Raw genomic sequence first — 122,500 nt, forward strand, 5'->3', positions numbered from 1 at the left:
CCAGACTATTAAATTATTAGCCAAGGCAAAGCTAGCAGCGGCCCACTTAGGCTCCGCTCCATCTGCTCGGCGGCGTGTCAGGTTGGAGGAGGTGGGAAGAGGAGGAGGAGGAGGAGGAGGAGGAGGAGGCGTCGATCAAGAAGATTGACGTCCCCTCGTAGCCGAAGGTACAGCCTTCATTAAGCCGATGGAGTGGCCCTGTGACCGGGGGGAGAGAGAATGGAGGCGCCAAGTGGGAAGCCAGCCGAAAAGATGAACTACGAGCTCCACCGCCTCGCACATGTGCAGAGACGAAGAAACCTGAAGCGAAGACAGGCGGCACAAAGCTCCCTGTCTTGATCATTCATACAAACAGAGCCGGATGCGTGGACGGGCTGGTGCGAGTGTTTTCTCTGCTTAATTGGATCAGGGTTATCTAAGTCTGCAAATGAGTCTCTCTCTGCAGGAATCCCTCCCACTCCTTCTTCCATTACGGCCAAGAAAGAAGCAGTGAGCCGGCGGCGGCGGCGGCGGCGACGCTGAACTTTCAAGCAAAGACACAGAAAATGCACATGAAAATACACGTAATGAATGCGCGAGGATTGAAGCCATTAGCCGAGCGGCACGACTGACTCATAGCACCACACGCTTCCAACTATGGGATTTGTAGCTGGAGGCCCCTGGACCATGCAGTCAAACAGCCAAGCTGAGATCCTCCGTTCTGATACTGTGCATTCGCTTGGCTTCGCCCCCTCGCTTTCATCTGGAGCCAGAGTGGCTGTGTTTGTTTTCAGCGTGGCAGAAGGTTCATTACAGGAATATTAATGTCTTGCATTTGTAAAAACTCACAGTTTCCCCATCTCTCTCTCTCTCTCTTGCTTTGGACGCACGCTCAAGGGCAAAAATTGAATTCTCGCCCATTCGCGTCTTTCCGCTACAAGTGTCCGCTCTAAGCCGAGCGCAGCCGGGCGGGAAAGGCACATTATTGAAATATGTGACAACACAACCTTGTGCAAAGAGCAGATAATTCCGTCAAATCATTCCAGCCTGCTACCTCTCTCTCTTTCTCTCTCTCTCTCTTATTCATTCATCTGTCTTTTATTCTGTCTTCCTGCGAAGGGTTTCCGGGCCGCTTTTTGGCCTTGACCGCAGTTGGAGTGGAGCCACCGTGAAGCAGTGATCCTCGCTCTAAAGGCACATTGTTCGTCCACTGTGATGCCTCATCACACAGGGGATGTGAAGATGGAGGGAGGGAGGGAGTGAGGGAGTGAGGGAGGGAGGGAGGGGGGGCAGTGAACTGGTAACGGCGCAGAAAGAAACACCTCTTCTGAGAACAATGGCGTTAACGGCGGATCCCTGCCGGATCCAGCGCAGGAGCGATGAGGTCCGAGCGGAGCGAGACGAGCGAAAAGCAAACAGACGGATGGGAAGGAGGGAAGGAGGGGAGGAAGAAGAGGGGGGGGAGTCGAAAAAGGGACAAACACAGAGGCTTTCTGCAATATGCATGAGAGAGCAAAGAGGCAGAGCGGAGCGGAGGCTGCAGAATGATTCAAAAAGAGGAGTTAAATGTGGAGCCACATCCTATTAGAGAGCCATCAGCTCCTGTTGCGCTAACACCATCTCAGGAAGTGGCAGCAGCACAGGTGACCGCGCACACACACGAACACACACACACACACACGAACACAGGCATACACATGGCTGTCAGCCAGTGAGAAGGGAACATTTAATCTACAGCCACAGAATGGAAATGAAGCTGGTGTTTTTAGGTGTTTTGGGTGTTTTTTTGGGGGGGAACAGGAGCTCCTGATCCCCCGGGCCAGCAGGTTGTGTCTTGGCCTTGCACTTTATGCATCGCTCTGCCAACACTAAGGGCCACATATGGGAACGCACGCGGTGGCTGGAAAGGGGGTGATGTATCAGAGAAAATGACCGCCGTACAGGATCAATTCTGCCAAAGACGGCGTGCGGTGAGGCCGCGTGACACATGCGCTGAGGAGCAGCACAGAACCAGAGGCTAACAGGGAGAGAGAGAGAGAAAGAGAGAGAGAGAGAGAGGTAACCATTTCACAAACTGCTTGGCTGAATCTCTGCCTAATTTCCCAGGGGGTCACGAGCAACTCCGCTGCTACCCTCCTCGCTGCCATCCTCTGACTGACACCTCGCCATACGCTGTGAAAATGAAAACGAGCAGTCAGAAAGCAGAGTTGTTTTTCTTCTCCGCCCCTTCGCCAACATCCCTCATTGGGAGCTCGCCCAGTGAATACGACCCCTTCGGACCTCGGTTTGAGGCGGCACGTTGCGAGGCGGCAAAGTTTCCTCCAGCAGAAATAATTGAGGGACAGATTTGAGCGTTAGCGGCATCCGAGGTGATATGTCGGGCTTCCCTCTCTGGTCCACTGACAGCCCTGTCAGCCCCTGGCTGCGTCGCCTATATCGACTTTCGCCCGAGCCAACAGCTCCCTCTGTCCTAATCTGCCTCACCTGGAGGCTTAAAGCGGGAAGACAAGAGGAGAAGGGGGGTTTCCTACAAGAGGTGATGATGGGCACACAGATCCAAATCCTGCAGTGACCTTGTTAGGCTGGATAGCGTTGTTTTTTTTTTTAAGTTGCTCAACATTACAGCTTCAAAATTGAGGGAAAAAAGGGGGGATGCTACTTTAGTCTGTTTCATGTATTACTTGTTAACAGATGCAGCATCATTGGACATGCATGACATCATGCAAACAGACAGGAGAACATGACAAAAGAGGTACACTATGGCTATAGACAATAGTATATTTCACAAAGATGTCCTTATCAATTTGGTTCGAAGAATTAAAAATAAAATAAAATCTAAATACATTTCCAAAAAACGGTTCATCTCTCTAAAGAATCAGCCTCAGTGTCAGCGTCAACCACAACATAAAGTGATTTTAGGAGTGAATGAATCATACTCTCGCAAAAGCTATACATCCCATTATAACCACAGCCATAGATCTTTGTCTTTGAACAGAACTGACAAGCTCAATTCATCCCGGACTGTAGTGAACATCAGCTGTCACGTTTCTTTCAAATGGACTTTGTCTGCCAACGTTTGAGTCAAAATGCCTCAAATCCCCCCGAAAAAAACCCAGATCAACTTCAACAACTCGCCCTCACCTGGAAGTGAGGTCCAGTCCACAGGAATGTAGCGCGATGCAGGAGCCTCACGGCGTCGGTGCGATGCGGTGCAGGTGGAGGAGCGCCACAGACGAGAGCAGCTCCACCATCCAACGGCGCGTGAGGGAAGAAAAAAAGAAGAAGAAGAAGGAAAAAAATCCCTGCAAGTGCGGGTGAAAAACGGAGCAGTCGCGCGCGCGTGTGTGTGTGTTTGTCTCGTGTGTGTCGTGTGCGTGTGTGCGTGCGTGTGTGTGTGTGGAGGGTCAGTCAGGCACGGCTTCGCCTTTGCACGCGGCGGTGTCGAGCGGTGTCTTTCGGGAGGCGAGCCGAGGAGCAGCAGCCGCGACGGAGTGGTGCTCTGCTCACCTCTCCAGCAGCTGAGCGCTACTGAACAAAAGAGAGCTCCGCAGGCTCTCTATTCAAATAGCAGGGGAGGGATAGAGGGAGGGAGGGAGGAGGGAGGGAGGGAGGGAAGAAGGGGGAGGAGGAGGAGGAGGTGCTTTTGGTCCTGATGTTGACGTAAAGACCAGAGGTTTCTGCATCCGACAATATCGAATACCACAACAACGACAACAAAAACTTCATTTGAAAAGCGCCGCGTGTCGGTGTAACTGAATTAACTCTGACTGACTGATGACCCGCTGGTGTGTCATTGTTGGTTCAGTGTGATAAATGATCCGAGGTGGGACACAACACCCACACAGCCATTAGGCTGGATCTCACCGTGATGTGCGACACGCAGGAGTGAAGGGAGGGAGAGGGTCTGCTTTAATTCAATTCAATTACGTTCATTTTCTGCAGCCCCAAAATCAACAATCACCACACTTGCCTCAGAGGGGTTTTTAGGAAAGAAGAATGTGATTTGGCAACTAACTGGAGGGGTCCATAATCCCCGTTTCTTTTTTTGCTTTTGTCTGAGCGCCGTGATTAACAACCTCAGGGATAGACTTACATTGTTTGGCTCTGCAGCATTGACCTGAGGTTTACTTGCTACGGCTTAGACTATCAAATTAGATTAGCCTAATGCTCAAATTGCCAAGGATTTAGTTGGCGGGCTTCGAAAAGCAAACGTTGAATCAACGTTTTTTTTTTTCCGTCGACCCAACAGCGCTCTGGCCTCGTCGGTCTTTTGCACCAGCAGTGAACGTCAAAATCATCATTACGGTGGTTTGTGTGAAAAAAAAAGCAGAGTGATGCCTGTACAGTCGGGTGAAAGAGGCGGGTACACACTTCCATAGGCAGCGAGCAACCCGCCGCCTTGTTGCAGATAAAGAATAATGACCCCCCACGAGACGGCGAGCCGCGCTCAGAGAGATTAACGCTTTGTTCAGCAGAGTTGTGTATTTTGAAGCGGGGCTCCGGCTGCTTTGCATTATCTTTTTTTGTTGGTTTAACAACAACAAAAAACAACGTTGTTTTCTTAATGCAGAGTGTGTTTTCACCATGAGCCTCCAGCAGTGCTTTGTGTAGTTTGAGAGCATGCATTGATTGCTGAGCAGGCCCACTGGACACAGGCCAAAGGGGCCCGGAAGCGCCAGGGGCCCCGCCGGCCTTCACCTCCAAAATGTCACTCAAAGAGACACATACAAAGCAGGAGGAGGCTTCAAAATGACCACAAATACATTTAACATGACGACAAAGACACACAGGGCTGCAAAGAGATTATGCGACCACACATGGACTCACAACAACTATGAAAATGAGCAAAACAACCACAAAGAGACAAAACATCATAAAAAAAGGACACGATACGACTATAGAGCTACACAAGATGGCTACAAAGACAAAAAACAAGACACATAATGACTACAAAGAGACAAAACAACCAGAAAGGGACACAAAAAGATGATGAAAAGGGGCGAAAGAAAAAGTAAAACATTCAGAAAGTGATGCAAAATCAGTACAAAGAGACTCAAAAACAACCACAAAGAGAAACACACAAACTACACAGAGACTCAAAACAGCTGCAAAGAGATAAAGAGACCACAAAGAGACAAAAAAAATTATAAAACTGGCTACGAAGAAAGAAAACGACTGGAGAGATACAACGTTACGACAACAAGACACAAAACAACCAAAATGAGACACAAAAAGACAATGAAAAGGGGTAAAAGAAGATGCAAAACAACATAAAAACGACACAAAATGACTACACGGCTACACAAGATGGCAACAAAGAGAAAAAAACAAGACACATAATGACGACAACGAGACAAAACAACCACAAAGGGACACAAAAAGACAATGAAAAGGGGCAAAAGAAGACGTACCACATTGACAAAGAGACGCAAAACAACCACAAAGAGACACACAATAGCCACACAAGAGGAACACACAAACTACAGAGACATAAAACCTCTACAGAGACTGAAAAAAATCAAAAATTGCTAAAAAGAGAGACAAAACGACGGTAAAGACACAACTTTATAGACACGAAACAACCAAAAAGAGACACTGAGGGACGACAAAAAGACACAAAACAGCAAGAGGCCTAATGAGCATAAAGTCTGATAGTTTTGCGTCCGGCGTACGAGAAGTGGTACTGGCCTTTGCATGTCTGTGTGCAGAGGGCTCATTGTCGCATAATGGAGAGGTCGTAATGAAGGTCGTAATGAAGGTCGCAATGAAGGTCACTGAAGGGGGAAACACAGCGCAGCCTCTCAAGACCCAAGGAGCTGTCCGTGGTGCTGAACCGGTTACGTGTGGCAACATAACAGCGCTGCCTTCAGATGGAAAACATGCGTCGGTCGAAGGATACAACCTGAATAAATCATCAGCACTCCAGTCATGAATGACGCTCGGTGAGTCGTCGTCCATTGTCTTAGTTTCTGAAGCTTCTTTTTGGAGGTGAAATGGCTCAACGAGTGAAAGAGAAACACAGACCTCCTTGAGAGTGAAAATGAAGACGTGGAGCATTGCGTCTGTTATTGCTGTCGCATGGTATGTTCCAGTCTTATGTCATTGATTACTTGAAGCACAACAACAGTACGAGGAGCCGACCGACCAACAAGGACTCCCGAGTTACCGCCGCACAAACACAACAACATAATATTGCCTTATGCTGAAGTAACAACTCTGAAAAAGGAAATGTGTCAGAAAAGAAAATCATTTTCTGAAACATAATTGAATTTCTTTTTGTGGCCAAACCAGAGGAAGCCGTCAGAAAATGAAGGACTTGAAAAAAAACATCATAATATGAGCAATAACACATGAAACCTCACCTGGATCTCATCTTAAATAAAGCCTGTTCCTCTTCTGTGAGACTGTTGAATCTGTTTCTAGCGCTAACGGGCTGTTAGCGCACAGCGAGGCGTCTTCCACTTTCATTTTACTGTCGGACGTGGAACAATTCATGAAAGTTTCACTTCCTAGGAGATGATTTCTGATGACTCTAGTCTTTCAGGGCGACCGTGAGCAGGGGTCGTCCCTCCATCAGAGGTTCGGCGGTTCGATCCCCGGCCCCCGCTAGCCGGCGTCGATGTGTCCTTGAGCAAGCTGTGGCTACGGCGCTTGAACGTTAGATGGTCCTGATGTGCTCCTCTCATCACTGTGCGGGTGAGTCCCATGTAAAGCGTCTTTGAGTCTTCAGTAAAGCGCTGGATCAAACCGTTGATATTCAGGACTTTAGTCTGTGGCGCCGCCATCAACAGATGTTCCTGCAAAGAAAGCATGTTGTTATGAAGACTAACAACAAAGAGTAAAAAGGGATCTTTATATGAATAAGGTGGAATTTTTAATAGTACTTCATGCTGACCTCATTTGATGTTTTGGCATATTTTCCTATAATCCTATGCTGACAAAGTATGTCTTGAAAATGGTGTTTTGGAGATTATCAGCTGGCACCGATGCCCTCAGGTGCTCCGCTCGGCTGTTCCAGAGGTGAAGGCAGGTATTCCAGGTATTAGTCCTGGCCCAGAGAACCGCCAACAGGCCAAATGATGTGCAGTTTCACACAAGACTTATCCTCCGAGCCTCCTACGAGCACAAGTGTTATGTATTCAGGTGCCGGTCCCCTGAGTGAGGGGGAAAAAGAGCAGTATCTTAAAGCGTATTATAAAAATAACAGCAAATAAAGGGACTTTGAAACCGGCGTAATGTATTCTCTTCCTCTGGCCACAGTCAGCACTTGTAATGCTGCATTTTATATGGTCTGCGGTTTATTCAAATCCGTGTTGGAGCAGAAAAGAGACCATTAGCTGGGCCTGGTCGAGTTAGAGGCATGTTATTCAGGGCCTGACCGGGAGAGAAATGGACATTATTTAACACGGCAGAAAGACAGATTGGGGATCCAAAATTCAGATCAGGATGAAAATCAATGGAGTGACTTTAAACGCTGCGGCGCTGCGGCTCATACGCTGTTTTTTTTTAGGGAAGGGGGGGCATCAAAGTGAACAGACTCCTCGTGTAATAAGCCATCGACGCCGTGACATACATGGCGCTACGAGCATATTGCAGAGTGATGTTTGAGGGATGGCGTTTGATATGAGATTAGATGAGGAAAAACATGAGGAGCGACTTTAAAGACGGCTTTTAAACACACGACTCATCATCACTGGGGTTTTCAATTAAAGGCACTTCATTGCGAGAATCACGCTCGGACCGGCGTTGGCCGCGCGCTCGAGACTTCGCGCATTGAAGAAAAAGTACACTTGAAGCCGGACCGCCTCGCTCCAGCGGGCGGGACACCAAAAGGACGGCGGTGCCACAAACAAGCCCCTCCAGCCCATCAGATCTCTTCACACACGGACTCTTCAAAGAGGGCAGGACCTTTTGATGACGATGACCATGGTTGAGATGAAGACGGAGACCACGGAGATATCGCTTTCTTACTTCTGTACCATTCTGCTTCCCCGTCTTCCTGGAAATGACCGGCGAGCAGTCAAACTACAAACAAGAGAGTAAACAAAAAGGCAGCTTATATCGATCCCTGAGCTTCATCGCTCCGGGTAAATGTGTTTATCTTGTGTAGCCACTACGTTACACTTAGATTAAATACATATTTGATGTGGAGGCTGCGTGAGCTTCACAGCAATGTGCTGCTTGGGAACATCCTCTGGCGGGAGTTTATTACATTTTGTTAATACCTTAATTAGGCAAGCCATGAGAGAAATTAATCCCTGGAGAATTGGTTTCTTTAAAACAACGTCCAGCCACCCCTGAAACCCAACGGAATAATTAAGCGCCGCGGTGAAACGTGTTGGTCCCTCAGAGGATTTCTTTTCCCAAACAAAAGTTTACCGCAGCCTCCTCGGCTCAGACGCGGGCTGTGCTTTTGTTCGCGCCGGAAAGAAAAATTTAATCCTGGAGGCGTAACAATCATAAAGCCAGAATCAGCTTTAATGACAACAAATGGAGCATTTTCACATCCCCGAAGAAACTCAAAGATACAGGACTTTAAACGCACGGGAACAAAGTCACGGAGACAAAGCCACGGCGTTCATTTATTATGAACATAAGACGTATTTGTTAGGCAAGTAGATGCAGTCATTGGTGTGTTGTGTTTGTGAGCGAGTGGAAATGAATGAAAAGGTCAGCAGACACACACACACACACACACACACACCCAGGCAGACGTCTGCCATTTAAGCTTTATGTTCACTTTGGTTTTCCCAATCTGGAATCCTCTGCAGACTAAATCAAGCGTAACAAATGTGTGCAAGATAACCCAATGAGTGAGCTTTATCTTACAAGCATTTTGTAAGACTCAGTCTCCAGACGCGCCGGCAGGAAGCTTCGTGATGTTGCACTTAAAGGAAGCTAAATGCTAACGCTCACGTTCCCGCACAAGCATGGCTGTCACATCATGTCGAACCATCGGTGTTCGGCGCTCAGAGCAAAGTGCGCTATAGGCGGGAGGTCAAAGGTGGAAAGGCGAGTAAAACAAACGCACTGACTTTCACCCGGGGGGCCGCTGTTCTTGTTCCACATGAAACAAAGTCAACGTTGACTTTTGTTACATTGCGTTTAGAACGCAACTCACAAACTTAACTAATTCATTCATGGAAGTTATTATTTTATGTAACGTATTTACATTTTAGTCTAGTGTTTTAGCATGCTAGCATGCTAAAATCGGCTAATTAACACTAAAACATATGGCTAAGACTGATGGGAATGTCAATTTTTTTGCAGGTATTTGGGTTATAAACCAAAGTATAGAGCCAAATAAAAGAAGAAAGCTTAAAGGGGTAACATAATGTATTACAATCTGTCCGAGGCTGGTACATTGTATGTGTCTGTAGCAAATCTCATGAGACATTTTACTCAAAACTTCAGATGTGAACCTCACGGTGGCAACAGATGAAGAGTAAGAGAATCGCCAAAGTCATGAGGGTTCACCTTCTGGGGACCACGAATATTTACACCAATTAAATGTCCCGGTAGTCCGTTCCGTTGGTGTGGAGGCTTTTCAGTAAGAACACAAAAAATGGTCCCACTACCTCACCTGGTGGAGCCGGCCCCCATGTGGCCCCTCACACCATCTGATAAAAAGCCCCCAAAAGCCCCAAAAATGATCCTAAAAGTCAGAGAATCACCAATGATAAAGGACATTTTGGGGGATTGTGACTGCCTGGACCAAAGCAGAGGACCAACCAGCAACTACCAGCCCTAGAGCCACAGCACTGTGGTCACAATTACATTCAAATATGTTCCACCAAATAAAACACAATCTGGTGCAGCTGACCCGCGACACTCTGCTCTCAATTACCCCGAGAAGTCCTCGCATTTTGGGAAGAAAAGAAAGAAGAGAAAGTCATGAATGAGTTGCATAATCATCCTGAACAACTCGTCTTTTTGAAGGAAATGATACAGACTCACACCATCTTCTGCCTTCATTTAAAGAACGCACAAATTGATAAATTGATGCACATCCGGCCTGGGGGAGGTTGAATGAGCTTGTATTGTATTTGGATATGTGTGTGCGTGTGTGTGTGTGTGTGTGTGTGTGTGTGTGTGTGGAGTGAAAAGACTTGATTCTAACTGGGCGTATTCCATATACGTTCATTCGTTTCCTTAACACGGCTGAGTATTTGTTCGTGGTTGTGTTGTAGCCTTGAGACTCTGTCTTGTGAGGAGGAAAAATGAATAGCAGCATCAACAGCAACTTAAATACAGGAGCAGAAGCAGAACATTAGGACAGGAAGACGTTCTGCCTCCTGAATGGTGTCGATGAAATCAATATTTATAATCAGTGAAATGAGTTGTGTGTTGGTGTTGTGCCGCAGTATCGCACACCGAGTGCACGGTGAGGAAGCTCAAACTCAATAAGTGTTGACAGCAAGGAAAGAAAAGGATCCTGGGCCCCTTTTTGCAAGAATTGTGTGTTTTTTGTTGTTGTATTTATTATTAAATAAAAGCGGCGGGTGGGTCGATGTGGAAATATCAATACTGCTGCCTCTGTCTCGTTTTGAAGATGGATTCCAGTGTCAATAGGATCAATAGGAACAATGGATTGGTTTCACCTTTCGGTGCAAAGGGTCTGTTGAACATTTGCTTCTCGCTGCTGTTGAGATGAACCCGGGCGGTTACTTCCACCGACGCATGAGGCCTGAAGGGAGAGGAGCGAAGGATGTGAGCAGCTGTTCCACAGTGGATGAGGGTGAAGAGCAGTCTGGGCTTCTACCGAGTTAATTGCACTTTTCATTTTTAAGTAAACGGACGTTGGCAATTTGTTGATTGAGGAGAAAACTGCTCATTCATTTGATATATTTTTGTGTCAGCTGCCTTGTCGGTAAATTTAAACTAGCAAAAGTAAACTGGATTTTCAAAACTGAAAAACCCTGCCGATTTTCACCCGAGCGATTGTTGTTACGTTATTTTCATTGTGTTGCTTTTGTCTGAGTTGCGTGGGTCTTTATGGAGCTTCATGCTGCTCATTATTGAAGGTGGGCGTGTCTTATTGAAGGTGGGCGTGTCTTCCTGCTCCAATCACAGTTTTTTTTCTACAGGTACGTGTTCGGTTGATTTTCACCTGACGTTAGTGATAGTGTGACTATTTTTTTCCGGATGGGTTTTAACACTGAAGGGAGACTTTTCCTTCACAGAACAAAACTCACATGTCCCAGGAACACGTGGACCAAAATATCAAGTTCATAGCTCCTTTATTTATATTTTTATTCATGTTTTATTGACGATTCCCTAATCTTTCATCGGATTTTAAGCCCTTTTTTTTCAGGATCTCCCTGTTATACCTGTTTTTGGTTATATGAGAAGTTCTATAGAGTAAAATGAAATAAGAGTACTTCAACTTGCCTTCTATTGTTGTATTTAAATATATTTGAATGAGTTGTACATTTTATCAGGTACATTATATCAGGTAAAATTCACCCGACGCTAGTGATGGTGTCACTATTTTTAACGTTATTATTCAAGGATTAAATAACTGCTGACACCATATACCTTCAGGCGTCCCTCAAGCCACGACCCCAAAATGATCTTTACGAACATAAACAGGTAAAACATGGTTATTGTTGGTATAGTCACAGCTGTTTGCTTGCAGCTTGTGATAGACTCTTGATTAATGATTGATGAGCAATTAGCGTGTGGGCAGAAAAAGACACAGGCATGCAGGTAGACAGGCGTGTAGCCCATTCAATCCTTAGATTTGGGCTGAATTAAATTATTGGACGGCTCTATTATTATTCCAGCATCAGCTAGTAGATTTCTTTTCCCCCCGGTATTGATGTATTGAATAGAAACCCAATTTTGCAGTATTGCTAACCGCTAAGCTGCAGAGGGGGGGGGGGGGGGGGTTGAAGATACAAACAGTGTATTTGTGTCAAAGCGAGTGATGTGTTAGCGTTGGTTCTGTATCTGCAGCTCCCAGACACAGAAATGTCTGACACAAGCACTAAAAGGAAATCAACAACCTGCGTTCACTCATTTGCCCTCGGTGAAGATGGCCGCCTGCATGACGGGGTTAACTAACTAATGGTGACAATGGGGAAGGGGCGAATGGGGGGGTTGAGAGCGTCAGATAGATTGAGGAAGGGGGAGGAAGACAGAAACGAGTGGGGAGACACAGCAGCAGGCGTAAAAAAAGGAAGAGTCAGCAGACCAGAGGAGCTGGAAAAGAGGGAGTAATGAAGCCGCGCAGGTGGGGGCAGGTGCTCTATAATGAATGAAGCTGCGAGGGGGAGGAGTCGAGGGGCTGTTATCGGGGCGTTTGATTGGTCCGTAATGAAGACGACGACCAATCGGAGACTCCCCCGACTGACCCGGTGGAGAGGCAGGGAGCGCAGAAGGTTCAGCTGGATGTTTAATGATGTCCTCGCATGCCGGTATGAGCCAAATACATAGCAGGGAGGTGCTAAAAGGTTAAGTATTTATAGTCTGGATTTTCACACCGAAACCATTCCAATATGTGTTTTTCTGCATTTGCATTCCTCTCAAACAAGTCAGTGAACTCGCTGGAAGCTGATTTATGAACATACCTTTTCCACGTAATACATGACATTTGTTTTAATATAGTTTTTGGGAGGATATCTTGTTCATAAAACATCCTGCAGACGTTTGATGACAGAAAAAACAAGCCTTGAATCCGTCAAACAGGTGCGGAAAAGTTTGAATATAATGTTTTTAGATCCTTAATGAAGTTGATGAAGTCTTTATGAAAGTCCAGATTAATTTTGATCATTTATCCATAACGGCTTCTCTGTGAATCGCCTCAACGAGGTTCAGTGATCCTGGCAGCTGTGTTGCTATGAGTTAGAAAATGTTGAGAGGGATCCCAGATAAGCAGAAGACAATGGATGGATGGATGGATCTATAATGGTCATGGAGAACTGATCTAATTAGTGATAGCAACCCTTGCTAATTGCTAATAGCAATCCTGGTTTGTAAGACTATTGCGAAGGTTTCATTTTCTTCTCATCCCTATACCTTTACTTCTTGTATTGAAACTAGCCAAATATTTGATCAAATGCCAACTAACACAACACAACACACTCATTCATTTACAGCAGAATGAAAGATGAGAGGCTAAAGTCACAGTGAATTGCCGAGAAACACACAAGGTTTACAAGAAGAGGTCACAGTTTGCTCAGTTGGCATGGAGATGGCCACTAATGAGCTGTGTATGGCATGTGATTGAAATCTCTAACGGATCGTGAGTAAAGATAATAGTTTCCTAAATGATTACATGCTGTTGTGAAGCAGACTTCAAACTAGCAACTGAGACCATAAACTCATGTTTACAATGTTTACTGAGCGGATAAATCAGGTGAGAAGTTGAGTCATTTTCTCATTGACTTCTATACAATCTGAGTTATTTCTCGCCGCCCCCTGGTGGCCATTAGACAGAATGCATGTTTGAGGCACTTGGCTTCACTTTTCAGACCCTTTACGAGATCAAAAATGAACTGTCGTGCTCATTTTCTTCTTTTTTTCCTCACTATCTTGAAGGAAGACAACATTTTGCTGACGCATCTAAAGCCAGCGATGTTGTTGATGCTTCCATGTGTTGGCGTGTTGCAGAGCAGCAGCGCGTGTTTCCATTTTCGAGGGCATTATTTTTGGTCGCTCTCTTGGCTGTGTTTCCTACCGGCAGCCCATATCCCAACACTAACGACAGTTCTCCACCCCTTCTGTCTTGTCGGCTGACAGATGGAAAATGTGATCAGAGTAAATCACACCCCGTGCATAAAAAAAAAAAAAACTATATTCAGCTGTGACTCCCTGGAAACAGACTCTGTGTGTGTCGTTAGAAGAAGAAAAAAAAGAAAGTGGGATGAGAGAACGCCGCGCAAAACTTTCTTGGTATTTTCTCCACTTCACTGCGGGCCGGGCTGACATCATCTCGTGCCCTCGTCGACTCAATTACACGTTAATGAGGCTTAATGGCGTCGGTCGAGCCGCCACGATGCTGGCTCCACTGGAACGCGAGGATTACAAACGCATATCCGCAGAAGAATCATCACGTTGTAAGGAGGGATTTCCAGCCTATTGAATGCACTTAGTCCACTCTAAGCACTCACCGATTCCCCACAAAAAACTCAATAGCTGTGAGCGTGATGTCACGATCAAAGGCCCTGTTGTATCATAAACTAAAGCATCGCTTCAAATAGCTTCAACATGCCCCGTCAGCGCTGACTCGGAAAGCCACTTCCTCTCCCCCGAGAACAGAAATATCCTCATTCTGTTTAACTCGTCTGCGCTATCATCTTGTTTTTTTAAAAAGGTGCCTCGTCACCCTTTAAAAACCCAGAGGGGGCGGGGCCTCCTCGTCCTCCAGCGCAGAGCCGGTACAGGATGAAACCCTAACTATATTAGAACGTAATGTCTGTACGATCAGTGGACATTTTCTGCCATTTGGTTGTGCAAATTGTTCCTTCAAGGGATTGTAAAGTGGCAGCTGCTGTTGTTGAAGTCGAGTCGCTCGCATATTTTAGTCCACCAACTAGAACTTGCATATGTTACACCACTAAGTGTAAGTATTTTTAGACCAATTTCCTACATTTCAAGCGATCGGTTTCCATTATGTTCAACATGCAGATGTTTACTATAGGAAGGAAACAATGACGGCCACCGTTCCGTCTTCATAACGGGATGCCAAATGCGTTTTGACACGCAATCAAACTAGGCGATGTACAAACTGTGTCGCTCAAATCTAAAGCTAATCGACTTCAGGGTTTTACTTCAACAGAGGATAAAGTACTGCGTCTGGTGTGAGAGGCGTCGCTCATGGAGACAACTCAACTCTGCAGTTCACCTCAAATCCACTGAGCTTTTAACCTTCTCTGAGTCTATTTTGGTTTTTATTTTTTCATGCTTTGATTCAGTCTCATTGCTTCAATCAACCACTTTCAATCCAGTCCTTTCTCTCAGGATTCATAGACTCCAAAACAGCGGTAAGGAAAGCACAAAGCGACCTGAAATGCCCCTCAAAATGAACGCTGATGTTGCTCCTGGATGTGTAAATAAGCAACTGTTTGCTGTATCAACTTCAGAAGTATGTTAATGTTGTGTTGTCACAAAGAAGTAGTGACTTAAATCCAGGTTTAAAGCCAGCAGATGCAAATACACTGTGGCAGACTGCAATGCACCTGCACAGGATTTGTTTTGTATGCAAAATCGCCGCGTTATAACTTTGTTTTTTCTACAATCAACACTTGAAATGATGCAAATGACACGGTAGTAGAAAATATAAAGCATACTTTGGTGTTTTTTATTTTTTGACTTATTATTTCATGAAACATGTTTTTTTTTTATCTTAAAATGTATCAAAACACTGGCGAAGAGAAAGATATTGGGCAGATGATGACAAGAAACCGCTAGACAATAGGTAATGACAGAATGAAAATTAACACAATTTAAATCATACCACTCAAATCTAATCATAAACTTCTACATTTCTCTATTTTCTGAGGTTTTATTATTGTTGTGTCTTTGAGTAGCGGACTGACTCTCACATCTTGAATGTCATAGTTCCCCTAAAAGCGCCATAAAGAAAAGTTTTGAGTTGTTTTTTTCTGTCTTTTTTAAATGGTCCATGCCCCGCAAATGAATTACTACACAAAAATAATCAGAGTGTGACCGGGGGCTGTGAGGGGGATAAAGGATGTGGCTGACTTCATGAACACCGTGATGGATTGCCTTTCTGAAGCAGTTTCTCAAGTTTCAGCTTTTCTAATTTACAGTGTGCTGGGACAAAGGAGGCCGGCTGGGGAAGTAGGAAATCACCGCTTTTGGTTTGGAAAATGTTGAAGACACATGATTTGCATTTAAGGGGCAAAAAAAAAAGTACAAAACTGCCGGCACAATGGTACTAAAAGTGGTTGTTTCAAACTGTATTGTACTTACTGTACACTGTTGTGACAAAAGTATAAGTATTTTTTATGGACGAACCAAAGACTTACATGTCGAGCCAAGCTGAAAACGACGAGAGAGAGAGAGAGAGAGAGAAAGAGAGAGAGAGAGAGAGAGGATAAAGAGAGAGAGTAAAGCGGCCATCGTGTCTTTTAATGGAGCCAACTCTCTGCAGTCAGTCAACAGCGCTCCTGTTGGCCCATTATAAATCACCATAATGAGGCATAAATCAGCATTAATTAGCATATGGGTTACAGGCACGCAGTAAGATTCATAATTGCACATGACACATATTCTCCATTATCGACTCGCCCGATCGCCGCGTCGCCGCTCAGTCCGTCTCGCTTGGCCAGCTCGTCGTGATTGGCGATCGGTGCGCGCTTCTGCTAATGGCCGCCGAAGAGGCCGCCCGCCAAACCACGGCCGGCGACTCTGACGAGGTAGAGGGCAGAGGAAGTGATGACAGAGACGGAAGAAAAAAACAAACAAGTGATGAATGGCCCAGTTAAGGAAAGTCAACACCAGGCAAGTCTTTAGCATCGCTAACTGCGCTGGCGAGGAGGGGAGGGGGGGGGGGGCTGCCTTTGGTGGTATAAACGGCTGCATTTCACTACAACACATCAACCAACTGTATGCTCCTCTCTCTCCGCCTTTCATCCCTCCTCCCTACGCATACCGCTCTCTCTTTCTAACTTCCATCCTTTTGTTTTTTCCCCGCTGGTCCCTTCACCCGTCTCCCTCCTTATCTCCCCCCCCCCCCCCCCCGCCGCTTCGCACAGAGCGCTCAGTTTTCGGACTCTCGCCAGTCGACCAGGAAGCCGTTCTGTCGGCTGCTGGACGGCAAACACACAACCCGGCGGAGGCCCAGCGGAGATCTGTCCGCTGAAGCGTCTCCAACACCGTCTCCCCAACACCCCCCCCCCCCCTCCTGCCGTGGCTTTATCTGGAAAGACAGCGTGTGTAGATAGACCAGCGCAGGGAACAATTTGTACAGGCGGGGGGGCGGAGCCAGGAATAGAGCGGATAGATTTCAGCCCGAGGGCCTGGTGTCCAGCTGCAGGCCGCTCGTTCATTTGGGATTGGGAGACGGTCGGCTGGACTCATCTGCTCACTTCAGACTTTACAATTAGCCGGCGCATATCGTTCCACTGCGGCCACGCTGCACATTGCTCTGACGGCAACTCCTGCTGCATTCAGTTTCTTACTGCACATAAATTGACCTTCGGGACACAATGTCAACCAACATCTATTGTTTGAATATGACGATGATGATGGCTTAAACAAGTATTGACTCCTTAAAAAGGAAGGGATGTATAAAAACCTCCCTTTTCATATATCTGGAGCCACAAACTGGGAGATAAAACAACCGAGTCAGATGTTTTGTGGGCGGTAAAGGTCAGAGGTCAACAAGCCCATCAGATTTGGATCCCATTCTTTTGTCCCATGCATGTTTATTAGAATATAGCGAACAATACAGCACCTGTTTTTGTGGAAACCCCAAATGCAATATGAAATTCAAAATAAACAGAATACAGAATTTATTGACTTGCGAGATTATACTCATTCTTTTACTTTCCTTGATTTTTATCTCCAGTGAAAGTTTTCCGAGCTGATAACCGGCATCCCGAGCTGCACATGACGTAAAATCAAATAATCCAGCTCCATTAGCTCCCACAGAGAGAGGCAGGCATAATGATCACACCTTCCTGTGCATATTTTAGCATGAAAAGCATGCCCGGTGCCGTACGCATTTGCTTCTTTTTCATGTTGATCTTTCTCTTGTGTGCTGAAGTGAAACCCAGAGGAGAGCGGCGGTGACGCTGCTGTGTCAGTGTCTCCGTTATGGAGACGCCACTGTCAGAGAAATGGTGATCGCGCTTTTGCAGTAACGTACGACGTCAGATGCATCAATGCTGGAAGTTGACAGCGGTAACATCTGTTCAAATGAGCCGTTTATGCTCGATTAAGAAGCACACACAGAACAACTCAAATCCTCTGATCTCTAAACACACTTTTGGGCGGATGACTCGAACAGAAACAGCATTTTTTTTTTGTTGCAAACACAGCAATTCCTTCCAGTTTCAGGGCGAACGTGCAACAGTTTAGCTCTCAGTCAGACAGCCGCGTCTGTGTGTTCGTGACTTTATTTCTATTAAAGGTGACTGCGCTGGCTTGCACAAGTATTGCGTGTCATTGTTATTCAGCTCTTGTGTCTTGCTCCGAGGCGTCATCCTTTTTCAACCGGGGAAATATTCAATGCTGCGAGTCAATGTGACCTCCATCGCTGCACAAACTGACGAAAACCAAGAAGGAATGCGAAAAAATGAACACGCCGCTTTGTCATATGCGGCCGTTAAGTCACTGCCGTGCGTCCTGCACTGTGCCAACGCATGGAGAGAGGCTACCGGAGGAGTCCACCGGGATCTTTATTTAAATAACGAGCAGAAGTCGTGTCCATATGGTCGCCCCCAGCTCTTCCTCCTCTAATGATGTCGTTGGAGAATAAATATCAGGACTTTCGCGGTGGTGGTGGAGGTGGTGGAGGCTCGGAGACAGAGCTGTGTGCACTCTGTTTTGTCAGGAGGGGAATTACGCCAGCGTGGAGCAATACAGGTTCAAGAGACACCTTCAAGGATTCAGGTGAAAAACCACTTTCCCAAAGCCGGACAAAAAGGCCACGCACTTCTCAAGACATTTGTCCAAAAGCCGCAGCAAATACACTTGTCAATAGGGGTTCGTGTAGTTGGAATGGCTCTTCACTCTCTTACTCACACACACACACACACACGCACACACACACAGACACACACACAAAAGGCCACACACTTCTCAAGACATTTGTCCAAAAGCCTCAGCAAACACACTTGTCAATAGGGGTTTTTGTCGTTAAAATAGCTCTTGACTCTCTTTCTCTCTCTCTCTCACACACACACACACACACACACACGCACACACACACACACGTATTTACATACTTCAGCCCACGTCTTCAGAAGTGACATTTCTCTTTTCTTAAAGAGTTGTTCCCTCCTCATGAGCCTTTTGTCAACTTGTCAACTCCCCTTTTCTTTTCTTTTTTTTTTACGTAACCTTTGAAACTTCCAGATGTCTCGTACGTGTGAAGATCTAAGTGTGTCGACGGCTGGTAGCGGAGGGCTTCCATGAAAGGAAACTTGCTGTGTATTATGACTGTGTGCCTGGAGTATTAAATGTCACGTTGATAGCATTATAATACTCTCCCGAGATGAATGAATGTCACTTTCATATGAAAACCTCAGAAGAAATATTTCAAATTTGCATTGCCGCTAATCATTTTGTGGTAATATTAATATTTGTCTTCCAAAAAAGAGCATGACTGTCAAGGTATTTATTTAAATACCTCAAATTCAGGGACTCTTTTTTCCTGAAGGCCGAGAGCTGATCTCCACATAGATGTAATTAAAATGATTAGCCTTTTGCCAAGCCTTCATCATTTAATAGCTAACAGAAATCTGGTCAATTGTACGCGAGGAATGGTTCAGGATGTCCATGAAGCAACGTATGACTAACTCAAATTAATAAATAAATACCCATTTCCCAAACATACTCGCTCTCCACTTCAAACAAGGACGTCTCTTTTCTGAATAAACTTCTAAAGTAGCTTTCCGAGCACGACTACTGGCTTAGCTTCTGTTAGTTTAGTAAAGCATGTGACATGAAACTAGTTCATGGTGACTGGGTGAAAGTCGTGTGTTTGTTTCACCGTCTATAAACTAAAGCTATCCGTGTCAACATACATGCAACCCTAAAGAGCTATTGTGGGATATGCAGTTTGCTGTGACACACTTTGGGACCATTTAACAGGAAGAGACACACACATTGTGGCCAACAGAAGAGATATAACTATCGACAATGTTTCACATAATGTCCACATTAAAAATGTTTCCTGTGTTTTGTGTGTTAAGCTTAAATATTTGAACAGAAATTGGGAAAAATGGACAAGTTTAATGGAACGAGATGGTAAATGTTGAATGGATCTGTGCTTGTACAGCGCTCGAGGTGCCACATCAGGACTATCAACCATTCATACTCCATATAGGCGCAGCTGCAGGAGCAATTTAGGGTTAAGTGTCTTGCTCAAGGACACATCGACATGGGCTAGCGGCGCCTAACAAATAACTCAAATGTTAAAATATGGAATAAAGGGACATTATATTGTCTATGTAGGACCAACAGTGTGTCCTCTGTAATGCTATTTGTGCTGGTGTAATGTGCATTTTGTTGTTTCCAGATTTAAAAAACCCAAAATGTATTGTTCTGCCACGATGACTCAAAGCTCCGTTTGGGCGACGCTGAGCTTCAGTATTTGATCAAAGTGAAAAACTACCCGCAGAAATATTTAGTGAGAGCGTTTGGCATGCATGATGAATGACATTGAATGAGGGATAAAAATCAGAGTCATGGACTTTCATGGATAAAATATCCGATGGCAACGAATCTGCTTTGAGCGGATCTCAAAAAAACAACAACATGATACTTCATCAAGCAGAAGGGAAGCCTCGCTCCGTATAAATTATACACAAGAAATCTCAGCAGACAAATGTCTATTGTCTCACGAGGTAATTCATCATGTTGACCAACCATAACCATCTAAATATAGATGATTTTATCGGAGTGAGAGCTGAGAGAATCAAGGAGGGGGTTGGACGGAGAGAGAGCGGGATAAGACGGAGAGACGAGGCTCAAGGGGAGCTGAGAGGGCAAAAAGGAAAGAAAAACAAACGCCGCCGCCTGAGGATAGAAGGCAGCCGGAGGGGGAGAAAAAAAGAAAAGAAAAAGGAGACAGCTGATGAGTAAGAGGGTAGGTGGCAGGGGACGTGGTTTGGGGATGTGGAGGGAGAGGAGGGAGGAAAGAGGGAGGAGGGAAGGAGGAGGAAGGAGGAGGGAGGTAAAAGGCAAAGAGTTAGGAAGACAGAAGGGGCAGAAGGGAATCCACAAATCAGGTCCATTGGGACCTGCAATATTCTTTGTAGTGCTGTCCTGAAACAGCCACTGTGTGTGTGTGTGTGTGTGTGTGTGTGTGTGTGTGTGTGTGTCTGACTTGTTAAACTCCAGACAACCTTAGCTTTCTGTCAAATCAACATAGCTTTAATCTGGCTTCGCTCTCCTCACGCCGCGCTTCGCCTCCTCCGCTCAGCGTTGTGTTTGTCGCCTGGAGAGAGAGCGGCGGTCTGGCGTGCGGCGTTTTGTCAGGGCGAATTAAAACCAGGGAGAGAGAGAGAGAGAGTTATGTTGTGTTTACATCACAGTTTAAATGCTTTTTTTTTTTTTATTATTATCCGCCCCGGCTAATTCAAATACTTGGAGAGCTCAGGTGTCCCGTGATTGGCTGCCACTTGAAAAATGATTTGAAGCCTCGTGAGAGGCTTCGTCTCACACGGACGAGGCAATTTGTGAAACCACTCGAGTAGAAAAGAGGCCGCAATATTTTTGGGACGTTAATATCATTCCAGTAATTGACCGTTACTGTTGCTACTGGACAGATTGTCCACGCTGGGATTCCAGGTGGTCAGATCAAACATTTGTCCAGGTCATGAACTTCATGTGAGAAGTGAACGGAGCCGACATGACGTCACCCGTTGGTTTGTGGACGGCCCGCCAGTGAAGAGAACGATTAATATTTGGATTTACTAAATGAACATCATGCTCTATTAAAGAAGAGTTGAAACTAGAGATGGAGACCATAAACTCATTACAATGTTTACTGAGGGAATAAATCAAGAGAGGAGTAGAGTCACTTATATAGACCGTTCCATGTTTTTCACCATGTTGTCCTCCATGTTGTTCACCATGTTCTCCTCCATGTTGTCCTCCATGTTCTCCTCCATGTTGTTCACCATGTTCTCCTCCATGTTGTCCTCCATGTTCTCCTCCATGTTGTTCACCATGTTCTCCTCCATGTTGTTCACCATGTTCTCCTTCATGTTGTCCTCCATGTTCTCCTTCATGTTGTCCTCCATGTTCTCCACCAGGTTGTCCTCCATGTTCTCCACCATGTTGTTCACCATGTTCTCCTTTATGTTGTCCTCCATGTTCTCCACCAGGTTGTCCTCCATGTTCTCCACCATGTTGTTCACCATGTTCTCCACCATGTTGTCCTCCATGTTCATGTTCTCCACCATGTTGTCCACCATGTTCTCCTCTGTGTTCTCCTCCGTAGCGTTTTGCTGGAAGCAGATTCATCTCAGCAATCCAAATTTCAGCATCTGGACTGCGACGCATATCTAGAAATCCAGTTAAAATATCATTTCAGATCGCCTCTGAATGTGGTTCATATTCAATTTGCAAAAATCCCATTTCCTGTTTTTTTTTTGGGGGGGGGGGGGGGGGGGGGGCTGTCTGAACGAGGCCAGAGAGCCGAGCAAAACAACCCACCAATTAATCATGACATACGTGTGATTTGAAACAACTTTGATCGGGGGGTATAAGTGGTATTTGAGCTCGTGAACAGACAATTACCCAGGTGGCTTAGGGCCACAGCTGTTAAGTAAGCTGAAGAGACTCTGCTGGCTGTGTCGTAGGTGCAGTTCAGCCATCAGCATGTTGTGTTACGACACGTCAGTACCCTCCAACACGGGGGCTCGATGCTGGAAAAGAGGAGCTGTCATAACAGAACCCCTTCAGCCCGGCGATCAGCCACTTAAACTGAACACAGTTATATTTATAGTCCAATTAGCTGGCACTGTAGGGCGTGTCTTTGTCCAATGGAGTTGACGAAAGGTGGTACACAAAGCAAAGGAAGCTCATTAGCGTCGCTCCGCTCACACAACAGCTCAACGCATACATAAACACAATGGCAGCAAACGCTACGGACAAGTTGCCAGAAGTCAATTAGTCTTGCGTAACAGTTTTCCACTTACTGGCGAGGAAAACCTGTCTGTAGTCGCTGCCACAAACTAGCATAACACCGTGCCTCATTTATTATTGGAAGAGTTGGGGATCGGTACCGCTGGAAAATCAGCTGCTTTAAAAAACAACGAGACGCGCTGCACTGCAGCGACGGTGGCGTCCGAGGCTGTTTCAGACGGGAGGAAACTTAAGGATGACCTGAACGCTCATAGAGCCATGAAATAAAATAGACTGTTCAAGCCTGTGCTGTCAAAAAAAATGATGTCATCGTTTCACAAAGTACAATTTGACTGAGAAATACGCTGAAGCGGGAAAAAGCTATTTCGTGGTGGAAGAAGCAGAGAGAGTAATTAAACGTGTAAGCGATCCCTCCGTATGAATGACTGTCGTCACCACGGGGCTCCTGTCTGGGCCAAATCATTACCAGACTTCAAGTAAAGAAAAAAGAAGTTTAAAAAAATCCCTCTTCAGACTTAATTGAGTTTAAATTCTTAATTGGCTCCACCGCTGGGGGTAATTAAACAAACCATTTCTTTGAACAAAGAGTTTCCACTGAGTGAGGAGAAGAAGAAAAAAAAAAGGGAACTGTAGAAACATCTGTTTGATTTATGAGAAATATTACAGAGGAGTGCCGCTCAAGGCTCCTTATCTGGGTTCTGGAGCAGTGAGAGATCACAATACAATATCCATTGTGTCCGTCCACCATCAGTTTATCTCTTGCCGATGATTTTATCCATTTTTTTGAAACTCCTCCCTCTCCGTCCATGTCCTTTTTTTTTACAATGCTACCGCTATTTCTTTCCTATTTATTCGAGTGTACACAGCACGTCGTCGAGCTGCTCGTGAAATTATGGATGAAGTCTCTTTCAAGATGCCATCTCATACGTCATGCGCTGCTCTGTTTGATGTTTGCACAGGAGGACAATTAAGGATGTATGAAACTAGCTTTCTCTTGTCTTTTTCTCTTTTCTTCTGCTCTTTATCTGCCGCTCATTATCCTCTATCCAGCACACACACACACACATACAAAAACTCATAGTGTATGAACGCCACTGCTGCAGCCTGCAGATAAATTCAGGGGAAGTGATAAAACTGTGTCTGGCATCATAATACGGTGGTTATGTTGTGTGTTTTAGCTGTCTACTCTTATCTGGGTGCTGTCAAAGTCTATATGCATTCTGCGAAGGAGTCAGCGGGTCCGACACGGAGGAACAGGGCCGATGCCGCAGCCGATGTTTGCTCCAAGACGCGTCTGAGCTCCAGAAAGTATGCCGCTACACATGCGCTAACCACATCAAACTGCATATATACGTGCATGATCAAACCCCAGATAACCCGAGTGCTGTAATACGACGTGTTTCCATAGCAGGGAATGTGCACGAGGGACGCAGGGTTTCCTCTCACGATGCTACACCTGCATTGGAAAAAAAATACTTCTCGATGCATTTTGATGGATCGCATTTTCCATTCCTTTTCTTGTGGCGTGAATGCATTCGCAGCAGCGTAATCGTTGAAATTGATTATGTAAAGTCACAGGATTTAACTTCAATGAAGAAGAAGAAGAAGAAGAAGAAGAAGAAGAAGAAGAAGAAGAAGAAGAAGAAGAAGAAGAAGAAGAAGAAGGAGAAGTTCAGTAACTTGACGTAGCGTGTCGTTCTGGACGCGGCCACCAGGTGGGGCCGAGGTGCAGACTTTTAAAGTCGACGCTGCGGCTTTAAGATGACAAAGGGCGCCGTTTTTATTGTCGCTTCAGTTTCTCAAGTTCGACTAATAGCGTCAACGTTAGCGTCGACATAATTCAAATATTGACAACCGTTTTATGATCATTTGTGTCTTTGATATTACCTTTTTTTGTAATGTGAATTATCTTTAATGGTTCGAGAAACAATCACAATGCCTCTAAGAATCTATTATTTTTACTTCTTCCATAACTCACAGCCGTGCTACGTGAATGTGTGTGTGTGTGTGTGTGTGTGTGTGTGTGTGTGTGTGTGTGTGCGTGTGTGTGTGTGTGTGTGTGCGTGTGTGTGTGCGTGTGTGTGTGTGCTTCCTGAGGGAATAAGTAAATAAAAGAGAAATGAGCTAGAAAGAAAGCCTTGAATTGCTTTTCCTCTGCTCTCCTTCAGAACCGTTTGTAGAATCACGATTGTAAATGTGCAGTTCTGTGAACGATTGTTTCTACGAACAACACCTGGGAAGTTTTCTACGGGAATTATTTGCAAATGCAGAAAGAAATGTCAATCAACAAATAAATAAATAGACGAAAATCTTGATTGTTTCATTGTTCGTCATTAATTAAGAAAAAAAAGCCAAACATTCTCTGGTTGCAGCTTCTCAGATGTGTGAAACTGTTTATTTTTTGTGCGTGTGCAAGCTGAATATCTGGAGACTTTATATAAGACTGAGTCGAGACCCACAGGTAAGTCTCTGGATATGTTATTACGGTCGATTTGAAGAATTTACATTTATATCTGCTTTGTAAAGTATTCCTTTAAACCTAAACGTTCATATAATTCTAATAATTGTAGCCTATTTTTCATAATTGACTTTAATATGAAAGGTAGTAACAACTGTCGTAGTTTTGTTACGCAACTTCTGGACTTTACTAACGTCAGTTGTGTAACAAACAGTTCTTTTATGATACAAACGAGTACTTATTGAACCCAAACCATGATGCTTTTTCTGAATCTTTCTGAAAAGTAAACCTACGTTGGAGGTTCATTGCGAAGAGATTGGATGAATGTGACGAGCTGAAATAAGTGAATGCGTAACATTATTTTGAAAAGACACCAAGCGGAAACGGACGCGACGTCCCTGATGCGCAAAACCGACGGGGAATCGAACCCGTAACGCCGTAGTTTGAAACGTAGAAGACCGATGAGCGAAGTGCGGTTTTGACGAATGTGTTGTTGCAGATCACCCCCCCATCTCTCTCTCTCTCTTCCTCTCTCTCTCTCGCCTCATTTCTTGCCGGCTCTCGTCTATCACTATCTAATAAAAGCAAAAATGGCCCAAAAGTACTTCAAATTCAATTACCTCCCTGCTTTGTGTCACGCCATTGTTCAATGCCCTCAGTCTGTTAGAGAGAACAAAGCGCTATTCTTGGAAATAATGTACCTTTTAAGGTGTTTTTCAGCATCACAAAGGAGACACATAAAAGATGCGCACACACACACACACACACACCTGTCACACACACACACACACTGCCTGCATTGGAAGGCAGCCCACGCACGAGGACGAGCAGGAACACACACAAGTTTTTTGGGGCTCTCAAGTGAGATTTGTAGTACGTCTCAGTTAAGCGAGCGCCATTCAGGTTACTGGCCCTCGTAAGGTTTTTACAGGGTGTACATGAGCAAAGGGAAATGGCCTGTGCTTTAGGTGAGGAGTACAAAAAAAGAGAAAAATGCCATTACGTTGCTCCCAGATCCAATCATTCCACAAAGTTCATTGACCATTAACATAATAAAATGTCTGCTGTTAGGTAGTTACGGTTTTTATGGCGTGTTGGTGCTGTCTGACAGTGGAGAGGGAGACGCACGGCCGGCTCACGGGTTAGAAGACCGCGAGGTTCGCGGTCCGATCCCCGATCTCCCCATAGTTCACATGTCTCAGTGTCCTTGAGCAACACACTGGACCCTCAGTTGCTGCCTGGGTTGCTGCTTCTCAGCAACCCGCTGCTCTTAAAGTGGGGAGACTGTGGCTAAGCGGTTAGCATGCCCGTCTTTCAATCAGAGGATCGGTGGTTTGAGCCCCGGCTCCATTAGTCCTTGTCGTTGTGTCCTTGAGCAAGACACTTAACCCTTGCTGTGTATAGAGCAAAAATCAAGTCGCTTTGGATAAAAGCGTCAGCTGAATGTAATGAATTGCCATGGATGGGTTAAAGTGAGAGACCAAATTTCAGGTATGTATGAAAAAATATGTAATATGACGAGCGCAATAAAGTTTCGTTAGAGAAAGCGAGGCGTACACACAAGGACAGGAAGCTGGTGTTCTGCTTTTTACAACAGAAGTTCACGTAACGCTTTTTTTTTTCTTCGGTCCGGCGGGAGTTTCGCCATCGCGTCTTCAGTTTACAACCTTTTTTTCCCGCGCGGCGATGGCCGTTTACGCGTTTGCTTTAATATTAAAGCGCACACGGCAGCGTTGGCGCTTGGCTCTCAGCGCCGGCGTGCAGACTCAGTCTCAAGAGGGATGAAACTGCAAATCCAATTTCCCTTCATAAGCTTATTCGCTGGCGAAGAACGTGGAGTTCCTGGATGTTGATGTCTTCGCCTTATACCGTGGACCGCTTCCTGTAGATGTGAGGTACATCAAGTTATTTCTTCCTCCTCCTCCCTTTTTTTTTTTTTTCCATCCCCACCGTCCACATCCGCCGTCCTGGTAAATGCGCCGCTGCTGGCAAATATAGCAGTTTATTTCCATTTTACTGAGTTGGGAACTTATTTCCACAGATAGAGAGAAAACCATATTTCACCAGCGGATCTCAGTCCCGCTCGACATTGATGTATTGCTTTGGTCTCGAGCATTCCCGTTCACTTCTCCGGTAATTGCATTTAGATTCCAGCACCTGCATACTGGAAGACAAATCTCAAACGTGAACAAACCAGAAAAATACAATTATCCAGTTTTTGAAAATGTGCCCGAGGGGGGGCTCGTATAGGATAATCCCGTCTGAGACGGTGTTTGATTGCGGGAGACTGACACTGATAGAGCTCACGTCCACACAGATCGTTCATTGTGAGCCGTGCTCAAGGAGAACATCCATGAAAATCCAGTCTTGACTATTATACATACACTGCAGATGTGTTCCTTCAACGTCCGCCGAGCTAATCTAGCAGACGGCAATGTCATACATCGAGCAATGACGAGGCTGTAAGTATCTGCAGGGGTACAAATAACAATCATTTTTGGTATTACTGACTACAATTACTTGTTTTTTTAAATAAGGCACATTGAAAATACACTGCTCGCTCATGGAAGCAAAGAGGAGTGCGAAGATCCAGGAGGAAGGAGCTTCAAAACCAACAGCAACATATTGTGGCCGTACATATTGTGGCCGTACATATTGTGGCGCTCTCGACGGTGAAACTCGAGGCCAACTGGATTCGAAGCGATGCAAAGAGACGCGCACACAATGTTGGAAGTGGAAGACGAGTAATTAGCCGCTCTCTCTCGTTGATCATTTCCACGACAGGTTTCCAGCCCAAACCCCTTTTTTTTTTGTTTTCCAGCCCTTTTAAATAAATCCAATTTCATTTAAGAGACACAACAAAACACAGGTTTCCACTCGGAGAAAGGAGCACGATCACATTAAAGAAAACAGCCGAGGATCTTGAGGGGATGTCGGAGAGTTGCGGCGTGTAACGCAGCGTAATTAGTAGACCTGTGTCTCAGATGACTGACTTGAATTCAGATTGGGGATCGCTTCAATTGACTTGCACACGTTTACAAACCAAATCAGAATCACTGTCCTCAGTGAATACAATGAATAAGGTTTAACTACACGAGGGCGCACCGAGGGAAATGGGACCTGCCTTGAAGATTCACATTTGTCATTATCAGTGAGCGTAGAGGTGCTAAAAGATCCGCAACTTTTACTTCAAACACATTGAAGTGGAGCATTTTTATTCTCTTGTGGTTCGTGGTGAACAAATAAACGAATACTGGACCGAGATGATGCTACAAAATGTCTCCATTGATGAAGAATGGCCGACTGACCGTGGACATGAAGTCTAAACTCCAGGATTCGTGATTACTCCCACGAGGATATCCACGTCTTCCTTTATTCTGTAGACGAGGCGTGCATTAGTGTGATCAAAGATGAAACGGCGGTATAAGCTCTCTGTTCTGCTTTGTGATGACTGACAGCAGCAACATTCAGCTGAACAACCTGACCTGCCTTTACAAACAGAGAGAGACGAAGCCTTTAATGTGACATCCAACAGCCATATTCAATCCACCCTGTAAGCCTTCCTGTCACTGTTGGCTAACGCGCCGCGCAGCGAGTGTTGCGGAAAAGAGTTTGACTCGGCCGAGCAATTAAATAAATAGAGCGTCGCCATTAAGCAGGTTAGCTGTTGTGCTACTTGTGCAATACAGTACATCTTTAACCGTAATGTCCTGCTGCAGGAGGACCGGAGATGGATGGGTCCCTCAACCGCTCCTCCTGATGGATAACTCGTTTGCTTTTTGACGCAGTAGTTACTTAGGCCTGACCAATGACCCTCGTCTCTGCCGGCCAATAGCAGAGCTCTGCAGACTGCCTCACCTGATCATGACTGATGCTTCCAGAGTTGCCTCTCGTCCGCTCTGCTGGAGATTGTACGGGCTCGGTGGCTGCTTTTTCCATTACGGTGGGAATTTTCCTGGAGATTTTCAGACAGGAAATACGCCAATGTGTTCCTCTGTGTGGAAGTCTGACTTTAATTATAGACGGTCATAACTTATTAATGAAATCATCTCTTACAAACAGTACTGTACTTCCTGTACTTCCTTGTGGAGCTACTTCTACTAAAAGTTAAACATTTCATGGAACTTTTTACTTCAACAACGCAGCGTTGAATTTAAAGTGACAATGCTCACGATGTTAAAAGTTAGCCAGTATTTAGCCGGTGTTTTTGGGCTCCCATTCATTGTTTTAAAGCCCGGCTTCTCACTCGTTATCATCCAACTCTCTCAACACACATTTTAAAAACGTTGCTTCTCTCCAGACTTTAATCACAATCGTTAAACCTTCGCAGCCAAAAACAAGCAAGCAAGCACACTAGCTTTAGCAATTTGCCAATTTAGCTTTAGCCAAACATGCTCACAAATGTAACACTAGAAAGTATGCATGTTTCCACATCATTACTTGAAGCAGGAAGAAACAGGATTTCACTTTTTCTCTCTTTCTTCCAAGTGTTTCCAAGTAGTGGAAAGTTGGTCAACTGTTTTCCAGGTTTTTCATAGTTCTGGGGCTTTATCACTTTTTTAAAAAGGGTGTCACTTCTTCTTTTATTGCAGAGGGATTCACCAACCCTACCTGTGTCCTTCATATCACATCCGAACACGCAGTCAGACTGCACTGATACCATTTGTGCTCCTAAAAATGAAAATGAACACCGGCGCCTGCTCACTTGCATACGGTCCAGGTTTTTTTTTTTTTACAACCTTAGTTTGCGTAATATGCAATGCTCCTCCAATTCAATATATGCTCCCTTTGTGAACACGTTCAAATGGAAGAGCCCTCGTCTCCGCTAGCTTAAGCATTGAAGGACCTGACAGAGACAGAGAGAGAGAGAGAGAGAGAGAGAGAGAGAGAGAGAGAGAGAGAGAGAGAGAGAGAGAGTGTCTGCTGATGGGCTAACTCAATTTCAGTGAACACAATGGAGCCAGAGGCTGATTTCCAAAAGGTAAATTGTCATTCTGAGCAGTATGGCACCTGTCTGCTGAGTTCATCTCCTGTGCGGAGGGTGTAGGAGGATGAGAAGGAGGAGGAGGAGGAGGAGGAGGAGGAGAAGGAGGCCGAGACCAAAGAAGATGACCACATTATGCAGGAGGAGGAGTCGTGGGGGGAGGGAGGGAGGAGGTGATTCAAAGTGAGACTGTTTGAAATGCGTTTGAAATGCAGTGAAAGGGAAAAAAGCGGGCCGACTCTTATGGCTGCCATTGGAATTCATTCGGAGAGGCGCTCAATTGGTTTTGACCAGATTGAGTGGGTGAGCGGGCCGGGATGGAGTGAATCGACCCAGACAATGACGCCGTTGCCCCGGCGACGGGGCCGAGGACCCCCCGGTCCCCAGGACTTCTGCCGCCAGTCCTTGTACTCTCAACCCCATCCCCAACCCCCCCCTCGCACTCACCACCGAAACACTCACACACCCATCCTCCACCTCTATTATTTCTCCATCTTACCGACTGTGTGTTTCCTATCAGCTGCAGGCCCCCCCCCCCCCCCTCCAACCTCTTCATGCAGCGCTCCAATTACAAAGCTGTCTGCACAGATTAAAGAGGGAGCCCATGTGACAGCAGCTAAACACTTCAACATACACACACACACACACAAACTGCGCCGCTGTGCAAAGCAACCGGGACTTCTAACCCCATCAGCCTCCACGAGGACGTCTGCACATGCACATCCCCCCCCCCCCCCCCCCCCCCCCGACTGCTCCGCTGCAGAACAACTCACCCGACATTCACAGCGACACGTTTACGTACGCGCGCACCTGTCAGCACAGCACACTTGACCCAGTATCGACTGCACACCTACACACATCCACGCACACACAACAAAGCAGGTGTTTGCCGCCGCTGTCTGTCACATCCGGGAAGAAACAACAAGCCATAATGAGAGCGGCAGCACCTAATTGAAGGTGCCATCTTTTCTTTTCTTTTTTTTTTCTTTTTTAATTGTAATTGTTGTAGGAACAATTTGCCAGGCGACACACAACGTCGCTGTGCATGTTCAGGCGTCGGCACGAGTCCGCCTGGGCGGGTTTTCCAAGCTTGTGTCTTCGACCTCGAGAGAGAGCAAGCTAATCTTCTCTCGGTTGTGGGCTTTTTTTTTGTTTAACGTCCCCATTTTTCACTCACTTGTCTCTTATCTTCTGCATGTGTGAGTTACTGCCATGGGGAAAAACTATTTACCTCATTTGCCCCTCAGTTTCTTGAACTCTATGTTTAATAAATCGTAAATGTAGGGAACGCTTAATGCTTCTGTTATCTATTCAGGGGGATGAAATCTTTCATTCCCTTTTGAAATATTGTGGTGGCATTATTGCAACTTTCTATGAAATATATTATACAGACATTTAAAAGCCACTGTGAGAGCCTGAATTGATGTGACTCGCGCTACTTTCTCTCTTTTTTTTACATGCATCATTCTCAGCTTAACTTTGATATTCCTAAACCTGAACAGAGGGCTGTGTATTGGGAGGAATCTGGCGATATAATACGTAGTATGATACAGGGGCTGTGACTCAATGTATTGTAATGTATTGCAATACTGTAAAAGTCTGTAAAGGTTTATTGTGATCACCTGAACAGATAAAATGTATTTCCATGAGTTCTTTGGAGCTTTATTAGGAAGCCGAAGGATCTTCATTGGTGGATAAAAGAGGGTTTAGAAACATGCAAGGTCAATTTATTGTCATTATGCAACACAGGGTTGCACAACGAAATGCAGTTGTCGCTTATTCGCTACTTAGTAGTGTATTGCTAGCAGGGTGGGCTACAGCTGCATTTTGTTGTGCAACGTAGTGTTGCATAATGACAATAAATTGTCCTTGAATCCATAGAAACAGGGCCAAACAATAACCTCTCACAGTTGTTGCCGGGCAGGTTTTGGTTGCCGGCAGTGAAAGTACTCTTTTGGTCACCTGACTGCAATACTGTGCAGTTATACGTCAGCTCGCTTGTATTAAATGTGAAATAAAATAACTTTATTGCAGTACCAGAACAAAATTCTCTGTGGTATGATTTAGCGTCGAGCTCGTAGATGACGGGATACTTCACCACCAAGGACCAATTTCCTTCTTATTATTTTTCGTTCAGGTTCAACAGGTTCTTTCTCGGTTTAATTAATTGGCACATTGGTTGCCAATTTCTCAAAATGGTTGCTTTCCCCTTTTTTATTCTTTGTAAGTCTTGTTTCATTGCTCTTTCTCTCTCACACACACACATACTCACACACATACGTGGAGTTTACATTCTTCTTCCATCAACAGAATCTGGAGGAAAAAGCTTTTAGGCGGAAATTGAGGGAATAATTGCTTGTTGCTAAGACAAGTGAATTGTACATTATCACAAATGTTAACAGTCTCGTGGTGGTGAACCTGATTTATAATCATCGCTGACAATAGTGCGTTGCCTCTCCTTACTTTGAGAGGAACAAGGGGCGGAGTGGGTGGGTGGAGGCGTTTATTTGATGTGCTGCTCTGATGCTTGGCCGCTCATGTTCACAAGGTGTGTTCCGGCGAATAAAGTGAGACAAGGCGATTAAGAGGATGGGCGGTGGGGTCAAGCGTGCAGCTGCACGAGCCCGCTGGAATACAAAGTACGAGGATGAGTCCTCGTCCAGAAAACCAGGGCTGGACAGAGGTTGAAAACGACAGCGTGTGTAACACCTTCGAACAATATGTCCCGGACGTGTGGAATTTGCCAATCCAACTAATTTCTCTGCTGTAGTTCTCGTCCGACACCCTGAACCCCCACCCCAACATGCTCCTCATGACAAATCCCCGTGACCTTGTCGTACGGCTGCTCTTCCTCCGAGAGGCCTGCTCTCGCGCCAGCCTTTATTAAAAGGCGATGTTTTCCCGTGCTCAGTTTGTCACGAGGCCTGGGCTGCAGGCTGAGAGGTGTTGATGTCCTGCAGGGCCTCCAACCGCATCACGAGCAAGCAGGGGGATTCTGGCTGCTGGAGCGTGAAGCAGTAGCGGCAACACGTCCACACGCATCCTGCGCGTGGTCATGGATGCAAAAGACTTATGCAGTTCCTACACATGCGCTGTGTTCAGCTGTGGGCGTACACCCACATACATCGTAGCCCATTTCCTCCAGTGTGTTGCCACTATCTTGTCTTTGTAAACAAGTTCTTAATAATTCAAACCAATATGTGAAACTCGTGGTCTATATTTGCTCGTGACATCGTTCTTCGCTCGTACACAAAGTGTATTCTCTCCTTCAGCAAAGTGTGTCCAACCCCTCGGACGCGACTAAGTAATCCCCCGGGTTCCATTACGCTCCAGTGGTCCATCAACCTCTCTGTAATTTAAAGCCGCGAGAGCATGAATGTCCACCTTTTTTACGCCGCCTGGGAGAACAGCGCAGACACCGAGAGGACAGCTTTGACTCACACAAAACAGACAGCCAATCGGATCCCGCCGCTCCCCCCCCTCGCCCGCCGGTGGATAAATGACATGTGATTGAGCTTTGTAATGAAGGCAGCGGAGCATGTTGTGCATTATGCGCTGCTATTTAGCGATTTAATTAGAGAAAGCTCGCTCAAACTGGGGACGTTTCAACGGGCAGATGCAGCGAAAGGAGCTCTGCCAGAACGGAAACCGGCACGGCGGCTCAAGAGCCGGAGCGTTGATTGCTGTAGCGGTCGGCAGATGTGCCTCACGTTTCTGCTCCATTGGAATCAGTTGGACGCCAAATGTTGCCTTCCCCCAAACTAAATGATTTACGAGCGCCAAGCGGCGCCGTGTCATTCTAATTTCCGACGTTCTCTACCCGGTTTCGGAAAAAAAAAATGCTGTCTGCGGCCCGAGGCGCTTGCTGCGTGTGTTAAATCATTAACCACGGCTAAATGAGAAAAAGAAACAGGTAAAAACTTCCAACAACCAAACTTCACAAGTTCAAGATCTGTTTTGTTAAGACCTCGAGGCGCAGCGCCACTCCAGTACTCTCTTCACATCGACTGACTCCCCAGTTGCCCCGGAAACCTTCATTTTTCTCAGTCGGACTTCTCCGTAATCAAACTAAAGTATACGACAAATAAAAGTTCCAGTAGAGTCACAGAGTCGGGACCGAATAGGGGGTTGTGCTGCATCCCGGGCCGGAAAGCTGAGTCCCTCCGCTGACAGCATCGCAGGCATTAATCACCAAACTCATTAAGACAATCTGCACAAGTGCCCACAGCTCATAAACTCTGGAATAGACCACAGTGACTCCTCTACCTCCGGAAGCATCTGCTTATTTACTTCTGGATACAGTCAGCACAACCATGCACTCATTTCAGAAGACAAGGGGGCTCTGCAGGCTGTTTATCTCCATCATCTCCTTCCATGGCGACGGACATCGTTTCTCTTCGGGTATCTGGGGACAATGAAGGAAAGCCCTCGTCTTCAATAACATCGCTGACAATTGCACTTAAGTTGCCACCAAGGGTAACGCGGCAAACAAATTGGTTCTTAACACAGACGCACTCCTCCCCGAAGAAGAAGACACTATTACTATGAATTTAAAAAAATGAGGAATACATCTGTCAAATGTGACCCTGATTGTGTTATCGGGGCCTGAGAGGATTGCTGGAGGCGAACAGCAGATAGTGTAGCCTTAATGTTTATCGTTTTCATCACATAGCATGGAATTATGTACAGGGCTTTTGGTGGCGCTGAGCCAAAAATAAAAAGCTTGCACACAAAAGAACAGCTCGCACAATAGGACCCAACCTGAAGAGACACATTTGTTCTAATGTGTCTCACCGCTCCATCAATGTGCATACTTTTCAATGAAACAATATCTAATGGTCACATTCAGGCCATGAATAGGTTTTCAGCTCACGCAGACTCCATTAAATGGAACACCGACGGTGCAATCTGTTGCCAATAGAAGCCTTCGGGGAAAGTAAATGACGTTACGTTGTGTTGATAATTAATAAATAGCTCTTATAATTTGGAAAGTGGCTCTTGTAATAAGTGCACGGTGGAGAAACTGCTGCAAAGACTCAAGAAAAGGTAAAGAGGTTTCTTTCTTTTTTTTAAATAAACTAAAAATGTACAGAAACCTCTTAAAAATATCAATGCCGTTCTCTCAATGTTCATTGGTAAGGACTCAGAATCGTACATCCTTTGCGCCTGATCGCGTGTGTGCCGCTCAAATTTGCCACGGTGATGCGCACAGCATGGAAATTGAGTCACTGCAGCGAGATCAAAAAGCCAGCTGGGGTTAAGGCCAAAGTTAAGTTTACTAACTCCTAATCCGATGTCTCGTGGGACAAAACCCCCGCGAAACAGAGGTGACAAAAACAAAACCGCTGTGGCGCAAAAGTAACAAAGGCGGCAGGAGGGAACGCTCGGATTTAAGCCGTATCGGTGGCAGAGGTGAAGATAATCCTCTAACAAGCTCAGCGAGCAGGAAATGTTTCATTGTGACAAAGTTGACCGTGAGATTTTAGAACGTAGAGACGCGAACAAAAGCGGCTTTGTAGATTTTGGAGACAAGAACAACAACAACGGGCCCCGGTCATGAGAACAAGTCCTTGTTTTTGTAAACGTAGCTTCATGTTGTTATAGTGTTAGGTGTTTCAAGCCACAGCCACGAGTCAGTTAGCTTAGCTTTGCATTAAGACTGGAGTCAGTTAGCTTGGCTTTGCATTAAGACTGGAGTCAGTTAGCTTGGCTTTGCATTAAGACTGGAGTCAGTTAGCTTAGCTTTGCATTAAGACTGGAGTCAGTTAGCTTAGCTTTGCATTAAGACTGGGGTCAGTTAGCTTGGCTTTGCATTAAGACTAGAGTCAGTTAGCTTGGCTTTGCATTAAGACTGGAGTCAGTTAGCTTAGCTTTGCATTAAAACTGGAGACAGAAGGAAACAGCTCGCCCGGCTCTGTCTAAAGGAAACACTTCTAAACCTCCCCAACGAACACGTTATATTGTTCAATCTGTATAAAATGCAAAGTGTAAAAACGTCAAGTTGTGTTTTTTACAAAACTAAAAGACTATTTTCCGCCTTCAAGCGAGGTTGTGTTTACAGTTTACACGAGAAGCTTCCCTATGAACGCCCCTCATAAGTAAACATTAAGGTTTATCCTTTTCCCAATCGCCTCACCTTTCTGCTCTGTTCTATTTCATGCACGCTTGCTAGCTTGCTAAAGTGTTCAAGACGCCGAACATAACGTTAACACTGCTGTTGCCCGAGAGCTGTGTTCGCCAGGCGTGTTGTGTACCACTAGCTCACAAGTTCCATTTGCAGTCGGTATTCTTTTGTGTTCTTTTATCTTCTTGTAGTGTCCACCTGCTGATCATCGACGGTGTCCAGCTATTCCTTTTCTTGGACACAAAGAGAGCCCACACGGGGGTTTAGTATGATCGCTGTGCTCCACTGCAGCCCACCTTGGCCTCATTAGCGGCTCACATGGGTTAAACACACCTGGGACCTTTGTGGCGCCAGCAGACAATTCACCCATATGAGGTCTACGTGGGAGAGGTTTGGCAGCTGAAAACGTCCAAAATGGCCGCGGGCCAGAATCCGAGGCACCTGGCAAATGAATTGTCGAGCCAGCGATTCTGATTAACAGCTCTACAAACCTCCCAATGATATATAGATCACGGCCATTCACATACGGCGAAAATATTACCGGCGCTTTAAATCACAATTTAATACTCAATCAAGTGTGTGTGTGTGTGTGTATGTGTGTGTGTGTGTGTGTGTGTGTGTGTGTGTATAAGAGAGAGTGGTGCTGATTGTGGGAAAGGTAAGGGGTTCCAATCCAGTCATCCCCAGCCCCCTGCGCAATTTTCATGGAGGTTGGGTTTCATCGGGTTTTGTATTTCAGACCTATTGATTACCTGCAGTGAGGAGCACTGTGACAAAACCTCAGCAGGAGTTCTCTATCTGCAATAAGCCACACACACACACACACACACACACACACACACACACACACACACACACACACACACACACACATTGCTTCTGCTGTGTTATTGCTTCCCCTGGTTATGAAAGAGAGACACAGGGATACGCTCACTATTAAAGGAGATGCTGGTATTGGTTCTTTGATGGGATTATCCAATCTGCTGTGAATCAGCTCAGTCCTTCTCAGCTTTATTTTTTCCATACGCGGGTAACATTCAAAGATGTATCTTTTTTTCCTGTGTTTGATCCTATAAGCTTCATTTGAAGTTCGCAAACATTAAAGCGGCTCGGCAGCTCAGTACCTTCAGTCCTCTCTTTCCTAATTGATTCATATCTGACCCTGACCTTTGTGTCTCCTGTAGATGGACATGCAGGTGCAACAGTACAAACATGGTGGAGAACAGCACGCAGCATCTTACTGGCCATACTATTTCGCACACAGATTGGAAAGAATCTAATTAAATGCAATGTGTTATGCTCCTAAATAATCATTACGAGCAGCCTTAGATGCAGTAGACAAGATTTAACCTTCAGTTTGGGTCGCAAACGACCGCCAGTGAACTATCTGAACGGAACGTGACTTCCACCTAGTGGCTGGAAGAGAAACGACGGTTAACGTCACTGTCGTAAAACCCAGAATGTACACAGTGGCCGCTTTGCTTTACGGCGGTTTGTAACTTTAAAGAAAATCATCATGGCATCCTCATTGATTTGCGGCGAAACTCAGAGCAGGTAAATAATACATATATATGAATTGTGTTTATTCATAAAAACGAAGCCAACGGACGTAATTGTCGCGTTTGAACGCGTTGTCTCTCGTTATTAAAACACGAAACGACTCGTAGATGTCCCGCTGTAACAATATGTCGGCCTCCCTTTTAAACTGTGTAAACTCTGTGTTTCAGGGTGAGCTCCGTGCTGAACAGAGACGTGAAGCAGTACGGAAAGAAGTACATGTTCGACTGCAACGAGGAGACGTGCTGGAACTCAGACCAGGTACAACTGCAGTTGTGTTGTTCTTGTTTCCACCTTAAAATACACAAAAAAAACACATAAACTAGTTGTATACGAACAGGAAGTGATGAAACTCAAACTGCGACTTTATAATGCCACCTAAACTATACAGGGTGGACTTAAACTTCTGCAAAAGTGCAAAAATATTTAGTTATACCCAAAATATTTATAGTTATAGTTTCACCATTACTGTTTGTCCTTGTATTTTGCAGCGCTTTCTTTCCTGCATTGCATTGTGGGACAATTGCACATGTACAAATTGCACATCAAAATACTTTAATAGGAATATTAAACCTGAGCAAAGTTACTTCAATATGACATAAGGCTTTGAGACAACTTTACACTGTAAAAAAAAGAACAAATAGCTCTGATATTGTTCTCACAGGATGGTGATACAGTAATAACTGGAAAAACATCAACTGGACATGACAACCGCTGACACTAAGTCACAGACCATTACAGAAGCATATTATTCCTTTAACAGATGAGATGAAAAAGTTGAGGTGTATGCACAATGGCGGATCAACAAAACTTTAGTAATGTTTTAATTGTGAAATATTCCAAATCTGCTTTGATTGGCTGAAGGATGGGATGGAGATAAATGTACTCAACCCCAGGGTTGAGTGTTTGCTGTCCTCGTGAGTCATCATCATCATCATCATGTCTTCAACAGGGTGAATGTCAGTGGGTGTCTCTGGAGTTCCCCCAACCGGTCAAGGTGTCCGAGTTAAAGGTCCAGTTCCAGGGAGGCTTCTCAGCAAAAACATGCAGACTAGACGGTAAAACTCCATACGTTCTCCAACTATAGAACTTATCTATTGGTTTGCTAGTGGGATTTTTTCTATTGCAGACAAGAAGTTAGATGTGGGAAGATAAGGTGAATGATTCTTCCCTTTGTGCCGTCCGCAGGTTGCCCAAAAGATGGAGCCTTGACAGAGATCAGCCATTTTTATCCAGAGGACGACAACTCTCTTCAGATATCCTTCAGTCTTGCTATGCAGCATTTCACAGAAGAGCATTGATAATCCTTTTAATTTAATGCCAAATAGGAGAGAACTATTTAAAAATGGTAAACCTTTTATTTTCTATGACATAATTTACGAGTAATTAATGTAGCAATATTTAAAGCGACAGTGTGTAGGATGTTGTTAGCAAAGATATAATATTCATAACTGTTTAATCACCGTTTACAATGATTTCTGGCTCTCCAAAGGGCCTTTTCCATGTTTTATGTTACCTGCAGGTCACCGTGGTTTTCTGAAACACTTAAAAAAGAAGGGATGAGTGTTCAGGTGGTTGCAATCTGCAACTTCACCACTAGATGCCACTAAATCCTACACACTGATCTTAAACTCTTCAATTAACTGCATTAATCATAATTCACAACCATTGATCATCTGGGCCAAAACTAATATTTAGACTGAACAAAACCTTTATGTCAGACCACTTCTTTTAGCCAGATAGTTGGCATAAATCTGCACTTATGCATTATTGCATTAAAGTCTAGCCTGCTGGCTCTCATCAGGGTTATAAGCAGCTCAAGCTGTACCTGTCACTCTCAAGGCGCAGCGCGTTTCCTGTTGCCGCTCTCGATGGTTCATAATAAGTATCGGACAATATTTTCCCTGGATATGCTTTTTCATTATCGCCATGCTTATCTTGTTCTTAACTCCACACCCACAGCTTTCCCATACAGGAGGCCCCTGCAGTGGACAAAGTAAAAATAAAGTTTGGGAATGGTGCAGACTTTTTTGGGAGAATAATTGTTTATTCCTTGGACATCCTGGGAGAAAAAGCTTCATGACCATCTTTTTTTTTGTTTTTGTATTATTCCTCTCGTGAGAGAGGAAATGACTCCTGAGTAAAATACAGGACGCACGACGGTGTGGTGGCACTTTGGGGAAACGTCATCGGTGCTGCCACCTCCATGGACAGATGTGAACGTGGCCTTTTTTGGTATGGACGCTCTCGGGGATCTGTCGAGCCTTCTCGCGATCCTCAAACACAGATTTAATGAAATTCTTGTGATTATAAGAGCCCATGAAATCATGCTCCTTGTACTTATATGTTGCATTTTGAGTTGAAGTGCCATTTCAGCAGAACACAGAGTAAAAAAATACATTTTTATTCAAATTTGTTGTTTTTTTGTTGTCCTCCAGCCAAACAAAAAAGTGCAGCACAACGTTGCATTTTACTCCTCGCTAGTACGTTTTTGTACATTGCAATACATACAACAGAAAGCATGCAAATGGAATAAACTGTTGTAAAATAACAAATGTAGTTTCCCCAGTGTGACTGTCTCTGCATACGCCGATCTATTACGATGCTTTGTTACTGTGACTGAGGTCTTGGTCCTCCCACCACTGACGATCGCTGGTTATCTTGAGATCAACTGCTCTTTCCAGTTTTCAACTAGTGTCACGTTGGTGACTTGTAGAGTTTCAGGATGTGGTCCTCCAGCACTTTCTGAACTAGGAAACAAAAGAAATGGAACACGAGGATTCAGCAAAACAAATATATCACCTTTCATGAAGATAAAACTCATATTTGTCAGGTATAAGAAGGCAATTCATACTCTTTTTGTGTTCAAGGGCAACAGCCAAGGCCATCGGGCTGTACCCAGAGTCCGACTCAATGGTCATGTCGGCCCCTTTGTCTTAAAGAGAGGACAGTAATTATTAAAGTATTGATAAGGAATCTCAGGATTTTACATCAAAGACAAGCAATGTACCTAAAAGTGCCTCTACGCATTTGATGTGATTCCCTCGCACGGCGTAGAGAAGAGGAGTTCCACCATTCTGAGGAAGAAATACATACGACTGGATAATTGAAAACAAATCACATCATAGTTATATTTTCATGATAATGTGTGTTGGCTCGCTTTAACGTATTAATCCTGTGGACCTGTGGGTGTAAAGAAAGTCAATGTACCCAGTCGTAGGTGTCGATGTCCACTCCGTGTTTGAGAAGAGACTCAACGATGTCCACATAACCTCCAGAGCTGGCCAGTGTCAGGGCGCTCTCGCGCTCCCTCGCAATCGTTTTGGGGTCCGCACCCTAAAAGAAATGAAACAAAACAAAAATACCCATAAACATCAGAGAGAGAGTGCATTTTGACGTCTTTCTGGATAGCAGTCGCTCCCCTCGAACCTTTTCCAAGAGAAAATCCACCACTGCTTTCTCTCCGAACGCCGCTGCCCACATGAGAGGCGTGAAGCCCCGCTCGTCCTGTTTGCTCAGCAGCGAGCCGTCTGCAAAAGAAAACGGGTCGCGGCGCATCAGTAGGGAATTTTTTGGCCATTTAACGCTAGACATTTGCATTCGGTTGCGCTGCTGAGTGACGTCCAGATGTCTCACCTTTAGTCAGGTGTGCGGCCACTTGTGAAACATCGCCTTGAGCTGCCAGCTGGTGGATGGAGAGAGCTGATGGGGGTTGAGGGGGGGAATGAACATTACTTCATACGCTCAAGTCAATGAAAATATTTGCATAGTGATTTAAGCGGTTAAATAAAACATGTTTAGTTAACGACAAGCAATTTTAGGCTGTAAAAGGACAAACACTATTTATTTAGATTTTACCATTGCTTCTCTACTATAATAGAACCCCCTCTGACCATCCCCCGTCTTACTTCAATGCATTTGTCAGGATGTAACCACCCCAAACTTTGTGTGACCTTTCACCTTTGTGCATTTACAAAGTTACAAGATGTCACAGAACAGACTATTAAGACCACAAGTGTGCACAATAACAAAACCAATGGCGCTTGTGTGTTATATTTTCCTTATAATTTTGTTTCTTTGAGTAACTTTAGCATACCAAACTAGATCCATCACTATGGTTGTTAAACTTTTTGTACTTTTAAGTAATTAGTAGCTTGCAAGACTGTGCTTCAAAAGTACTGAAAAAGCATCTTCTTCAGTACTCACCGTCCAATGTGGCCGGACGCACTGAGACCTCGTTCCCACGCTGCTTGTTGGTCAGAGTGGTGGAGTGTGTGAACAAACCCTCTTCATCCACATCCATGTTTTCTGGAGACACACGTAACCCAAGCAGGCGAATCACAACCATGTGTCAGTGCATGCAACAGTTTGGGTGAGTGTGTTAAAAAATGTCACGGATAGGAAACTTATATTAAAAGATACGATATTAAAAATATATATTTAAAGGCTCAGATACCATTGGACCTCTCATCTCTGGAGTCGGGTGGACCAACATTAGCGTTAGATGACAAAACATGTTGGCCATCTGCAACCTCTTCATCACCTCTGGCCTCCATGATCACTGCAATACAAACAAGACACGAACTACTAAATAACCTGACACTGCACTTTAAGGAAAAGTAGCCAAACGTAGTTACAAAAGGAAAGAAAAGAAAAAGACAACTGCATTGTCCGCTCACCACATCCAGCCCCACAGTCTAATTTGCGCCAACTTCCTTTTGGGAAAACTGAAAGTAAATTGTTTCCAGTTTGCACGACGGATCTTGACGGCCATCGATGTCTACCGAGACACATTAACGTCACTTACCGCGCAGTTACTTCGCTATTTAACGAACATGTTGTTTTTAACAAGAGAAACACGTTTTGAGTCAACCCGTGTGACGCCTCACAGCGATGGCACGAGTTTAAGAACTGACTTCTCATAGTCGATGTTTCCGCCCGGAAATGTTATCGTGTGGCACACGACAACAACAACACGGAAGAAGCGAGAATCAGCTGACATAAGTCGCCTTACAGCTGCATTGTGTTGTGGTTGTTATTTGTCCGCGTGTCGTAACCTGCCTGCGCTATGGAGGACCAGGAGTTGCAACTGAAAGTGAGACGAGGTAAAGAAACTAACCGGAATTGTTAGCTTGCAGCGCTGCACTTAAGCTAGTAGCTGTTAGCTCACGTTAGCCCTTAAGCTAAGGCTGTAACACCCCGCATTGTGTTTCATGTCGTTATCTGTCCCTGTCACTTGATGCCGGGCGTTGTGTGTTTTCTTCTTCTTCTAACATGGGTCGTGTATTCTCTGCATTTGTCTGTCTGCCTGCCTTCGACAACACAGTGACCGACAAATTCACGGAGAGCATGTACGTGCTGGCTAACGAGCCGTCAGTGGCTCTGTACAGGCTGCAGGAACACGTCAGGAGGTCGCTGCCTGAACTGGTGCAACACAAGGTATTCCCCCTGGGATATGGTTTTTTTGGGGGGGAGAGCAACAAACAAACTATAAAAAATAGCGAACTGATTAAAGGGAAAACCAAACTGTTCTATGAATATATAAAACACTTTACATCACTCTCATTCTATGATGTCATTTGTATCCAAATACTTTAGTATAGTTCTAATTTCTAATATTATTTTAGTTTATTCACCTCACATTATTTGTTTCCAGTACTTTCTCTCATTATCTGTATTTATTTCTTCCATCGCTCCCCAAAAATATAGTTGAATAACTCCTCCAAACCCATATTTTTTTCCAACTTTAATCTATTATGTACTTGCCTAAATGATGCAGCAGTTGCCTGTCTACAGTTGGTGCAGAATGCAGCAACACAACTTTTCCCAAACACATCACTCCAGTCCTGCAGAAGAATTACTCTGGCCCCACACTCCATAAATAATTCAGTTTAAACTCCCTAACCCCCCCAAAAAAATCCAACAGCCTAGCATTTGTATATTTTTTTCCAACTCTGAATGTTGTTGTTTGACATTTTCCTGAATATTTGATGGTTGGAGTTTTCATTTTTGTTGTTGTTCCTCACACAGACTGACATGCAAAGCTGGGAAGAGCAGAGTCAAGGAGCCATCTACTCTGTAGAGTATGCATGCAGGTGAGGAGAGGACTACGTAGCTGACGTCGAGTCATGACTGTTCACACTTTCATTGATCTGTTGTTGTCGTTTTTTGTTGCAGTGCCGTGAAGAGCATGACGAACAGCAGCTTGTACTTCAAAAACATTGACGGCCTCCTCCGTCATGCCATCAGCATGAAGGAGAAGATTAGCAACTCTCAAGGACGCAGGTAGGAGGCAGCAGTAAACACCCGGTGATCTCCAAAGTGTAATGAGGTGAAATGTGGTCGACGGTTTTCTGATAAAAAATAAAATGTTCCAATTTAGACGTACACCACCATTTGTACAGCAGCCCAAGTTACTCCAGGTGGTTCAACTCTTCCATATACATGCTTATAGCTTTTTTTTGGCCACACCACCCACCCCAAAAGTGTCAAAGATTAACTTCTACTTTCATTTTCTTTAATTTCGTTGCATAATTTTCCGAAAGCGAGAGACTAAAGTGACCTTGGTTGTTTGTATTCATTTTTTTGCTGCACATCATACCTTTTATTTATGTATATAGCCTTTGTTGCAGTTTGTTTTATTTAATACTTGATAATAATTTGTATCAGTTAATATTTTGGGACATCGGCAATTACATTTTTCTTCTTCTTCAGTTTATGCCACTTTAATCGCCCAATAACTGCAAAAATATTTACTATTTTGTGGTTAATGGGAGCTTCATGTTTTCAGTTTTATTTGTCTCTGCTGTCTTTTTATTTCGCCCACTGACTCCTGCATGAAGCTTACATGATGTGACCCCCTCTCCCAGTCCCCTTGTCTCTGCTCCACATGCCCCTTCCACTTCCTCATGACCTCTGGACTGAGGTGTCCAAGGTTAGTGTTTCCTCCAGACACCATAATAATCAGATTCAGGCTTGTATTACAGAACAGAAATGATATGAAATGTGCATTTAAATCACATTTAAATCTAACAGGGTTTTTTTTGTGTAAAAATCTTTTTAATTTCCTTTTTATAGGTCTTGAAAAACATCCTGCTTTTTAACTGAAGTATATTTTTCTAAAATGTATTAATCAGTTGATATGAACTATAACAAAAACACATATTTGGCGAAAAAAACACCATATACAGCAGAATAAAGTATTCACATTATTATAATTAAAGCTATACATTTTCCAGATTGATACTTAAGCAACACTGGTGAGTTTTAAATCAAGCTCATTTACTGAAACACTACATATTATTAAAAGCTTGTGCTCAATATACAAATTTGAAAATTCTTTATAATCCGAACAGGAGAAATTAATTGACGAAAGTGAAAGCTTAGGTACATATTTCCCATGTTGTCTGCGCCCGGTTAGGATGAACATAAACAACCTGACAGCTCTACATCTGTTTGAAACGACTCTAGTGTCAGCAGTCCTCTTCACGCTTAAAGGTCAGCCGTGTCTTTAACCACATGCTCGGTTTCCCTCGCGTCAAACGAGGGTAGAGTCTTTCGCGGAAATCCCTGACTTGCGTGCAAGGACGCTCCTCATCTCATTGTTGACCCCGTTCCAGGGTTTAGCCTGGGCCTGCAGCAACCCAGATTCAGTAGACAGGGTCCTGTGCATCCGGGAACCGCTGCCACCGCTGCTGTAGCCATCTTTATCGCTAGCGTGGCCCTGCGAGCCTCCTGGAGGAGAGTACTGCTGCTGGTACTGGTGCGTCCTCGGGTTGCCACACGGCGGGTAGGAGATCTGCTGCCCGAGGTGAGACTGGCTGTGGTGCAGCCGCGGCTTGTCCACGCCGATTTTGAGCTCGCGGTGTCGGGAGACGGGCGCTTTGTCGCTGTGGTCGTGGTCGTTCTGGAAGAGGGTGTCGAGGTGGTCGCTGCGGTAGTGCTTGGCGCCACGAGAAGCTTTGACCAGCGTGTGGATCACAACGACCAGTAAGACCAAGATCCCCGAGGAGAGCACGCAGGCGCTCGCAACGCCCGTCTCCACCTCGAATACGAGGAGCATAAAGATGGACATAGCTGAGGGTTGGAAAAGTTGGGAAACGGAGGGTTAATAGACACAGAAACGCAAATGACCGGCAGACAATGTTTATCTGTTATGAGCCTATTCACTTCAAACAAAAGTTATTTTTTACTTGCTTCTGGATTTGCAGCTATTATTTGCATCATTTTTATTTTCATATAGTTGTTCCACATCCCAGCAAGTGGATGCTTTAAAAAAGAAAAAGAAAAAAGTGTTTAATGTTGTTGAAATGTCATTTAAAGGCTGGCTATTCTTAGCTGAGTTGTTATGTTTATCCGCAGGAAAAGGACGATGGACTCGGGCATGCTGAAGGAAGGGGGGGAAAAGCACAACTCGGGGATGTGACGCGGCTTCCTGAGACGGCGGCGTTGCTTTCTCCGCTACATCTTGATTGAGGTTGAAGTGGGCGTCCTAAGGGCGACGCCTCCTCATCACAATGGAGTGACTGCTTCCAGTGACCTCACCCCTCCCTCTCACCCCCACTCCCCCTCCCAGTACAAGCCGCTCACTGGAACAGAGCAACCCAGCGCTGCCCGGTTCAGCATTAAAAACACTTAAGTCATGGACGCTGCTCAAAGAATGCATTGTTCTCTCGGACTCGCTGGACGGACCGGAGAGAAAGCAGCCGTGCTGGTTTTTGTCTCTGCTGTTGGAAATCCACTGCACTGCCAATGTTTTTGGACACTAACTTTCAAGTCTTTGCGGATTTATTTGTCAAAGGCTTATAAGTACCCTGCATGCAAATTACAAAACACATTTGCAGAAGGAAAACCTACGCATGTACTCAAGAAAGCATTAAGAAGTGCCTGCATTTCAGGATTAAATGTAGGTTCGTGCCAGATTCTGACAAAAACAAGATGTTTTTTCCCTTACCTGCCAAGTAGACAGAAACCCCCATGCAGAACAGTCCAATGGCCACGTGTCGTACAGCTCTGCTATCTAGAAGGAACCAGTCTGCTCTGTGGAAACAAATGTTTTATTTTCAGTGTTGTGGCTAAGGCATGTTTACACTTTAACATTGCTACTCATCAGTGCACAAATGAAGACTGTTTCATGCAACAATGTCTGCGTTGACTCAATTCATTGCAACTTTCTTGCCAAAAATAATTCATCTTTTCTATTTTTGCATTTCTTCCCAGCTAAGTTTGAGAACTGCAACTTCCTAAAAATATTTGATTATTGTTTATCCGGCTGTGTTTAAATGAAAAGCTCATTATTATTCACATTTTCTTGGAATGTACCCGTCTGTCAGTGGGGTGGTCCTGGGGTATGCTGTTGGGATTTGTAAAAACCGACGTGGGAAAGGGCCAGCTCGAGGCCGTGTGCTGGGTGAATAATGAGAGGGAGGCCATTGTTTCGATGGGATTCATAGGGTTTGAGAGGTGGGGGTCGGCCAACAGCATTGCAGCGCGGGCCTCTGCACTCTGACACGTAAAGGAAGGCCCTTTCATACTTCTGAAACTGTTTTCATTTTACGAAACGTAAAGGCAGTCGGCCAGGATCTGCTGTGGTTTAAACAGAACAATTAAAGAATATTGTGGGGGGCTCATGAAGAGAAATCTACTAAATAAATCAAATATAGCTTTACTGAAAGTGTGACCAGAAAAATAAGAGCCTGTGTAGGATGCAATGCAGTTCCAGAGACTTTTAATAGTTAATACCTTACTTTAACGCATTTTTTGAGACATTTATTAAATTCTGGGGCTTTACTTTGTTGTGGTTTTTTGTTTTGCTCCCTTTAATAATAAAAGTTTGCTCATTTTCAGAAATGGACTAACACAACACAAAGTGCAACCTTCAAAATTCCAATAAAGTTGGATTAGCATTTTTCTAACATAGTCAACAACATTTCAAAATACAGTAGGATTTATTAGGCTGCAGGATTTGCATTTCATAACACAGAGGGGTTATTCTTCAATATTCATTTCACTTGAACAAGTAGTTATAGCGAAATGATTTAAAGTCTTCATGAAGTGACACTTGCAGGATACTTTTAATGCTAAAATATAGCCCTTGTGTTTACTTGTGTTGCTATTAGCTTACAGTTAGCAGCAGACCACCTGAATTGAGCAATGACTGGTTTTACTGCTTATAAATTCAAACTTTGTTTGCTTGCTAAATATTATTATTTATTCTTACAAAACTCCAATTCAATGGTCACTTTTCAGCCCAACAGTTGATGTCCAGGCGCGTAATAATACACCAATTAGCTGCAAAGCGACCACAGGTGCGTTCACGCCTTCAAAACTGACCGGAACTAGCTGTTTATGGACTATTTGGATGAACTGAGTGAGTGAAGCGGCTGACAGGGACGCAGCAGGTGTTCGTTGTTGGGTTTTTAACTCGCTAAAATACCTTTCAGTGTCCTGCTCTCCTCCGCAGACCTCTGTAGAAAAGTATCCGTGGAGGAGACAGACCACCACGGAGCTCATATGGAGGGTGAGGGACAGCGCGGAGAGGACCGTGGAGACGGGAAGCAGGACGGCCCAGATCTGAGTCGGTACGAGCAGCGAGGTGGCCGGGGGGGACTCCTTCACGGCCGTCTGCTGGGACTGAAGCTGGAAGATCAAAATGACCGACAAAGCGGACATAATGGCCGATAAAATCCCCAGTAAAGACAGAACCAGCAGAGACCGCTGGCTGTACTTGAGCGTCATGTTTATCCTTTTTTTAAAAGTTTCTCCTTCCCGGCTCGGACTCTTTGGTTTAAAACTTCTCCGGTTGCGCTAAACTCCCAAAAAGTTGCGCTGGCATTGCAAAGTGTACGATTAAAAACATTAAATACAAATATTTCCCTCGGTCCTGAGTAGTTTTCCTGCCCGACATGCAGCAGTTTGCCTGTTGTGGTCGTGCGCCCTGCTGCTCAGTCTGAGCATGTGATGTGCTTTAAATCCCCAGATTAAAAAGTTCGCAACAACAATGGGACTTTTTTTTTCCTTTTTCCTCTTGGATCCTCGGAAACAATGCGTGGACGCGCTCCTGGGAGAGAGGCAGAGCCCACTGACTGAACCCAAAACACCGTGACGGGACCAACAAAGGCGCATTAAAACACTGCAGCGAAGTTACGTGTGCCTGATTAGATTGCTTCTTTTTATGATTGCATACATAAACTAAAAGCATTAACTTCGTCCTGCAAAAAAGAAAAACACACATGATAGACTCAAAACATGTCCATATATTAATTTCCTGTGCTCATAGATTAGCCTACTTCCTCTGATATGATCCTTTTATCCTCATAAAGTGATTAAAGGATTACAGGGTGGGCTACTTTTCAACAGGCCACTTTGATTGTGTTCTTTATAAATGCAACAAAAAAAGAACTATACTCAATAAAAAAAAATGAAAATCAAATGTGAATCCAAGTCCCTGAAGGTATTCCTGTGCAAGATGAGCCCTTGGCAGGTGTGCATTACAGCTAACTTTTGAGGAATTTGCAGCAGCGGCCGCCTCAGCTATCCCCTCTTCATTGTAGAATACAACCTTTTATTTTTACATGCAGCTTCTCTCTGACTCTGAATCTAATTAGCTTCGCCACAGAAACATGCACAGTTTACCTGGGATGCTCTTTCTTTTTTTTTCAACATCTCCATTGCATCCACTTATTGTTCAAAAACAGTCGTCTGCACTTGTATGTGCACATTGCAACCATGTTTTTAAAATAAGTTACTTGTGCCGTGCCTTATTTCATAGAATTAACATCCACTATTATCTGTATATAGACTTCACGTATACATGCCGGACCGCAAACACCTTGACTTTAGGTCTGTGCTTCGTATCACAGAGGCCTTATTGTTCTGTTCGAGGTTGGGGTTTGATGGGGGAGGGTGATGGGGGTGAGGGGGGTGTTAGTGTAAAGGTGTAGCCATTATTCTGTTGAGATGTAGATAAGACGTGTCGCTATAAAGGTACACAATGTGAACAATTGCTCTCACACATGTACACTGACCATGGAGGCTATTTCTGAATCCGACAGCCTCACCACATGCTCGAAAAGGGCCGCGGCTGATCTTGTCGAAAGCAGAAGTGAGAAGTTTCAGGAAAATGAAAAAGAGAAGAAAAAAAATGGACTTGATACGGAAAGTTCTCAAAGGCGCCTTAATCTCTCTCTCTATCGCTCCACTCTATGGCTCCTTGTCTTTTGTGTGTGTGTGTGTGTGTGTGTGTGTGTGTGTGTGTGTGTGTTATATCAGTAATATGGTTGTAATTCAGCCTTCAGTGTTCCAGTTTGATGGAGCTCCCGCAGTGTTTCAGACTGAATGCATGAAGAAGAACACACACACGCGCTGATGAAAGATATAATTCCCCCCTTTAGTTGCAGGTGATTAGCTGTATTTACAGAAGGGTGGAGGAGGGATGGGGGGTCGGCGCTTTAGTCTCTGTCGGATTGATGGAGCCCACGCTGATGAATCCTGGAGGTAGAGGCTGTGGCTGTCTGCAGGGATGTTGCTAACTATTGCATCAGTTGCACAGTTTGAGTTTACCCCTGGGGGATCTCTAATTGTGTGTGTGTGTGTGTGTGTGTGTGTGTGTGTGTGTGTGTGTGTGTGTGTGTGTGTGTGTGTGTGTGTGTGTGTGTGTGTGTGTGTGTGTGTGAGGAAGAAACAGAGTTGTTGTCCACACTTCCACAGATGATCTGTGCTAATACATTTGTCGCTGTATTATATTTAGGAGGGCATCATGTCACATCCCAGAAATAGTCAATAATGCAGCTCATGCAGTGATTCAGTTATTACCTCTAAATATATATTAAGCTGACAGCATGTGTGTGTGTGTGTGTGTGTGTGTGTGTGTGTGTGTGTGTGTGTGTGTGTGTGTGTGTGTGTGTTTCTAATTGTGTCTTCGCTTTGCTTTTGAACATTTCATTTCTCCCCCTTTGCTCTTTTTTCTTTACCTTTCCTCTATTCCCCTTCATTAGCGATACCCGGCGAGAGCTAATAAACTCTCTCTATATATAATGTAAAATCTACAGTGAGCTATTCGGCAGTTTGGACGTACGAAAATATTGCAAAAGAGATGTAATTATAATGAATTTGTGTGTTTTTTTAGTAGACATGCACAGCAGGTGGACACAATAATAACCGTATGCAATCTAATATGGCCGCCCCTCCCCCTCCTGGAGCTTAAATGTTTGTTAAGACTATCAGAGTTGTTGACTGAACTCTGGTTATTTTCGGGCGTTGTAACTTGCGACGGTGTCGTAACAAACTACAGCCTATTGTTAGGTGTTCCTGTAACGCTGTCCGACTCTGTATGTGCAGAGGTGGGCTGGATCACCATCATGGTTTCAGTTCACAGGCCTGAGAAACGCTTCAGTTTGACGAATGCGTTCTGACCGAGCTAAACGAGCTAAAACGCAACGGCAGATTGTAACCGTGACGCGCCGGGAGAGGAGAGGCGAACCGTGGTGAACACACAGGCAATAAACATGCAGATCTATATGATACCTAATTAATCTGTGGGGATTTGGTCAATTGTCGAAGGACACTTCAGCAGAGTGCATGTCAGCCAACATCAAGGCCCTGCTCTCTGATGTGCAGACGCCTTTAATGCACAACACTGTTTGTTTTTTTTAACATCTAATGATACTCGGCGCAACATGAAATCACTGATTCGATGTTGCATTATTGAAAAGAACTCAATGTGCTTAACCCGGACTTTCCCTTTCAGGGCATATTGTAAGAGATGAGATGCCATAACCTGCTTTAAAATGTCAATAAATTCTGTAAATAATGCGCGACTCCTATTTCTCACAATACAGAGTGGCAGCTCGATAGAAACAGATCTCACATGATTACAAGATCCCATCCAAATCATAATTTTGCGTGTTTTAAGGACGAGGGTAGGGTTCCCATCCTGGGGATGGAGACCCCCGGTGGGGTCGTGAGATGAATCTCAGGGGTCGTGAGATTATTATGAGAAAAAGCAAACATCGGATGCCCGAACTTACATTAATCTGTCGTCCTTTTTCTCATCTTAACAGCCTAGAAGGGGAAATCCTTCTGACGTATACGACAGCGCATGCAGCCTGTGATCAGGCTTTATGTTCTCCTCATCAGCTTCAATGCTCTCCATCACCTCAGCCTCAACACACACAGGCCCGTCCACCTTCCTCCTGAATTAGAAAGGTCGCGTTGTTGCGTTACTCGCCAACAAGTGGTCACAATTCCAGAGAAGAAAACCTGCGAGTGGGTGAGTATTTTGGGCCTCAATCATTCCTATGGATTGATTTTTACTTCCTTCATGTCAATAGTTTCAGTTTCTGCCATCTGGAACCCTCCTCAGACTTTCACCTGCCAAAACCAATAACTAAAAATACTCCTCTCAACCTTCTGGTATCATCCTGCTGGAGGAGGAAAAAGGTAGTTTAACTTTGTGTTTTATTCAGTGCTTTGACTGTTGTTTGCTGTTTTTGGTCCTCGTGTTGTATTCATGTGCCTTTACATGGGACGAATGATCCATTACATCTATCAGCTGAAAGATATTGAGAAACATTCTGCTTATTTTGAGAAAGTAAATGATTTTTCTGGCAAACTTAAACATTATTTTGAGATACCAAGTCAACCTATTGAGAACGTTTCTTATTATTTTAAGATACTGAGACTTTTTATTTTTTATTTGAGACGCTAACTAAGTTTTCTGGGCTACTAATTCATTATTTTTGAGATACTAAGTCTAGAGATTAATACAATTTCTCATTCTTGCAGGATACAAAGTCATTATTGTGAAATACATCAAAAATATTGATCAAGTTTCTCATTATTTCAAGATACTAAGTCAATATATTGTTATATTTTCAGATAAAAAATTATAATTTAGTCGTACTAAGTTATTATTTTGAGATACTAAGTCAAGATATTGGTATATTTTCTTAATATTTTGAGATACAAAATTATAATTTAGTCGTACTAAGTCACTTTTTTAAGAGTCAAGATATTGAAACATTTTCTCATTATTTTGAGATGCTACATTATTATTTAGTCATACTAAGTCATTATTTTGAGATACTAAGTCTCTTTATTGAGATACTTAGTTATTAAAATATATTTTAATAACTTGAATAGTTACTAAAATATATATTTTTTTTTAAATAAAGTTTCTCATTATAAGCGGAAATATAGCTTCCATAGTAATTCTACGAAAAAATCAACTAACTTTCCTACACACACACACACACACACACACACACACACACACACACACACACACACGCACGCACACACACACACACGCACGCACACGCACACACACACTCTGGTAATAAAGAGAGTGTGTCGCGCTGGAGGAGCTGGTGCGTTTGAAGGCGGATGGGAGGCGGAGCAGCTCGTCCAATGGCGCCGAGGAGGAGGCGGTGTGACGTCAGAGGCAGCGCAGCGCTCCTGCTCCTCCACCATCCGCTGCCGGACGCACCAGGTGAATAATATCTCTTGCACATCAGCGCGACACCACCAGCAACACAAGGCAAGACTTCTGTGTGTGTTTTTATTTAGTATTTTGTGTGCGTGTGTGTTGTATTTCCGGTTTTCTTTGGTCTCGATCCCGCGGGGTGAAACTCCGTACAGAGGATTCAAATCGACAGCAGGTGAGGTTGTATTTGTGTTATTGTTGTTGCTGTTGTTGTTTTTCCTGCGTTTACTTTGTTTTAGGGTCTGTGTTCTTGAGGCTTTGCGCGTGGACACTTTTCAGACACAGCATGCGTGCAAAGTACCTGTTGTCATTGAACGCAGCCTATAGATGAGGCTATATTAGACAGGGATGCTTGGCAACTCGGGGACAGACGGGCTATTCTTAAACGGTCTATTTGTACTGACGTCAGCAAGTTAATGGACATAATTATCCGCTCACATTATTTCGAGATATGTATTCAAACAAATAACATGTTGTTTTTATTTTTATCCTCGAATGGCGTGCAAGAAAAGAAAAAATATTCAATCTGATTTGAACACATCCCATGATTCTCTCTCTCTCTCTCTCTCTCTCTCTCTCTCTCTCTCTCTCTCTCTCTCTCTCTCTCTCTCTCCATCTTTCCCGACCTGTTGCATCTTCACACCGCTTTTTTTCTCTCCCTCCCGTGGCTCGTTCACGATGTGCTGTGTGAGCTCATGCATGAGATTATTCCAAGTATAAGAGAAGTTTCCTCTTCTGCCAGTTCACATTGAGGTGTGTGTCTCATCTTCACAGTTTCTCACCAACTTCCTTTAAAGTCATGACGACCAAACTATTCTCTCTCTCTCTCTCTCTCTCTCTCTCTCTCTCTCTCTCTCTCTCTCTCTCTCTCTCTCTCTCTCTCTCTATTTATGGAAAGATCACATATTCCGCTCCTATAGGCTACTATTGCTATTCTGGCTATATCGAGGCAATTCAATTATCTGCTGTTTAAAATTAGACAAATATTTCCTCACCATTTCTCTGCAAAGGCCGGGTGAACCCCGTGCACCGTCTGACCCCCACACACACACGTTTATCCAACCTCACACACACGCACGCGTTTATCTAACCTGTTGTAATAATGCTTTGACGTAACACAAACCTCAGCAAGAAAAGACACCCTACACCTTCCTCTTCTGGAAACGTGCTCCGCTCTTCGGCCTCACCCTTCTTAACTATGTTTGAGGAGAATTTTCTTCATTGCTTCATGCACAATTTACCTCCAGTTCTGGGCCTGGTTTCCTATTTTACCCTCACACGAGACTTTTTGTGCGACTGAAATGACTTGAACGGAGAAAACCAGGGCTGCTCGGTTATGGCCGTCATCCACACGGCGCTGCTGCAGATACAGAACAGTGTATCATCGTAGGCAAGATAATGATGCAGAAACATCCAAAAAGGATTGCTGTTGCAGTACGTTTAACTAATTAAACGCCTTTGATTAATCGGTGAATTGTGTTTTAGCCATATTTTATCTTATGGTAAGCCATAAGCTTCTCCGTTCACACGTGTTTGGCAGGTTTTTTCACAACATTATCAAGCCATCATGCTCTAAATGACTCATGGAAAGAAAGCCATCCGAGCAGAACCCCCCAATATTCCACCAATGCCCTACTTATTTCCCTTCTCGTTCATGCGTACAGCTCGCGGCAGCGAGAAACACACACACACACACACACACACACACACACACACACACACACACACACACACGCCGGGCCAACAGATTCCATTTGAACTGATTAAACCTATTGAGATGATCTCGTCCGTCGATGCTCGAGCCTCTGGTTTTTCTTCTGCACGTTCGGCGCCGTCGTCTTTCCCAGCGAGGTCTCCGGTGATTGGTGCTCCCCGCGTGCCCGCTGTGTTCTGTTGTTTCCACCTTCAGATGCCTTCTGGGAAGGCGTCTGACAAAGGTAGCACCGTCTTTCCCCATAGAAGCCTGTTACCTAGGAGGGCGGGGGGGGCGAGTGTGCAATTATTGCACTGAAACACACTGTACTGTAAAAGAAAGACATTTCATTGGGCCCTGTTTCCTCAGAGATGACACGTTCAGGAGGTACTTGGCCTGACGGTGGAAGGTCACGGGCAGCAGTGTGTGCGTCTCTGGTGCGTTCGCAGACCTGAAACGGCAGTTGTCGTGCGGGAAAACCTCCAGAATTAGCTGACGTGTGAAGCGCAGCCAGGCCTTTTCCTGCCTGTCTCTGGGCCTTCGGGCCTTGCTTTTTCGACAGACCTACTAAACCACATAGACTCCTCCAGCCAACGCCTCACCGTTTGGCTGGAGGTGTAGCTATATTTACTCGGCCTGGTCGTGTGTTTTAACACGCCGGGGCCTGATCTTGGTCGTTTGCTTGTATCTGAGTAGAGAGGGACTTTCTGTAAAAAACAAAAACCCCTGAGATAAAGATCTGGCTGCTCTGTTTAGAACACATGTCCCACTTCCCTCTCTTCTCACCAAGAACACATCTTGATGTGAGGACGCGTGGCCTCACTGCTGATATCAGAACCGCTTGATCTCGGAGCGAGTTGACTTGTCTGCGTTGTGGCTGGAGGGCGTTAGTTAGACAAACCAATACTGGTTTTTGTGGTTCTTTACTTTCAAGCAGGAGCTATTTGTCCGCAGTGTGGCTTGTTTTAAAGCCAAGGCGGCGGCGGCGGCGGCTGTCAGCGTCGAGGTGTGAGTGTGTGTCTCGTCTCTGCAGCGCATCCAGCGCAGCGGCTATCACAGGGCTTTATAAGGTCATGATGGTGGAGTCCTCCAGAAAATGCCCCAGATGCCTGTGTGCCAAGCTCACGTTGAGGGACAGCGGGCACTTCAGGGGTCGTGGGAACACAGGAGCCATATCCGCTAAGGCACCATCAGGAGGATCCAGCGGCGGCCTAAAAATAGAGAAGTCCGATATACACATGTCCAGTATCGAGGGGGGAAAACCAGTGAAAACTGCTCCGGGCTTTGGTTGAAGGAGTCAAACCACCGCTCGACGTAGTCGTGTGACCGACGGTGGAGCGGAGAATGGAAATAAACCGTGCAGCGAATGTATGCGCGTAGTGTTTTTACGAGTGTGCATCAAAGTCACTTCACGGCTGTCACCCATAATGCATTTTTAGCCTTTTTCTTCTTCTCTTCTCTCTATAGAGTGGAGCTCTATACGGTCCTGCATAGGCAGGGACCGCAGCAGCAGGAGGTGGGGAGGTGTGGGGGGGGTTTCATAAACAAAAAAAACAACCCAAAGCGAGTTTCTCGAGCTAACCACATGCCGTCCATGCCTTGCTTTTTTACTTCTGACCCGGCCGTGCATGAGAGAGGAGTGGGTGGCTTTTAGCTTCAGCCGTCTTTCAGTGAAACACAACGTCTTTTTTTCCTTCTTCTTCTCCCTTTTACTGTTTGGTTTTAGCCGTAGCCTGCTGAACCTTTAAAAGGAGCCACCGGGCTGTATTTTTAACCCCCCCCCCCCCTCCGTCTCTCGGGGCCAGCGCGGTGCGGCCCAGCACCGAGCCCGGCTGGCCCGGGGGTGACCCAGACTGCGGGGGTGTCAGACTGTGTGGACTTGCCGGGGCCCTAACTTTAGACCGCATCGCCTCATGGTGGTAAAAATAAACAACCCTGCCCCTTACTAAGGAGGAAAAGGGACTTGAGTCATTTCCAACCCCGAATGGATGGTTTGTTTCCCACCAGAACGACATGAAGAGGAGTGTGTGATTGAGGCCGCACGCCGACAAACGTGACCCTCGACACAACTTTTGCATTTTCTTTTGAAACGAGAGAGAGACGGGAAGTGTTCGACATCACATTCGTTCTGGTTGGCGACGGCTGCAGCATGTGCGAATGCACGAAAACAAAAAGAACAAAAACATATTCAATTCTGGAACATTGTTATATTTTATTTCACAGGTGTCAGAGTGCCAGACAGCAGAAACAATGGGAAGGAAGAAAATACAAATATCTCGTATTCTGGACCAGAGGAACAGACAGGTGGGTTGATATTTCATTTGTATGTATTTCTTTGTTGCTGCATATGTACTCAGGCAAGAATCTGGACATATGAATCCAGATGTGTGCGATACAGAGGTTACAATACATCAATACAGTGTTTATTCGACTGTCGCCTCGAAGAGTAAGCAGGGGTTTAAAAGTCACGCGAGCCAAATCTCAAATCAAATGTGCCGATCAGAAAGTCAGGAGATGGATGGCAAAAGATGAACACATTCATCGATGTCAGTGCCTCGTGTGAGGGTGCAGGAGATGCAACAACACGTGGAAGTCACTGCCACATGCTGTACAGAGAGTCCAGCAGTGCGGTGGACCCACAAACACACTGATGTGGATGTAAAAAATACATTTGGTGCACCGCGCAGCAGGGATTTAGCACGAGGGGTTAACGTGGAAACTATTTCCTCATACAACACTGTGGAGGAAATATCACATTTGGCCGTCTAGATATCTGCATTTCACAGTAATCGCATGCTTCATTTTTCTCACTTGCATATCGAGGGGGCCAAATCGGAGGCGCATAGGTGTAAAAGCAACGCGAGGTGGGACTCGAGCGTCAGAGACTGCTGTGAATTTAACAGAAAAAAAAGTGAAGGGTGGAACAGTGAAAGGGAGATTATTATTTTTTCTTCTTCCAGTTCCCGAAAGGTCAGTCGCTCTTTCACAGCGAACTGAATGGACCGAGCGCTCGAACGGAGCGAGGCTGTACGGCCGCAGTCAAAAAAAAGATAAGACGCGTTTGACGGTACAGTAGCGGAAGTTTGATGAGAGACGAATCCGATAAAGCAGATTACATACACGGAGCAGTGCTGACGTCAACGTACACGGCCAGAAGTTACATCACAGTTACATCACATCATCAATGAGTATGTATGGAAAACAGATCAATCACACACACAATCATCAGCGTAGAAGAAGAAGAAAAACATAATAAACTGTGCTGGCAAATACGATTTGTTCCTCATATCTGATCAGGACCGAATGTTTTTTTTGGTGATGAGGTTGTTGTTTTTTTTTCGTGAGCACTTTTTCCTTCTTTGTGCGGGTGTGAGCACAGACAGTGTTGTCTGCTGCACAGATTGCAAAGGCTTCTGGGACGCACTTGTGATTTAATTGAGGCGGTTTCAATGTAGCCGACGCTGACAGCGTGGGCGAGCGATCCGTTAGCATGTGTGTTTTTCTCTTATCCATTTAAAAAAAAAAAAAAAACGTACTTAGCAATATTTTGTTTTTTTGAACAATCGTTAATCTGGTAAAAAAAAAAAATAAGAAAAGGATGATTACGTGGCAACTCCAACACATTCCTGCAGAAATGCTTGAATGAGTTCACACCAAACTATCCATTTGGGATTGAAATATTCTACTGTGTGTGTGTTTTTTTTGTAGGTGACTTTCACCAAGCGCAAGTTCGGTCTGATGAAGAAGGCGTACGAGCTGAGCGTGCTGTGCGACTGCGAGATCGCCCTCATCATCTTCAACAGCACCAACCGCCTGTTCCAGTACGCCAGCACGGACATGGACAAAGTGCTGCTCAAGTACACCGAGTACAGCGAGCCGCACGAGAGCCGCACCAACACGGACATACTGGAGGTCATTGTGATGTCAGAGGAAGCGTCCGCGCGACCTGCAGGCTGCAGCAGAGCGTTGTGTTAGAGAATCCTTCGTGATGTCGCTTTACTAAATCTTCCTTTTCCCCCCCGCGCGCGTCCCGCTGTGTTTCAGACTCTGCGCAGGAAAGGCCTCGGCCTGGAAGGCGTGGAGCTCGACAGCGAGGAGAGCATGCAGGTGGCGGCGGAGAAGTATCCCGTCGGAGAGGGGATGGACCTCTCGCTGGCTCGCCAGCGCTTCTACGTCAGTAACCACGCAAGCACGAGCACACACATACACACACAAGCACAAGCATGCACGCACACACAAGCACACGCACACGCAAGCACAAGCATGCACACACACACACACACACGCACACGCAAGCACGAACACACACACAAGCACAAGCGCGCACACAAAACACACACACACCCGTACTGTCGTGCATCCATCGCACACTCACTCACAAGCACACACACACATATGAGCAAACGCAGACACAGACACATACACACACACACCTTTGCTGTTGTGCTTCCACTACACACACACACACACACACACATACACACAAGAACACAATCACACACAGACACACACACACATCGCTACTGTAGTGCCTTCACTACACACACACACCTCTGCTGTCGTGCATCCATCGCACACTCACACACACGCACACACACGCATGAGCAAACGCAGACACATACACACACACACACCGCTACTGTCATGCATCCACACACACACACACACACACACACACACACACACACACACACACACACACACACACACACACACACACCATGTGGATTCTCCTGATTCTCCTCATCTTCATGAATTCAGAACAAAACCACCAGCCATTCCTTCGCTTCCTGACAGTTTCCTGGACTCTAACCCTCGCGCTGTGACTCCTCCCCTCAGGCGCCGTCCCTCCTCTCCCCGGAGGCCCAGTTCCTGGTGTCTTCGGGCTGCGAGAACGGCTTCCCCAACTCCTCCGGGCCGAACATGGCGTCCCACAGAGCCCCGGGCTTCAAGTCTCTGGGCTCCAGACCCGGCTCTGCCGGCCCGGCTGCGCCTCACGCACACACCGCCTTCATGTCCCCACACTCAGGTGAGCGCACCTGTAGGAAACAAAGGTCCTCCACGGCTGCTTAATGGTCTTTATACTCTGTCGCAGTACCACCATTTGACTTGCAAATGATGATGCTGCAACACAAAATGGACATTATTATTATTTTTTTTTTTAAAAGATAAATGATTGCTGGCATTGAATAAAAACTCTCCTCTGGTGAACAGCTTTTCAAACACACCAGCGGTTTGCAACTGTCCCTTTACAAAGTAGCAATAGCTTTAAAATATGTCAACATGTGTTGCCTTATTGAGAGAATATAATCCATGATAATCCATTAAATATTGTTCAATTTAGGTTCTCTCTAAACGCTCTCTGCACACTTCACACAGTGTAGATTCCACCTTCTGTGCAGCTGGCTGTGAACTCACAGGAAGTGTGTGTCTGCAAGCGCGTGTGTGTGTGTGTGTGTGTGTGTGTGTGGGTGAGCGCACTCACCCACACACACACATGCACTCGGTTTTGTGAAACTGTCCCTCCACCGGCGTGAACAGCGGCGGTAACCCGCTCTGTGGTTTTTGTACAGAACGCATCACACCTGCCAGTCTTGCCTCTTCTGCAGTATTTCGCTCCTCTCTGATGTTTCTGACATCACCGACCGCCGTCGGGATTTTCTAATAGTTGCTTTTGATTCGTGGGATCGGTTCAAAAGCGTCGTCCATTGCTCTAGCGATCAGATAGCGAGGGGGAAACCTGAAAGAAGAAGTTCATTTTGTATCTCACTTGTGCACAGAAACAGAGAGAGAGAGAGAGAGAGGTGGGAAAAAATGTATCACACAGAATAAATTATCCCTCCGTGACTGAAACAAGCTCACATCTCTTTTCACTTCCTGCTCCTCTCTTCTTTTGCTTCTTTTGCTTTTTTTTCCGCTGCGTAGGCATCGGCTACTCCGTGTTCTCCCACGGCAACCTGAATCGAGCTCTGGAGATGAAGAGCCCCCCTCCTCTGAACCTGGGCAGCGAGACCCTGCGGGGAGGGGAGGCCGTGAATCAGGGCATGGGGCCCTCGCGCGCTAACCAGAGCTCTGCTGTAAGTAGCCGCCGCTACATGGCGTTAGCTTCAACTGCAATGTGTCACACGTCTCGCGCACGCTCTTACAGTCATGTTTTTATGCGTGGAACGATGTCGCTGACCGTGTGACTGTTGCTCTTTCCCGGTTCCCCAGAGGGGGGTCTTGTACCAGGGCCTGCACAGCGGCAGCTCCATGGTAGCCATGGGCAAGGCCGGCCTGCTGGGCCACAGCCTGGGAGGCTACGGCCTCCCGTCACCCGGGGCCTCCGGTGCGTCCGCCGTCCACCATCTTGTCCGGCGGCGGTGGTTGCTTTCTCGCTGAGGGTTCGATAGAGAGGATCGATTGGGATCCAGCAGCAGCTATTAGCTTAGCTTACACTGTAGAAAAGAAAAGAAAATGTTCATAAAGAGTCAAATGACTTGCCAAACAAAAACCTTTAAATTAAGGTAAAAGATCTTACTTCAAATAAAAGACGAAAACCATAAATTAACGGACGTTTTCATTAAAGGTTCTGCAGTGAAAAACTGTTATTTTACAGATTTTTCTACACCTTCAATAAAGTGATTAAAGTTCTTCAGAGAAATACTGCTATTTTGCAATTTTTTTCTGAATTTTTACGATCAAACACCTTCAATGAAGGACCTACATGAATTTGTTTGTAATTTAATTCAGAAAGGAGTACAAATACAGTATAAAAAATACAGCATTTTTTCGATAAAAAAATGTAGCATGATAATTAAATGAACAGTCGGGTTGTTAATTTACAGATAATGTCTGTAATTTTACAGAGTTTTGAATAAAATTAAAAAAACAGAAAACTACTGTAAAAACAGTTGTTTTCCATAGAATTTTATGGATTTTTTTTACAGTGTAGCTTCTATTAGTTTCACACAAAGACCAAATAAACACGATAAATACTCCTGCACAGAACTCCTGCTCATGTGGATGAAAGGAGCAAGATAAAACATGTTCATTGAATGTTAGTTTTAGAGCTAGGTTAGCTGTTTCCAGTCTTTGTGCTAAGCTAAGCTAACCAGCTGCTGGATTCATGTGAGTATGTTCTAACCCTCCGCAAGAAAGCAAACCGGTCCAGCTGTCGTGTTTTTGTGAAGACAAGCCGTCCGATCATTATTAAAATCTGTGTGTCTTCCTCATCTTTTGATGAATATCTTTCTCTCTCCAGAGTACAGCCAACCTGGTTTTTATCACTCTGTTAGTCTGCAGCGAGGAGCAGTGAACCCCTGGCAGCAAGCGCAGCCGCCTCAGGACCCCCAAGGGCCTCACATGAGTCCAGGGTGAGGATGTTAATGTGTGATATGGGACCTCTGCGAGGATGAATTATGGCAGGAAAGTGAATTTGCACTCAAGTCTTTTGCTCCGGGGAGGATTTTATTTTACCATCGGTGCAACACAAAAATGACACACATTACATTTTGTATAAATGAAAACAACGTGATACAACTGTCAGCCCAAAGCGAGAAGTGACAGCATCAGAATGCAAAACTATAAACAGTAAGACAAAAATAAATATATTTCTTTAGTTTTGGCTTTATATATATATTTATGTATATATATATATATATATATATATATATATATATATATATATATATATATATATATATATATATGTATATATATATGTGTTTATATATATATATATGTATATATATATGTATATATATTAAACTAATTATATTATATTATATATATATTATATTAAAACAAAAGGATAAGAAATACAACAGAATGTATTAAAGAAAAAAGATGAATAAAACAAGAAAATTGTATTTATATTTATTTTATTGGTAGTAATACAATTATATTTAAAAAAAGAAAGTGAAATATTAATTACATAAAAGAATAATAAAATACAAGTTAAAAATCAATATCAAATAGAAACAAAGAAAATAAGAGAAAGAATATAATAAATAATATAAAAGAGGAAAAGTACGTGAATCCATAATACATGAGACAAGTGAAAAGATATATGCAAAATAAATAATTTAATGATAATAACATCATTTTGGTGTTTTTTATCAAAATTAAAAATACATTTAAACTCCATGAACTTCTGATCAAGCTGCACACACAAAGTTGAAGCGTCTCTCTTGACTTGTCGTTCCCAGGATGTCCACCGGAGGGTGCTCCTTCCCCTCCCAATCCTGCTCCTCGACCTCTCCACAGATGCCCTCCCTCAACCTCAGCATCAAACTGGAGCGCAGCTCCCCGGAGCGCATGGCCTCGCCCGTCTCCCCTCCCCTGCGCCACCTCGGGCAGCGCTCTCCAATGAGCAACCCCGACTCCTCTCGCCGGACCCCCGCGGAGGCCCGGCCCGCCGACGAGGCCAAGGACTTTCCCAAAGCCCGCTACCCGCAAGACGAGGAGGAGGAGGGAGGGCAGCCGCTCAGGCAGCTGGAGATAAGTGATGGGTGGCAGAGGTAACTCTAACACCATGGCCCATACAAGCAGCTATCTTCCATCCAAACCACACACACACAAACACACACATATATAACGCAGGAAATAGCGAGATGGCGGTGGATTTGTCCCCGTCGTCCCCAGAGAGGAACGCCTCTCTTTGTCTCCTCACACACAGAGCTGGTCTCTCCAGAGGTTTTCCTCTGCATCCCTTTGGAGGAGACGGAGACGCACAGACGTTTTCTTTTTGTTTGGTTAGGTTTAGTTTGTACGTGCGGTGGCGCTAATGTGAAAATACGGTATGAAAGTGTGTTGTTTTTTTGTTTGTCGCTCGGTTGAAGCGTCGCTGCGGCGGCACATCGAGGACCAGCCGACTTCCTTTCCAAAGCAGCAACGCCGCCTCACGTGCATATTTGGCACATTTGGCTCTCCCAGTGGAGAAATGACCCGTTTTTTTTCTGTGTGAATGTTACAGTGAAAAAGCAAACGTCAGATGGAGAATGAGTCATCACACCTTGACACCGTGTGCCCCTCCTGTTACAGACGCTTTCATGTTTTAGCCTCTTTAGCCCCTGAGCCATCGGCTCTACCCATAAAAAACTGTTACCTCCCATCACTGGAGCCTCGGCCTTTTTTTTTTCAAATACACTTTTAAAGACATTTTAAAGGATGGATTCACATTTTAGGACACTGAAAAGAGTTTTTGAGCACTTTCTGTCCATAATTGCAGCGATATGCCTTCATAGTGATATTCTAATGTAAGCAATGAGGGACTAAATCCACACTATGCAGCCCAGAGTGAAGCTAATTGGAGGTTTGTTTTTAGTACTGAATTCCTACTTTGCGTTTGCCCGCACAGCGTTTCATTGCATCAGCGGAGGAGAAGTGGAAGGATTACTGAGAGGCCCCCTTGGGCCCTCTTTGTCCAGTGTCCCCAAAGTGTCAGGGGCCTTGACTGACAAAATGTCCCTCAAAGAGACAGGAACCAAACCAGGAAGAGACTCAAAACGACCTCGAAGAAATGCAGCAGCGAGATCACAAAGAGACACATTGCTCCTTCAAAGAGACACAAAATGATTAAAGAGACATAACAGGAACCACAAAGAGACACAAAACTACTTTTAGAAGACTCAAAACAATATAGAGAGACTGTGTGTCACGCTCCTGTGTATGTCAGTTCCTCGGTTCGAGCACAATCTCATAAAGCATAACACAATCCCTCAGTAGTTTTGAACTTAAAATACCGCAATTTTGCAAGATGTCCGCTTGATTTGTCTCAGATTGTTTTATCATATAAAACTCCAGATTTATTACAAAAAATGCATTTTTACACAGGACGACCCCTCTACGTCTTACTGTACATCTACTTTACATTATCTCTGTTTTAAAGTAAAGTATTTTATGACAGATTTCAAATGAAATATGAACATATCCTTTAAAATGCTGGGCGTCAGTGTCTCTCAGGGACTTGGATGATGTTTGAAAATGGCTTTTTTCTGCTTGTTTGTTAGATTGTAACTGTGCATAAGCTCAGCTTAACTTGTATTTTTTTTCTCCAAATAATGTTACTTTCTTTTTTCAATTATTATTTTTTTATACTTCACCCCGTCAATAAAGTCCCGACAGTCTACAAGTGAAGATCAAAGTGTTTGAATATCATTTTTAAAGCAATCAAATGCTGCAAAAAAAAGCCAAAGACATGGTGTGTGTGTCTGACATTTATTTAGTAGCTGCATATTGTAGGCATAGTTCAGCTTTACAGACATGACTGTCTTATGATATTTATAATATATGAGTCACCGTGCAATGAACAAATTCATTAAATAGTTCATAAACAAAAACCCCACTTTTTTAAATTGAGGAATGTTTGGTTTTCATTATATCTGTACATGTTCTTTGCTCTGTATTTTTGTGCACTGTTTTAATATTTTAGTTTTGCATCTTCAACTTTTTGTTCTGCAAATGACATCATATACTCAGAATTTGGGGTTTTGAATGAATTTCCACCGACTGTCCACAAGGGGGCATTTTATTTTTACAATATTGTGGTTCTCCCAGCCATAACTATTAGTTATTAATAATCTAATGAGTCTCTGTGAGCGGACTCGGTTCACCCTGAAGACGAGCAGCCGACTCTTCCTCACAAACTCTTCAACGCTCAAGGGCTGCTGGGGAATTTGCTCTTTTTTTTCATTTTTTAAATGCAGTTACGTGGATTATTAATATCAGCATGAAGAACTAAATGATCAGTATTCTGATGTTTTTGGGGGTTGAGTTTTTTTTAAATATATATATATATATATATATATATATATATATGTATATATATATATGTATATATATATATATATATGTATATATATGTATATATATATATATATATGTATATATATATATATGTATATATATATATATATATATATATATATATATATATATATATATATATATATATATATATGTATATATAGATATATATATATATATGTGTGTGTTTGCTGAATGCTTCACTAACAGGACAAAGACAGATTTCTATTTGACATTTGTTGTGATTCCTTTGAAATAAAAATAAAAAACGGTTTGCTTTGTACGGCGGCCTCGCTCTGCTTTTTATTTCATACAAAGGACATTTACACTAAAGAAATGTGACTGTTTTCTAGTTTCAAGACAGATAAAATCCGCTGTGTGGCTATCAAAGCTTCCATGTGTCCATTTATTTCATCTCATCCTCCGCTGCGTCGTATCCTGACTCCCTCACTATCGTGTCAGGAGGCCACCAAAAACCAAAGGAACAAGAAGGGCCCACCTAAAACCTTTATGTCTTCAAATACATATATAAATATATATATATATAAATATACATAACATCCGGCACAGAAAAAAGGCTGGTTTGTCTCCCAGTATGCTCCCACTCTGTGGTCTCCCCTCCCTGAAGGACAAGAGGCTCACTGGGGGTCATGTCTGGTCTGCTCCCCTGAGACCGGACCGGCCCAGTCTGCAGGGCGCGTCTGGGACCTGCACACACACACACACACACACACCTCCTCCTCCTTCTCCTCCCCCGCCCGGAGGACTCCAAGCACAGATGCACATAATTAACGTGATTATATAGATACGTCTCCTCACCGGCTCAGGTCCATGAAGAACATCCCTGAAACTCAAACTCCTCTTTCAGGTCGTGCAGTAACTTTGAAATACTTTTCCTGAACATTGTTCCCTGAACAATGCATATGAGCTTACTTATGATGCATCATAAACTGCTTGTAGCACTGTTTAAAAGCACTCAAAAATATTCTTCATACTTACACTATAGTATACTACAGATATCAGAACACGTTATAAATGTTAATACAATCAAGTTTCATCATTTTTTAATGCACTAAATTATAGTTTATTCTAATTCCTAATAGATTATCTTTTTTACAATGTATTATAACATGCATATTAATCACTTCAAGTGGTCACTGTTTGCTTTACGTGAGTAAAACAATAGCAGCAATCATGAAGTATCCTGATACTTGACTATTAAGTCATTATGCTTTAAAATGAGTGCTAAACATTATACACCGCTATAAGCAAATACCACATTTTAAGCTTGTTTAAAATGCATTATAAATACAAAAAGTGTTTTTTAAATGATGACAAAATGTGATGCTATTTATACACGACACTCCAATGCTAAATCTGAAACAGGCGTAATAGATGGGATGTCAGATTATGAACTGGTTCCCTCCCAAATGTCTTCAGGTCGTGACTGAAGTCCTCCAGTGAAGAGAGACCGCCCAGTGGCCCCGCCCCCTGCTCACACTGGAGGACCTTTGTGGCTTTTGATTGGACGTGGAAGTCAAACGGTATCGCCGATAAATCATTTGGACTTTCAGACAAAGAGCCTCTGCAGAAAGGTCACGTTCCAGGACTGTTGATGCGAAGCCGAATGTTTTTCATAATGTCACGAAGCCACTGAATCGAGTTTGAACGAGTTCCTGTTGAGCAAGTTGAGCATCCACAGATATTTCTTCCCAGACTCCTCAGGGGCGTCGGGTTCATAGTAATTATCAGTGATTAAAAAATGATCTTCTCAGGAGGTTTGGTGGGGGGGGGGGTCAGGGGTCACGGCCCTTCATTGTCATGCACGATGCCTTTTGTCAACCGGAGCGCCGACTTCTTTAGAAGGAAATGTTTCAATCGGCCGTATCTCCCACGCTCCTCGAAGGGAACATCAGACTGAAAATAATAAATGGTTTATTGAGCCACACAAACAAAAACGTTCAGGTTACAGCCAAAAGTGTTGCACACCATGCATTCAGGAAAGAAATCTCAACAAAAGACAAAAGAAAAGTTTTACATGTGAAGTTCACAGTACAATGATTTCAGAGCATTCAATTCATATATACCATCTAAAAAAAAATCTGAAATTGCCAGAAAAAAAACAAATGTTCAGCATCTGTCTTTTTTTTAAAATAACAAAAAAGTTATTCCAGGCAACGTTTCATAAATAAATAAATAAAATCCACAGACAAAAAACTCAAAGATTAAACACACACGTAGTTGGCAATAAAAACAGCAACAACAAAAAACTGATAATTAAGACACTGCAACTAAAATTGTTGCCAGCGAGTAGTGTTTGAAAAACAAAAGAAGAGGAAAAAACAGAAATGGGTTTAAAGTCTTAAATTTCATCCGTTAACGGATTCCATTCTTTTCTCAATACGTTTGATTCGGGAGAGAAAGGAGATTTTAAAATCGACTCAAAAATCCCTGACCTCCTCAAGGCACTTGGGAACACTGAAGGAAACTCTCGGGATGAAAGCAACGACAACAGTCGTCGGCCGACACGCAGCCGGACTCGGATCTGAGCTCTACACGCTGTTCAGCAATCAAAAAACGTTAAAACTAGATCACAAATAAAACATTTAGCACTCTTGAATCGGTTCCTTGAGGGGGACAAAGTGTCCCTCGCAAAAATAAAACACATCTTATCTACACAGGGAGGAAGTACTAATACACACACACCCCGGTACCAATTAAACATCTTAAAATGCAGCATTTGACAATGTTCTTCTTCAGAAGTCTTCAGGTTACATTAGGCATAGATACATATCAAACGTTCATGTTGAAATAGCTGGAAGATGGAGGGGTCTGTGTCATGAAGTGACATCTTTGGGTTCAGCTGATCCCGGATCACAGAGCCGGCTCTCTTTTTTAACCAAAATTGTTGATTTTAAGTGGATCCCTCATAATAGTTTGTTCACAATGTGACAAAAATAAAAGTAACAGAGCATCACTTTTCTAGTTTGCTGAACATACAGTAACTTATCGAAAATACCTAATACTTCTTAAACTTATCTATGCCCACTAAAGGAAAATATTTCACCTATTTCTAAAGCTTCTTGTGTAATTATACTGAATATCACCTTTTAACACCACAAAAAAACTAATTTCTGTGTGAATATATATCTGTATCTCTGTATTATTAAGTAAGAGCACCCGTAGCTGCAACAACCAGCTTTATGACACCGGCTATCAGAAGGTAACCCCAACGAGAGCCAGACTGAGTTGATCTCACTTTGTGATACAGACCCCGGTCCTCTCTGTACATTTGTGTAGCCTGCTGGTCACAACAAGCCACGAGGGCAACAAGGTAGTCAATATTGCAACAACACCGTGTCCATCGCCTGCATCCTCTCAAATAAAACATAATAATAAAACATGATCAAACCCTTCTGTTACAGCCACCAACAAGGTGCATTCTGTCAGTAGCTGTGTGTTTTGGATTAAACGTCCCCTCTGCAAAGCCTGCAGACAGCAGAGGGCTGTGGCCGCGCCGCAGGTGTAATGATAACACTGTGGCGCTCCCTCCGGCTCCCTCGGTTAGTTCTGCATGAGGTACTGGTGGAAGTAGATACCGAACAGAGAGCTGATGAGCTGGCAGGCGGCCACCCACCACGTCAGGAAGGCGAAGAGACCTCGCAGGAAGAGCGGCGTGAGGACGGAGCGCAGCGAGGTGAAGCCCTCCAGCAGGCGCGCCACCGTGGCCTGGATGTCCTCCTCCATGTCCTCCATGCCCTCTTCGTCTTCGTCGAGGCCTCCGGGCAGCACGGGCGCCGCGGTGGGCAGCACTAGCGCCGGCGTCACCCCGGGGGGCTGTTCCACGCCGGTGCCCCAGGAGAAGTTCCCTACGAGACCGGTAGAGATCAGGCTATGTTTAGATTTTAACCACTTAACTTAAAAAAAGGAACAAAGTAGGGCATCGAAAGAAACCATTTCCTGTGATGTTTCAACGACATTTGACATTTACAACGGATGCGTCTGATATTTAATGCCACCGGGGCATCAATAATCGTGAGAAATTTGCTTTAACGCTCTTATATCGGTCTGTATTTGTAGCCTCAGCCAGCAGCACATTGTTCCTAATCCACGTGTTAAAACACAAATTGTATATGAGGTTATAAACAGGACTATTTTTTGGCGAGAAGCAGCTGCCATTCCCCCTTTTCCAGAGTTTATGCCAAGCTAAACGTGTGGGCTACTGGCTGTAGCTTCATATTCAACAGACCGCTATGAGCGTGGTATTGATCTTCTCCAACTCGCCATAAGAGAGCGATTACACATATTTCCCCAAATGTTCAACGATTCCCGAAAATTTATAACACATAAAGATCCGATGTTCCTCTCATGCAGCGCTCGTGATGGTGGCTCTTTACATACCTAGTGCCTTGAGTGCCAGTGTGGAGAAGAGGATGAGAAACACGGGAACCAGATACTGAAGAGTAATTACGGTCAAGTAGCAAAAGATACGAGTGACCTGAAAAACACCAGATTTATTCTCAGTGAACATTTCAGCCGTTTTCACATTTCCACTTCCCAGTTAACCTTCTCTTTATATATATATATATATATATTAAAAAAAAAAGAAAATCTGAATTCAAAAGGTTTTTCCGAGCTGAAGTCCTTCGTTAATTTATCTGACCTTTCTCTGAATGTCGATAGCGGCGATACGCCCCGCCTCCTTCTTCATCTGCTCCACCCACTTCTGAGCCAGATTGAGGTAGGCCTGCATGTGGTAGCGGGTCAGTAACAGCCGCAGCGCACACGAGCCCACGATGATCCACAGGCGCACGCTGTCAAAGGTTTCGCTGGAGACTCTGCAAGCGTCAGAATTTAAAAAGGATCAGGAAAAAAAAGTCGAGTGTGCCGGCTAGAAGACATCTTGCGTTAGTTAGGATTGTTTCCGTCTGGAGAATTGAGCGATTAGTTGGAGTGGATATAATAAGCAAACATGTACGTGCACTCACATTGTTATTGAGGTCTTTCCCACAGGTGCGTTGGCCAGGAAGTCCCTCGCAATGGGTTTCACCCACAGAATCAACACGATGACTGGAGAGAGGAAACTCATGTGCAGCAGAATCCTGCAGGAAACACAAGAGACATCAAAATGAGACAAATACTGCTCGCGTAATGTTTGTATTAAGACACGGAGTACTTGTGAGGGTTTGCTGCTGCGAAAGCATCCGTTCTTACTGGATGAGCGGGCGGTCGGAGTTTATCTGCACGGCATCCAGATGCGTCTGAGCCAGTCGCAGGCCGGGGAAGGCCAGCAGAGCGCCGATGTACGCACAGAAGACCGCCAGACCGAGCTTCACGGTCAGCTTGGTCACTGGGATTCTGAAGGGAGCCAGAACAACAAACAAACGTGATGCTGCGTCTCGCACAAATATTTGTCAGGTAAATTCTGTCGTTTCTGACTCGCACACGCTATTTACCCGAGGCGGTGTTGTGCACCGCCAGTCGGTATTAAATTAACAACTTGTCTTTGCAGGACGGGATACTTACGACCAGTCAGCGTAGCCCTGCTGTTTGGCAAAGACCTCCAAGTTATCAAAGAGGCTGGAAAAGCCAGACTCCAGGCCGAACTCCAGGTAGTCCTCTCTGACCACAAGAACCAACATGGCCACGAGTAGAGACAGGAAGCCAAAGGCAAGGCACACAGAGCGCTCGCCGCCCTCTTCAGACAGGAAGTAGTGGCTCATGAGCATGTGAAGGGTCTTTCTGAGGGCTGTGGGTTAAATTTAAATAACGAAAGGAGGAAAAAGTAGCACTGTACCTTTGTTTTATTGACTAGTTTTAAAATATCAAAAGTATTTTAAATATAACTTTTTACCATTTGCAAACGACCTGATAATAAGTCGTCACAATTATGCAAATGCACTTGATGCGTCATCATGTTTGTACATTTTTCATTAAAAAGTGAGAGAGAAATTGTTCAGAGACAGATCTCTCTAAGTGACTTTACAGTGGAAGGATACACACTGAAGACAACAGTCAAGACACACCAGATGGCTCCAAGATTGACCTCTTTGCTGGCGTCCACCATACAGCAATAACCTTCAGTGAACAGGAAGACACCCGTTGCATAGACGGCGAAATCTATCAGCCACTGGTACTCCAGGAAGAAACGCAGCACTGAAAGTAGAAACCAGATAAAGAATATATTAGAAGGCTCAGAATCTCTACTTGTTAATCTAAACTATGATCCACAATTGGTTATCAAGCAGGGACTATGAAAAAAAAAAATACTGTAAACGCATTGCAAGTGAATAGCTGCGCTTGAGCAGTGTTTGTACATGAACAATGTCAGCGTGATATGGATAACGTAGTGTTTAATTACCAAGTGCGTCAAGAGCGTTGATTGGAGCTTTCTCCAGGTGAAGGTCGATGTCTTTGGGCACAGTGAGAGGCTTTGTCTCCCCGTTCTGTCTCCTAGAAATCAAACAAAAGAAGACACTTGACCGTGTTAGAAAAACAAAACAAATCAAGACGTACCTGCTGTTATTGACTTTTAAAAGAAGAAAACGTGGCCCTTTTTTTTGGAAGTAAAGTACAGTGTTGGCAACAAAAAGGCATAACTCTCCAGCTTCATTTCTGGGAGTGCATGGATCTAGAAATAAGTAATAATTTCCTCAATGATTTACTTAGTTGTGACTCCTTTCTTTTTCATCAGACTCTTCCTCAACTCTCACCTGTCTCTCTTGGTCTGTTTGGGCATCTGCTTCCCTGCCAGTGCACACAGCTCTCCCTCCGACGGGTGCTTGAACCGGAACAAACTGAAAAGAACGACAGGCACATGTATGCATGCATGCATACATGCATACATACATACATGTATACAGAGCACATTATGCGCTTGCATAATGTCATTGTAAAGGTTATCCTACCTGCCATTGCAGAGGAGCCAGCGTGCAAACGAGCAATGTGGAGCCATCCTCTGCATGATGCTGGCTGCCAGCAAGCTGACCACCAGCTGGATTCCCATCAGCGCCTGTCAGAGCAAACACACACACACACACACACACACACACACACACACACACACACACGTCTGAGTGTTAGATCTAACTCTAAAACACACCATTTTGGACATGAAAACACACGTTATGTGTCAGCATGTCATTGCGCCGGACACGATCATAGAGTAAAGGTGCCTGGTCTAACAGTCGTGACAGTCAGTCACGCTGACTCGGCAGAAAAGACCCAAGAAAGTTCCAAGACCAGGCCAGTTTTTGCCAAACTACAAGGCGAGTTCCTCCTCACATTACAGGCTGCGGTAGAAGTCAAGTCACACACATACCGTGCTAACACAGCTAACAGCAATACACAGCATGAACTAAATCCAACAACATTTTTTTTTTAAACACGGGGTGTGTTAAAAGCTCCTGCCAAATGAATGAAAGTTTAGCAAATGGCTATCGTGCTAAATTTAGTTGAACTCCGACACCTGTCAGCGCTGCTGCACACGTTAGCTAGCTAGCTAGCGTTAGCACACCAGCTCTAATGAAACCCGAATTGGCGCAGAAAACAACCCAAAAACGATGTTTACAACAGGCTGTGTGGGCTGGTGACGTCCCGCCTTGCGTACTGGCGTGGCGTGGATTCACTTACCATCTCTTTCCTCGAAAGAAAGACGCGGTTAGAACCAGAAAAAGCTGCTGCCGAGAGCTGCTACACATGCAGGAAAGTCTTGACAGCTGAACCAACTGGCACGTGAAACAGCTGAATGTCCCGGATGTGGTAGTAGCAGCGGAGTCAAACGCTGCCTTCGCGTGCTCCCTAGAAGTTTGTAAATTAGAATACTATAATTCTTTATACAACAATTGCACATATAGAAATTCAAACAGTCGTTAAGAACCTGAAATACATTATATAAATACATGTAAACTTATAATCCAGGAGGAAAATAGCTGATAATAAAGAATAGACTGAAAATAATATTTAAATAAATAAAAAAGGGGACGTAAATTGAAAAAAGTCCAAACTACGCAGTGGTCAGTGAACGCCTGGTCGTCCACCGTACCACTGTCTGATGTTATCGGGAAATCATTTCACATTTCTGACAGTGACCTTCAATTTATTCAACACATTTTGGCTTGTGAAGTGAAATGCAAATTAAATGCAAATTGTTTAGAGTATAAAAAAGAAATAGCAGGCCTAATAGAAGCCTCACTAATGGTAGCCTACTTTTTTTTAAATCGTGAATACGCTTTTGTTTTCGATTGACAGTATTAACTATGTTGATCTTTTTGACCTTGTTTTCATAGGCTGTTGAAATCAAAGCAGCACATTGAAAGGACATGTTAACATCTCTCAACACTTGACTGACATTTTTTTTAAATATGAAAGAGAGGAGTTGATCAAGAAAAAATACTGTACATTTATTGTTGCACTCTCTGCAATTACTTGCTCCGTTTTGTGTATTTCTGTTTAATATTCCCCTGAAAAGATGCAAAAATGTACCATTATCCAAACATTAGACAGCAAAATACAGTCATGTCTTGTGCTGTCTGTTGCAAAGATGCATATACAATATTTATCTGAAAGCATTAGGCAATAGCAGCCACAGAAGAAAAAGGTGCTCTCATTGACTCATATACAGACTGAAAAATAGTAATATGCTATTTAAAATAGTAATTTAAAATACATTATTTCCCCACAATATTACCGTTGGACGTATACAGTTTGTCTGAAAAAATGTTGAGCAGACAAGTGTACAAGTTAAGATGTATTCCCTGCTAAATAAAGAAACCGTGGAGAAATATATATTAATGTATCCAGCTGAGCAGCTTTAATTTCCCCAACAAGCTCCCACTCCTCATCTGTAATTAAAATGTAAAATGTTATCCGTCTTAGTTCCTTGTTCTTCCTCAATACCCCTGAACACCTCCGTGAGATCCTCCTAATGATAATCTCCATGTTTCATGCTTTCGCCATCATGTATTTTAACATTTCATTGGATGGAAACAAACATTATGCAAATGGTGAAGCTTAAAGTCTCAGATATGCTTCTGTTACTCTTTGGCATTAAAACACACAGACACCAGAGAGAGAGAGAGAGAGGAAGCGGGGATTTTGCTCTAATCATGAACTAAAGTGTTATTTTTCCATTTAAAAATACTTTATCATACCGACATCGTTATCTTCAAGCCCGTTGACAAAGTACATAACTTAGGTAATGTGTTTTATGTATTATGTTTGATCTCTTGGCCTCAGATTATTATCAACCACGAGGTGTTGAAGGCCCACAGCGCTGTCTGCACCGATGCATCCTCCGTGTGTGGTATGCTCGGTCACTCAGGATGAGAATGATTGTCCAAACACACACAAACACACACACACACTCTGGCCTGCACATGCATTATAATGTCAGCTCATCCTCTGTGAAGCGGAGGCCCATGTGCCCCCAACAGTGCGGGGTGTTTCCAGCAGCACGCCCTCCAAAAGATCTCTTTCCAAAAAAAAAAAAAAACAACTATTCACCACATTCAAATCCGTGTTTAGCATGTGCGTCCATGTTGTTTTGGGTGGTCTGCAGAAGTTGATTGAATCCCCACATTCTGCTAATTGTCGGCAGCCCTTCTGCTGAAGATGTGTCTGATCCTTTGCCCCGCGTGAATTTGCGCACATAGAGCATGACATTTCAATGAGGGCTGTGAATTCGATCAAATGGAGCTTTGTGCGATGAAGCATCAGCCTCTCCGGTGGGCATGCGTGTGTCTGCGCCAGCGGGCAGGCGTCTGTAAACATGTATCACATCAAATTGGTTGTTCGGCTCAATATTAAACTCTGTGTGGTTGAGCCTTTGCCCCGAGGCAATTAGCTCGTGCCTTTCTGAGCAAGGGGAGGGGGGAAATGGAGCGATCACGTTTTAATTACATTTCTGCACATTACCTCGACATAAGTAAAGGTGCATGCTTATGCATCTCTTGCTGCTGCTGAACATTAAATATGTAGGACCGGATGTGCTCAAAGGTCATGTTCGAGTCAATGTACTGTCTCTTCACCCCCTTATCTGTTAAAATATACATCAAGAAGTCTGTTTAGTCTAGTGTCCGACACCACGTGTCTCAAAGTATGGTTTTGTTGCCTCAACCTAACTTTTGTTTTCTTAAATAACGCCGTACCCACGAAAAAATAGTTGTTCCAAACGACAGCAAAAAGACGGACAATTCTGGTCCCTGCACCCAAAAGCAAGTCCAAGTCATGTTCCAAGTCTTTGAGGGGCAAGTCCAAATTCAATCTGTAAAGGACACATCTTAACTCAAGTCTGGAGTTTTGGAAGGGCGATGCCAAGTCTCAAGTCTTTGAGGGGCAAATGCAAGACAAGTCTTAGGTTTTTGGAGGAAAAGTCCAAGTCTCAAGTCTTTCAGGGGTAGTCCAAGTCAAGTTTTAAGTCTGTGATGGGGGAGTCCAAGATGAAGTCTCAAGTTTTTGAAGTCCAAGTCAAGTCTTTGAGAGGCAAGTCAAGGTCAAGACTCAGTTCTTTGACCTCGAGTTCAAGTCAAGTCTCAAGCCGTTAAGTCACCGGTCAATGTATATGTGTGACTGACCTGCAGCTTAAGTCCAAGTCTCAAGTCCTAGTCCCTATCTCTGGTATTGACTGATATGACGAATCAGAACTTTTGAGAACTTCATGACCTTGTTACATCTTGCAACGTAAAGAGATCTCTGTTGTTTCATTCCCCGCCATTACATCCTACTTTTTTTGTGAATGCCAGCATTTGACAAGCAGCGAAAATACACAGAAGTAAATTGTACAGTCTGTACATTTGCCCGACATCTCCGGCATTAAACTGTCAGTCGCACTGTGAGAAGAAACGTCTCTCTCTGGGTGGAAAAACACTTCCATAATCATCATCTTTGACACAAATGCTAATCCCTCCGCCATGTTAGCCATCTGTGGCTGAAGTGGCGGGGCCAGAAATTACTGAGGAAAATGGACACAAATAAAATGCTAATTCACCACGGGCCACAAGTGGATCCCCTCCCTCCGCCCGGCTCGGGGGGCCTCTCGGTTCCCACACCACTTCCCTGTGTCTCTCCCAGGGTGCTGCTGGGATACCGGCGGCTGCTTCGGAGCCCGCAGCGGGGACGCGGCCCTCCGATTGGCTCGTCTTTGTTTGCCCCCCATGCATGGCATTCATCGGCCAAATTTGAATATATGCAAATGTTGCAATGGTGCCCCGTCAAAGGAGACTCCCACCACCACCACCACCACTGTGTTTTATTTTTTCTCCCCCTCCCCTCTCGTCTAGCTTCATTTTCCCCGCTCTTTTCCTTTTTGTCTCTAGCCCCCTACTAACTGCAGCAGATAGCTGTGGGAACCAGCTTCAGAGGGCCAGATCTGCTTTGTCACAGGGATTTATTTAGTGGCGAGGACTCATGACTGTTATTACTGTATATCATGAGGAGTAGAGAATAAAGGTGTAAAGGTGATACAGCTTATTCAACCACGGCCCCTCTTTAATGTCTGTGCTGTATATACAATCAAATGTCACAGTTGTATGCGTGATGGTGCAGACAAACGCATGTCTTTTTGTCTTTATAATCAAAACCAATGGTTACAATAAGAACTTTGCATATTGTTTCTATGTATATATCAGTGGTTTAAAACTTGCAGTCCATGTTTCTACTGTGAAAAAAGTCCAAACATGGACAAAATAAGATGTAGCTGAGTCTCTTATTGGCCTTTTTCTTTTTTTTTACAGCACATATTTGGACATGCACAACACTAGGACTCTTCATCTGAAGTAACCAGATGGTACTCGACCATCATTCATGTGTTCATTTCTACCTGTGCTGCTCCTGCTGTGACACTTCATAACGTCTCCCGTGAAAAATGCCTGTAATAATAATAATCCAGCCCGCAGCAGCACCATTACTGCATCACAGTACTCGGGCTGTGCGTCTCTATAATGAGATGCATACATTTTTATTCCTGACTGCTTTTCGAGGTCCTCAAAGCGCACAGGAGAATTATCTCTGCCCTGACTCTGCTGCCATGTGTTAAAGCCGGGACTCGGCCTCCTCGTCCTCACACAATTTCTGGATTTGGACGCCATGACTCGTTGCACACTTTAAGCTATACATACGGGTAATTACGCAAATGTATGCCGCTAATCGTATTTCTCTGCGTGTTTGTAACGTCGAAGACGATCCCGTGGGTGATCCGGCATGCACAGATGGGCGATGGGCACGGAGCACACGCAAAGACACACAAAGGTGTGATTTGGCACGTTTGCTTTGTTTTACACTGAATGTTCATTTGGACTCAAATCAGACGTCTCTAACGTGGACTTGCAGCCGCTATTTGCACGAAGTCTGACTCATTTCTCTTAAAAAAAAACATCTTAAATGTGTGTATCTTACCCCACATTTGTGCTGCTTGTATATTTAGCTTTTATTCAAAGGAAATAGATGTAATAGTGGCTTCATGAAAAGAAAAGGCCATTTCATAATGTGTTTATCCAGCCAGACACACACACACACACATACTCAGAAGATGCTTTCAGAAAACAGGCCTCACCAAAGAGTCCATTTTGTGCTTATTTTAAAGGTTTTAAAAAGCAAGAATATATACATAGAAAGAATCATACAGTTTTTGTAACAGTCAAATATATTTTTGCTCCAGATATTGTCATTTTCCCCCAAAATAAAGCAGCAAAGCTCGCCATTTTGCTCATAAATGTCCTTTCATACAAACGCTATAAAAGCACGTTGTGCGGCGGGAACTTGTCATGAGAATTGATACATCCATTTGGGTTTTAATTGATAATCTCTGTGTAAATGTGTTACAGTGGAACCCCTCCCGCACATTAACGTGTTGTGAATGACAATCGCGCGCACTATCGGCGCTCACGCGCTTGAACTTGACCGCTGGAGTTTTCCTGGGAAAAGAGGCGCGACTTTGGCCCTTTGCTCCGCTCCTTTATGGAGAGGAGGCTGTTAAGACTGATGTCAGCGCTCATTTGCATAAACTTCAGCCTGTTCCCAATTAAACCAGGAAAGCAGTGGGAGCACCGGTCTGTTTTCACATGGCGGGGAATGAACCAACATCTCCTCTCTCTCCCTCTCTCTCTCTTCCTCCCTCGACACGCTGAGCGTCACCAGAAGCTGCTGCAGTGTGAGTTGATGCTTTCTTCACTTTTCATCTGTGTTGTAAATTGGAACAGTTTAGATTCAGTCAATTTTAAACACTCTCCTTCCATCTTTTATTGGTGCTTTCTGCTCATGAAAGTGAGGTTTGTTCATGACACCTGCTGTCTTGTCTCTCGCCCGAAGGCCTGAGCGCGTCACGCAATGCTCTGCATGCGTGGCATCTGTGAGGTCTTCTTTTTTTTTTTTTTTTACGAGTCTGCAGGTTTTATTCCCTGATTTCTTTATTGATACGTGTGTGAGTGCTGCTCTCTGCTGAAGGCGTGTGCACGAGGCAAACTGAGTGCAGCAGCATGTCGTCATGTCAGCGTGATGCTGGAGGCTGTTAGTGCTCCTCACTCTCCAACTGACTCCTTCATTAGTGTCTTTTTCTCTATTGGATTTGCAGTGCAGCACAATGACTGCTGAGGTATTATGTGACGTGACGACAATGCATTCGTTGTGATATTTGTTGCCAAATTACCTCATTTTTTTATGCTTCCATGCAGCACTCTTTGAGGAAAGCAATGAGGCTTCACGTCCTTATGAACATATCATCAGATCTGTGAAGTGTCTCTCCAGCAGCATAAATAAATACCAACTAGAAATAGATTGAGGGAGTTTCAGTAGAGAAATATGCTGTTGCTGCTCTTAAAAACGTGTAAATGTCCTCAGAAGGATAGCTGAATATTACACGTGTGGCAGCGATATAGTGTTAGTCTTCAACATCTGTTTCCAATTCCACTATATTTAAAATCCCAGCTCATGTCACCTCTTCCGCCACAAAGTGATAACTTATTCCAATGAACTGCTATTAGCTTGATCATTTGGGAACGTGACACGAGTGAAGGATACGAGTTTGCTCCCCGCTGGTCCTCGTGCGTGACCTCTGACACCTTCCAGGTCAAGCCTCTTTGAAGGGCGGCCATTACAATTCCCAGAAGTGAGCCACTTGAATCGGTCAGTTATTAACGACTGAACCCAACGGGGCCCTCGGTGGTCACGCGGGATGACCACGTCACGGGAATCTGACGGAAATGAATGATTTTTTTTAGGTGGAAGCTTGTTTGATCTGTGAGTTAAGATCTGTGTGTGTGTGTGTGTGTGTGTGTGTGTGTGTGTGTGTGTGTGTGTGTGTGTGTGTGTGTGTGTCAACTAATTCAATTTTTGTGTATTATAATTTAAACTATTCAAACAAAGTATTTGTTCTCGTGAATGTTAATGGTCACATGTCACATGATCACACACGTGTGTAGATATTTTACAACTGAAGAATATTTTAGAAAATATGAATGACAGCTCTGATAAATACAACAGGAATTATTCCTGCATGTGCCACTTATTAATAAATGATTGAGAGAGAGAATTATTGCATTAATTTATTCAAGAAATAAATACTTTATTCTCTTTGATAGTCTTAAAAAGGGAGAGGAGCAACACTCTAGTTTTAAATCTACTTTAAAAATACAAAATAAGATTATAATAATAATTCAAAAGTTGCATTAGTGATCTTTATCCAGTAAATGTTTATTTCTGCTGAATTATCTTTGATCTTTGTGTTTCATTGCTTTTAAAAACCAATAAATAAAACTTAAAATCGTATTAATGATGTATTTTATAAAGAACAATGTATTTATAGCGCACACTTTGTATAATGTGTGTTTGTCTGTTGCTGCTAAAATTCATACTTCTGGAATTAATCGGCCTTTAATATGTATAAAAAACATTTTGAATTGTATACTTATGGATAAATAAATCAGAATGATGTTAAGATAAGAGCGCACCTTCTTTTTGTTCAGTACTTTGGAATCAAACCACAGGATTCATTGACGATCCGATTAAAAAAAATCTAAAATTATATCGAAATAATTTCAGTGAGAATCATTCATGTTTTAGAGCCGGGGGGAATCTCTTCAGAACAGTATAGTATACAGTATCCTGTATCTACATGTGTAATTCGTTTCATGAAGAGAAACGCAGTCATGCTGGAGCCTAAAAACACAAGCAAATAAAAGACACAGCAATTCCTCCTCTTTTTATGAATTTAAAACACCTTAAAATATTATTACACATTATATTACATCTCCAAGAGAGAGAGGGAGACTATTACTAATGATATCCTGTTGTTAAAATACCATTCTCATTATACCGTCGTATACTGTCACATGTTTTCTCCTCCACGTGCCTCGATATTTCAAGGTGAATCACACTTTCTTGTCTGCACATTTGTGCGATTATAGAATGATTTCTTCTAATTCCACCACCACGCGGGCCTGAACCTGGTTATTATTCGATGATACCCACATATATAGGGACTTTAATACCAATAAAATATGTACCATTACGCCCCACGCTATCATTTCACTCATTGTCGGTTCAGACTTGTTCTAAATTCATCAGCGTTTGAACACATTTAGCACATTTAGAAAAAAAAACACTTCCTGCATCAGATACACTTTGTCTGTGAGGTTTGAGAGTTTTAAACGTGTTAGACTGCATTAACTTCAGAGGCTACGTTTCTATAATATTGTTATGATCAGGTTTTATGGAGGATTATTCGGTGTGCAGTTTGGATTTTAGGCCATTCAGACCCGCGCAGGCCTGCGCTGCAGTGTCGCGTCTCCGCCGGTAGGTGTCACTGTTTCACCCGGATGGTCTTCACCGTCACTGAGCTGTTTGATTTGGTTTGGAGAGGACACTGAGTGTGCTGCTGTCACTTCCCACGATGTGCTTTGAGTTGTTTTACAACAGTTTGCTCATCCTGAGTCCCACAGCTGTTTGAATGTGAAGGCCCGTGGCTGCAGTTCATTTATCAGGTCGTAAATAAATGATCCTGATGGACGAATAGCATGCCTCTCTTGACTGTGTTAATATTATAAGAGCTTCACTAACAGCTGTTGGTCATTTAATGTAAAATAAATGTAGAGCTGAAGATAGAACATATGGTTAATATCATATTTCTGAAGTCTTGTTTTTGTAAATTTAAGCTTCACTTTGAATAAATACAGTATACTTAATGTAATAATTACACGTGTCAGACTACAGTTACAACCAAGTGGAGACTGTGTAGTGAAAGCCTAATATAAATAATAATAATAGTAATTTCAAAATAAATATAATAATAAACAAATGAAATAATAATATTTGTTTATGCTGCCTTAAAACGTGGAATTAACTAAAGTAGAATAAAGATAGAGTGTGACCTATTTATTCTTGGATGGTGTGTTTGGATAATTTATTTGTTGTACTTATCGCTTGGACCAACAAATATAAGAGCTTAAAAATCTAAAAGAAAATTGTTCCTATTGATCCTCGTAGAATTTGTACTCAATATGTACGTCTCCTAAATTGTCATTTGGAAACACACACACACACACACACACACACACACACACACACACACACACACACACACACACACACACACACACACACACACACAATGCACACAGTATTATTTTTATTTTTTAGTTAAAACATCATTTGAGATTAAGAACCTTCTTCACATAAATGCAACACAATAAAGATCTTATAAATCGCATCAGTGTAAGTTAACACAAATCAGTGTTGTTGAGAGCCTCTGCCGTGATTCCCTCGCGCATGCGCACTGGACCTCACATGTGGAACGACCTATCCTGGCACCTGACGTCAGCGCGTGAACAATTATCATATAGTTTCATTGCACGCAGCGTTGACTCTCCTCTGCGTGGCTGAAGTCTGTTTTACTGACTCAGTATAGCCCAGTTTTCTTTTACCCAGTTCATGGTTGAACATTTGGGCACATGTATATCCACCGTGCGCTCCTTTACGCACAGGGAGGAAGGAGACGTCGCACCACGTAAAAAGCAACGTGCACCCGCAGGAGATCCAGGGAAGCGAGCATCGCTTCTCCTGGCGCTGCTGCGGCAGCGCGCAGCAGCAGCCGCAGCAGCAGCATCACAGACTCCGCCGCTGCGTGCTGCTCTGTGAATGTCTCCATCTCTCACGAATCCGTTTCACCTTTACGCATATTTTTTTGTTGTTGTATTCTTCCTGCCAGCCTTTACGTATAAGGACACTACAATATTTAAATCTACAGACGCTGGCTAGTATAGCTCGTTTTTGGCTCGGTCTTCCTGCAAGCTGTTGAGTCAGGTGAGCAAGGTGCACGCTGGGAGATCTGCCCAATAGAGGTCTCGCTCACTGCCGGCTTGACGGCACAAAACGGACTCTGTCTCTCTCTCTATCCGGTGCCACGCGGACCTCATTGTGCAGCTGATGTGATGGGACAGGGGGGTGAAGAGTGTTAGTATCTGCTATGGCACATGTGTGATAACACCTTCTGCCAAGCTGCTATATGCTTTGACGTCACGTGGCATCGAGCAAAGTCTTTTTGTTTTCGTGCACTCGTCCCACCGCGCGACACAATCCAAAAATGCTGCCGTGTCCGCCTCCCTATGAGAAGGTCCTCAGTGCCTCTCCTCCTCCTCCTCCTCCTCCTCCCACTTTCTTCCTGCACCGACGTGCAGCCACAGAGGCTGCAGCCGTGAGCTGCACGTGCACGTCGCTCCGCGCGTCTATCAAATGCATGCCAACAAAAAGCAACACAAAAAAAAAAAACAACGACGCTGGGTTCGACTAAAGAGGGAGCCGCCGCGTCATTCTCACAGAACAATGGACACCAGTTCACAACGGTCAAGGCACGAAGTGCTGCGAAATGCGTTTGGGGTTTCTGTGCACGTCGTCCAAAGCAGCCGCCGGTGCGCGCGCTTGTGTGGGTGAGAGAGAGAGAGAGAGAGAGAGAGAGAGAGAGAGAGAGAGAGAGAGAGGGGAGGGGACCAGCGACGCAGCAGCTCCGCGCACACTGTCATCCGAGGCTGTGAGGAGGTGTCGGGATGCGGGAGAGGATGCTGCTGGCGGCAGCGTCACCTCGGCCTCGGCTTGAAGTGAAAGTATTGCATTTTTTTTTTTTTACATTTTGTTTTTAAAAACACAAACACACACTTGGATCCACTCAGTGTGCAGGCTTACTGCCGGTCAGTGAGGGCGTGCAGCGTTTTGGGTTGCTCCCTGGACTCTAGGTCTTGAGTTGCGTTAAAAAAAAATACTGCGTGGACTTGCACCGGAGGTGCGGGATTTTATTCAACGTGTATCGCTTGTGAGTATGATTTCTTTTTAATTTAAAAAAAATGTGTTATTTGTGTAGAAATTTCCAAAGAAATGTGGATGTTTGACTATATTTTGTCGTATAAGTGACGTTACAATACAGCCATAATGATGCAACGCTCCCTTTTGACGTGGAAGTAAAACAAGAAAAAATGTCACTCGTGCTTTAAATCGTGACCCCTGAAGTGGTGAGTGGCAGCCGGCTGCTCCATCCCATATTAGCGGGAGCGTCCATTGAGCGGTGATGAGGCGGGCTGAGTGGCCCCAGAGCTGCGTTTGTAAAGCAAACAGTTGTGTGATTGTTAGCAGAGCCTGGGAAAATGTCCCCTTGGCTGGGAGGTGGAGGGACTTGACGCCAGAGCCTCTTGTTAAAAAAAAAAGAGAGACTTGTGTGCTCCCAGACAGCATTGTGATGCTAATGAGCACCAGCACGTTGTTGAACTTGATGTTGACTTTTTTTTTCTTTCTTTCTTTCTTTCTTTCTCTCTTTCTTTCTTTCTTTCTTTGGGTATTTTTTTCTTTTCTTGGTCACATGTTTGTGGGAAAATCCTCTCCTGGGCTACAGTGTGAAATTAATTAATCAGGCCTGTGCAGTTAACTACAATGGAGAACCATTAAACACACACACACACACACACACACACACACACACACACACACACACACACACACACACACACACACACACACACACACACAGAGTTACTTTTCATTTATTTGCTGTTGTTTAGTATTTCGTGAACTCTGTTCTAAAGAGAGAGATGAAACACTTGCTGGGATTTTTTTTACCTAATTTATATTTTCATGGAGACATTTTTTTTTCTCCCAGACCAAAATGATTAGTTATGTCAAATTATTGAAAAAATCAAATACATAACGTTTTATATTATAAATAAATGTAATGTTTGATTATAAAATATGTGACGTTTTTATCATTGAAATGATTTGAATATAATTTACAAGTTAAATAATTGAGCACAATTGAACATTTTAAAATGATTACGAGATATAGTTACTTTCTCTCTTTCTTTCTTTTAATTTTTCTTTGTATTTTTCTTTCTTTCTTATCTTTAATACAGTGCAACAGGTGGAGGCCTCCTGAACTATAAACTATAAATGTCCAGAACTGGACTTAAATCACAACACTTATCAAGCCACAAAAAAACAAACTCTATTTTAATTCTTAAACTGTTTTATAAAAATGAACTCAAATTAACTTTAGCAAACACAATTTCGCTGTATCTATAATAACTAATACCATCGTAATAATTATAACCATTAGATATCAAATTCGGCTGGAATACAGATTCATTTAAATGGACAATTATAGCAACAAAAAAGGATTAAAGTAGAAAATCAGGATAGTTTTTCCTGCTTAAAAGTCAGTTTTCAGATGGTAATAATCATTCTCACTGTGATATAATTCATAACTAAATTGAAAAATCCTTAAAACGGGAAACGTGTCTAGTATCTGTTGAATGCGATCAGAATATTGCATTATTACCTTACATTTTATAGCTTATTATGTTCTATTTTCTCCCCGTATTTTTGTATTGAATCGCATTAAAACTTAGTACAAGTATCTCTGCATGAACACAGACGCTTTAATTCATTGAATTGGGTTTCAGCACCAAGGACAGAGACTCCTCTCCAGCGGCGCTGAACTCCACTTTTACTCTCATCTGAATTTGAAATCAAACACTTTTCTCCAGCACGTGCTGCGTCACATGCCTGTGCATCTTTATTTGGTTTTGAAGTTCGGCAATGACAGCAACGAGAGAGAGAGAGAGAGAGAGAGAGAGAGAGAGAGAGAGAGAGAGAGAGAGAGAGAGAGAGAGAGAGGGAGAGAAAATTATTTTATTTCATGAGTGTTTAGCAAAAAGCACAAACAAAACCGTTTTATTGGTGAATGAATGAATCTACTGGGTAACTGGCGTTTGATTGTTTTTTTTTAACCTTTAAATTTCTGAGACAAATATGGACAATAAGGAAGAAGACAGAGAACACCGTATGCACAGAGTATAATAGGATAAAATAGAATAGACAAGGGAAGTCAGTGTGAGATGGTACACACCTCAATGTACTGTACGTCTGACAGGATGTGACGCAGTCAGGGGGCGTGTCCACATGAATGCACGTGAGGCTGATGAGAGGCTGAGCTGAGAGTCCATCAGGTTTAATGTACAGTACAGTTATGATTTCAGAAAAGGCAGAGCAAAATAATTTATATAATAAATACACACACACACACACACACACACACACACACACACACACACACACACACACACACACACACACACACACACACACACACTTCAAAACAGTTGCTTTGACCTTAAAACCAGCCACTCTTTCTTTCCACTTAAATTCACACACATTTGAGAATGAATAATATTTTAATAAATATGTATTTGTGTATTTCTCTAGAAGACTTTGGCATGAAAGAGAAGTGTATATCATTTGAGAAAGAAAAAAAAGAAAGGAAATGAGATTTCCATCATGCATTTTATGTTTCTCAAACAAGCACGGACGCCACGACGTCTTCCTAATTGATTTATTGAGGATGTGAATCCTATTTTAAAAAGATGAAAAACAAGTTTTCCTGTCAGCATTTGAGAAATCCCGTGAAAAAAAGTCCTCTTATTTCTTCTTCTTTCTTTTCTTTCCCCTGAAACATTTCCTTCCGCCAAAAGAAACAACATTTTATTCGCAGGCCTGCAGAAGAACTGCCGGATTAAAATTCAAATTAGAATAACACACACACACACACACACACACACACACACACACACACACACACACACACACACACACACACACACACACACACACACACACACACGTGCACGAGCATTACCGAATATATGAAAGGCTCGTTATTAAGCATTTGGAACCTTGGTGGCATCTTTTATTGTTAATAAAAATGCATCATTTTTAATCAAATGTTGGCATGCATATATATATATATATATATATATATATATATATATATATATATATATATATATATATATATACATCTATATATATATATATATATATAGATATATAGATATAGATATAGATATAGCTCATCTATATATATATATCTATATATAGATATATCTATATCTATATATATGTATATATATATATGGCTCTCTATTTTATATGCAGCTAAAGGCTACATGCTAACGCCACATTGGCTTCTATACTGTACTACAAATGATGTTAAGCATATTCAGTAGTGCTTCTTTGTATTGTGTTCATTACTGATACACGTCGCTGATAAAAACACACAAATGTGACGCTTTTCCAGCCAATGATATTTTTTAAATACACAGTATACAAATAAAATAATATAACATAACAATGAATAGCCTTTTGAAAGATACTTGTGATCATTTAGATGCAGAATAACATACATCATGCCACACACTACACAATAGTGCTGCCCGGTGCTGTAACCTGCAGGTTGCTATAAATACACACACCTTGCTCAGAGCTCGTGACTCACTGTGCTGGCTCAGTGTTTTCTTCATGGGAACAAACTTTTTCTGTCCTTATTCCCGCGGACAGAAAGACGAATGGTTCATTGTCACCGGGCCCTTAACCACGGCCAGCTGTGTGATGTATCGCTCGCGGCCATTTCCAAGTCACGTGACCGTGCAGTTGTTACACACCGGTTGCACTCTGTATACCTGCATTTGGGGACGAAGCTGTTTATTATTGATCTGAATAGTGTTACTGCGCGGTGGATGTTTTTTTTAGTGGACCTACAGACACGTGAAATGATCCCTCACTAGGTTTGGACCCCCCCCCCCCCCCCACACACACACACACACACACCCTCCTCCCTGTAGGGCCCCATGCTGAGATCCAGTGACCTGCTCTTTCTGCGTTCTGCCGGTGGAAAGCGTTTAAAAGCCTGTATCATGTGATGTCAACACGTCCCCTGTGAGTCTCTTACTGTCCATCCGGCGTGTGTTTTCTCCACCCGTCACGTCCCCAAACCCTCGTATCGCTGCTTGCTCACCCATGTGCGTGTGCGCGCCGATGAGCACGCGTAATTCCGTGGACACAGCGCGCGTCTATCCCGTGGCAGTCTGACCCCCCGAGGCCCCCACGGGCGGCCCTCCGCCTTCCTGCGCCCCCACATCTGACACTCCGATAGCCGAGGCGCTCCTCACTCTCAGTGTCGCTCCTGCTTCGGGCCCTGCTGCAGTGTTGTTGTTGTTGTTGTTGTTGACAGCCCGGAATGGACGCTATTCCTCAATTATTCCTCCAAGGATTTATATTCATTCATGCAATGCAGCGTGGGCTTTGTCTTCGCTAATGTGCCGGCATCCCCACGTGGTGGACGACATGGAGCATCGTGGTATGGAGAGACGCTCCCATCCCGGCTTGAGTCTTTGAAGAATATCGGCCCTCGTTATAAAAAACCTTGTGGATTTAAAAAAAAATCATTTTGTGTTCTTTAATAACGAAGCACGAAGCTGTCCGATTATGGAAACCGCCGCTTCACACCGGCTGAATACGTGAGTATGTATGCTGTGTGTGTGTTTATTATTCTCAGTTCAAGGACTTGTGCCACTGAGCTGTTTAATGTAAAAATGCAGCTTCAGCAGCGTTTAAGAGCAATTTATTGAGGGGAGAGTGCAGTTTAAACGGCCTGTTTTTATGTTCCTGTAATGTCACGTGAGTTGCACGCTGGTGCCAGCGTTCAGAGGGATGTTTTGAAAGATGTCAAATCACAGTATTTTATCCGGATTCTTATCTGGAATCTGCATTTTTTTCTTCCCACTTCTTCCTGCAGTCAAATGTGGATTTAAGGGCTTAGCATTAGAGCTGCCTGGATGATGCATATGCATGGAGCATAATAACCACATTTTGGTGATGACAAAGGATTAAGAGGCCTAACTCCCCTTCCCCTCCCCTTTAAACTTGTCAACATGCCGCCAACTAATCCAAAGTACACAGCAGTGGCATCCAGTGAAGCTGGACTTCTTCCACTAGATCATGTTGTTGACATTTAGCTGGAAGCCCCTCTGCTGCAGCAATGCACAAGGCCTGTTTGATAGTATGTCATGCTTTCAAACAATTCATGGATTCATTCACTCAACGAAAGCTGTGGTGCATCCTCTGAAATGGGTCGATGTGAGCTGGCATTTAAAAACAACAATGAGCTGGTGTCTCGTGGTGGTTGTGGGGGCTTCGGTGCTCTTTTAGGGGAGACATGTGGAAGTGACACTGTCGAGTTGTGTCATCTCCACGGAGCTCCAACTGGACACACGTGGGCCTCCCTGTTCACCCGCGTGCTCGTGGGTGACGGGTGAGTGTGTCATGCATCCTGCAGCTGGATGACTTCACCCCGCAAAAAGACGCTCGTCAGGACTTCCGGGCTCGTGGAGGAAGTTTAAAAGAATATAAACGATGGCGTCAATCACCTGAGAGTGTATGACCACTAGAAGGGGTTATTGCTGACGATATATGGAGGGTATGGTGTTACCCATCATTACCCATCATCACCCATCAGCTCCGCGCTCTGCTCCAAAGCAAGATATCGTTTTTTATTTATCTGTAGAATTACGTGTTATGCGTAAAAGCCAATAATAAAACAGCGTATAGCCAATAACCTGCCGTGTGCATGCGCGCAGATGTGTGTGTGTGTGTGTGTGTGTGTGTGTGTGTGTGTGTGTGTGTGTGTGTGTGTGTGTGTGTTAGAGATAGAGGGACAGAGGGAACAGAAGAAGAAGAGGAGAGAGAGAGGAGGAGGCGTACGCATGCAGGGGGAATGCAATGGCTCCATGTGACCACAACACAAGCAGCTCCGGCGGCGGCGGCCCCTTTAAGAAACGTGGGTTAGTTTTTCTCTTTGGTTATCTAGCTGTATGAGTATATGTAATATCATAAAGCTAGAGAACCGAATGTATAAACTAATTCTGCAGTCATCACGACGGAACCCGGGACCAGTGCTGGAAAGGAGGAGGATTGCTGCCGGAGCGGATGGATGGATGGATGGATGGATGGATGCAGCCCGGAACGGAGGACTGGAAGCCCGCGGCGGCGGTCCGGTGCATCGCGCCGAGAAACGCCTCCATGCTTCCCTTTGGACGTGTACCGGTGCAGAGATGAAGAGAGAGAGAGAGAGAAAAACGGATTCATAGCAATATATTTCTTTCACGGGGGATGCGTGGAGTGACAGTTAGCGACCCGAAGACAGGCTCCATTCATAGATGATGGGGATGAGGAGGAGGAGGAAGAGGAGGGCTACTCGGCAGCGCTGCCTCTCCCTTCTCTTTACGGAGCATATAAGTTAGGCAGCGTATGCATTGCATGTTTTATTTGGATCCTCCTGATGCCTGTGTACTTAGCTGGTGCCGATAACCAGGAGGCGAGGTGAGCACGGTTTGTAGCTGAACGAGCAGCTGATTGGACGACTCGTGGGGGGTCACGTGGTCCACCAGTATAGCTCCCATATCCCTCTTGCTGCTGGCCTCGCATGTGTATGTAGTCAGAAATAGGAAAGAGCTGCAGCAATCAAAAGCAATGCACTTGCTTGTGTCTGCAAGTTTGTCTCTAAAAAAAACAAAAAACTTTTACGTCACACCTGAGAGGCTTTTCAGGCAATGGATGCATCTTTTTGTGCTATATATACACACACACAGCTGCATGCAGTGAGGAATGATCCCACTCTCAGGGTTTCTGGTGGCGCGCAGCGGGCACAGCAAACATCTGGAGAAGGTGTGGCAGGTCGTCAAAGGCATGTGTCACAGGTGATGAGGTGGAGGGGAAGACACTGTTGTGATCCGCTGGGTGTTTGTCAACGGGATCATCTTATATCCCTGGATTTAGCTCGATTGATGCGCTTATTAACAGCAGCTTCAGGCCTCGTGCACACGGAAGAGGGGGGGGGAGCAAAACGATGGCCTCACACTGCCGAGGGACACGTGCACACATTGGGCAATAGTTTAGCTATTTGGTGATGAGCAGGTCGTCGTTGGTGACACATATATTCTCCAATCATTCACTGTGAAGCAAATATCTGTCATACAACCGTGTGTATTGCTGGCAGCACAGCTGCAACTCCACAGTATTCATGCTGTGAAATGACATCACAGGCTATTACTGTAAAAGCAGAATACAGATTTCTGTGTTCCAGCGATGTACTGTAATTTTACAGTCGTCATACTCACTTACGTACAATTTCACAGTCAGGTGCTAAAGCGGTATTACGTGAATACAGTAGATGAGTGTTGAAAATGGGCTGTAAATGTAAAGCAATTGTTGTACAGTGCGCATATCCGTGACTGATGTATACAGCAGCAGGCCGAGCAGAGATGTTGGAGGCGATGTTAAGAGGAGGGAAGGTGGGGGGGGGGGGGGGGGGGGCAGGGTTTGGCCGGGTCGCCCAGAGACCCGGCTGCTTTCTCGGTCCTGTTTTAATATAAGGCTGTTTTGGGCTGCACATCGTCTCCTTTCCCTCCATCCCAGCCGGAGAGAGGAGCTCCTGTCGGGCTCAAGCGCTTGCCTGTCCGGCTGAGTGATAGGTCGCACTCTGAGGGAGGGCGAGCCTGTTGAATTTTAAACCAATGCCAATTCTGTGTTAGCTACTAAACAGCTCCAGAGCGGTTGTGTGTGTGTGAGTGTGTGTGTGTGGCGGCGATGCTCTGCATGGTGAATGTGTGAGTGTGCAGCAGCAGCAGCAGCAGCAGCAGCACTATAGGCCCCGGCTTACTGCGTCACAGAGCAGGGCAGGTGCAGAAAGGAGCTAGCACGGGAGTAGCTCTCTCACGTTCTGTGGATATGTGCCAATGCTGTGTGTGAGCCGCTAACGTAATTATGATATTAATGGCAATTTGAGGCCGTCGGTATGAGCCGCACCGTTGTACTTTTTCTCGTTTAATAGAGCGTGCTGCAAATGAATGTTTTCATCGAGGGAACACAGGATACGTGGCTCTATTTTAATGTGACAGGGGCAAGTAAATGGTAACGGTCCCATTGAGGCAATTTCTGGAATACACAGAAGTGATAAAGGAGATATCGGTGCACTACGATGTATGCGGCGCACACTTTATTACTTTACTTTAATAAAGTGCACGCTGCATACATGTAAGTGTCTCCATCTCCGTGATCAGCGTGTGGTTTTATGAGACTTCCGGCACCGTAAGTTGTTAAGATTTAGCCAGATGAAGCTGCAATCATCCTGCATACAGAATCAACACCTACACTGGAATACCCACATGGTCTTTGTAATGGTAATCATTTTTGATGTGGTGATTTAAAAAAAATTTTTTGCGAGCAATGCTTGAGAAATTGTCCTAATGTCTGAATTATCCGTGTGCAGAATTTGCCCAATTGTTTCTTCTTTTTTTTTGTTGTTGCAAATGCGCGCCCCTTCTGTTCTTTTTGAGGCTTTAATTGCGACATTAAGCTAAAGCATTAATAATACAGCATTGTTCCATCTGATTCGACAATGGCGTCTCGTGCCGTGCGCGCAGACAGCACCACCCTCCCGGCTTTGGCCCCGCTCGCAGTAGAAATTAATGCATTGCTGAGGGGTAATAAATGGAGGATACGGGGAGAGCCCTTTGAGATTGAAATGCAGTCTGAGAGGCAGGCTAGACGTCGGTTTTCCCACATTAATATATGTCTGTCTGGGCCCTCTGCACCATCAGGACAGGAGGAGGCCCTCCACACCAGATGGAGCCCAGTCTAGTCTCCGTCTAGTCCGCCAACACCTGCCATAAGGCTGCATTACACTTCCTATTGTCTCACACATGTGATAACTCCATTAAAACGTCTATTTGACGTTTCCTTCTTTTCACCAGCTTTGATTTATCCTGCGCGCTGTTAGGACGGAGGAATTAACAAACACGTTTATATATATAAAAAAAAAAGAAGAAAAAAAATACGAGAATATGGCTGAAAATGATGTGGAAGGAAAGGAAGTGAGGAGATAAGAGAGTGGGAGAGGACATGCGTTTATGCATGCATGCTGTGCATTTCTACCCAACCTGTCATGTCTGTAGCTTTTCCTGCTGAAGCAAAGATATGTCAGGATGCTTCCCCCTCTTCCCCCTTTCTTTCCCCCTCTCTCCCTCTCTCTCTCTCTCTGCACTGTATTGATAACGTTGAATATTTTCATGTTGCAGTCCCGTTCGTGGCATATGGTGCTGTGTGTGTGTGTGTGTGTGTGTGTGTGTGTGTGTGTGTTGTCGGCTTTGTTTGTTGGAACAAAGCAGCCGTCCTACACACAGCAGAGCCATTGTTTCAGGTCGCACAGCCCCGCTGCTCGTCCACTATACCGGCCTGTAGATGTTATCTCCTGTGTGTCACACCTGGCCACTAGATTGCAGAGCTGTGTGTGTGTGTGTGTGTGTGTGTGTGTGTGTGTGTGGAGATGTTTTTGCTCGGTTTCTTCTTTGCATGTGTTTAAGTGTGTCGTTGTCTATTTTACTTTTTTTTCTGTCAGCACAACAGACATCACAGCATGTCGATCACAACATTTACATATATATATATTTTTTTTTTTGGGAATACAATCTGGAATCCGGCTGCACGGTTTATGTTTCAACTTGACCGTGAGACTCTGCTCGAGACCCAAGTGCGACTTGTGTTTTGACACCAGCTGCTTCAATTCATGTCGAAAAATTACTGAATTTATGAGTCAGAGTCCTTCATAGAAGACATTTTTTCCACGAGTTTCCTCATTTTAAAATGTTTGGAGAAGTGTTTTTTTTTTTTACTTCAATTTTTTGCACTGCTAGTATTACTATTATTATTATTATCGTCGTTATTATTATTATTATTGTTATCGCTATTATTACACTTTTGAATCAGATCTGAAACTCTTTATGGCTCACAGTCTATTTGATTCCATATCGCCAAAGTCCCTATATTCCAGCGTTATCAATTTTCTATTATGGTTTTTACCTTGAATTGCAGCGGCCGACATAAACCTTTTCTCTGAACTTATGAATTCTGGGTCTGGTAGCCTAGCAACAGCCTCTGACCCATGCAAAGGGAAAGAGAAGAAGAAGAAGAAAAAAAAAATTGAAAGGCTGACGTGCAGGCTTTAAACTCGCAAAGGACATCAGGTTTCAGCGGATGTAATCTTTGAGTATTTTGTGTAATCGCTTGTGAAGTGTGTGTGTGTGTGTGTGTGCACGCGCGCGCGTGTGTGTGTGCTTTTGTGTGCGTTGAAGAGATTGGTATTGTCATGAATTTACCACTGACAGTTGGAAAAAAAATGCGAGAAACTTTCCACACGTCCAACAATATAACGCTGTCGCATTATTTCCAATATTTCAATACGCAATGTTTTCATTATTCCATTTTGGATGCGTTTAATTATGTTTTTTGTTCACTGCATAAATGTGCAAATTATATTCATTGGCATTAATTGAAGTAATTCCAGTTTGATTTATACATGTAGACTGTAGTTATGTATTTCTTCATCATCATGAAGAAGCGGCTACCAAAGTATCTATTTCCCTTTTTCTATACAGACAATATTACCACTTGAATTTGACACATTTAATTTATGATTTCCGATTTTATCTTTGAGTCAAATTACCCACAGTCTTGTTCGCACACTCTCAGGTAACATTATGTTATTGATTGTAGAATTTCAAGATAAAAGCAGATTTTTTTTAAATCAATGTCGACGGTTTGAGTGTGAGATACATTTGTGCTTGAGACAAAAACAATAAATATAGCGACCTGCTTCAGGTATGGACTCTCTCTTATAACTCCATTTCTTTTATTTTTGCAGGAATCTGTGGAGTGCAGTCACACACACACACACACACACACACACACACACACACACACACACTCTGCAGGCCTGAGTGAGAACCTGCAGGACATCAGGTCAGAGGAGGCACACGCCACCTCGTGCTCTGAGGGTCAGAGGTCACAGAGTGGATCAGAACAAGACTTCATCCAAAGATACAGGTGAGTCTTCAGGAATAACCTTCCTCTGTGTTCCTCCTCACTCTCCAAACACTAAAAAACACGCTTGAACTTCAACTAGTGCTTTCAAATAATTACAAAACAAACTGTTTGTTTTCGAGGTCTGACCAGTCGCATTGTTTTTCAATACAAATGTGCAATTAGAAAAGTCCTGACGTCATCATAATTCATCTCCTCGTGCCTCTCATTCTTTACATGCACTTTCTCGCTTGCCCTCCTCACCCTCTCTCGCTCCCTCGCCCCCTGCTTTAAAACGCCTGATCCAATTTGTTAGATTCTTCGGTTTTGGCAGATAAGACGCAGGGTGGGCACTTGTGTAATCTATATTTTAATTCCTTTGTCCATGCTTCTTCTTTTTTTTTTATCCCTTTAAGGGTACATGGGTTGCAGGGGAGAAAGAGGGGAGGAAGTGGAGGGGCTTTGGCCTGGTGTGTGCGCAAGGTGTGCTCATGTGGAAAGACTGCCAGGGTGGCTAAGTCCCTCACTCCTTTAATTCCCTCCCTCCCTCTGACACAGATTTCTGTCCTCTGCTCTCTGTGGAGGCCTCGTGCCCTCGCCCACGCTCACGCAGAGAGACACATCTCTGGCTTTGGTTTCTCCTTTCTGTATTTGTAAAAACCTCCAAGATACCTTAACGTCTCATTTTGCTGCAGTTTTCAAGGAGCACATGTAGCACGGACTCCAACGCCTTACCCTCAGCAAGTTCACTGTGAAGTTCACCCATCTTCTGCTCGATTATTGTGAAGACGAAGTGCCGCTTTGTTGTCGTAATGCAACAGATCTTTAGCTGTTCACGAAACCTATCTTGCTACATGCGTTGTGCTAAACCAGAGCCTTTTTCGGCCCCGGCTGTCATATAGCTACTCTGCTAACCTGTCGTCCGAAACCTCGTGAGCTGTACGTGTTTATCTCACGCGGAGGAGAGAAGATGACGGGCGGATGAAACTGGAAACTCGGGGACTCGCTCGCTTTCCCCCCTCGGTGTTGATTGACACGACTAAAGATTACCTTTCGCTATCCTAACAGCCGCCGTAGCGGGGGCACGTCGAGGCCGAGGACGCCGCTCAGCTCGTGCATGTTCAACCTCCTGCCGAGAACAAAGTAGACGGAGTGATGGAGGGAGTGATGGGAAGGGGAGGAGAGGGAGACGGAGCCCCATCCGCAGAGATTGAGGTCCGTCATCGGGGAGAAACAGAAGAAGAGATTTTTTTTTTTTTCTTCTCTTCTTTTCTTTATTTCCCTCCAGGGTTAGACGAGCGTTCTGTGACATTGGCCTATTTCTATATCAGCATGGCCCCCCAGAGAAAGAGTTGCATTTGAGAATCAGACAAGGGAAGATCAGAGGAGATTTCACAGCCTGTGGCTATCCTCCTCCATAGCGTTCGACCACCTCTTAAACCTCCTTCGCGTTTGCTTCAACTCGATAAGGGGCTGCCGGTCTACTTCGTCAATATCATATCCACAAAACTAGATAAATCGATGCAAACAAGCTTCGGTTGGACGCGAGGGGCTTTAGAAGTGGAGGCGTAGCTTACGGGCTCCAATCTGACGCCGAGACGCGTCAATCCAGAAGTGACAACCCCTCACATCCTCTTTGTATTCGCAACAGCAATTAGGAGCCAGCGCACGTCGGGCCCTGCGCTCGCGCCTCGTTTCTTTTTTTTACCCTCGCGACGTGTGTGCATGCGTCGTGCAGTTGTTCGTACATGGGAAGTGTGTGATTTCACACGTGGCAGTGTTGCTTCCACAGCTGAGCACTCTCCATGTATATATGGAAAGTCTTGAAGAGAGAGAGAGAGAGAGGGGGGAGAGAGAGAGAGAGAGAGGGGGTAATCCGCTCATTTACAGTACCTCAGATTCGCTCTCTCTTATTCCCTCAAACTCTCTCGAACACCACAAACACACATACCTCAGTGTAGCGTATCTCCTCCCCCCCTTCACCTCCCCCCCTTCGCTTTCCATCCTCATTCGGGCTCATCTTGCCATCACCTCTCCAGCTCCGCCGCCCCAGAGAAACCAATTCAGACTGCTGCTCCACACCGTCATGGCGTGTTGGCCAAGGGAGATGGGAGTCTTTCAGGTTCTCGGGCTACGAGCGCTACTGGCCCCCTCGCTGCTTCTCAACATTTCCTCAACACGCCGGGCGGATCAGCAGGGTAGCTCGACAGCACGAAGGGGGCCGCCCATGAGAATATGTTGGAGTTATTCTCCACATTATGTGACCTTTTAAAGTTTGCATGTGTGTGTGTGTGTGTGTGTGTGTGTGTGTGTGTGTGTGTGTGTGTGTGTATCCACCCCGAGCCTGCCTTTGCATGGTTATACTGTCAGATTAGTAAGAGCATCCGAAACAAATGAAGCTCGCATTGTGTGCTTAAACAGGCTGATTGTGAGGTTTATCAGTAATAGGTTATCGTTAATGGCAAAACCAAACGCCCACCGGCCTCCCATTGCTTCTTAAAGTTGCCAATCTGCTTTTAACACCCTGCTGTTTGCTGGGAATTTTCTCCTTTTTCTTTTTTTTTTGTTTTCTCGCAAAGGCTTTTTAGATTTGTATACATAAACTGCGCCGCTTGGGTGTTCTTAAAAGTTGATTTGAATTATACCCTCTGCATTATGCAGCTTGATAGGAAATAAATCTCTGCAAATGAATACACTGGATGGATGGTGGTGGTGAATGTGTGTGTGTGTGGGAGTGGTGGTGGAGGAGAGCGTGGGGCGGGGGGGTAACTGAGTGTGGAGTGGTGGCGTATGTTAACATAAATTAAAGTCTGTCTGCAGCGAGGCTCGGAGAAGGAAAGAGAGAGAGGAGTGAGGTAAAAATGGAATTGGATTTGAAGAACAAAAAAAAGGGAGTTTGAAAAAAAGCAAAGGGGGAACTCATGAGGTGAAAGTAAAAAAGAAATGAGACAGGAGGTCTGATTTTAGTGGGCATATGTTAAGTGTTGGCGCGTCAGTACAAATATGCGAAATAGTTTGGTTGAAGTTGTTTCATATCATTAGTCACTTAGCTGCGTTGTTTTTTCTTCCCCTCCTTAAAGCTCGGAGGCCCCTGGTATCTCAATGCACACTGGCTGAAAGGCGAGGTGGCTGTATTAAAGGTTGGTGGTGGCTGTGATGGTGGGGTGCAGCAGGGTGACGAGCAGAGCTCCGGAGGGGTGGGAGGGTGGGGCGAGAGGGGGGGGTCCCCTGAAAGGCAGCAGGCTGCAGAGTGAATGGGAAAGGAGGGAGGGAAAGGAAGGGAGGGAGGGAGGGAAGGGAGCATTAGCGGTGGAGGCAGGTTGGGGGGACGGCGGGGGCCTCCATTGGTTCAATGCAACGGCCGGAGCAGCTGTGAAAAGAGGTCTCCCCTTTTTCCCACGCCCAGTGCGACGCAGAATCCCTGCTTCAGCCTGCCAGGGTCAAGTCACATTTCTAATATATACACTGGGCCTGTGGACTCGCACAATGCATGCGCACAGCTCATTTATTTTATGTATGCACACAGACACTTGTATGCACACAGCGAGTAGACAGCCTCTCAGACGGAGACGGAGGTGGGGGCCGCTGCAGAGAGAGAGAGAGAGTATTATGACACACTGATTTCTATCCTGTTGGCACCATTGTTTCGTCTTGGATCCTGCAAATTAACACGCTGCAAGTGACACACACACACACACACACACACGCAGATCACCGCTAAAGCTGCTCGTTTTTAAACAGCTTCTATTTTCAGTTTTTGGGGAAAAGAAATTCAACGGAAACAGCGTGGAAAATGAAAACGGACACGAGGATTTGGCAGCTTTTCGAAAACTGTCTTCCCGCTGAACACTGGCACAGATTTCCCCATGAAGACGTATGAACCCCCCCCCCCCCCACTCCAAAGCCCCCTTCATTTGCTCGGACTAATATATCTGTTGGTGTCTTCACTGTATACACCCATAACTCTATTATCCACCCACGCTCCCTCCGCCGCATCTAAGCCCCTTTCTTCGCCTCACAAATTTACGTCTCAGCCGCCATTTACAAACTATAATCATATTCCGGGGAGGGGGATGTAAACGCTTTGTCCTGACAGACCCCCACCCGGTTCCCCCAACACCACCCCGGTGCCAGATGCCCTGCTGTATTGTGTGGGTGCTGGGGGGGGGGGGGGGCAGACAGGCAGGCAGCCCCCTTCCTCTGTCCCTCTCTGCACCATGATGTCACCCTACTTGTCTGTCTGTCTGTCAGGGCCTTGACAGGAACTTGAGTGTGGGAAGGAGAGGCGTTCAGGGTGGGAAGGGGGGAGGGAGGTGGAGGTTCAAGGAGGGGTTGAGGGTTGGGAGGGGATTTTTTTTTTGTTTTTTCAGGGGAGATTTTGGGGGGTGGGGGGGTTTGGCAAGAGAGTGTCTGGCCTGAGAGGTCAGCGAGTGGACTTGAGCATGGAGGCCAGTGTGTGCAGGGTTTTTTGAGGAGGGGGGGGGGGGGGCTCTCCTAGCAACTCTGAAGAGAAGTGGAATTTAGATGAGTCTGTTTGTCTCCGTCGTCCAATAACTCAGTTGTTCAAACTCCTCGGGTTAGCCGCGCAAAACGGTCTGCAGATATAAAAGAAAGAAAGAAAACAAAAGCACCGGTTTTTACTTTGCTCTGCTCGGCCATTATGGATTCCACAAAGTGCTTCCACAGCTGTGCACAGATGTAAGTCACAGCGGTTTGAAGCGCATATACAGCCTATTGCAACAGACAGCGCAATGCATGGTGTGATATTAGGAAATATCCTGTGTATTATACACAAGAGTGGAATTCAGGGCCCTTCTCGAACAAATTCACATCTTTGTGAAAGTTATGGGATGGAGCAACGCCTCAAAGTAAAATGATTATTTTCTTTGTATTTTTTTTTTTGGACGGCAATTTGTGTTAAAAAAAAAACCAGGCTCACTCCTGCTCCAGGATTACTTCCTGTGAGGGTTTCATTATGAGAATGAATTTGAGATTCATATTGTGCTATATGGTCAAACTACAGTAGCAGCTCTTGTTTTTCTTTGTGCACGACGAGCAAGGCCATAAAGCTATAGCCTCACACAATTTTATATATATATATATATATATATATATATATATATATATATATATATATATATATATATATATATATATATAAACATGTTTACTTTGAATACTATCTTTTTTAGTGCTTCATAAAAAAATATTCAAATGACCTTGAAAAAATAATTAAGAATCAGCTAATATTCTGATTCTTTTTTTAAATTTTCACTCAAAAAAAGTCACAAAAAAATCGATTGTCACGTCTATTTTCACACCACACATCTATACATTAAAAATTGCATTGTCATTGGCTTTCACAGTTGTTGTGACATCTGTGTTCAACTCAACTTTTTGGTGAGCGCAGACAAACTTTTCCCCATTTCAGTAATGTGAAAACAGTCTTCTAGAGTCTCGTCTGACCAGTGAAGGTCAGATTTTAAGGGCTACATCGGCACCTAAAAGTGTCTTTCCCCATGATTCCTCAAATTACTGTATTGAGGATGAAGATTTACGTCTGAAAGCCGTAATGCGCCGTTTACAGCTCACGGGCAAACACAGACAACAGGCACCGTTTTTCAACAGGTAAACATTTACTTGGACAGACACATGCCTTTGTCATTCAGCCTCTCTCTATTTGGACTCCTGCTTTTGTATTTCTTCTATACCTTTTGCTCTTTCCATCTTTGCTTCTCTCTCTCTGGCTGTGTGAAGAGGTGATAGTATTGGGAGACAATGGGAAAGACTCACTTAATTAGCTAGACGAGAAGATGCATTGTGGCAATTACTGAGCACAAAGGGAGGGGAAGGTATGGCTCTGTAATGTGCCGCTGTGTGTATTTGCCTGGCTGTTAGCCTGGAGTGCAGGCAGGCCTTTATAGAGGAGAGTGAAAGCAGTAACAATGGAAGACAGGATGTACTCCACACGTAAAGCCATTTCCAGTCCTTTTACAAACAGGGACAATAGCCGCCGCTACAGTCTTTTAAAGACTGGAAATGCAGAAACTGTATTCCCTGCACAGATGGATGATGGAGCATAAAAAGTATGTGTGCAAAACCAATTTTCCAGATGTACTTCTTTGCATTTATTTTTTATTATTGTGAGGTACCCTTTATAGAGATAGCTAAGTATGCTAATACATAATTAACCCATGCGTAACATGTATAATAATCAATAATACACTAGTTAGATGCATACATAAAAATGACTAGGGCTGCAGCTATTTATTTGCATTATTTCCTCAATTAATTAATTAATTGATCTATAAAATGTCAGAAAAAAAAGAATTCACATGTTCACTAAGCCCCGCCCTCAAAAAACCGATTGTCCAATCACAGCTGGCCTGTCAAGCCGTGGATTCTCTCATCAGTTGATGCAGCATAGTTTAGCAGCGTAGTTTAGCTGTAATATTCATATTTAGAAGGTTGTACTGGAGCAAGAGTGTAAGTACATTATTAAATATTATGTTACACTGTTCTTTTGTGAAAATGAGCCGGTTGGAAACATTAAAAAGGCTGTCAGCGACTCGTGGCGCGAACGTTAGCTTGTTTAGCTAATTAGCTAGCTTTAGCTACAGCTGAATCAATTAATCGAAGTAGCTTTCGAAACGTTTCAGCTCCAAAAACGTAATGTGTGTTGCCAGGTTGTGAACCTTCTCCAGAATGAGACACAACTGCTGCAGCAATGCCGTTCAATCAACCTTCTGGTGTTCAGTGCAGCTGGCAAACCCTACAGTTGTTGTTAGTAGTGGCTTATAAATGATATAAACTCTTGTATTGCGCCTTCTAAAAACAAGTGGTGCTGTAATGCTCGTGTTTGACCTCGCTGGGGAAACACACTGTGACTAATTGTCTAATGTCCTCTTCCCTTGTCCATTCATCCATCCTCTTCATTTCTATTTCTGATGGCCCTGTTGCTGTGTACCAAACTGGACATGCTCCTTTCTATTTCTGACTAGCTATGAGTGGGCAGCTGCTTGGTGCCACTGCATGTTGTGTGTGTGTGTGAGTGTGTGTGTGTGTGTGTGTGTATGTGTGTATGTATGTGTGTGTGTTGTGCAGAGTTGGGTCTGGCAAAGAGCATCCTCCTCTAGTGGAGTGGCCTGAGGGGATTTCTTTCATGAAGTCAGATAACATCCAGGCGACCCCCTCTTCCCTTTTTTATAAGAGTTCTTTAACCTTGATAAATGAAGTAGAGGCGGGCAGGGAGGGAGGAAAAAGTTGCGGGTTGTGGTGGGGGATGAGGGTGTGATGGAGGGAGGATAGAGAGAGAGAGAAGGAAGGGGGGGTAGTGGGAGAGAGAGAGAGACACCAACTCCCTGGCCGGCTTGCTCTCAGGATCAATAACGTTCGGAGAGCTGCTGAGCACTCCTGTCTGGCAGCTCTACCATAGGGGATGGAAGGAGCGGCGGGAGGGAGGCGAGGGGGAGGGAAAGCAAGAAAAGGAGTGTTGAGAAACCCTCTCTATCTCTTTCTTGTCACCCTTTTTTGTGAAGAGAGGGAATCGAGGCAGACAGCAAAAGCAAAGATGGAAGGATGAAGGGATGGAGAGGAGCATAGATGAAGGGGATTTCAGACCCATGCACCTATCCAGCTGAACAGTGCCACCCACCTGCCTGCCTGCCCGCCAGTGAAACACACACACACACACACACACACACACACACACACACACTCTGAGGTCTTCTTTTTACGGAGCCACAAGGTTACAGAGTGTCGATACAAACGCGCACAGTCCTCCGACAAATGGGATTTGGCATGTTCAATCAACAGTGCTGCCAAATCCCTGTTGTTAAGTATTGCAAAGCCATATCTGTCTGCATTGGGCCGGAGCTCCACTACCTGGGCCAGCTAACTGTCCCCTAAATATCCTCTGTTAAAGTCCTCTGTAATAGAATTATCTGCTGCATTTGTCTTTGGATCTGAATAGGTGTGTGTGCTGTGGCATAAATAGAGGGAGTTTTAACATTGTGGAGCACTTGTAAAGAAAAAAGAAAAAAGGCTTCTTCCACCAGTGCCTCAGGGTCACAGACACCTGAGCTCTCTTCTTCCTCACTCTTCTACTTGATTTCCTTGCTTTGAGTTGGAGTCGCCGGCCTCCCTCCTCCTGGCCATCTTCTCCTGGCCCTTTCCCTGTCCTCTGTTAGATCTGATCCTTTCATCTTCCCTCGCCTAATCCCGTGCTAGAGTAGCCTCGCGTTCACCCCTCCCGCCTCTTCCTATTGCTCTCTTTTCAACTCCGTGCCTCTTCTTATTTTAGCGTGTCCCCGTGCTCCTCGCATGGCTTTTCTTCCACTCTCACTTCATTTTCCCGATCCCGCAGCTCTATACTTCCTCGACCTCTGGCCCTCCGTCTCCTGCGCCGGCCACGTCCTCCTCCTGTCTTACCTCCCTCTGTCCTTAATTAAGTTAGTGATCAGTTGACTGCCCCTATCATTGGTGAGGAGCAGGTCGGTCCTCCCATTGCAGGAGGGTGGTACATTGTCCGTGCTGGTTGACCGGTGTAATCCCCCCACCGGGGACAAAGGGCATCAACCCTATCTACTCTGGCCTCCGCTGAAGGGCATTAGCCCCCCGACGAGGAGCCGTGCCCGGGCCTCCCTGACACCCCAGCATCGCACCGCCGGCTCTTCCCTTCTCCGAGGAGGGCCGTGCACGCGGCTGGGAGCGAATGCAGATGTGTGGAGGAAGAGGAGGGACATGTCTGAAGGTTTTTAGCTCGTCAGAGATTAAAAGGGGGAACATTAGCGGGATCACACAGGCACACGTGTTGTTTTGAGATCAGGGAGTCACGCTCGAAACCTCCACACAACCCCACATACCTCTCTCCCTCTTTTTTATCTATCACACACACACACACACACACACACACACACACACAGTCACAGCGGGAACAAGTAGGTAAGGTTGCTATGGGAACGGTTGGTCAGAGTTTACCAGCGGGGAAACAAACAAAGTACTGTTCATGAAAGCAGGTTGTTCTGTGCAGCGATCGTCTGTTTGTGTGTGTGTGCAAATGTGGGTTGTGTGTCACCATGTCTATAGCGGGTTAGTGATGAGATACATTCATTCTGCATCCTTTTATATCTCTGTCCTTTTTTACATCCACACCTCACAGATCTGTTGTCCTGTAAGTGTTGCGTGGGAGGGCCGACGTTCAGTGAATGCAGCATCCAAAGGAATTTGATTCGACGTCTATATGAGCCCTCGTGGCAACATAGTGTTCCATTTTTGTATGTGACGTGGGATGGGAATACTTTCTCGGGCCCGCAACTCATTTTCTCCATTAATCGAATGAACATTTTGTTTATGTATCATGAAAATATGGTGCACCAAAATCTCCTGGCGCCCCAGTAAGCGACACTCCATGTCTCTAATGTTTGAACTTGGACAAGCAGCAGATACACACTTAACCGCAGTGGATTGGAAAACGCACATTTATTTGCGTTGTTCTTAAACCTGCGCTACATTCGGATAGAAATCTGACTCGTGTCGTTTCCCCCAATGCTGTATGTACTATTCTGGTTTCGATGCTCTGTTTCTCCTCCCGTTACAATTACGTGCTGCATCCCCGCCTCTTCTCCTTCGGAAAAGTAGGTCTCATGGTGGTTGGATGTTGCCTCATCCGAGTCACAAACAGCAGCAAACCTCCACAGCTCTCATTTTCCGTCGCTGCCCCTTTCTCCACTCCTTTCCGCTCTCCTTCTTTTTTAATACGTATAACACAAAATGCGTGTTACACTCAGAGCCAGCAGACAAATATCGCTCCGTGTTTTTTTTTTCCCCCCCATAAAGATGCCGCCATGTCTTCCTCGCTTCGTTTATGTCCCCGCCCTTTTAAATGCCTCTTTAGCCCTACACGCGGCTGCTTGAGTAATATTTATTGCAGGATCTCTTTTTAGTCTCAGTTTCTCTCCTTTCATTACCCCCCTCCCCTCTGAAACAAACAAGTCCAATGCCATGGGGCACAACACCCCCAACGCCACCACCACAACCACCACCACCGCCTCCGCCGCCCCCTCCCCGCCCTCTGTTCCCTCTGCCCCTCGCTCCGTCAGCACTGACAGATAGACAAACGTACTGTTCTCTCTTTCTTTGCCTTTCACCTCTCAAACCTCCCTCCATCCATCCTGCCGGACGGGTACAATGCAGGCGCTCTATCCTGCGGCAGGGAGAATGCAGCCCTGAACTAACAATATCACCAAGGCTGCCTGAATGCCACCGAGTCCCATTGTGCTCTGTCAGAGGGGAGTTAACACCCATGTCTGAGCCCAATGAATAGTATTATTGTGTCTGAGACATGCACCGCACCCCCGGTCCCCATCCATGTCCCCCTAACTCAACTCACCCTCCCCTTCTTTCAAACTTGGTTCTCTTGTCCCAACAGTGTAACCCCAGCCCCCCCACCCCCTTTTGCTCTTTCCTTAACAGACAGCTCTAACTCCCAAAGCCTTGCCAGCCCACCGGCTCTAAACCTCCGCACTTTACTTCTCTATTCCCCTGGCAGTCGGCCCGTAGGTTTCAATCCCCTTGTTTTCGGGCCTGCAGAAGGGGGTGGACAGAAGGGCTGTCACAGCTCCGTGCACGGTGACTGCGGCGAGGGTTTTTTTTTTTTTTTAGAGGCCGCGTGGTCGTTGCGGCGCGGTGGTGGTGATGGTGCAATGTGCGGCGGTGGTGGTGGGGGTTGAATTTGGCCATGGCTCTTTCTCTGTCGAGTAGCACAATGGGACCATGAATCCTCAAAGAAATGTCCCCCCGCACACACCCCACACACCCCCAACTACTATTATCATAAGAAGAGGGCTCCTGAACTCCATTTGAATAATTCTCGATGATACAAAAGCGGAGATGTTTTCTTTGACAAAGTTTCTAAAGAGCAGCACTGGTCCGGCCAAAACATTTCCATTCCTTCACACTCACTATGGTGCAGAGAGAGAGAGGGAAAGAAGAGTAGTTTGAAATATCCTGTCAGTTTTAATTGTCGCTTTTGTTATTTCACCATAAGAGCATATAAATACACATTTCTGTGGTTTTGCGCGTCGAAGAGAGGAGAAAAAAAAAGCCTGCTTGTTTTAGAGAGAACTTCTTTTCTGGAAATATTTCTAGTGTATTTTATTGACGCAGTGGTGATTTTCATAATGGGCCCCACTCTTGCCATATTTTGCTATCTGCAGCACATCAACATCTAATAGCTGAGAGTACCTTTGGCAGACAGTATCTTTCTGTCTGACACACTTAACTCTCGGGCCTACAATCCCTGCAGATTCTGCTCTCTAAGGTTAGCAGGTTCACATTACCGCCTGAGAGAGGATGCCAGAATCCTCACCCCCGACTTCTCGCTGATCAAAGACGGGGATTGACATTCAGAGTGGGTAAAATGCTGAAAGTTGAGATTAACTTGTTTTTTCTCCATCTCTGTCTCTGGTTGTTTGTGTTCGGCAGGAAGACGAGGAGAAGAAGGAGGAGGAGGAGGCAGTGGAGGAGGAAGACGAGAAGCAGAGTGGGTGGAAGGATGGAATTAGAGAAGGATAGAAGCAGTTCGAGGAGGTGGTTCGAAAGCGGGTGAACCCAGAGCAGGTGAACACAGCTGTGGATCGCCATGGGCTCTCTGGCTGCCCTCCTCCTGTGGCCCCGGCGCTGCATACAGGGGTCCCGGGGAGCCGGCAGGGGCCAGCCAAAGCTGCGGCAGAGTGGGCAGGCTAGGCCAGCCAAGCCAGGAGAGAGGCAGGTGAGGCGGGTGAGCCGAGCTCTCATCCCCCGCCGGCTAGGAGCCTCCGCGGCAGAGCGGAGCAGCGCTGGAGCAGCAGAAATCAATACGGAGGAGAGAGGCTAGCAGAGGTTGCCCAGCACCGCCTGCAGGCCTCGGAGCCCAGGGACCAGCAACCACCACTGCTCCCAGCTCCTCTCCCCATCTCTCTCTTTTCTCTATCTTATTCCTCCAACAGTCCCAGCACCAGCCAGGGCCAGGGCCCTCACCGCCCCACACGCAGTGTGTGTGTCAGAAGGTGCACATGTGTGTGTGTGTGTGTGTAAAATAGAGAGAAAAAGGGAGATGGAAGAGACGGAGAGAAAGAGAGTCTTTGTGTGTGGTTCAGCCGGAGGGTTTTTTTTTTTTTTCTGCCGCGTCCAACACCACTTGATAAAACTTTGTCAGAGAGACACGGAAGACAGCGAGGGGCTGGCGGGCAGATGGGGGGGGGAGGAAGGGGAGAGTAAAACGGAAGAAGAATAAGACAGGACGTTGAAGGTCGCTTTTCTTCCTGCTTCCTCCCTCTTATTACTCATTCCACCTTAACTGTTTGATAAGGAGCCATCGGAGACGGCGCACAGGACGCGTCTGCTCGGTCCCGCTTCCGAGCGCGCCGCCGCGCACAGTGCGCCCAACGTCTCCCGAGCCGGGTTGAAAGGACAATTTGAACTTTTTCTCTCATCGGCAGTATCAGACACCAACCTGTCTTTTTCGCCTTAGATTTTCTTACTCTCACTACAGCAGCTCCCATCAGAGGATATGGCAGTGCAGTATTGATCTATAAGGTGGAAGAAGGGAAGGCGGGCCCCAGCTTTCATACCTCTCTCTCTCTCTCTCTGTCTCTCTCCCTCTATATGTGTGGAAATAGCACCTGAAGGCCACTTACTGCTGTGCAGAAGGGATCCCACGGCAGCACAAGTGAATGGCCGCTAATTGAATGAGAGATGAAAAGGACAGTAGTTGTTGTACCTGCTCAACACGTCCACGCCCCTCCCCTCCCCTCCCCTCCTTTCCCACCCTTCTCCGTCACAAAGACATTCGCTCTTCAGATGTTTTATGAAAAATTGGTGGCGACTCCAGAAAATTCGCAAAATCTTCAGGAATGAAAATAGCTGGCCCTCCAGTGTCGAGGGTGAAAGCCCTTTCGGTAGAAAAGACTCTTTTTTTTTGTCGTGCAGTGGGAGAAACATCCGGCTGAAAAGACATTACAGGACAGATGAACCGTTTTCCAAGCACGACAACTTGCAGAGATTACAGCGGGATTCGTATACCACCCGGTGAGTACAGTGCCTTCCTTTAATTGCTTGTTTTATGGCAAATAAAACCAATCACACCATTCTGATCGCATTGAACTCAAGACGAATAACAGAAACAGGACCCCCCCTCTCCTCTTTCCTTCCCCTCGTTACATTATTATGATAAGATACCATCTCTGCTCAGAGTTGTGTGTGCGTTTTTTTAAAAGGAACACCGACACATTATGTTGTAGTTGATCTCCGCAGTCGGCTCTCAGCAGCAGCCCCCGGGCTGTGATCACACTGTCACTGACTGTTGGAGGAGCTCCTTGTTGTTGCCGATACCAGGGAGGGTATTAAAGCACAATTCCCCCTCGCCTGCCAATCTCCTGGCACACAGAGAGAGAAAGAGAGAGAGAGACTGGCGCCTCTCCACGCCTCAAACTGGCAGCGAACCCATGCTTACAAAATGGCCGATTCCTGTCTGCCAGCTGTCTCCTCAGCCAAGATGGCGCCCGGTCGCTTTTTAATGCCCGCTGTTTGCCATCTGCCCTTCTAATCGTTAACGGCTATGCAAATATCTTGTAATTGCATTTGCATGCGCTTGGTACTTAGCCCCTCCCCCTCGGTTGTAAATAATAGCGCGAGCGTTAAAATGGGGGTGGAGGGGGGGAAAGAGAAAGAAGAAAAGAAGTATCCACAACCCTGTGCGGTTGCTGATTGAATACACAGCGGGAACAATTAGCAAATGAATGTTGCCCGTTGTTGCCCTCCTCCTTTACTTTGCTGTATATAAGCTCACCTTATGCAAATCTGTGGTGGCGTGCTCCTGCTTTTGATGCTAGCTGGAAGAGAAAAAAAATGGAGCGGCACCCCTGTCTTTCTCTCCGCGACTCATTCAGAGACGCTCATGTGTCTTCTCATTGTGCCATATGTGACATCTGTGGTTGGCTGCATTACCAGGGTGCCCTGCCTCCTCTGACAGGCAAAGCCCACACTGTAAAGGGGAGCAGGCGCGAGGGAGAGGCATAACATAATGACCTCATTAGCATGCTCAGCACTCCCTGCTATAGGCCCTGGTGCGCTGCTGCGCCGTGGGACCCACCGGTGTACGCCCTTCTCACAGCACTCAGCATGCAACATTGTGTTCTCCCCACACAATGCGGCGCTTCATACAGGCTTTATTACGCCTTGTCAAAGCGCAGGGGGATCAGGGGTATCAGTGCAGAAGCAGCAGGGTACGGGCTGTGTACGTGGAACAGGAGATGTATTGGTGCTTTATGGTCTTAATGTGGTGTTAGCTGTGCTGATGGATCCTCTGTTGCTGCTGTTGTGCATTGACATGTGTGTGTGTGTGTTTATGTTTGTGTGTGTGTTGGCGCAATTGTCCGTTTCATTGTGAACTCCCGTGGCATTCGAAGCCGTTTTCACCTGTCAGTGCTAATTATTGGAGAAAAGCGATTTGGTGAATTGTCCGCGGCCTGGAAATAGGCTATCATCCACTCTGTAGAAACTGCTGTACGCGATCTGTAGCCTTGAACTTCACAGCAAGGACCGGAGGGCAACGCGCTCGCTCTCCCTTTTTAGGAAGAGCCCGTGACGAAAGGCTAATATTTCTAAATGGCAAATCACGGGGTTGTGCGCTGCCCTTGAAAATCACCGCATGGAGATTTTGAGGAAATGAATTACCCTTTTTTTTTATGTCGTGTGGTAACCGCCGCTGTCATTTTGCCAATCCGCAAGAGGCTGTTATCGTCATCTCTCGCAGACTCGGGCAGTTTTAATCAAGCTTCGCTGTCTAATCAGCCCGTAGTGGCACTGATGAGGCCGAGGTGGAGAGCAGGTTACAGCAAAGTGCCCACGCTGGCTGCAGTTAGCCTGGAGGGGCTATTTGTGGGGGGGAAATACCAGTCTAGAGGACCTACAGGAAGGTTCAAATTTGCGCTCAAGTACAATCCAGACGCGCGCTATTGAGTTTATCGAATGTATCTCTTTATTTGGTCCGTAACTTCACTGCTCCACTTTTATTTAGCTTTTTTTTTCTTCTTTCTTCTCCCGGGCAAATATGCGTACGTTGTGAAAGTTAAGGTTTGCTTTTGCCAAGTTTTCAGAAAGAAAGAAGACAGAGTGAAAGGAAGGAAATAAAAGAGAAGTTGAAAATGATTTAAACATGTTGTGAAATGAATGAATGAGACCGTTTGTGTGGGCACTACGGAAGGGCGGGGTTCTCTTGGTGGATGGGGAGGCATGGAGGTGGGTGTTAAGTCCGTCCAAGAAGAAGAAAAGGGTAGTTTGTCTGGTTACTGGGGGATAAACCGGGGTAGAGTCGTTTTGTATTCTTGATTTGCATATTCAGATCAAACGCCGTACGTTTTATGAAGCGCCAGATGAACATAACACCCGTCCACGTATGCTAGTCAGCCGCCATAACTGTCAACGTACGCGCTAATGCACACATATACCGTATGGACACACACGCGTGCTAATCCATATCGCGGCGGTGGGAATGTGTCCATTCACTCTTCCTCTCAGGAGAAGGGGGGAAAAAAAGGACACGCACCCCAACACCATCTCCTGCAGAAAAGCTTTTATGCTAATAACAGTTATAGCCATGTGTGTGTGTGCTGCAATTATGCATAATTCAACACAAAGAGTACCGGCAGGGTGGCACAGTGCGCCCTGCTTTAGGTGGACGTACTGCATGTGCATGAATATAGTAGGGTGTGTGTGTGTGTGTGTATTTGTATGTCAGAGCACAATATGCACTTATTCTAATCGGCCTCGAGTCCAAAGACCTTCAGCAGCAAAGCCACACAGAGGACTTTATTACATGCTTGAGGTTTTATATCCACATGACTTTCACACATATTTCATGATTACGTGGATGATTTGCATCTGTCGAAATGATGACTTTAAGAAAGAAGAGCTACGTCCTTTTTGATGAGATTGTTGCATGATTAATAAGATTCAAATGCTCTCTCAACACCGGACAATGAAGATACACATTTGGTTATGGCCTTAACCCTCGCACATGTATTTAGGCGTGGTGTTACTAATATTTTTTTGTGGAGAGGCTTGAGTGTAGGGCGCTTTATTTGTCCGCTGCAGCTTTTCTCATCCAGACTGCCCGGTGCTTTTTTTATTTGCTTAGGTATTGATTGAATGTGTTCCACCCTCTGAAGTAATAGTTGCTGAAAGCATTTACAGCCGTCGCTCAATTCACCCCGGCACCGTTCCACGTCTTTGAGACAAATAAGTGATCGCTTCTTTCCCGAAACACTTCATCATTCAAATGGAGAAAGGGGGGGAAAAAAAGGAAATTTTAATAAGGGCGCGATGATATCTTTCAAATACTGCACAACAGGTATTTCGGTCCACTCCCTCGTGTGGAGAATTTCCTTATATGACGTTGCAGTCACATGTGTTTGGTTACATGGACGTGATATTATGAATTAGATTGGATGACATTTCATTGGAAAAGATTGCTGAGCCCAAATTATCAGGAAAGTATTTTTTAAGCCACATTTTTCACGCATATATACATGAATTCATGCAATAGCAGTGCTCATTACTTTGTTTTGCAATAAAAGTTCAATATTTCTGACAGATCTAATGCTTTAATATTTAGTTTTTCCGGCAATCTCTCCAATAATCCTGTCAATTAAGACATTAATTTGCTAAACAAATTGCCTGCCTGTAATTAAATGATCCATATTCATTTGAAACGTGACACTTTTTCCTGCTTCTCCAAGTAACAGCCGCCACTGCATTTGTCAAGATCCACTTGGTGGACCAAAATAAATGAATTCTGTCGACACTCAACTAAATTCCTTATGTGAAACAACCCTCCTTAGGAAGCAATTCCTGAGTCAAGTGTTGCTGCTGCTGCTTCTTCCTCGGAGCTGCAGCACTGAGCCCAAGTCTGATTATAGACTCAGGGAAAAAACAGTCAGGCATTTATCCAAGTCACTGATTATGTCATTTCAACAGGCCGCAAACCCTCAGACGGGCTAGACAGCTCCGAGGGGAGAATTATGAAGCCGTAGTGGAATGGAGGCTGTATGAAAAGGAAATGAAAATGGAGTAGTGCTGTATGTGTGATTAAACTGCCGGCCCGCCTGCAAAAGGCCACGCTGCTGTAGCACGGGCCTGAGATTTGGCCGTAATGAAAATGTGAAGGTGGATGGGGTTTGAACCCCCTCTAAGACGCGTGTATGGACACACACACACACACACACACACGCTCACACATACTCACACATACATTATACGGCATGCGTATGTGCTCGGGCTGAATGGTTTATATGGGCGAGCCGTGCAGTGAGACTGCAGATGCGATTCGAGGCGTGCAGCAGAGAGGAACAATATTGCGCGGAATCAAAGAAAAAAAAGCTTTCCCCCCCGAATTGAAAAAGAAAAACATTGGTGCTAATATTTTTAGCAAGGCGCTTTCTGACAAGCCACAGAAAAATCCTGGGGATTGTTGTGCCCCCCCCCCCCCCCTCCCCCCTCCCTTCCCCTCTCTCCGAGAAAGCCACGCAAATATTAAATTGCGCCGTTCAGGATGCAGAGGCAGCGTCACGGTCGTCAAGCGTGGGAACGGCCTGCGTGATTAGGGGACGAGGGGGCTCTGCGCCGGAGGGGGGTTGCGGTTAGTTCGCGGCTAGACGTCCCAGCTGCACGGACTTCCATTCAGAAACAGGTTAGAAAGGACCTCAAGGGTCAAGGTCAGGGGTGTGCGTGTTGGTGTGTGTGTGTGTGGTTCATCTGCCGTTCATCCACCGGCTGGCTGGCTGAAAGCTGCCTCCGTGTTTGCTTATTTTATAAGCTGCTCCTTATTGCTTCGCTTCGGGGACAACTTGAGCCCGAGAAGCAAGGGGGAAGGAACCCAACCCCCTTTCAGTCGGCCGCTGGCCCGTCTCCAGCCGGCCCTGAGCCAAATCGAGCCAGGAATCAGCCCTGCAGCCCAGTCAACCCGTTGGTCAAACAACCCCCCACACACACACACACATACACACACACACCCCCAAGCCAAAAACAGTCAAACCCAGTCAGACACTTTGACAGCGGCCCCCCCATCCCACACCATCCACCCTGTCTGTCTCAGTCTGCTGCCTCCTGTAATTTAACATGTCGGCTCGGGGTTCATCGTATACGTGCACGGCACGCCTCAATCAGAAATCTATGTCGGCCGGATCCAATACGGAAATCATCTGAAATCATCCCATTTAAAAAAAAAAATTCAAATTCTGTTGCGGCGCAGTGTACTCAATCTTGGGGCTGAGAGCCATTTGCTAATTTCAAATGTTGCCTTTTCCCCACGTGTCACATTTTCCTGATGAAGCCGCCCCGTCAATAGCAATCCTCTTTATTGGTGGGAATGCAGCTCGGCCACCGTTTCGTTGCCATTTCATCAAATCATCCTGAGAGGCGGGTGCGTGCGTGCGGCTCGCGGCACATTACGGCCTCTTTTTGAAATAAACAGCGTACAAGCCCTTTAAGAGGAGGAGGAGGAGGAGGAGGAGGAGGGACCGCCGCACACGAGGAGAGGATGGAGGAGAGGATGGAGGAGAGGAGAGGACGGAGGAGAGAGGCGAGAGACGAAGGGGAGCAGAGACTCGGGCTCACCCGCCCTGCGGTAGCCTGCCTCCATTCTTCACCAGGGACTTATGCTTCATTAGAGCGTCTGAAAGAAAGACCCGCTTTCCCTCATCACCTCAATAGACTAGTCCCCCTTCTCCTCCATAGCCTGGAGGGCTCTCCCCATAACAACCCACCTCCCTTACCCCTCGTGTTTTCCTCCTCATTTCTGCCTCCGTCTACTAATCGTCTCAACTCGCGCTGAAATCAAGCTTAGTAACGGCGATTTTTTTTTTTTTTTTGGTGAGCCCCTCTGGTCCACACAACCCTTCCCCCTCCCCCTCTCCCCCCACACACACACACTCCTCCCGATCCCCACCAGCTCCCCCTTCCCTGCTCATTCACTCACCTTGGTCAGACACACCACCCACCCACTGCTTAAATCCCTATCAGCATGTCAAGTAAATGTCTGCCCAGCTGGGGTTGACACACATATATACACACACGCACACGCACGCTGAAATATAAATGCACTGCACACACAATCTTTGGCTTGCTTCTGGGGTTTAGCCTTCCTCCCCGCTGACCCCTTTTCACCCGTGTTTTGCTCTCTTCCCCTTCCCGCCGCCTCTCTTTCCCCCTCCGCCTCTCCTCGGGCACTGATCTGACAGGATGGTTTGGCTAGCTGACTATATCTGCAAGAGGTTTATCGCAGGGCTCCACTGTTGGCTATACCTTTTTTTTATTTTATTTTTCCAAATTAAAGTGTTTTTTTCTTCTTCTTCTTCTTCTTCTTCTTTCCAGAAGCTGCTCCGTCCCTTAGGCCATGCTCACCTTTACATCCCGTATATTTGATTAAAAAGGTTACTGGAATCCTATCCTCTAAATTTGTTACAGCAGAAACTGGTCAGTTTATCTCCTAATAAAATCTGGAGCTGAAATATCTGTGCTGTGCGTCTCATGCCGGCTGTATTTTGAAGTCACTCTACCACCAAATATCCTTGCTGGGTTTATTTTTCCCAGAGGGAAGCAAAGAAGAAAATACAAAAATCACCCAGGAATATTTGAGCACTCTTCAAATTTACTCTTAAAATCGTAGATATTACACGATATGCTGATGTACTTTTGCACTTTCTACCTCTAGTTTTGAACCAAACCAGCAGGATAACATTGTGATTAAGATATTTAATACATATATCAGATACGAGAAAAGAGCTTTTGTGTTACACCCTATGAGTGTTTGCACATTTGTCCGCAGTTTGAGTTTATTTTAGCATCTCAGTGAAAGCAAAGTCATTATTTTGTTTGTGTAAATTGACACAAACGGAGGTGGGAGGGGTTCATGGGTTGTAATTTTTTGTGTTTATTTTTGCTCTCATCGTGCTACACTCTTGTCCTCTGTGTTATTCCTCCAGCATGAATCTCTGGTTCATATACACTGCTGGTGTCATTAACATAAAGGGGGACAGGGAACACTGAGCTCCCAGCGGCTCCCCGGTTTCTTCCCAGAATAAAGTCACAGCTTTCCGCCCGCCCCCCCCTCGCGCCCCCCTTTTCTTCTCTCTGCACCACATTTCAATCATTACCCTGATTTTGGGGGGACAACGACGAGCCCGCTGCATTCTCAGCAGTCGACCTCGACGTCGCACAATCTTTATGTAAATGTATTCAGATGCATTCCCAGCGCCGCCGACCATCATCTCCGCTGGCTGGTTGGTGGTTGGTTGGTGGTTGGAGGCTGTTCACTCACACGTTTCCTCCCGTAGCAGGCTAGCAGGCTGGGGGAAGAAGAGAAAGAAAAAAAACGTGCAGCACGGGTGATGAGGCGCACGGCGATGCGGACCCCTGCCAACGCGCCCGAGAAACCCCTATTAAACCCTATGTTTATATTGGGGCTGTGATTTACAAACGTGCGTTTTCTTGCCTTCGGGCATGTGCACCCCCTACGCGTCGCTCGGCTTTTCCATCAGGCGCGCAGCAGACAGCAAGAGAATTGCAAGGACGGGGTCCTTGCTGCATGCGCGCGGCGTGATGGGGAGGGGAGGGGGAGAGCGAGATGGTGAGGTGTGTGTTTGCGTGCGTGTGTGTGTGTGTGTGTCTGCATTTTCATCTTAGTGGGTGCTCTTCGAGCCCAGTGCTCTGCTCATATTGAGATATTTTCTGGGCGCGTTGACACAATTATGCACACACACACACACACACACACACACACACACACAGCTTCTTTGTGTACAGCTGCGCTCCTCAGCTCTGGTTCATCTCTAATGTTCTGAACTTGACTCTTCGCAAGTTCATTGTTATTCATTTCAATGTCATCCCGAGCGCCCTGTGAGACTGACTTAGTCTCCAGCCTCGGTTTCCCAGGCCGGACTGTGTTTGTCACACACACACACACACACACACACACACACACACACGCCTATTGTTTCAGCAGCAGGACGCCTGTAGTCCTCTGGGTAAACGCGTGTGCTGACTGTATCAGAGGACACGCAGTTTGTCAACGACCCGGTTCTGCTGCATGAGGCGACTGCAAAGTTCAGTCCTCAGGTGGCTCTCTGCAGAGAGAGCAGGTGCACAGAGTCCTCTGCACGTCTTTATGTCGGCCAGGCGGTTACAGTGCATTTAAAAATAGTCAAATCTGATTTTAGGTTTCACTGCTAATCATTTTCATTTCATGTCTCATAAAAAACAAATAAAAGATAAAAAAACATTTCTCACTTCAACTTTTTTGTTCAAGTTCTTCTTAACAACCTCTTCAATCTACTTTCCCCTCTTATTCTGTTGCCCTTCACTGTCTCTTTTCTTTCTTTCTTCCTTTCTTTCTTTTTTTTTTTTTACTTTCTCCGTCTGCTGCGAGAAAAACCAGGGGCTGCAGTTTGCTTAGCTGAGTCCATAAAGAGGCGTTTTAAAAAGCTGTGTTAACAGACCAACAAAGCTTTAAATGTGCCCCCCCTCTGTGAGGGGGAGGAGGGGTAGGAGGGGGGGCTTGGTTCCCACAGGGATGTAGCGTGGCGCTCCATTGGTAGGCCTCAATCCGGCCTCTCATTCAGCCCCCGACGCTCAGTCACGGCCACTTATGGTAGGAGGGAGAAAATCACACAATTCAGCCCGGGCCTGATCCAATGACATGTTTTTTTAATGAGGTGGCTCTATGTCTTTGTTTGGGCAGCACATTCAAGTCCAGACCCGAGCAGGTTCCCTCTGAATAAGACGCAAGGCCACGGGCCGGGCTGCAGACTCACAGGGCTCGGCTTCTGTTGAGCCCCGTGATGAAGCGCTTTGTTTCTCACTGGAACGTCACCGCGAGTTCGTACTAAAAAGTTTTATTTCCTGCAGTGTTTCCGTGCCGCTTTCGTCCGTTTGAATATTGTTTAAAAGACGTCAATCAAATGCGTTTGATTCGCGTGTCATTGACGCTTTCCGTACAGCGCAGGAATCGTTTTAAAAGTGTGCGATTGTGCTTTTGTTGACTTCTAACACAACAAAGTGACGGCTTAAAAGAAGTGCCCGTTAGACATTTCTAGCCTCTCCGGTTATATTTTTTTCCAGGGTCATTCACAGAGAGCGATTTTTTTTTTTTGTGCTCTTTCCATTTTCACCGCCATTTTTTTCCGCCACACCATACATCACACATATGTGCGCGCAGGTGTCACACGGCGTGTGTGTGTGTGTTTGTGTGTGTGTACATCTGCGGGCGTGCCAGCCGCTCATTGGCTTGTATGTTCAGGGGTGAGGACTGTCATTAAACTGTCTGCCTGCATCACCGGCCTCGACCATCACCGGCCCGGCCGTCCTTTCTGCTTCTCGCTGGGCCCTGGGACAACACACACACACATACACACACGCACACACCAACTGATTCACTTGGCCAGGATTCACATACACAAAGCAAACAGTATGTCTCCTCACACTTCATACAAAAACCGATGCAGGATTCGGGAAGACTGACATTAAATCTGATACTTTGATATTAAAGCTACGGCTAGCTAATACTTTGTGTCGGTATTTGTTTTCCTCTTCGTGCCAATAGAGCCGCAGTGTTCCAGCATACATATATATATATATATATATATATATATATATATATATATATATATATATATATATATATGTATATATATAGACCCTTACAATGAAGCAGTGTCTACTCCTGACCCCTCTTGGCGAGATTGTGAGCCTTTTTAAAGTCTTTTTTATTTTCCAATTCTTCCATTTGAAGGACATTTAGAGAAATACTGAAACAAACAGATATAAGTTTGTGCAACAAATAATATATTTATATCTCAGCCCTTCCGATTTTTTTTTTCCGGGGGTCATAACCTCCAGGTTTTGGAGCGCAGCTCATCATGTGACACTAGCGTGGGTTTCCATTTTTTTTCCTCTCCATAAACTCTTCATGTGTATAAATAAAGAAAATGCTGAATAAAAACGGATAAATTCAAAGATGTTATGCCAATTTCAGCAGAGGGCAACACCGGGCTCACACACACACACACACACACACACACACACACACACACATGCTCTGTCCTCGTGCCGTGAATCTTCCGGGCCCGGATGCTGAAGTGCTCTTGCAGCCTCTCAGACCGCCGGGTCCCATCAGCCGGCCCACTCGTCTCTGATTTAGTCGGACTCTGTTCTTTGCTCACGTTCAAGGCTGTCGTAATGGGGAATTAGTATGCAGAGAAGCAGACGGGCGGCTCGGTGGATTTAATAGGTAGCCAGACTGGAGGAGAAGACTGGAGTGGGGTGGGAAGACAGAGAGCGGGAGGGAGGGGAGGAGGAGGGGGTTAAGCATGGCCTGTCCCTCACTTCTCCTCCCGCCCATCCTCCCGCTCCCTTCCCCTCTCTCTCCCCTTCATCGCCTCGTTCCCCATGCCCTGTCCCGAACCTTTAATGGGACGTCAGACAGACAGCCCATGCTCGCATCGGAGCAGAGAGAGCGGCCCTCTCCACCCTCCTTGTTGCCCCCCCTCCCCTCCTCCCTCTCCCTTCCCCCCTCCCCCATCACATGCCCCTCTTCGCAGCACCCATAGCTGCTCCCCTTCGGTTTCTCAGGGGGGTCCCCAGACGTCCTCCGCTCCTCCTCGGCCCGACTCTGCATAAATTAGGCGCGTCTCCCTGGTGTCTCGTCAGCCGGTCGGTCGGGGCACCCCCGGCCTCGGGTCCCGCCGTCTCCCAATCTGCTGCTCCTCTCTCTCTCTCTCTCTCTCTCTCTCTCTCTCTCTCTCTCTCTCTCTCCCTCGTGCTGTCGCCTTCTGCCCCCCCCCCCTCCCCTCATCTACTGTATCCTATCAGTCCTTATTCTGACCAGACGTCCTCGAGCCGGCGGCGCTCCTTCCTCGTTTCCTTCTCTTGTGTTTTTTTTTTTTAATTCCAAAAATCACTATCGCTCTCTCGCTTCTTCTTTTTTTTCCTCCGTCAATCCTCCACTTCCTCTTTTTACCCCTAAATCCCCTGACACTCCCACCTCACCTGCTTTATATTCTCCACATTCTCTCCATCCATCTCCACTTTTCTTTATCCTTGCAGCACTGTGTTACCCAGATCAAGCGAGCCCTCTCCTCTCCTCTCCTTTTCAGCCAGGATATTGTTTACATCTGTCTTGCTAATCACTGGCAGAGCCTCTCTAGACCTCACAGATGTTGCAATAATACAGGGGATTAGCGAGCTTAACACTGGGGCTTATTTAGGGGAGTTTTCCCGGTGGCCCGGCAGTGAAGCCCGTCAGCTCCTCTGAATTTGACCTTTTTTTCTGTTTCACTCCGCTCACTAAGATCCCTCCGTCCCGCTCCTCTTTGATTTGTGATTCTCTTTTCTTTTTTTTTTCTACAAACGTCTCGATCGCTTGATGTTGTTTTATCCAGATCGGTGCTCTGGGCTCTCACTTCCTGCCGCTACATCAGAGCTGGGGTTAAATGCAATTACAGAGCTAAACGTGCTTGACACACGACAGAGAGATTCAGCAACAAACAAAGCTCCTTTTTTCCTTCTTCCTGTAACCGTCGCACCTTCGGTTCCTCCAAGCCGTTATCGCTGCGATACTGCTATGCTATTTGTATTTCCCGGGCCGCTCCTCCATCCTCGCAGCGTCACTGTCACGTGTGTAGCTAGCTAGCTAGCGCCGCGTTAGCAGCTTCCTCTGCTCGCTGCGGTGACGCTCGCAGCCCCTTTCTGTCCGCTCTCCGGTGTAACTCGGCGCTAATTAGACGGACTCCCTCGGACTCAGCATCCTCTCTTTTCTCTCTCGTCATGCGGCGCAACCGGGTCCTGTTTTATGACCAAGCAGATCTAGTCTCCGTCTGAGACACTCGGTGCTCGTGTGTGTGTGTGTGTTTTGGGGTCAACGTGTTTCTGTCTGGATCCTAATCCCAAAGGTGATATTAGTCTGGTCGCCCATCCCCCCACACCCCTTCCCCGTGTGTTTATGTGTGCGTTTGCGCTGCAGGCGCCGGGGTCAGCCAGGAAGCCCAGACAGGCTCGACCGAGACCTTTGACCCATGACTGTCTGCTAGCTCAGGGGTCACGCACACCATTGATACAGACAGCTGATAGACGCACAATATAACGCACAGCCACATGCACAACTGACACCCCCCGCCCCCATCCCTCTAATAAACATGAACAGTTTTGTGTGTCTGGTGTCGTGATGACACAAACAGCGTCATCCCAGCAGGCTGTGTGTGCAGAGAGCTCATGTGCACGTGATTTAATAAGCACGGCGTCGTAGTGACTCTGACAATCCGTCTGCTCCCCGCGTAAAGTTTTAATTAAATGTTGTCACAAGACAACCGAGAGTTAGAGATTACATTACTGGACTAATTACACAACGTAAGCAGGCTTCTTCTTCTTTCTTTTTTTTTTTTCCTCCATTAATCGCTCTTCATTCATTCGCTCGTGTCTTCACAGATGAGGAACGCCAGCCAGCGCCGAGAGAGGAGAAAAGCAGCCGATCGGACCCCAACGCTCCGACAAAGCGCTCGCCGTCTTTTCCCCTGACCGCGTCCGGCCTCGGCCTCTCACGAACAGTCGGTATTCGATGTCTTGGTTGTCCGTTGTAGCGCGCGGGGCTTTGTGGACGCGGACAGGTAAGTCATACAGAGCTGCTAAAAAGGTAAGTTTTAAAAAAAGGATCCATTTAACAGCCGTCTGAAGTGTAAAATGGAGCTGCCGAGCAATATTTTCCTAAATTAGTTTCATTAGATGTGAATTACTGTATTTGAGACCAATTTTAGGTCGGAGATTGGATGAGACCCCTAAGGGGTTTCTTCTTTTCACTCCGTAATTTACCTTTTAATATCTGACTGGAAAATCGTTTGACAAGAGTTTATCGCCGTTGAATTACTTTCCTCTTTTTTCCGCGGGACATCATGTACACATGCAAACTCACGCAATCTTTTTCATAGTTAATGAACTCATTTATTGTAGGATGATTGCAGAATCCCACGAGCGTTGCCCTGATATGATATATATTCTCAATAAAGTTGAACGATGTGTGCAATGAAAATTTGTCTCAGTTGTTTTTCTTCCTCTCCTATTTGATCCTTGTTTCTGTATTCAAATGTAATGTTGGTTTTGTAGCTGAAACGCACAGCTCCGGGTTAAGTCTATTGATATTCTTTAATCTATACATATATAGTGTTAATGTCATGCAGACAATTTTTTTTCCCAGCACCAATATGTAATTAATCGAGTAAATGTTTGTTTGTTTCCTGAGAGGACGGCACATGTTCACCTGTGTTCAGTATTTCTTCTCACATGAGTTTCCTGTGGGCGGACTCGTTCCCTGGCGTACTGGCCCTTTAAGAAGACGGCGCTTCCTTCGTCTTCGCGCTGTAATATTTCAAAGTAGTATCGTTGTAGAGAAGGAAACGTTTACTTGTTTTTCTACTTCACTCACAACCATGATGTTCTGTTTATGCCGCTTGTCTTGAGAGGGAGCATTTGATTCATATCTCATGTCTCAGTGCGTTTGACTATCACTCGTCTCCAAAACGAGGGCAGATTGAGTTCACCTGCGTCAAAGTGGCACTAATGATTGGCCTCAGACAGCAGGTGACTGAAGGCCCTGAAAGCAAACGGATCGGCCTGTTGTTTTTTCATTCTTTTGTTTTTTTAAACGGAAATTAAACGCCTGCACACTACCGACCATCCTGATGTAACAAAACCAACAAATCCACGAAGAAACACCAAAACCAGCGATGGATTGACGGCTGCCTACGAGAACGTCCTGTCTATCCAAAGCTCCTGGAGCTCTAAACACTCAAAATATGAATTCAAAGTAGTCCCTAAAATACAGTATACAAACTATTCATTCCTGTAAACCACACGTCTTGCCTTTTTTTAAAAAAAACAACAATATATTTGAGGATCCCTCCTCAGCGTGAACCTTTGGGCCGAGCGCATCAAGACATGATCTGTGTTGGTTTTGGTCGACAATAACAATAACGCCGAAACATTGCCGTGCCTTTTTGTTGCGTCTCGTATCGCCCCCCCCCCCCCCCCCCCCCGAGTTGTGCGATAAGAAGCGATGAGAAGCTGCGCTCACTTGGATTACTCTGATTATTCCGGCAGTGGCTGAAGGGTTGGAAGGGGAACAGTTAAACCTAGTGGCCTAAATCTGTGGTGTCAATTAGGTGCCTTTTGTGTGTGAGCAGCAGGGGTGTTGAAGCGAGTTGCTGGACCTGAAGGAAACTCTGAACAATGATACACATTCATAACACACACACACACACACACACTGGGCTCCTATGTTTTGTGGGGATCACACCTCCTTTTGTTTCCCCCCGGCAGCCAGTAGAGGCGATGCCCCAGTG

General features: G+C 45.0%; 7 protein-coding genes and 1 long non-coding RNA gene across 13 annotated transcripts in view; 4 read left to right on the forward strand and 4 right to left on the reverse strand.

Moving 5' to 3' along the window:
- ncanb (neurocan b) overlaps positions 1 to 3,481 on the reverse strand; it is a 139,269-nt gene extending 135,788 nt beyond the window's left edge. Inside the window, exon 1 of the mRNA XM_068591365.1 lies at positions 3,121 to 3,481. The gene's annotated coding sequence lies outside the window, so the exon portion shown is untranslated. The remainder of the gene's footprint in view (positions 1 to 3,120) is intronic.
- A 34,348-nt stretch (positions 3,482 to 37,829) lies between these two features.
- On the forward strand, positions 37,830 to 40,405 carry nr2c2ap (nuclear receptor 2C2-associated protein). Its single transcript, XM_068591442.1, has 5 exons — positions 37,830 to 37,890; positions 38,064 to 38,154; positions 38,846 to 38,951; positions 39,082 to 39,149; positions 39,854 to 40,405. The coding sequence occupies exons 1-5, from the start codon at positions 37,853 to 37,855 to the stop codon at positions 39,974 to 39,976; spliced, it is 426 nt and encodes a 141-aa protein (XP_068447543.1). The 5' UTR covers positions 37,830 to 37,852; the 3' UTR covers positions 39,977 to 40,405.
- On the reverse strand, positions 39,952 to 42,936 carry rfxank (regulatory factor X-associated ankyrin-containing protein). 2 transcript variants are annotated; one of them, XM_068591441.1, is made up of 10 exons: positions 42,701 to 42,936; positions 42,573 to 42,620; positions 42,350 to 42,454; positions 42,100 to 42,201; positions 41,530 to 41,595; positions 41,323 to 41,423; positions 41,104 to 41,229; positions 40,904 to 40,970; positions 40,748 to 40,828; positions 39,952 to 40,643 (listed from the first exon to the last, which is right to left on the reverse strand). In XM_068591441.1, exons 3-10 carry the CDS (start codon positions 42,447 to 42,449, stop codon positions 40,591 to 40,593), a joined length of 696 nt encoding a protein of 231 aa, XP_068447542.1. In that variant the 5' UTR covers positions 42,450 to 42,454; positions 42,573 to 42,620; positions 42,701 to 42,936; the 3' UTR covers positions 39,952 to 40,590. The 2 variants fall into 2 exon arrangements, with proteins under 2 accessions (XP_068447542.1, XP_068447541.1); XM_068591440.1 differs by having other exon boundaries at positions 42,573 to 42,936.
- Positions 42,838 to 46,438, forward strand: borcs8 (BLOC-1 related complex subunit 8). 3 transcript variants are annotated; one of them, XM_068591443.1, is made up of 6 exons: positions 42,838 to 42,998; positions 43,220 to 43,332; positions 43,924 to 43,988; positions 44,071 to 44,178; positions 44,736 to 44,827; positions 46,255 to 46,438. In XM_068591443.1, the coding sequence occupies exons 1-5, from the start codon at positions 42,962 to 42,964 to the stop codon at positions 44,803 to 44,805; spliced, it is 393 nt and encodes a 130-aa protein (XP_068447544.1). In that variant the 5' UTR covers positions 42,838 to 42,961; the 3' UTR covers positions 44,806 to 44,827; positions 46,255 to 46,438. The 3 variants fall into 3 exon arrangements, with proteins under 3 accessions (XP_068447544.1, XP_068447547.1, XP_068447546.1); XM_068591446.1 differs by having other exon boundaries at positions 44,763 to 44,827; XM_068591445.1 differs by lacking the exon at positions 44,736 to 44,827.
- Positions 45,092 to 48,977, reverse strand: tmem221 (transmembrane protein 221). The gene is made up of 3 exons (XM_068591439.1): positions 48,329 to 48,977; positions 46,847 to 46,932; positions 45,092 to 45,969 (listed from the first exon to the last, which is right to left on the reverse strand). The coding sequence occupies exons 1-3, from the start codon at positions 48,628 to 48,630 to the stop codon at positions 45,431 to 45,433; spliced, it is 927 nt and encodes a 308-aa protein (XP_068447540.1). The 5' UTR covers positions 48,631 to 48,977; the 3' UTR covers positions 45,092 to 45,430.
- Positions 48,978 to 53,479: 4,502 nt separating this feature from the next.
- Positions 53,480 to 65,816, forward strand: mef2b (myocyte enhancer factor 2b). Of its 2 annotated transcripts, none has more exons than XM_068591466.1 (9): positions 53,480 to 53,552; positions 57,294 to 57,374; positions 58,779 to 58,982; positions 59,115 to 59,243; positions 59,910 to 60,099; positions 60,996 to 61,147; positions 61,284 to 61,398; positions 62,314 to 62,425; positions 63,260 to 65,816. In XM_068591466.1, exons 2-9 carry the CDS (start codon positions 57,321 to 57,323, stop codon positions 63,573 to 63,575), a joined length of 1,272 nt encoding a protein of 423 aa, XP_068447567.1. In that variant the 5' UTR covers positions 53,480 to 53,552; positions 57,294 to 57,320; the 3' UTR covers positions 63,576 to 65,816. The 2 variants fall into 2 exon arrangements, with proteins under 2 accessions (XP_068447567.1, XP_068447568.1); XM_068591467.1 differs by lacking the exon at positions 53,480 to 53,552 and adding an exon at positions 57,072 to 57,201.
- A 1,960-nt stretch (positions 65,817 to 67,776) lies between these two features.
- Positions 67,777 to 73,586, reverse strand: tmem161a (transmembrane protein 161A). Its single transcript, XM_068591764.1, has 11 exons — positions 73,491 to 73,586; positions 72,767 to 72,870; positions 72,572 to 72,655; positions 72,220 to 72,311; positions 71,858 to 72,014; positions 71,385 to 71,600; positions 71,073 to 71,216; positions 70,847 to 70,960; positions 70,522 to 70,696; positions 70,260 to 70,356; positions 67,777 to 69,727 (listed from the first exon to the last, which is right to left on the reverse strand). Exons 1-11 carry the CDS (start codon positions 73,491 to 73,493, stop codon positions 69,423 to 69,425), a joined length of 1,491 nt encoding a protein of 496 aa, XP_068447865.1. The 5' UTR covers positions 73,494 to 73,586; the 3' UTR covers positions 67,777 to 69,422.
- Positions 73,587 to 78,919: 5,333 nt separating this feature from the next.
- LOC137794576 (uncharacterized) lies at positions 78,920 to 122,179 on the forward strand. 2 transcript variants are annotated; one of them, XR_011078317.1, is made up of 4 exons: positions 78,920 to 79,005; positions 94,921 to 95,102; positions 106,563 to 108,146; positions 120,594 to 122,179. It is a non-coding gene; the product is annotated as an uncharacterized lncRNA (long non-coding RNA). The 2 variants fall into 2 exon arrangements; XR_011078316.1 differs by lacking the exon at positions 78,920 to 79,005 and adding an exon at positions 83,541 to 84,153.
- Positions 122,180 to 122,500: the final 321 nt, after the last annotated feature.

The sequence above is a fragment of the Clinocottus analis genome, unplaced genomic scaffold, assembly GCF_023055335.1.
Source record: "Clinocottus analis isolate CAN_PGR_092001 unplaced genomic scaffold, fCliAna1.0.p SCAF_25, whole genome shotgun sequence".
NCBI lineage: Eukaryota > Metazoa > Chordata > Actinopteri > Perciformes > Cottidae > Clinocottus > Clinocottus analis.

Bases quoted from the DNA above. Each gene is read 5' to 3' on its own strand.
- nr2c2ap (XM_068591442.1), top strand. From the start codon at position 37,853: ATGGCATCCTCATTGATTTGCGGCGAAACTCAGAGCAG. The intron at 38,155-38,845 runs GTACAACTGCAG...TGTCTTCAACAG, and splicing joins CGTGCTGGAACTCAGACCAG to GGTGAATGTCAGTGGGTGTC. The intron at 39,150-39,853 runs ATATCCTTCAGT...CTCCACACCCAC, and splicing joins AGGACGACAACTCTCTTCAG to AGCTTTCCCATACAGGAGGC.
- rfxank (XM_068591440.1), bottom strand. From the start codon at position 42,687: ATGTGTCTCGGTAGACATCGATGGCCGTCAAGATCCGTCGTGCAAACT. The intron at 42,202-42,349 runs GTATCTGAGCCT...GTGTGTCTCCAG, and splicing joins CAGAGATGAGAGGTCCAATG to AAAACATGGATGTGGATGAA. The intron at 41,424-41,529 runs GTGAGACATCTG...TTTCTTTTGCAG, and splicing joins GGCCGCACACCTGACTAAAG to ACGGCTCGCTGCTGAGCAAA.
- borcs8 (XM_068591443.1), top strand. From the start codon at position 42,962: ATGGAGGACCAGGAGTTGCAACTGAAAGTGAGACGAG. The intron at 43,333-43,923 runs GTATTCCCCCTG...TTCCTCACACAG, and splicing joins CTGAACTGGTGCAACACAAG to ACTGACATGCAAAGCTGGGA. The intron at 44,179-44,735 runs GTAGGAGGCAGC...TCCTGCATGAAG, and splicing joins AGCAACTCTCAAGGACGCAG to CTTACATGATGTGACCCCCT.
- tmem221 (XM_068591439.1), bottom strand. From the start codon at position 48,630: ATGACGCTCAAGTACAGCCAGCGGTCTCTGCTGGTTCTGTCTTTACTG. The intron at 46,933-48,328 runs GTATTTTAGCGA...TTGTTTCCACAG, and splicing joins GGAGAGCAGGACACTGAAAG to AGCAGACTGGTTCCTTCTAG. The intron at 45,970-46,846 runs GTAAGGGAAAAA...TCCAACCCTCAG, and splicing joins GGTTTCTGTCTACTTGGCAG to CTATGTCCATCTTTATGCTC.
- mef2b (XM_068591466.1), top strand. From the start codon at position 57,321: ATGGGAAGGAAGAAAATACAAATATCTCGTATTCTGGACCAGAGGAAC. The intron at 60,100-60,995 runs GTGAGCGCACCT...TCCGCTGCGTAG, and splicing joins CTTCATGTCCCCACACTCAG to GCATCGGCTACTCCGTGTTC. The intron at 61,148-61,283 runs GTAAGTAGCCGC...CCGGTTCCCCAG, and splicing joins GCGCTAACCAGAGCTCTGCT to AGGGGGGTCTTGTACCAGGG.
- tmem161a (XM_068591764.1), bottom strand. The intron at 72,312-72,571 runs GTGAGAGTTGAG...TTTGATTTCTAG, and splicing joins AAACAGACCAAGAGAGACAG to GAGACAGAACGGGGAGACAA. The intron at 72,015-72,219 runs GTAATTAAACAC...TTCTACTTTCAG, and splicing joins CAACGCTCTTGACGCACTTG to TGCTGCGTTTCTTCCTGGAG.